Source organism: Nesoenas mayeri (genome assembly GCF_963082525.1).
Source record: "Nesoenas mayeri genome assembly, chromosome: 2".
NCBI lineage: Eukaryota > Metazoa > Chordata > Aves > Columbiformes > Columbidae > Nesoenas > Nesoenas mayeri.
This window is the reverse complement of record NC_137543.1, coordinates 9,466,165-9,610,343: the sequence shown is the minus strand read 5'-3', so window position 1 is coordinate 9,610,343 and position 144,179 is coordinate 9,466,165. Positions and strand designations below refer to the sequence as shown.

Here is a 144,179-nt window from a genome sequence, read left to right as displayed (position 1 = left end):
TCCACATTTGAATTCTGCACAAGGAGCAAGAGTTTCTGGCACACTCTTGATTGGCTTTTGATAACACAGCTTCAACAATCTGCCATTTGTCATAACCATGCAGTTAGCAACAAAAGGTCTCTGTTAAATGTTTAATGCCAGGCACAATCCCAGCAATCAGGGCTGGTAGACAGAGGAGACTATGCAGAATAAAACTACACTGCAGATCATATTCAGCTGCTATCCTTCTTCATACATGTTTGCCTTAAAAAAGTTTCATAAAGACCATATAATGAAACTTCATTTATAGACAAGTTTTTTGTTTGATTGGGATTTTTATTTGGGAGAGACGGGAGCATTTGGTATGTATTACTGTCTTAATCCAGAAAATAATCAACATATGATCTCCAAAGGGTATAATTAAAAAGTGGAAAAATACTCAGCATGTTTTGAATTGTACTGAATAAACTTTTTAAGGTTGCAACATGATTAATAAGTGTGGTACTGATAACTTGCAAATAACAGAAAATAAAATCCTTGAATCAAAGTGAAGGTGAAAAGAAAGGTCTTCACATTTAACTTCTTAAAAACAAAGTGCCAGTGAAGTGTGGAAGTACTTAGCATAAAACCTAATTTCAAGGGAATTAGCAGTGTAAATAGTGCCCAGTACATAACAACATTTTGTGTTTATACCACTAAATTGTGCAACCAACGAAGGATTCAGCAACTGGTGCCAATTATACTGTCCAAGAAAAGGCAAAATCCCCTTTAGGATGGTATTATTCCTTAATCAAGTCTTGTTTAAATTAATTCTCTTCCAATGGGAAAAGATTTGAGTGACCTTTTCATAGCATTGTTTTAAAGTGGGCTTTGTTTATTGAGCACTTTTGAAACAGCTGGGACCAAAATGCATTTTTGCTTAATAAAATGTATCTGGATCATTTCCATTACCCTCCCACTCACTGAAGCCCACAGGACTAAATGAGTGTAACAAAAAGAAGAATTTGGCCATTGACCTGCAAGTCCGGTGACTCATACTGGGTCACATAAAACTGTCTCCCTGTTAAGAAACTGTAATGTTGAGCTCTTCTGCTACCATGCAGGCTGCAGAAGGCTTCCTGGGAAGGGACCTTTCCAGTGGATTCACAGAATCACAGATAGTAGTGGAGGTTGGAAGGGATATTTGGAGGTCATCTGGTCCAACCCCCTGCTCAAGCAGGGCAACTTGTCCAGAATCATGTCTAGATGGGGGTTTTTTTTGATATCTCTAGGGAAGGAGACTCCCCCACCTCCCTGGGCAACCTGTGCCAGTGCTCAGTCACCCTCACAGTAAAAAAGTGCTTCCTGATGCTGAGATGGAGCCCTCTGTTTTTCGGTTTGTGCCCATTGCCACTGGTCCTGTGAAATTCACTGCAGAGCTGAGGAGAGGATGAGAAGTGTGCTGATTTGGAGATAAGAAAGGTCGCATTGTATTTCCAGATGACTTCTCTTCCAAGTGCAATATTCAGACACCATACTTCTGGATTTTTCACGATGGCAGAGTCCTTTCTTATGGGGCTGGAGGGCCTGTGGGAATTTTGGTTAGAGGGTCTTCAGTCCCATCAAGCTGGCTTGGTGTGGAACTGGCTGGTTGTTCAGGTCCCCATCTTTGCAAGTGCTCTCTGCAATGCAGAGACATAGAGAGAAAGCCCCACCTTGGCATGTGTGCCAGGTTCCCTGTGTCCCTTGCATCTCAGATCTTGCTCTTCCCCTGACAACCTGACCATACACTCCAGCAGATGAGATATTCTGCTGTGGGCAGCGAGGAAGGGGAGAGATGTCCAAGGTGAGATATATCTATATATTTGCCTGCCCGGCTTTTTGCACCGTTCTCATCTCTCTGTTTCCTTTTCAGATCCTCTCACCTATCATTCTGTGATGTACCTGGGATGTGTGAAAACACAGTTCCTTGCCGTTCACAGGAGCAGAGAATACCACACAGCCCCATGTATTTTATTTTATGATATCAGGGTTACATTACACAGAGGATTGCCTAATCCAGTGCATCAGCCAGCCAAATTGGCCAATCATATTACCAGAGGGTTTTCCTTTTTTACTCAACCAGGGAGCTAAATGCTTTCTCCGCCTGGAAAAATTATCAAGAAATATTGTTTCAGAGAAAATGTTTTGGAAGCATCATCCCAAATGGGGATTAGACTTGTTTTAACTGGAGTAATCTGGAATTGGGAAGCTGCACAGACATCCAAGAGTGCCTGGTGACATCTGGAAACGTAAAGGTGAGACTGACTCATAAAAGTGCAGTCAGGGCACTTCACAATATATCTAATCCAAAACAAAGCAGGATTTGCTTGCCTTCAGGGATCACTGTGTACATACAGAGGAAACAAAGGGCTTACATCTTTCAACACAAAATATTTCAGTATAAATAGCTCATAGGAACGCAGCTAATCTCTAGGGCCTTCTGTCAACCAGCTGCAGAAGAGGGAGGAAAGGAAAAGCTTTTGGTGAAGGGCATCTTCCACAAGCTGGGTGGGCTTTTTTTTAGTAGCCTATAGGCCCCATGCCTGGTGCCTGGTTTCTGCAGCTAAAAACTGTGAGAGGTGATTTCTTTAAGCAGGAAAGCCTCTTTCAAAAAGCAAAGTCTGTATCTTCTCTGTCCCTGAAACAGAGGACTGTAGAACAGGCTCCACACAATGGGTTCTCCTGCCTATGCTCTGGGGTTATGTCTACCCTGTTAAATAAAAACCATTCAGGGAGGAAACCGAGGCAATGAACCCATGACTGCCCACACTGCAAAATGACTTCTTCTCTCATGGGATTTGTTGTGGACCAGTCCAACCAGCTCTGCCCAACACCAACCCCAACGTGGTGTGAGTGACAACTCCCCCAGGTAGCCTTCTCCACTGGTAGTAAGGGTGAGACTGAACCAGATGCCTTGCATTGCATTTGTCATCATCCCTGCTGTCTTTGAGCCCCCAGGCTCTTGTGATTTCCCACAGAGATGTGCCTTCAGCTTCCTATTTTAAAATCACCATCCTAGTGGACCTTGTGATAGGAGCCAAGGATCACTTCCTAGAGTGGGTAAGTATTTAGTAATGTAAATACAGCTCCACAAGGTGACATGACTGATTGTCTGCTGCCCACTGTAGATTTTAAGGGCAGAAAGACAAATCTTATCAATTAACTTGTCCATCTAGTATCAGCCACAGAAGGTTGTATGAGAGGGATACAAGGAAAAAGGTTGTCTCAAAATGAAGCAAGGGCGGGCAGGTAGCATGGGCTTTGCATATGTAAACCTTTGAGGTGCATAGCCTTGTAAGAACAGCCTAAAATTTCTATTCAAATATAAATTCAAAATTATGGAAAGCATCTCAGCACATGATGGCCTTCTTTATGTGCTAGGTTAACAGACCTGGCCTTAGCATCTCAGGTTACTCAAACCATGAAACCTCAGAGGACTGACTTTCTGACTTCCAAATATTTGTGAGAAAATTAATGGAAATCAGGGAGAGAAGATGGAACAGGCTAGATTTTTTTTTTTTTGCTTATTTGCTAGATACACATGCCAAACACATGTTTTTCTCAGCTTTGATTCAAGACAGTTTAATTGACAACATGTTAACCTGGGAAGGAAAAGCAGTTGACAAGGGGTTTAAAAATACCTTTTCCCATGGATACTTTAGCTGGTGGTATAGGCACTGAGTAGGTAAGTAGTGCAATGGTGCTGTGGCCCAGAAGCCTCAACATCTATTGGTGTTAAAGACAAGGTGGGGACCACCACTGGCAATCAGGTGGATCGGTAATCTCAGTGCTTTCCTTCCATTGGGGTTGTCACTGCTCCATGCAATGCAGGGGAGCCAAGCCCATTCCTGAGGTGGGCAGCAAATGGAAGGACATGTTGTTCTCATCCACCTCCTGCAGTGATCCAGTGCTGTGACTGATGTGGTGATGGTTGTAAGCAAGCAGGATTGCTTGAGAGAGTTAAAAAATTGTGAAAGCTTCTGCCAACTTAGTTTATCTCCTTTTTCTCCTTTTTTTTTTTTTTTTTTTTTTTTTCCTTTTTTAATATATGGTCACACCCTGCTGCTATGAAGAAGATAAAGAGGAGGTTCCTTCATTCAGCCACACTGGGAAGAGGTTGGCCTCCCTGATGGTGGGCTCTCTATGAAGGAGCCAGTCCTCCCTGACCACGTTTAACTGCTGGGAGAGGTGGTGGGCAGGGGTGCCTCTATGTACAGGAGAGCCAGGAGCGGCTTGTTAGCCTGTTTAATATTTCAGCTGCACAGGGGCAAAGACTGCTCTATGCACAGCAGAAATATTGTGGCAAGTAATTGACTGCAGTCACCCACCGAGTCATACCCTACTTTCAGCTGAATCCTCTTATTTTCCCCATTAAAAAACATGATGTTCCATGGTGGAACCAGTGTCTAAAAACTCCATTGTTGAACACAAGGCAGCAAAAGCACATTTCGTCATGCAATGAGAGGTGACCTTGTAACAAAGCAAACCACTCTCAGAGGACCTGTGGCTAGACAGTGGCCTGTCTTCAGGAATGCCAAGCTCTAGGCTTTACATATACAGTCCTCAAAATGAAATCCAGAGATAAGATTCCCTAAACAGTGCATAAATGTGATCTAAAAGTGTAGAACAAGGACTGCCTATCCAAAAGGCACATGAGGTGTGTGAGTTTGCTGAACGGCTGTCCTACTCTGGATTCATCTGCCTGAAGCAGAAGAGAAATGGAGTTATCATTATGTGCTGGGGATGAAGAGCCAGATGGCTGTTTCATATGGGCCTCTGGACGCAAACTTCAAGAGGACTGGAGCAGCAGCCTGTGCAGAAGTGTCTGGTCACTTATTTTAGGGTACTTTCTGGACAGGTAAGGGTTGTGCTATACAAAAGGTGTTCACATATAACAGATGTCTGCCATTATTATTGATCTATCAGTGCTACTGTTATAAGTAATAAGTGTGCAGAAGAGTTATGAAGCTGTAGAAGACAGTTTCTGCCTGCATATCCCATCTTTCCTTCCACTGTATCCCAAGCTGAAAGTAGAGTATCCCTCTACCTATCTAGTTTCTAGATGTCAGGAATCTCTCTCCCCTTGCTGAAGCAATTATCTAGGTGCACAATTCACATCTTGGGGCACTAGGCTCTGGGGAGCTCTAGTGGTTGAATAAAGTGAGGAAATACAGGGTTTCTAGGCTTTGGCTGGTGGTTTTACATCTTTTTGAGCTCTTCTTGTTGGAGTCTGCTGTCCCCACCTTTCTTCCCTTGCTATCCTGGCCATCAGTGACTGCCAACCACCCTACAGGCAGGGCAATTTATGGGAGCACTCTTCAGTCAACTACTGGTGAAAATTAGCTCACAACAACAAGTTGAACAATGAAAATAAACCAGCTGGTTTTCCATGAGTAAAATAAACAACAGTCCCACAAGTGGCTCATCCAGTAGATTGGCGGTGACAAGCAGTTGGAAGGGGGAACTACTAACACAACTGCATCCCAGAAGGAGGGACATCTCTGTTTGGATCCCTATCAACCTTTCCTCTGCCTACAAGGGAGTGTTGTCAGGAGAACAAAAAACTAAAAGACATCCTTTCCTGCTTATTATTTCCTTATCCAAACACACTTCACAAAGAGATCTGTTTCAGTTGAGATCTAGTCTACAGATCATATGTTCAGGGCGAACATCTCTTCCAGAGAGCTTTGCTCCGTGTGTTGGTCTGAATTATCTCCTAACTGGTCTCATGCCATTACACCCACTTAGGAAACCGATCCCTAAACATCCCAGCTCCTGGTCAGTTGACAGAGTATTTTTTTTTCATTTCCTATCTAAATATACACATATGTTCTTCTCCTTGGGATGTACACAAAGCCCTGCATTGTGTGCTGCACCAGGTACTAAAACTAGCACAGTTGGCCTAAACTTGCCTTTTTCAAATATTTCCTTCTCCTCTTTTGAGCAAAACAAAGTGTTTTCTATCTTTATGGTCAAAATGTTTCAAGAAGTGGAACGACAATGCATAGAGCCCTCAGCTCCTCTCCCCTTGCAATTTGGAGTCCATTTCCCAGCATAGTGTGAACACAAGGGACAATCCCATGGGACTGTCCTATATAATTTGCTTTTCAGAGCATTCCTGAGGGAATATCTGAGGGCAGAGATGCATGTTAACCCATTTTTTTTTCTGCCAATTGCCAGATCTGGTAGCACTGTAGGTTTCCTTCCACTGATTGTGATAAAGGATTCCTACAACATCAGCATTGTGTTTTGGTTTCCTCTCTGAATGTCTCCATTAGTGTTTTGTGAGGGAGAGGGCAGAACAGGAGGAGAAAAAGACATTAAAAGTAAGATGCAGGGAAAAGCACGTCAGAGAGGCAGAGCTGACTCAAGGCTGTAGCAAACACAAACAGATGCGTGTAGTAGTAATGTTTTGCTTCCTGAATCAGCCTGACCACAGAACTTGTTCAGTGAATGGTGATTGCAAAATATCAGGCGAGTACAGAGGCTGTAAATAAGAAGTCACCTGTCAGCACTGCAGTGGTATCAACAGCAACACGCACCCTGCCTTGGGAAAACCCGAGAGCAGCAGTGGCAACCAATCAAGGTTGAACAAGAACATATAAGGGAAGGTCTTATCACAATATTGAGTAAGAAAGCACGTGAAGTTTCAGCTGCGCCCATTTAGTTGCCTGGCACCTTGTCTTGAAGCCCGCCCTTCCACTTGCCCTGGATCCCAACCAAACTCAAAGGCGGTTCCCTTTGCATTGGGGACTTTTGGTATAGAGAGCCTCTAGCAGAGAGCCCTGTGCTCTTCTGTGGCATGGGAGGATGTCTCCACCTATCACAGTGATCCATACAGGACATATGGAAAGGATAACTGCACAGTCACAGGTAGTTATCAACATGGAAGCAAGCAAAAATACAGCATGTGACAAGAACTCCTCAAGTGATGAGAAAGGGTGTCCTTATTTGGGTCCTGGCAAGAATCACTTCTACCAAATGTGAAGTAGATCCTGTCCCTATTCTCTGTCTGGGAATGCTTGAAACCGCGGTGTTGCACAATGAAGTATGGATGGGACTAACCAGCCAGCTCCCTGAAGGCAAGTTATATAGGGGTTAAAGTAAGGCAGGGACTAAGGATTTAATTTTACTCGACACATAAGGCTCGGCCATGCACCTGTGCTCCTAAACAATTAAAATAATGATGACTTTGCTACAGAAAGCCAGCAGCAAGTTTCCCAAACATGGAAGAGCTGAAGGGGCAGACGCAGGAGCTCCCTGGCACCGTTTTGCCACCCACCGTCTTGCAGAGCTGACTCCGTGCCACTGTAGCTACAGCTGCCCATGGCTCCTCTGCCCACCATGGGGGCTCTGCCCCTCTCACACTAGGCTATGGGGTGCTGCTGGGCAAGCAGCAGCTGGAGCAGATCCTGAAGGGATGTCCAGCTGCAATGATGGTCAGGAACCCCTGAGCTAAACTAAAGCTCTCCCCTTAGAAGGGGCAGCACCAAGTTTGGTGCTGAGCTCCTGGAAGTGTCCTGGGGGCAGAAGTTCTCCAGCCTTCAATGACTTAACAACTGGCTGATAATTTTGGGACAAGGTTAACTTTGTTTGCAGAAGGTGTTTCAGAGAACGAAGAGGATAATTGTTCAAGCATTATGGCAAAACCAGTTCATCCAGCCACAGGAGACGGGACATCCCTAGTAGCAGGAGATGGGACATAAGGTGATAAGGTGAATTGCGATTTGCATGTCACTGACAACCTAATGAGCCCCAGACAAAGGCAGGCTGGCTGACACAAGAGGTGGGGGACGTGTTGGAGAGCACGTAGCTCTGTCTTCTGATAGGCCCAGCATGGCACTAAGGGAAAAGCCAAGACCCTTCCAGATGGCCTGAGACCCTTCAGGACTTTTCTATCTTTTGCAGTCACTCCCCAGTAACACCTGCACGAAAGACCAAAGATTATGCAAGCAGGCAATCCAGAGGCTTATAAGAACCCTCCTGTACAGGCACTGATGGCACCCCGCCAGGGTCCTGAGGACCATTCTATCCACCATTCCGACCATCCTGAGGATCATTCCATCCACCATCATCACCACATGAACTGAACAAGACACCGGAGGATGCCGAACATCACTGGACCTGAGGCTACGAACCCCATCATACACAAAGCAGTACCATAAGGATAGTGAAATCTTTCTCTTTTCTTTCTTTCCTAATATTTCTATTATTTTGCTTCCCTTTTTATAAATAATATATTAACATAAGACTTATAGCCCCACATGTGCCTCAAACTTTTTATGTTTACCAATTGAATCTACAAAAACATAAATACTTCTGCCACCAAATCATTTGCGAATTGGGCCAAGCTGCAAAATAAAAGCCTTTTGTGTATGGACCTTAAGTATTCTGTATGTTCTTTTCCAACCAAGGGGACCCATGAACCTTAGTCACCTCTCCCCACAACTCATACCTCTGGGTGGGATGTGACAAGGTGACATTAGCTAGTCTGGGTTGTTAATGAGGGTGGAAAAAGTATAATTTACTGACAAAACTGAATAATCTATTATCTTCACTACAGAGTCTAATACTAGGTCACATAGTTGAATGCAAATTATAGTTGTTTGGTTTTTAATCCACTTTATATTTGGCTTATAAATAGACATACTGTGAATGAAAGCCTAACTTCCCCCATTTATATGTTGAAGTCATATTCTGTAACTTAAAGAAAACAAACTGACTGTAATACAATGACTAAAATACTCATTTCAAAACACTTTGCCCTGCCTGTACTTTTCTCTGTTGGGATAATTTATTCACCCATTGTACAGTTAGATAACCTTGGGCAGAGAATTATAAAGGAATTACTTCATTCTGAACAAGAATGATAGCGACTGAAAACACTATTGCCTTATAAAACAGACTTGTAAAACTATAGCCTTATAATTTACCCTAATTAGCCAGTGACAAACCCTCTGGCCCTTTGGTTAGATTGCTTTCAGCGTCTGAGCTTTCAATTCAGTTCATGCTGGGTGCAGTTATGGACATTCATCTTCGGTGAATCAGTGACAGAACTGTAAGTCATCCAACACTGACTCACAGTCCCATGATTTTTAGCAACAGACATAGTAGCTGGTTTTAAATACATAGTAACATCATTTCACTGAAATCAAGGTTTCAGAAAAAAGCAGATCAATTCCTCAGAGGTCCTCCACAAATCAATCAGTTTAACACAGCGTTGAGTCTAATTTACCAAGCAGCACAACAGCTAGTTATTTGAACTACTTTGACTGGCAGGTCAGCTATAAAGATCTTTAAATCAATTAAACAATTCAATTCTAGAGTATTTGCTTGAAATAGCTTTAAAACACTAGGTACAACTCCAGCTAGACAATCCTGGGAGAAAGTAAACACACTATGAATGATTAGCTAACTTGACCTCAGCTTTCAAGCGTAACAATGTCTTTTATATGGAAAGTTAGTAAACGCCAATGAAAATTGATGTGTGACTGCAATTAACATTGCTGATTACTGTCCCTGTTTTGCCACCCACATTCTTGAAGAGGCCACTAGAAAAATGTTCTTTTCCAAAGCTTGTTTAGCAATGCTGTCACGTGAGGTGCACAGGTCATGGCTTTCACAGTGGCACAGCACACTAAACCTTCATGCTCTGCAGTATTTTGTGCACAGGCCTGTATTTTTCCACTCAGACAGCAACACACAAGATTTAGTTATTCCTGATTTACACCAGTGAGAGGAAATTCATCCCCTTTGCCACCAAATGTTTTATAGCATGAAATATTGTCTACAGTTGCCAAGGATGAAACCTAGGTGAAGAAGCTCTGCTAAGTGAAAAAGCCCAGGTAAAGAAAAAGGACAGGTTTTGTGGCAACCTGAAAACAGTCCTGACATGACATAGTACTGGTCAATGTCCTACAAGATGGAGCTTCCCAGAAGGGCCCTAGAACAGTGGGACCCTGGTGTTGGGAGGCAGAGGATGGGACGGGGAGAAAAAAAGGTAAGCATGAACTGAGCAAAGGTGGAAATGCAAGAAAGACTTTGGCAAGGTCAGTGAACTTAACTGGAGCACGAGCTTTGAGCACAGGATAGGAGGATGGTGAAAAAGAAGGGAATTTTTGAATTTTGTCCATGAGTATTATTTGAAGGTGTGTGTCAGTTCTTTGTGTACCTGGGAGCGCACGGCTGGAGATATTTTACATGTGCAGGGATCTGGGCAGCTGGCATCAATGAACAACACAGGGACAAGTTTTCTGTGCTGGCAGAGGTGGGATTGATACTTGGACTTTGGAATGGCTGAGGGGAAGTCGACTCATGGACAGGAATTTCAGAATGGGTGGAGATGTGGCACACAAATAATACTTCAAGCAAATAAACATTCAAAATATTTAGTCTTGCTGCTTCAGCAAGACTGCTATGTAAGCAAAGGGACAAGTAATAAGGTCTTGTCGGCAGATGCAGTTTGTTCAGCGTTTGTGTTTAATATAGACACAAATAAACTAGACATGAAGGCACGGGCTTGTAAGACATGGACTATTTGTGCCCTTCCCAAAGAGCTGCTTCAGGGGTGACTGTGAGCTCAAGGCACCTCGATCCACATGGAGCCCTCACGAGCATCTGGCCATCACATTGTCCACAGGTTTGTCAGCAGACCCTGTGCCTCAGCAAGATTAGTAGCATCCAGGACGCCTAAAGCAAGGTCAAGCCTTCTTCTCCCTGCCTGGATGAGTAGTTTAAAGCCTCCAGTGAAAGTGGCTTCTAACTCCTGCTGGGGCAGTGCTTCTGCATTTACACACTGGATGGCTGCAGAGCATCCCTGCTGAAGGTAGCGGGCATTCCCAGAGAAACAGCCAGCATCAGATGGACACACATAGCTTAGGCCGTAACTCATAGGAGCTCGCCTAGAAAGGTCCAAACATACAATGCTAAAGTCATATATCAAAAGGCAGCAGGTAGAGTCTTTACTAGCAGAAAGGAAATGCTTAATGACACCGTTCTGCAGGATTTTTTTCAGCAATGTGAAGATCTATATAGATTGAAAGTGATCAAAGCCTTTTTTTCCTCCCTCTATTTTTAATGAACGAAAAGAGAGTCTGAAACTTGCCCCTGTATAAGACAAGGTTGAAAAGAGAGGTGGTGATTTAGCATAACAGAGATAAGGCAGAAGAAGAGGTCTTCAGAGATATAAGTATGTGAATAAAAATATTTATCATGCTGAAAGCACAACATTTACTGAGATAAAAACAACGAGGCAATTCACATCTTGCATGGTTGTCATTAAGATCTGTAGCAAAAATAATAAATCAACTGTTCACCTTTAATCACTCAGGAAGACCTGGACACAGCTGCTCTTTTCCATATACAAGCTTTCTCAGTGACAAAATGGAGGAATATTAAGTCACATCCTTCATGGTCAAAAATATGCCAACAATGCATCTTTGAGTGTAATGTACTTGTTGCTCAGCTGTTTCCAAACACTTAACAATGAATTATCAATTAAAGGGAGGTGCTGTTATTTGTTAGAGCTGATGATTTAAAGACAGCACATCCAAAGTCTTTCTCTAGACCTGTCATTGTCTTTTTCTGTCTTTTCTTGGCTAGTAATTCAGACTTTATGAGTTTCAGCTTGTCTATCTGTAAATAGAGATAACATCTGCACACTAAGATATTAAACAAACCTAGCTTTTCTTTCCATTCACAAGCTGTCTATGAGCAGCCTGACTCAGTATGTGAATCCTCACTGGTCAATACATTACGTGCTGGTTACAAGCACAGTATTTGTTATCTGAAACTGGAACACTGATAACCAGAACTATTTTGTCTCACTACACCATTTTTTTTTCTATACTTAAAGAATATAAAGCTGGAAACACCATAGGGAAAAAAAAAATAGACATCTATAATTTAAAAGGAAGACGTGCATAACATGCAGCAAACCAAATCATTTCATTGACATATTGTTCAGAAATTTATCACCAATATGTTGGTAATGGGTTAACATTGTTGAATGAGAAACAAGTTAGGATCTGAATCCAGGGCTGCAAGCAGAGCAGCTCACCACTAACTCACTCCATTCACAGTTCAGTCTGTGACAGGCAGAAAGAAAATCATAAATGCTCTGTACTCATTTTGAAGAATAATGATTAAAATCCCAACAGAAAGCCAAATCCTGCTGCTTTCTGCGCAGTAGTGGGGGAATGAATAGGGGCAAATAAACTCCATTCCTTCCACCACATCAGCTGGAGACTTTCCAAATCTGGTGCTTAACAGGGTGGTAAGCAGAACATCAATTAAATAGGACATGGGCACAGTTTGTACACCATGACCTGGAGAGGTCAAGCTTCCAGCTCTGTGCTGAAGCTGAATTGCTGTGGTGCATCTTACAGGCAGTTTCCCATTGCCACCTCACTAAGCAAAAAAAAGAGGCAAGCTCTGTCCATACTCTTCTGTTCACTTCTGTGTTTGCATTTTGTAGTGCTAGTCAAATTTAATGGCAATTCGTGCTGTGGCCTTGGGAGTTGTGGGAGTTGCAAATAATAGACAGCAGACTCTGTTTATCAATTGTATTCCTTCCATAGAGAGGAGAAATTTTCATCATAGCATATTGCAGTCTCTCACATTGTCACAGATCTGATCTTTAATGAAAATGTCTTTAAAGAAACTGGTATTTAGACTAGAGTTTTAGCATTCTCAGCACTGTACCTGTTCTGGTTTACTGCACTTAATACAAAATGCATCTACAGAATCCTAGAGCTGCTGCTCAGGCTGTAGGGATTCAATCAGAAGTATCTTTTAGTAAGCCACCAAAATAACAAGGGTTCTGGTTATTTATCACAAATATGTAGAGGATTAATTTCACCTTGTTTTACACCGAGTGCCTTAAACATAAGCAGCAGCACAATAAATTTGTAACCCTCATTATATACCTAAGGAAACTGAAGCAAGAACAATCTAGCAGCAATATTCCAAAATAGCGCTTGGATCCCCAAAAGAGAATTAACACAGAAAGTGGGTGTTAAACCCAAGGAGACATCCACAAAACAACCACTAAATAGCTATGGTATTAGGAAATTAGAATTTCTATTAAATTACCTTCACACCTTACATGCAGCGTCTGTCGCTGCAGAGCTGCTGCTGCAGACTGTGACACTGAGGGTGTCTGCAACAGGTAGAAGGCACCAAAGCCAGCAACAAAGCTACACCAACCCTGCAGAACCCTCCACTGTGACAGCCACAGCCACGAGCCCTCAGCACCAAGCTGGAGCCCACATTCTGCCCAGAATCCCAGTGCCAGGGCATGTACAGCGGGACTGGTGAGCATCACTACTTCTCCAACCTGAGACGACTCCAGCATCCCCAGCGGCGAGTACATACTCATGGGAAGGGACATTGAAGCTGGGAAAATGAGGAATTGGAGAAAAACAATCTCTCCACTCCCCTTGAGGATGTACTGCCTAAAATACAAGATTCAGAGAACAACGGGGAATATGAGATACTGAGATGCTCAAGGGAATAAGGAGATCTCCTATTCCTGAGCAGGGAAACGAATTTTCAGTTTCCTTTTTGACTGTTTAGGCATTTAAAAAAAAAAAAAAAAAGGCAATACTAGGCCCATAGAACCCATGGAAAGTGATTTCCAGGGAAAACATCATGTTAACCTGGAGTAAAAGCCACAGGGAGGTAGGAGGAGAAAGAGAAACCTCAGTGCAATTTTGTCATTAAAAGGAGTAAACCACTCAGTTTATGTTTAACCACAAAATTCAGTGTGGCCAGAAGATTATGTCCCAGGGAAAGTCATGTCTCTGAAATCCTTCTGTATGCCCACAGCAGGACTTTACCCCACCCTGTGTAGGAAGGCTTCAGGCTTTCTTTAGGTGGCTGGTGGCAGTGTCCCAAGTCAACTGGAGGCCTTCAAGTTCAAAACAAAATAGAACAATCCCTTCCTAGGGAGTTTCTTCCTGTCAAGCATTTTTGTGAGGAGTCCAGACTCCCCCGAGAGATCTGGCAGTCAAAATCCCAAAAGCAAATGTTTAAGAGCTTCCTTCACTCTTCTCAATCGCCTTGGCTGCTCTGGCGAGGAAGCCACTTTTTTTGTGTCCAGGGTGACTTCTCGCAGAGGGCAACAAATCCCCAGGGCAGAGGACTGTAATTCCCAGGCCTTTTTGGGCCAGCAAAAGAAAGCTTTGGCATATTCCAAGGCTGTCAGCTGAGGCCAGGGCTTGCTTTCTGACCATGCATGGCCAACCTGGGTCTGATTTCTCTTTGGTTTCTTGCTTGTTGCCTGCTGTTGAGACCCCTCAGCTGTAAGACAGAGCCATATGCACCTCAAGGGATTTCCCACAATGTCACATCAGACAAACTGTCCTTCTGGGAAGGTAAATGCAATGAAGCAGAGAGTGGGGTTTTAATGACGGTCACCTCAAGAACATCACCAATTCAGGAAATGAGAGCTGGCCAACATCTTTAGAAGATAGCTTGGGTGACCATGTGCATGGAGAGGGGAGGAACAGCTTTCTCTTCTGTTTCAAGCAGGAGGACAGACCTCCCTTCTCCCTTCCCCAAGGTCATTTTTCTTCCTCGGACACCGCAGGGGAAGGAAACCAGCCTTGCCAAGGGCAGCTAGTCTGCCCCAGTACCAGCTCAGGGCAGGGACATGGCAGGACTGGTTCTTGCATTGGCTTCTCTGTTGAGCTGGGAGTTGACCACTGTGCTGACCAAGTAGAAACCTTGCCCACTGCAGGTCTGAAACTGCTGGGATTCCCATGAAACCGAAACACCCAGTACTTCCAAAATTGCTGTACATCGTAAACACTGATTTTTGCAATTTCTGTTATTCCATGTTTTTGACTCTGTTTGACTGCTTTAAGTGCTTGCTGCCCATAGTGACAGCAACAGACATGAGTGAAATCCCAGTCCCAGCTCCCTCTGATCTCAGGAGAAAAAGATCCCTCATGTCACCTGTAGTTCTTAGAGGATTTCACAAGGACTTTAAGGATATTCAACCCTTACGTCTGTCTCACAGTGGGATGCAAAGAGCTGGACAGCATCAACCCAAACACTCCACAGACACACAAAAAGGTGCAGAGACCTGTCTTGACAGAACCATTCTCACCTGCCGGCCTGCCTGCTTCTGCTGGGAGAAGCTTGCTTTCACAACTCATCCACCATTCCACTGGCTTTCCAGTGTTTTGGAATACCACTTGCCTTTTCATCAGCATGGCCTTTATCACCTTGTGTAAAGTGGGCAACAAAAATCAACTGTTTTATCCTCATTGGTCTGACTTCTTATGAGGTCAAAAGCATCAAAAAGTTATAGTTAAGAGAAACTGAAAACTCATCAGGATGAGGAAGGCATCATTTTTCAAAGTATACATATTTGCTCCTTGCAGTTACATATATATCTATTCTATGTGTGCATGCATGCATATTACATATACATGTAAATAAAGACATATTTTGCACTGTATATTTGCAACAAAATTTATATCTTGAACATGAAGCATGGTTAGCATTCTCTGTTGGTGTGGATCTGGTTATTGCAGTGAACTTTAGTTGGACATATTTTCTGCCACTGCAGATTCTTTGAAGAGCTGAGGCTGAAGCAAAGTCTCCACTTGCACATTTTAGCTTCATGGCCCATTATCCAAGGATCTGCAGTGCCTCATTTAAAGCTTAACATTGAATTTTATGTTCACTTTTCCATCTACAGAGAGTTTGCAATCAAGTCTATAGACCAAAATGTGTAGATCCGAAGCTCCTACAAAAAACAGTAGACCTCAGACAAACTACAAGCATGTCTATAGTGTAATATCTCATCTATTTGCTATGCTCTGATATTGGTATTAGACAATCATCTCCCTATCATGATTAGAATGTGGAAGAAAATGAGAAATACAAAGAAACTTTAAAATCTCTTGGGAAAAAAAGTACTATGGGTTGACCCTGAAGAGATTTTTGTTAGGCTCACAGATTTATTTTGTTTTATTTAAAAGTTCTGTTCTTGCTGCCACAGACATATTTGTTTAACAAAGTTGATGCTTTCTTATTCTGAAGCTATAATTATATTAGCATTGCAGACTGCAGATTTAATCCAAACCACATTTTTTAAATTCAGGCAGTGCTATATCCAAAGTCTTGGATTCAGATATAGCTCTCTTTAATCTATGGGTCAGATTTTCAAAAGCTATTTTATATTGATTTACACCTGCTGACTAGCAGGGCCATCGCATCTAACAAACTGAGGCCTAAACTAATTGCCAATGTCTCATTAGACAACTGCATAGACAATCCAGTCCTGATGTATTAGCATGTTTGCACGTGTCTTGAAAGCAAGCACAAGGAAAATAATGTTGTGATTACTTCCAATTACAATAATATTATGATTCCTCACAGTTATTAAATACTGATCGAGATGCTACAACTTTTTCTCCTGTTACCTACAGCTGACTTCAGTGATGCAATATAATTACCAAAAGCAGAACCTCACTTGTCAGGCATGAGTAAGGTGACCAGTGCTACATATAACACAGACAGATCCTGCCCGAAATTCTTATGATCTCAACGAGACAGTCACAGCATAGACAGTGGGAAACATGACAAATGAGCTGGCTTAAGGGACAGATATCTATAAATTATTATAATAAGTATTATAATAATTTGCTCTAGTTACATGAGAGACTGTTACCTGTTTGACGATACAGCAAGCATTGGTTTGGTTTCTGGTCAAAAAATAAGTTAGTGACAAAAGAGAATCCTAGCTGTCTTGCCTGGCTGGTAATGCCAACAGGATGTATTTGACGGCTGACTCTAATAAAGTCATCTGGCTCTTTTTGAAGCTGGAGGGGAGGGCAGCAGCTTGATGGGTGACCTCAATTCGCTGAGCTGCAAGGCCAGTTTTTTAGACTTTTATAAACGCTGCAATTATCTGCTGTACATAATTCCAGTTACAATTCTGATTGGAAAATGGAGCTGCTTAGGGGAGCTTACAACAGAACATCTGTTCAACAACAGACATTTGTGCCAGAACAACAAACCAGAGCTGCCCAAGGCGGGGTGTTCGAGTGAGATGTGTGAACAGCCCCACATCTGTATGTCCTGCCAGGGACAAATATTGGTTCTTCTTCTAGCAAAAAGTGTTTGTAATCCAGACCAAGTTCACTTGCACTCTCTGCCTCATCTCAAAAGGCATCCCAACATCATTCATTAAGGAATGCTTTAAAAGACATCTTACACAAGAAACCATCTAGCAATTCCTTTAGTTCCTGCTTTGGCAGGGAGATTGGACTAGATGATCTTTCGAGCTTCCTTCCAATCCCTAACATTCTGTGATTCTGTGAAAATGACTTCCACAGCCTGCCATTCCCTACCCAGTGCAGAGAAACAGCAACACTCTTTTATAACAGATTTTCAAGTGGCTTTTCCTGAATCTTTGGACTTATTCTCTTTTGTTAGTAGATGACTAGTGAAATAGTTGATTTTGCCACTAACCCACCTCCATTCTACCCTGCCAGCCTGTACCTGCACTGTCTCTTACTGGGTACCAACTGCAATCCCACTAGTAACGTGTGGATTGATTTGCCCTCATTTAAGAGAAGCTGGAGCAAGTAGCCCTGCAACCTCCTGATGCTCCAGCTCAAGCCCTTGTGTTGTGTGTTGGGCTACTTGGTGTATTATAAACAACTCCCACTGAGTTTTATATTAATTTTGATTGTTCCTCAGGTTTATTCCAACAGGACTTTCCATTTCCTGTCTCTTCTTGCCTCTGCCAGGGTAAAGTGCTGGTTAACAGCTGTGGATGGAGTCTGCATCTAATGACTCATAAATGCCAGCAGACTGGCCAGTTCTGCCTGCAAATGAGTATTGAAAACCATCATAGTATGTGGCTTAAGTAAAATAAAAAATATTCTACTCTCCCAATTTTTCCTCCTCTATTCCCTCACCACTAACAGAGCAAAATTATGACATGACTCTCCTTATTTGGGCAAAAGTTACAAGAGCTGCTCCTAAGAAAGCAAGAACTTTTAAACAGGAAACTAAACAAATAGATAAGCAAGCAGAAAATCAAAGAGAAACACCTTTAATACTAAGCCATTTTTTAATAGAAGGACTATAAAATGGCCAAAATAGTAGTTTATATTAAAAGATACAGCTCTAAAGACTCTCATCACATGGGATCAATGAGTGTCTTTTTCAAGGCTAGTTGAGAGGTGCAGTCTAGAACGCACTATAATGTGCATCAAAGTAATACTTGACATAGTGGATAATATGAGGAAGCTTCATCGTGTGCACTGTTAAGAGATATTACTGAACTGCCTGAAGAGTCTGTCCTGTCCCACACCCTCTCCTTAGAAACACTCAGTGATGAGTGGTTATAAAAGTCACAAATCATGTCATAGCACATACTCTATCATAACTGATTCATCCACCCTGCTTCAGGTGTACTGCTGGCTGGCAGTAAATGGGAAATTTAAAATATTGGAGACACTTGAAATGGCAAAGCACACTTTACTGGCTCTCTGGAAAAAATATCTGTTTGCATCCACTTACTCATTACCATGAGCACTACAACTGGCCTCAGGCAGGAGCAGGTCCCATTGTACTGGGCTATGTGTGAACACCTACAAACAGCAATTCAGGACTGGAAGAATTTGAAATCTCTGCCAACCTGAATGCAAAGTTATCTCCTGCCAACAAATTGTGAATTTCGAATGATGGTGGTCTGATTTGCAAATACAAGACCTTCATCTCCAAAAGTGGGCAGATCCCCTTTCCTAGCACTTAACCAACTTTGTCAGTACTACTCCCTCCAAATTTTAGGGCAGGATCTCCTGCAAAGCCAAATGCAGGAGAGCCCGAGAAGACCAGGTCTGCCTGGGTCTTATTCTGCCAAGAGTCTCTAGAATATTATTTGTGAACTTCAGATGAGTTAGCTGTCAGCCAGCGGATTCACTGTACTTTTTTGGCTGGACCGTTGCCCACTTGCCTGCAAGAAACTGGTTATTATATTGTCCCTAAATAAGCCTCAAGAGTTTGGAGTGGAAGTGATTAGACATGTGAGCCGTGGTTTGGAAGAAATGCTTACTATCTGCCAAGGGACGTGCAGACAATCACGTAAAGCAGAAATGTACACACTCACGCAGAGCTTTACTGAAGAAACGAAACTCCTATTGCAGCGGCTGTGACTCAGAGCACCATTTGCATATCCTTGATGAAGAAGAAATAAAAAAGGGATCAGGAGCTGAAGAAGGGCGGGATGATTAGGGATCAACCAAGAAGAAGAAAGACGTATTCAGAAGTGGGTGAGGCTTTCCTCCCCTGGGACGTGCTGCTTTGCACCTGGAAATATCTGCCCGGGCACAGCCCACTCTGCAGTATTCCCATGAGGGCTGATACAAACAAGCAGGGGCTGTGGGATGTGGCTTTACCTTCCCTGATTGAGGTGAACCTTTTGGGATTTGTATTTCAGCAGGAGGGAATTATGCACATAATGGCTGTTATCTACACACATATTTTTACGCCATTAAACTCAAAGATGGATGTTTAATTTCCCCTTACTCTGGTTCCCAGGAGTCAGACATTATAAGGCTGTTGACTTTTGAGATTTTCTGTTAAAGGCATAATTGCTGAAACCTCCTGAGGTTTGAAATAAGATATTTTGTTATTTTCACACACCCATGCACACAAAATAATTTTAATAACTGAAATTAAGATTATTCTCCTTAATTGACATAGCCTATAAAAATGGTTACTTCTTAAAGTGTACTCTGAGACAGGGGTGGAAATAACCCCTTTTAGATGCACAAATAAATGTCACAATACTTTTAAAGGCAGCTCATCTGTTTAACAATGAGATCTGGATGAAAGGGAGCACCACATTTTCACATCAGTGGAAATTCTTTTCTCCCTTACCGTGGTGACAGACACAAATGTCCAGCTAGAGCAACATGTAACCAAAATGTTTATGTTGAAAGAATTCATCAGGTGCAATGAAGCATGTTTCATCTGTATTCCTAACAAAGAGAAACCCATTTTCAGCTGGAAATCTCATTACCAGTAATGCCTTTGGAAGGAAGGGTCAGGCCCTGCCCTGACAGGGGTGGGAAGGGATAAGCAGCCATCCCAGAAGGGCTTTAACTAAAGCAGTTTTCTGAGGAAGAAGAGGCAAACTCCCATGCAGAGGGCATCTAAGAAGTTCCTTTACATCACTAGTGTCCAAATGCCGGGTCTGGAGGCAGGTGTCTGCCCCAGAGTGTCCCCACATGCAGCCTGGCACACCTCAAGATGAAGCACCTTCCATGTCCCAAGAAGAAGCATCTGTGACTTGACAGTGTTTGGGCGGACAGGGTTTGCTGGGCAGCCAGGAAAGCTAACGGACACCTGTAGAAGACCAGAATATGTCAACCTGCCTCTGTGTATCCTTCTGGCCTGAACAGTAGAGCTGCTTGTTAAATCTCTTTATAGCCAAGGAAAAGGGCTCTTGTGAAGTGGCTCAAGCCCATGTTCACTGTCAGAAACCACACAGATCCCACAAAAGAGTCTCCAGCGTTGTTGCAGACATCATGCTGCATCAGGTTTCATTCCTGCAGAACAAGCAGTGGTTTGCACATGACAGTAAGATTTTCTGGGTCAGGACTGAGTGTTTTGTAACAAAGGTACCATGTGAGGATTTCAGTGAGTCCACCTCAGCTTTTCAGATCTTCTGCAGAGATACCAGGAGATCAGACTCTACAAAAGTGATCCTTGGCTATAAATTGTCATCCTACAGATGCTGTGATGTGAGCGCTATGGACTCAGGCAGCTTTCAAAGCACTCCTGGCAAAAATATGTATAGAACAAATGTGAGAAAATGATTAAGTTATCCTAGAGAGTTTAACATGGTAGTAGCTGAAAACTGTCAACCATAAGGCCTCACAGTCCTCCTGTGAGATACTTAAATTTTTTGCTTTGTTTTGTTTTGCAGATGGCTTTCTTGAGATCATCTTACACACTCATACTGGAGCAGACCACAGAGTTCTTATTATTCCCACATTCTCCTTCTCACTGTAGGCCCTGGACACACATGCTTTTGCCTCCCAAATTAATTAGGTTAGCTTTATTTCCTAATGTTAATGCAATCTTTGCCGTAAGGGAATGTTGCAACAGCATATTGATTTCTTTAAAGGAAATGACAGGTCATTTCTGTTCTTCATGAACCTCATCTTCCCTGTTGCTCCAGCAGAGCTGGAGGATGGAGGAGCTCCTCTTCCTCTCTTTGACCACATTCCAAATTTCTTCTCAGCCTCTTCTTGAGACAAGTCCTTTGTTCCACTGTGGTCACATTTCTTATTTTTGTTTTTTGATGGCCTCTTCCCTTTCTGTGCATGGCAGACCTATGCTTCTGTGTTCTGTTTCTGTTCCTTTCCTTCCCTTTTTCAGCCCTTTGAGAATAATTTTGGCTGAAGACTTCTACAAGAAACTCAAAGCTAACTTAAAACCACAAGGAAAACGAACAAAAAAGTCTTAAGATTCAAACCTCAAGGTTCAGACTCATTTAAGAGATGGAAACAACATAGAAAATTGCAGCCTAGTGCCCTGAAATTTAGCAGTGTTGCCAGTAATTGGAAAAAAGGTTTTAGAGCCAAAATGCCAAGTCAGTGTGAAAAAATAGAAGAGGTCCCAGGTCAGCCCATCGCTGTTTCCATGCAGTTTGATGGGAATGCCTGTGCTCCTGGCTCTCACCACCCAGAATACAAGCTGCCTAATTTTACCTGGGAAGCTGAGGCAGAAAGTGTAACAGTTCATTTTGGCACCTTACCATTCTCATCCTCTACTTATCTTTTGCTTCATTTTTTTTTTTCATATATAACAGTCCTTTCCTTCAGACTTTGCTGTTTGTCGTGTAGGTACTCATTAACCAGTCTAAGCTAATCATTTGGACATCAGTGGCTTGGTTTCTTATCTTGAACATATACTGTGATCACATTTCACATGCCTATACAAATGCACTCACACAGCAGAAAAGCAGATCTGCTAAGTCTAAAAAAAATACTTCCATTTACACACAACACACCCACAGGCCTCCTTGGTAATGCACATTTTCACCACAGTTCTTCCACAAGAAGTAAAAAAGGTCTGAGACTGCTTCATTTTCAAATGCACAGATTGTACCAAAGACTCTCCAGAGCCACAGATCAGTAACCATCAGTCTAAAAAGGCAGCTGTGGTTTGCTAGTAAATGTCCATGTCCGTGCAAAATGCACATTGTAAAAATAGGACTGCGCACATGGGGTTTTGTGAGCAGATGCTCTACACTGTAAAAACACTTGCCTGTTGGTGGTCCTCAGGTCTTTCCCATCCTCCATCAAAATGAAAAAATCTCATATCCTGGGCCAGGATTATGGGCTAGTCCCTTACAGTGTCCCATACTCCACAGTGCATTGCAGCAACACAACCTGTCCCCCTCCTTTTGTCCTGTGTGCCAAGCTAATGGATCCTGTAGTCAGGTCATCAGCCACCTCAGGGAGTCATACCTGTCTAATCAGGTAGATGGTGACATCAAGAGTGTCATCTCTTCAAGCTGGGGGGATACTGGGGAAGTGTGCTACAGGTGAGACCTACCCCTTCCAACCAAGCCCAGTGCACGAGCCAACCCTTCTGATATGTGCCTTGCCACATGGCTCTGTGTCCCACATGCTGCAGTGGGTCCTTCAGCATCTTTCATCAAACCCTTCAGCATGGTAATGGAGGCTGAGAAAAACTACAGATTATGGGGAAAACCCCAGAAAAAGAGGAAGGATGTGAAGGTTCGTGGCTTAGGACAAAGATGGAGAGGGCACCAGAGAAGGACACCAAGCAGAGCAGCCCAGAAAACAACAAGCAATGCTGGAAGGTGTCTGGAGATGTTCTGCTCAAAGGCATGAGTGGAAGTGGACCCATAGCCACTGCAAACACAGTTCCCCTCCTGATGGCCAGGAAGGCCAGGACTGGCAGGAGGCTGCTCTACCAAGCTCCTCTTGCCAAATTTTCATTAAGAGTGGCAACGCTTTGGCTGCCCCAGTGCTTGGGAGAAGGCAGCTGGTGCTCCAAGTGATGGCAAGACCTGTTGGGGCATTGCAGACCTGCTGTCACACAGAAACCTTCCACTGAGGGAGGGGAGCTCTGGTTGTGCTGCTCTTATTCCACTCTTCCCTGAGCACTAGTTCCTGAAAAGGGATCACATGTGCATGGATGTATTATTATTATTATTATTAAAATAACTGCATTTTTTCCAATGAAAAGGTTCCATAAAACCTCATTTTTTTCCTTTCCCTCTCCTCATGTCTTTCTTTGATTAAAAAATTTCAGTGTTTTTTTCTTCTTAAAGAGAAAAACTCTTCATTTTCAATTCTGGAATCCCAAAGAGTAATTTTCATGGTATTATTAGAACAAATATAATCAAAAACACAGATAAACTTGGGGGCCAGATCTGCTTGTCAGGATTATGTTGTATCTGTCCTACAATAGTGCATTTATGATCAGCCTGAGCATATCTCTGAAGATTGAAACTGGCGGTCCACTTAAGCCCTTTCACAGATGATTATGGCAGCACTGCTGACAGCAGGGTAGCAAGGTCTAAGCTAACAAAACTCATTTGAGTGAAGAAAAGCATAAAGAGCAATGTTACACAAAGACTGCTGTTTATTAACAGCTCTGCTCAGGCTACTCAAGGAAACTGGTTGGATTTATGTGATGGATGCGATGAAGATGGTGGATCCCATCAATCTGTGAACCACAGCTGTGTAGACAGGGCTGGCTGCTGCTGGCAGGTTGAATCTGTATAGTCCTTGGATGATTATGTGCCTTCCCACAACCTTCAGAGCATCAAAGAGAGGCATAAATTAGTACAAAACACATTGCCCATGCAGAACTAATACTAACACAAAGATTACAAATGATGAGCCCAGTTTTCAAACACCATGAGGAAAAATACTAGTGTCAATGAGGCATGTAGTGCCTGATCGATACCTTTTCAATCACTGTACCAAGGGAGCAAAAACAAATCTATAATATTTGTTTACAGAACATTAATCAGGTATCATATAATAACCACTTTCAACCTAAAAAGGCACATCATCTGTGACTGCAAGGATGCACAGTTGCAGCTTTAAGGCTCGTGCTTTGGACATACTTGGCAATTCCAAGAGAAAAGCAGGAAGACTAGCCAACACTCACAGACTTGGTTCATTTAGCCAATGATGACACAGCTCATGTTGACAAAAAACATTTGATCAAATCTCCTCCTAGATTGCACCAGCTATAAAAATATACATAAATGAGCTCCTATTGCATGTATATCTTGCTTCTCCATGGTGAGTTTTGTGGGCAATATTACTATTTTAGTTCACATTATGATTCTTTCCCATTCTTCATCAAAGCAGTGACGACAGCAAGTCTTCATATTTTAGATTTGTCCTAACCTGGAAGTATTTTAGGAGAGTGGGGATGTTTCCTGATGTGCTTGGATGCAGGCCACATGGTCTGGCCCCAGCCTAGATGTGCTGGCCCTTCACTTCAGCCCTTCACTTGCCAAAAGTCAGGGATTTGGAGGCTGGGCCTAGGTCTCAGCTAACATATTGAAATTTCATGTGAACTTATGCTGGCAGTTTCTGGTGTTTTGTTGTGCCATATGGATCCAGGATGCTTCTGGATGAGGCCTAGCTGGGTGATGCTCAGACACTCAGCCTCCTTCACAGATGCTTCTGGGCAAGCGGATCCCTAGACAAGAGACTGGACTGTCATTTGCTTGTGTTCAGAGGATCAATTGTTTGTGTCTTCATTAAAAAATAAATGAGAATAGCCCCAAGAAATATCTGACTCCTGGCAATTTCTCTCCATATCAGAAACAAAAATTGCAAGGGTCAAACAGCCACTAAATAATTGGTGCAACAGGACATGATGCATTATGAGCTCTTAAGTTTTTAAAAATCTATGAACTTACCTTAATCATCAAAATGTAGCCAGGAGAGGGGCCAGATAATGTGCAGCATTGACCAGAAGACCAACTCCTGTTCAGCAATCTCATGTATTTCTGTTTCTTCTGGATTTTGCTCTTCATATTGTTTGTAATGAAGATTAAGGAAAGAATATTTTTTTAGCCAGGCCACAAGGAATCTGAGATACTTATTTTTAACATTATCCTCCCTACAGGTTTGCAATTATTTTTGCTGGCAAAATTTGATTTAAATTTTCTTTTTAATGAAAGAACGAAAAAGCCTATTGCACTTCGTATTTTTTTTTTGGAAAGTGACAAAAGCCCATTATTCTGTTCTACCTTCCTAGTACATGCTGAGTGTCCATGGTGAAGAAGAGCACCATATCAAATTTCAGGGAGAAAGTGAACTTCAAGTGCTTTAGACACACTTTTTCCTCTTTCAAAGTGTCCTCTGACACATCATTTCTCAAAACAGGATAAGAAAGTTTTGGACATGCTGTTGAAAAATTTCAGCTTTTAACTTGTGCTTTTCCATGCATCAATTAGTTTGTTGGTGGAAGGAAATTCACTTTTTATACCAAAAAACGTGTCTTGCATAGGATATGGAGGCTTCTCAAACAGGCATGAAAAACCAGTCCATTGACTCGCGTCCTATCAAGTGACAGGTTCACTTTAAATACAGGAGCAGCACTTGCAGGCAGCAGCCAAAGAAGGGCCCTTACCTGACCTGAGATGTAATGATATTGTGTCACTGGCCCATATTCGAGTGTGTTTGTGGTGGTTTTCTACAGGCTGGCAGTGCAAAGCATTGCTTCTTGGGGATGATGGGTGCGTGCACAGGCTGTGATGTCCCTGATTTTCTCCTCTGTGCACTGATGACATTGTCTCACCTCTCCTCCAGCTGTTCAGTAGCTTAACCACATTGCATAATGTCACCTTCTACCCTAAAAGAACTCATTTGGCTTCAGCAACCACTGAAGACCTTCACAGCAGACTTGGAGTGCTGGTAAATAGTGATCTTGGGTTTTAAGCTAAATACTGGTAATACTGAAATGGGACTTGAGTCCTGACACCTTGAACCAGCTTTCAAAAAAGATTTGCTCCATAGAATACAGACAATAAAATACATGAATGGCAGACCAAAGACTACCAAACTAATGAGTCACAATGTCAAGCTCTCTCTGTTTTAATGTTAATTAATTGTTGCATGTGCAGTGTTACTGATTAAACATAATTGGAGCAGTTGTACAAGGGAACATCCTGTAGACCACTAATTACAATACTCTCTGGGCAGGGGTGAACTCTTCTGAAGAAAACAGGGACACAAGACTAGATCATGCTAGTGGGTTTCTGGTTAAAGAGCATTGGCAGTTCGGATGTGATTAATTTCAATTATGTTTGACCAGCTTTGTGGGCAAGCAGTAAGCCCAAGCAAGCCAAAGGAGAGAGAGAGAGACGCTTCAAGGTGATGATTCATACTCTTTTTAGGGAAAGCAAACAGAGTAAAGAAATGACAGGGAGGGAAGAGCAAAATAGAGTCGCAAGAAGTGGAATGAACATCAGGAAAGGGACAGAATAAAACCTTAGGAAGCTGTAATGTTCCAAAAATGTCACAGGGCAAAGCAACAAGATTAACCACGACTGTCTCCTGCATGGCCAAATCCCGCAGCTGAGAAAAACAAGGAGTTGTCCACATTGTGAGTCTCGATGGGGCTTAGGTTTGAAATTGCACTGAGCCCCTTCTACACAGAAGTTTAAATAGGACAACAGACACAACATGGAAAGCATAAAGCGCCAGAAGTTCTAGGGATCTTCAGATGCAGAAAAACTATTGTGAGTTTTTCTTGGTACTTGGACTGTGGTTTCCCCTTGTGTTTATAATCAATAAATTGAAACGACATCTAAGCTTTAAAAACATATCAGTAACCACCCTAAATTGTGATTGCACAATCCCGAAGGAAGGCTTTTATTGTAGATAAAACAAACAGCTTTGCTAACTATAAACCCTCCTTTTAAAAAAAAGTACCAAGATTTTTTCTTGTGGCATCTCTCCAGTCAGGTGAATCTATTTAATGAATAACAGATATAAATATACACTCAGCAAAATTTTACGTAAATGCAAAGGGCTTAGCCCTTCCCAGGGCAGGGGCAGTCGGGGAGTTGTAATGTTGACAAGTGTCACAGGGTCAGATGTTTTTCTCATACACTGCTGAGACAGCTGAGCTGCAGTGCAGAGTTGTGAGAAGTGAGAGTAGCGGGGCGTTGCCTCTCATTTGGAACTCATCTGTATGATTTAAAAGTGAGATTCATCTCTGCAAAAAGACATCTGTCATTTGCAGTCAATGCAGAGACACATATGCAAGATAATCCATCTCACCCTTAAAGGAGAGTCTAAAAGGAGCTGAATTGCCCTCCTTTGTGTTTACTTTCTCCACTGATTACAGAGGTAGAGTACAAGATTAGTTTGCACTAGATATCACACGTTTAGGTAGGGAAAAAGAGGCAATTTCATCCTTGATAGTCCTTCCACAAGCTACAGAGGGAGATAATCTGAACCCCTTTTATGAGAGCAGATACTATAGTGAGACCTAGCAGCTAGTTTATAAGAGGTGTGTGGAAAGCCTTTGCTTACTCTGGCTTAAAATGTCTGAGCATCTCATATGGTGAGAACAGAGTGGAGCTCACCAGGTCCTGCTCTGCCTGTCCATGGTGAAGAACACACTATGCCAGCCCAAGGCTACCATCCTTCAGCATTTTCACCACAACCAGAAGAGCCAGTGCAAATTAAAAATCAGGATTTGGTTAGTCACAGGCTTCGAGTATCTCATAAAGCAATCAAGCATTTCTTTCACAAAATTTGAGAAAATAAAGAAAAAGCCCCAGTGACGATACTAATGTTTGTTTATGCTGGTATTACTACTGCCAAGAAAAAACAGAATCTGCCTGAACGAGGCTGCCAGAAGTTGAACTGTTTTGTCTTCCTGCAGCAGGGAGGTGCATGGATTTTTTGTTTCTGCATGGAAATTTACTCTCAAATAACACATAGCTCTTTCTGTTGCTGTTTTAAGTGCAATACTGCTCACCACTCGGGAAAAGGCAGATCAGCTTCTGCATATTGACCAAGGGATGAAAGTCTCCATCTAGTTGCTGTGGAGGTGCTGGAGTTGCAGCACCAGCTCACACCTAGATGTGCTCCCGAATACCAGCCTCATGTGCCCACCTGAGTTTGGGGCTGCTGCAGATGTCACATAGGACTTAGGTGTGAAGGGCTGCTAAGAATTTGGTGCAGTGCCTCCTTAGAGGTGCCTGTTAATGAAATCTCCTGCCACAGTCATGTTGAGATAAATGGTTAGAATTAGTCGGCTAAGAATCTTTCAGAAGCATTTTTCCATCCCTCCTTTTTGCAGGGAGTGCAGAATTCCCTTCCCCTCCCACTCTCTTTCTATGGTATTTGCACGGATACTTGAGATGAGGGTTTTGTGAGATGCCACCCCTATTAAAAAACAAACAAACAAACAAAATACACCAAAGAAACCCCCCAAAAAACCCAACCAAACAAAAAACCACCCAACAATACTCATAAACTCAATGAAGTTTAAAAAAGAGAAAAAATCTTAAGCCTCTACCTGGGCAAAAATCAGAGTAAGGTATTCCTGTGTCTTATCACAGCTTGTAAACAAACGTGAACTTTCTTAACCTAATAGTTTTAAGAAGATGAACAAATTTGAACAAGAAAGAATGACAGTTTGGCAATTCATGATGTACAATGTTTTAGGAACAGTCTCCAAATGATTGTTATCAAAAAACAGTTGCATTGTTGTTGGGGTTTTTTTGTTTGGTTGGTTATGTTTTTTTACAATAGTTTTAGTCTTTTAAATACGTTTTGGTTTATTAGCTAATTTATTGCCTTTAAAGCATGTTAAACACAGGACTCTCTAGTTCACTAGCAAAAAAGAGTAAAATTGAAACACAGTAAGAATTCAAATAGCCAAATTAAAATTTAAGATGGATGTGAACTGAAACTATGGATCTATACATAAAGGAATTATTTTGACTCCTTATTTCAATAGAGAAATTTGTATTATACAACAGAGCAAATATCATAAAATTTGGTTTCCTTAATCTAAATGTACTTGAAAACCCCTAATACCCCAGACACTTAGACTGAAGAAAATTCAGATTTGAGCTAGATCTTGAAGGTGGAAAGTTCATTCCCAGAGCAGAAGTTCGTAAATGAGTACCATGCCTCCCTGCAGTTGTTGCTTAGGTGTCAGTCCAGTTTATATAAAAATGAACTGAGAGTTTGCAGTTGATCCTATTCAATCCCACCCTATCCAATAAAGGACCAGTGGGCTAGAAACAGACAACATTCCAAAATCAACCAAAAAGACTTTCTACTTTTGGGTACTTAAATTCATTAGACTTTTCAGGCATGATTCCTTGGTGATTGAAGGCACCCCTGTAAGCACCAGATGGAGTGGCCCATCTGCTTTGGATCAGGTGTTATGGCTGAGGCCATATCCTCCAACCTTCCCCTTCTGGGTATGTGCACTCCTAGGTCTTTTCCTCCTGTGGCCAATGTGTCTATCCAGATGTGTCTAGGCTGAGTCAGTCAGTGTTTACATCCTTCCCAAGCTCTTCAGGAATTCCCAGCAGCTCGGCAGAGGCTTGCCTGCATGACCCAGTCCCTTAGGCATCCTCAGAACACATATAATGCAGCAAGTGTCCTACCAAAAACAGTCAGGGGTTCTTGGAGTGGGTGGGCTCTACATGTTGACCAGAACACTGGATAATCCCACCTGTTTGGAGTGCTATGACTGCTCTGTAGTTAGAGGTGCTTCTGGCACTCTATCTTTTGACACTAGGACTCTGGCTTGATATTCTATCCCATGTCGTCTTGGCATTTGGTGGTTCCTACCATTCAATGTCCAACCTCAACGGGAATTTGTGAGCCCCCATTTCTTGGGCAAACACTTTAACCATTGAGTGTTATCTGAGAGGTGGACACTAAGAGCATCAGTACTCACTTTTTAACAGGAATGGCCATACTTTGCTTTTGAGAGGGGTTTGATTTTTCCAGGATGATGAAGATCTTGCCTGGCACAAAAAAACAGAGCAGGACCTTTCGAGACTTCAAGTGAACATGGGTGAATAGGTACCTGACTTCTTGGGCTGGGCAGCTGAGTGCATGTGCAGAAACTGGTCGATACACTGTTTAACTACGTGGTTCTCAAGGATTATTAAACATTTGCAGTTACTGAAATCCTGATGTATATGTCCTGCACCTAAAATTTTGCTAAAAAAATTAGGTGCAGTTTTAGTCCAAGCCTGAAAGGAGAGTATGGCAAAGCTTACAGCTAGAATTGACTGACCAGGACCTGTGAAAACATTTAATTTGGATGTCTGAGACCTGCACAAAAATACAAGGAGTAAACAATCTGCACTGGGAGATTAAGATGACCCAAAGCTCTAATAAATGCCTGACAAGATTAGATCTGAGGTTTTTTTTTCTGAGGTCAAGATGTTCTTTGTTCTGGTAAATTTATTTAACCATATTAACCTCCTCAGAGGTATATTTTATGTACACTTTCCATGCACTGCAGCTAAACCCAGTTCATCCTTTAATATTGTAACTTGAATGGATACCTCCTTGTTTGACCAGTGAATAACCTCCCACTTCACCCCAAATAAATGTGAATTTTTTTATCTCTGTGGAAAGAGCATTTACTATTGTTAGTGCCTTAGAAACATTGTTTTCTGTTGTATATTTACGTAGGGGTATAGGCAGAAGGGTGTGAGCACGTATGTGTGCATATACATGTGTGTGCATGAAAGAGAACTCTATTAAAATTAATATCCTTGGCTCACAAAACCCTTTGGAGCTGTTTACATTCCTGAGGCAAATTCCTTAATATATCTGTATTTAAAGTGTTCCAGAACCTCTAAACGCACGGTTTTGGTATGCTACCCACCTTCCCTGCACAGGGAATTGCAGAGAATACTTAGTGCCCGCAGAGAATAAATATGCCCCCGATACAAACACAACAACAACGTGTTAATATGTTCTGCTAATGCTACTTAATCCTGAGGATAATGCATCGGATTTTCTACATATGATCTTAATATAGCATGCGAAGGGGAAATTGGTTAGAAGAGTGGAGAGGTGAGGAAGAGGGAAGGGACGGGAAAGTGTTTAATTAGCTTCAGTAACCACCTCAGTGCTGATGGGGGACTCCCACTCATATGAGGAGTTGAGTGTTTGCGTTGAGCAAGATTTGGCCCAACGTGTCAGATAATTTGTAGTGTTATGGGCTGGGCAGGGCTCATTTGGGATAAAGGTAAGAAGCAGTTGTACTCCTACAGGAGAGTGGGTGAGGGGCTCCTTCCCAGACCTTGAGGCTCTCAGTGCCATTCCCAGTGTACTTTCAGGGACAAAAGTATCAGCTGAAATATAAAGGTCTGAAAAATAACAACCAGCCTTGCTCATACATCCCAAATTTTCTCACAGCAAGCTGGGAGCTGGCCCTTTTCCGTATGGGTTTGCACATCAGGACAGGGCAGTCCCATGAGGACCATGCTGTCCTATGGCCTTAGATAATTGAAATGGGGACCCCATCTGCATGGGTGGCATGTATGCAGCACAGGACAAAGATGCTTACGGGTTCTTCTGTCTCTGCTGTCTGAGAGAATAAGAAAGGTCTGGAAGAGATGAAAGAGAAGTAGATCTGCAACTCCAAACACAGTGGCTTGAAGAAAACACAAGAGACAACTTCTTTTGGGCAGAGTGCTGGGCTGGAAATGCAAACATGGGTCTGTACCCCTTGTTTTCTGACTCCTCTTACCTGGACATGTAGGATCAGCTCTGAGGAATATCTTGTCCCATTCATCAATGTGATGCAGCGCATCCATCATTTGGCCAAACCTCTCAGGTAAAGCCAGTAGCAACATGCTACAACCTCTCAGCAGAATATATCTATACATCTGTTTGCTTTTCTAAAGTAAAGATCCCATCAAAAGAGTCAGTTACGCAACACATATGTTAAGTGGAGTAGCAAGGTACTCCTGCAAATTATCTTATTCTCCTTAAGAGGCTTCCTGGTATTGGAGGCTGGTATTTGGGAATGTGATGTTTACTGGAATTTGTGCAACAAGTCCTCTGCATATCACCTTGCCTGATTTTCTAATGTGAAGAAGTCAAGAATCCACTTCAGCATCATGGGAGTATATATTTGCTTTGGTGAGAAAAGGTGACTTATATCTTAAATTTGTTTTATTTTGGGCACTTTTCAACTTGGTGTTGGTCATTTTTGTACTGGTAAAGCCTAGAAACTCCCACACTGCCAATGGCTTCCAGGGTGCAGACTGCAGGAAGGATTCTACAGTATCTCTCCACACCTTTCTGGTTGTTCTACTCATCATTGCAAATTCACAGTCCATCTTCACAAGCAGCTGCAGCCACTGTGGCTTCCACATGTGGTTCCAGGTCCAAGGTGCTTCCAGAAGCCTCCTGTGCCTCCTTGACCTCAGCCTGGTGCTCCTTCCACTGCATCATGATGAAAATGGAGACAAGATTGAACATCACCCCTTTACAGTGAGTGTAGCTTGGAATAGTACCATAGGGAGTGTGATGGGTCTTAGGAAAAAATGCCACACAAGAGAAACAAACAACTGGACCTGCATCAATGATGAAAATCAACAGAATTGACAGAGCCAAGTGTACCCCATATGTACCTACAGTAGGAAAGCTTGTCTTTTTCAGGATGCTGTTTTGTAGCCATACCTGAAAGGGCTTGTGCAAAGGAATAGGAGTTGACTTAGATCACAAATGAACCTTTGAAGGAGACAGTGCTTCCTCCTTTTGGGACAAATGTCTGCTGATTTCACCTTGTACATCTATAGAATTAGAGCTGCCATCTTGATACCAACCAGGACACAAACTATTGTTCCTGCTACTGTTCAGGAGACACTGTTTGCTGGCACACTTGGACTCACTTTCTTGCATGTGTTTATTTGGACCAGTCATGTGCTTGAGCAAAGATCAGTGGTGATTTGTGATGTCTGCTGAAAACCCCCTAGAAATCAGTTATTGATTAAACTCTCATTATGATTTGTAGTAGATTACTGTGCTAGGGAGCTCTCGGGCACACTCGATGCAATTTGCCTCGGGAAGGCTTGGTCAGTACCACTGTGAAGTTAAGTACTACTTTATTGTACTTTGCTTTCTGCTTAGCAGGCATTTATAAGAGTTCAAAATGTAAACATGAAATTTTGACTTCAGATAAGAAGATCTACCCAGAAATACACAGTAACTACTCAGCCGTTTGTGTGCATCTGCCATCCAGTTCCTTTGTCACTTTGAAACATATGTCTTTATCTCTCCTTTATGTTTTAATAGTGCTCATAATTGTAACCACCCAGTTTACTGCATAGAGCTGTGTGCAGGGAGCACATTATTCAGTGCTGAAGCACACATGGTTGTGCAACTGCAACACTGAGAGGGATGAACAAAATAGAAGAAAAATAAAACTCAAGGATGGATTTAAAATGCCAAAACTCAGCTGTCTGTGCTGCAATTTGGACCTGCCACCCCAGGACCTGAGCTGGGAAGGGATGAAGGAAGAATCAAGGTCAGATGGACTCCAGTCTGAGCAGAAGCCAGGTTTGCAGTGGCCAGTGTCCCCACAATGCAAACAAATATCAGCCTGCAGTCGAAAGCTGGCACTACTTACCCAAACAAACTGCTCAGCTGCACCATTTACTGCGACAGTGCGGCCTCCGGGGCTCCATCCTCCTCTCCAAATGGTCAGGGTCTGACCAAAGATAACCTTTCCTGAAAGACATGGGTATTTTGAAACCGTAGACAGCTGCTCAGTCTGCCCGCTGACCTTTGCTGAGAGGCTTGTTGGGAGCGGACACACATTTATTGAGACCTTGCACTGCATTTCTTAGAAGCTGAAATGTCCTGTAACACGATTCACCATTCTTTTAAAAAGTCTGCCTTAGGCTGACTCAGTTGAGGGGAAGTATTACTTCCCCCTTGTTATTTTTAACCAAAACAATAAACTTTATTATACCCTTTGTTGTCTCTGGTAAGTGTGAGTGGGAGAAAGCAAGTCACGGGTTTTACTTACTAGACAGATTATTTGATTGTCCCTTAAAAACACCCCTACAGATAGAACAGCAAAGCTGCAGCCACAGCTAACTTTCAGGTTTTGCATTCCTCCAGAAGAGGAATTATCACTTGCACTGATGGACAGATGGATGGTTTATCCCTGGGTCCCAGAGGATTAACCCTTTTGTCCTGCACAGGCACAGGACCGGCAGTATGCTTTATGTTCTGAAATGTGCCTCTGCTATTTGGTTTTTCAGGTGTATTTTAGAGTTTAGAAAGACTAAATAAAGAAATAAACAAATAACAGAATGTGGGAAGCAAACAAATCTGCTGAAGATTTCATGCAAGGCCATGCCGGAGTGTTCATTGTTAGGTAGGGTATGTGTTCTTAGGAGTTTCTGTGGCTACAAGTGTCAGAGTGTCATTTTTAGAAGTGATGGGACATCTATGCAGGTCTTTGAATATGAGTGAGACAAAGTCTGTATGAAGAGGTAGTATTTCCACCTGCTGCAGCTAAGTAAACCATACCAGCCTGGAGAAGCGTTTGCAGTCCAGAAGCACCCTCTGCCTTTTCCAGTTGTGTCAACTAACGTGATAAAGGCCATATTCCCCTATATTACTTATCTTAAAGTCTAAGTCTGTTGTTTCACCATCCTTCAAACACAGCTGCAAGGCTGGTTTTCTCTGTAAAGTGATCCCTGCCCTGCATGCCCTTTTCCATCATGTCTCATCCCATCCCCATGCTCTTGCCCAGAGATGTCCTGCTCCACAGGGCAGGGCGGGTTGCCATGACACCAGTAGCAATCATTATTCTGCTCCTTTTCCAGCTCCATGCCAATTACCTGTTCACTCATGCTTGTTCCACACTAACGGGCTTCAAAACTCTTCTCTTCCTCTCCCTTCTGACAAGGTTTCCACCCAGAGATCCCCCAGGTTAGGACGTCTCTGCTAAAGTCTCAGTGCCAAGACATTGGTCAAAATCCATCAGAGGAAAAGGTAGATCTCCTGAGATCTGGGTCTCTTGAGCTTTGAGGGCTGCTTCCTGCACAGGTGGTGCACAAAGCTCCACCAAACAACTCTGAATTATGAAAGAAAAGGCCATGTGGAACTGGAAATCCTGACTTTTTAATTTGAAAAGCAACCAAAACTTTTTGTTTGAGGTGATGTTTAAGGCTTTTTTTTGGTACTTCTGTCTGAAATGACAAATTCTTTAATCACCCTTTCCTTGAATTTATTTGCATCTGCATTTTTCTATGAAAGATGAAGATTTCTCAGAAGAATACCAGCAGGCTGTAATCACCACCACATAGCACCTGAAGTCTGTTGCAGGTGCAGAGTATGTACACACTTCCCACAGTGCATGTACAGACATGCACACACTCCCCCTTCTCCACCACCATCCCCTCCAAAACGATATTTCTCCTATAAACTGAAAAGAAAGATATTATTAATATTAATTTTATATTAATTAACAATAATTAATATTTAGTGACATGTCCTTGATAGGCTACTTGCACTAGGCTGGGTTAGGAGTGGAAAAATCCCACCCTAATGGGATTCATGCGGACCAGTCATTGGAGGGAGGCATTACCCTCGGTAATACAGCACCAACAGCAACTCCCTGGCTGCTCTCAAAGAGCAGAAAATCCCAGATAAGGTAAGAGAGGAGAGTCAGTATCTGTAGGGTCAGTACCCTGCAGATACCGTACCAGATAACACTGGAATCCTTTACATATTCAAGCAGGGTGGACCCCAGGATAAGTGTGATGCACCCAACAAGTATTTCAGGAATGCACTTGGGATCCTGCAGGGAATAGCCCAGCCTGCAGCAGGTGAGGATCAACCTGTTTTTAATGAGAAAATCTAAGACAGAGTCCCTGGATGGGAGGCCAAGGTGCTAGAGCCTGAAGAAAACATTTGCACTGAATTGCAAAAGCTTGTTCTCAGCTAATAAATCCTATAATGTCTGATGGAAAATTAAACACTTGAAAGTAGATTTTAAAACGTCTTCTAGGAATTTACCTTCTTGGGATATATTTCACAAAAAGCTGGATAAAGAACTATGTTCTTGCCTCACCGCAGAGAACCAGAATACTCTTGAATTCTATTGAAGTTTTGGCAGGGAAGGTAAAAAGCCAGGATTTCATATTATGGTAACACTTTTAGTGCACTATGCAGTGTCCACAAAAGTGACTTGTTCTGTCACAGCTGGGCCTGGTAGGATGCTCCATGCTAGAAGGGTTGGTAGAACCTGGCTGCCTGGTGCTGAGCAGGGTCTTCCAAGAGCCTTGATGGAAGGTAAATCTGCAGAGAACAGTGCGGAAGAACGATTTCTTCTCCTGAGACACCTTTTCAGTTTCTTTGGGTGGAGCTCTTAGGAGGGATGAAAACAGTATGGCTGCCAGAATACTTCTGAGAAAGCCTGCTGTAGGCTGGATTTATTTGTTAGATAGGACCTAGTGTAGGTAACCTGCAGCCTTCTTTACACTGAAGGTTAAACATTTGTCTGTCTGTCACAGCAATTCAATTTACAGGAATTCTAATTAATACTCCTTGGGGCTCTCAGTGGAAGCCAAGAGACTTTGAGCCATATTTTGTATTTTTTATCCACCCAAAGAGTATTTACATTGCAAAAAGGTCAGTCTTCTAACAACTAACACTGGGGAAGCTTTGCATTTCTGAAGGATTTGAATAGTGCTATTCTAGCCCATTTGCTGCAGGTTTTGTTTCCACAAAAATGACTTAATCATCATAAGTAGCCTTTTTTTGTATGGTATTGTGCATGCCTTAGATTCATATGGTAATTCCCTGAAGCATCTGTTCCTCCATATTCATAGGTCCCAGTCTACATGTACAGACCTTTGCATCCTAATATTTCCTGAATTCCGCAGAGTATATTTCTCATATGCGTGCCAGTGAAATATGGAATGTATTAGAGACACCTCAGCTGGAAATCCTCTGAAAGATCTTCCTAACTCTGTCCTCCTGAAAGGACTTTTTGGAGGATAGGGTAGAAGGAGTATATGAAGTACTTTGTAAGGAGCTAGGTGGTATTAAGTCTGCAGCTGTCTTGGGAAAATTTGGCATCCAGAAGTAGAGTTGGCAATGATGACACAGAGTGATGCTTCCTAAAACCTGGTTAAGTATTTTTCCTCTCAAAAAAACCCACCAAACAAACAACAAAAAACAACCATTTTTCAGTCATAATTTAGACTGAAACTACTTGCATATTTAAAAGAAATCAGGCTGCTGTGTAACAGTGCCTTTTCTGACACTGGTTTCCAGTGCAATGGCTGAATTACAGCTTTTGGTAGGGTTTGTCTGGCTGGGGAGGTGGTCTGAGCTGAGCCCTACAGTACTTTAGAGAAGAAACAAAAGGAAATAAAACACTTGGCAACTGATAAGCTTCTCAGACATCAGTTGTTAAAACAAAAAAAATTATGCCACTAGCATAAATTATACAATAGCATAAATTATACAATTTGTTGTTCTGGGCATTACTAAATGTAGCTCTTAGTGGGAGTTGATGCTATAGCTATGTGTTTGGGAACTTTTATAGCAAAGGGGAAACCTGGGCTTCCACCAAGTGCTATTCATTTTTACATTGCCATTTCTGAATTACAGTAACATCCAGTTACTCAACTAATCTGGTCACAAAGCCAAGGCTTCCCATTCCAACTCACACAAGATCTCTGCTTTTCAGTAAGAAAGATTCTTAGTGCAGGCCAGCAGCAAGAGTGGTAATAACATGAATTGCATCTGGATAACATCTGTTTTCCTTTCAGCGTACAAAGATGTAGAGCTGGAGATGTGAGAATGGACACATCTTCTCGCTCCATGTCCAGATCATCTATAATTTTGTTATGCTCTGTTTGAGGATGGAGCATACTCAAGACTTGGAGGAGCCAAAAAGATATTTGCTTGCTATGGGGAATCATAGCTAACCCACCCCAAACTCAGAGACCCCACTTGTTCTAAAATACAGTCTACAATGTGTTACTAATTTCTCAGGCTCATCAGAAATCCTTTACTCCTCTGCCATACTCAGTCTCCCTGCTGCTAAAGAAAGACCCTCCATCTAGTTATGACCCATCAAGAAGAACTGACCGGGTTTCATGTCTTCCCTCACCATTATCTCTTTTTTGCTGTTCTGTGAAGATGGTACCAAAGATAACATTTCAGGTTATTTAGTTTAGCTTGACTGTTTTTTTACCAAGTGATCAATTTTGATGGTGAACAAAGTAATTTTTTGTTGTGAATTCACAGCAGGGATTTCCCATTCAAATCCTGAGCAGGTCCAAGTTTAGCTTCTAAGAGCAAGGGTGTTCAGACCATTAAAGATAAGCTTTTCTATGTATTTTTTTTTTATGACACATAACAGCAAAAAAGGACATGGTACTGCTCTTTCTGTATGTGAAGGGTGATACTCTCTGTTCACTACTGGCACTCGTACAATGTCTATGTGGTTAAGAGGCCCAGATCCTGGCCCACACTCATTTCCTTAAGAAGATCATAACCTCTGTTCCCCTTGGTCATGTACTGAGATATTGTTCTCTCCTGACTCCAGATCTGTAGATTTTAAGGAAGGGATTTTCAGAAATTACTTAAAAGAGTTTATGTCTTGAATAATCCTAACTCTCCTTGTCTCTTAGCTCTGAATTGCAGTGTGCTGTGCTGTTTTGAATCACAGAACCATTTTGGTTGGAAGAGGCCCTCAAGATCATTGAGTCTAACCATTAACCTAACTCAGACACTAAACCATGTCCCTAGAACCTCATCTACATATCTTTTAAACATCTCCAGGGCTGGTGACTCAACCACTTCCCTGGGCAGCCTGTTCCAATGCCTGACAACCTTTTCCATTAAGAATTTTTTTTCCTAATATCCAATCTGAACCTTCCCTGGTGCAAATTGAGGCCATTTCCTCTCATCCTACTGCTTGTTACTTGGGAGAAGAGACCAACACCCTCCATGCTCCAACCTCCTTTCAGGTAGTTGTAGACAGTGATAAGGTCTCCCCTCAGCCTCCTTTTCTCCAGGCTGAACAGCCCCAGCTCCTTCAACTGCTCCTCATCAGACTTGTGCTCCAGACCCTTCACCAGCTTCATTGCCCTTCTCTGAACTCTCTCCAGCACCTCAATGTCTTTCCTATAGTGAAAGGCCCAAAACTGAACAAAGTATTCAAGGTGGGGCCTCACCAGTGCCCAGTACAGGGCGATGATCACTGCCGTGGCCCTGCTGGCCACACTATTCCTGATACAAGACAGGATGCTGTTGGTCTTTTTGGCCACCTGGGCACACTGGTGGCTCATGTTCAGTGGGTGTCAATCAACACCCCGAGATCCCTCTCTGCCAGGCACTTTCCAGCCACTCTTCTCCGAGTCTGTAGCGCTACCTGGGGTTGTTCTCCACCCAAGTGCAGGACTCAGCACTTGGCCTTGTTGAACCTCAGACAACTGGCCTCAGCCCAATGATCCAGCCTGTCCAGATCCCTTTGTATTGCCATCCTACCCTCCAGCAGATCTACACTCCCACAAAACTGAGTATCAGTACATATGCCCCACATAGATTATTAGGCATGGATCTGGTATGAGGAAGCTAATATGTAAGTCAAGATTTTTCTCCAAAGACAAAAGAGTGTCTCACCCTGGCTAGAGGAGCAAAGTGAGTCATCAGGTGTGATGACTGCATTCTACCCACACATGAGGCAATGTGTAGTGATCACATGTTTTTTCATTTCCTTGTTTTCTGGAAGGCAGTTTGGAGGATGAAAGATCTCCCACGTGAGTTCAGGGGAGTACAGGAAGTTTTAAAACAGAAGATAGAAGGAACCTACAGGAAGAGATGCATAGGAAACACTTAGCAGGAGGGGGAAGAAGTGGACATTGTTTTATCAAGACAAAGAACTAATATTGGAAAAGGTGAAAGGCACCTGGGAATTCAAATAACTGTCATGGGGGACATGACCTGAACCTTCTGATTTTTTTATTGCCTTTAGGTCTTAGTTTGTGGTTTTCATCATACTGATGTATGAGGAGAAATGATGACCTCAGAAACTAAGTCTGAAAGCCCTGTGTGCTGGAGCATGTGTGTGCACTGCATATTCCCCCTGTGCAACTCCCAGATTTGCAACGATGGTAAAAGCTATAGCGAATGCACAGGGCAATCTGAGGGGTCCTCACAACCCACCAAGTTTAGATTAGGCCTTTGCAGGTGTGCCTGGAGTCCAGGGCAAGGTTAATGCTGAATTTCTGCTGAGAATTCTCTATGGTTTAAATCAAACTGAGGCTTGGGGATGCCTTGGATCTGGTGAGTTTCTGATCTCAGGAAGATGAAAATGGGACCTAGAAATACCCTTCAGGTGGTTATCAGGAGCAGCCATCTCCAGACTCCTGCTGTTGGACTCCTAGTCCTTGGAAGTGTAAATGCACAGTTTGGAAACTCTACTCCTGCATCTGCCCTTGGCAGCAACTGAAAGCATTTTGCTTGACTGATTGGTTTTCGCCACGTCTGGTTTCAACTTTCCAGAAATAAAGCAATGAGTAGTAGTACAGGAAAATAAGCAAGGAGAAGAGTGCAGGCAAAGTTGAAGGTTAGCAGATTATAAACCTGGCTAGGTTTGGTGAGCTCCAGGTTGAGCTATGTAGTGTTAGGAAAGTAAAACTTTAACCCAGACAAAAATCCCAGTGGTGAATCAGCAACCAATACTCTAAAATCTCATCCCTGCAAGCACGTCCATCATGTCTCAGAGGAGTGGGTGATACCTGTTCCTGGGACACACATCTTTCATGTGACATTTCTGAGTTCAGTGGTGAAAGAACAACAATGCTGCCCAGCATGTTTTGACCTGTAGGAGCTCTGAGCACAGCATTGCCTCTGATGAACTGTTCTCTTTCATCCTCCCTCTTTACTTCTTGATTATTTTTGAGAATTAAGGGCTATGGCCATAAAAGGTTCTTCTGCGCAAATCCTTTCACTATGGGTCCAGATGTGATTTGTTTCCATGTGAACACATTGAGATGTTCCTGGAACAGAATGCATTTCTTGAAACACAGATAAAACGACAACCTGTCTTCAGGCAAGGCAGGCTATGAAGTAAAATTTCCCAAATACAGCAGATTAGCTTTCCTGATTTGCAGGTCATATGTGTCCATGACACCTGGTTCTGCCATGAACACTGTTTATCAGAGGATTTCAGAACAGATTACAGTGTAAGGACATCTATTTGGGAAAACTTAGTGGGAAATCAGTGGGAAACTACAACACAGGGAATTTACTGTCTTGACCCTTGGCTGTTTCAGCCATCCAACCATTCTACCTTCATTGACAGCATATGTTCTGTATGTGCTTATCTCACCTGCAATCACTTGACTGAAGGTACCCAGCAGAAATAAAGACACATCAGCAATTGAAGAGAAAAGATGAATTGGTGGCACAGGCACCAGCTGAATGTAGATAAAAATGTACAAAGTTGTTACTAGCTTGTTAACAATCACTGATTAGGGCAACATGGTGGTGGCTTCACCACTGGCTTTTCCCAGCCACCAGGAAGGCTGATGCTACATGCTCAGGGTCTGGGCACATGGAGGGTCCCCACAGTTACAACCTGGAATTTCTTTGTGCCTTCGAGTGAGGTTTTCTCCTCACTGCTGCTCCTCTCATTTCCTCCTGCAGTTTTTTTCTATCCAAAAGGAGAAGGACTAACAGGTTCTCCACTGTCCTTGCATAGATGTACAGCCTCCCTCTTCTCCCTCCAAGCCCCGAGGATCAAGTAAGCTGCAGCACTGCAAGGGTGGCTTGTGCACCATTACCTTATCTTCAGGTGCTCTGTAGATTTTCTCACAGTGAGCTAAGCTTGGACAAGGTCAATCAATCTGGGAGCCTCCCCAGTTAAACACACCAGCAGTAGCAGCCGCTTGGGACATGCAGGTTGCAAGCACTCTGTGCTGGAGTGTAGGAAGGCCCCAGTGATTTCCTGAGTCTCAGCTTCTGCTGCCAAACAATTTCTGTTGTCACAAGAATTAGGTGACTGACTCAGTGCCCTACCTCTCACCCTACTCCCAGGAGTGCTTGTTGGCCTTAGGTCCTGTGTTGCCTTTGCTATGCCTTATCTTTCCAGGAACCAGCTCAAAGTGGAAGGTAGTCACTTGTATCACCATCATAAGACAAGACATTTGCCTTTTGGCATGTTTTTGGCCACATGCAAACAATAAGGTAATTGCTGATTCAAGCTTGGATGCCTCAGTTCAGTGAGGTGCCACCTGGGCATATAATTAGAAAACAGACAATTGAGCTATATTAGAAATGTTGTGGTGCTGTCAATGGTATAAAAAATACTGCACTTCAGATAAATATGCATGCACTCACTGTTGTCTCTTACCACAGTAAAATCAAATCTGTTGGTAAATATGTGAAGACAAAGCAAAGTTTTTAAGATTTAACAGTTTGGAGAATCCATGCAGCATTTTACACCTGGATAATGCCTCAGCAGAGAATACAGTTTTTTCTAATTGAGCACTTTGTACCTGCAGAAGGCTGTTTCCCTTGATTACTTGAAGCCTTATGGAAAATGCTGAAGAAAACTTTGCCTCCAGGAATGATCTTGGCTTTCATATGAAGCTTATTTTTCCTAAGAGAAAAGCTCTCCAGCTTGACCAATGACTTTACATGGCATTTGGGTGCTCAACAGCAGACATGCTAAGGAAGAACAATCCATACAACACCATCAGCCCCTCAGTGCAGTTACAGGTTTTCTTGGCACGTTCTATGGAGATTGATTTCTGTTGGTGCTGCAGAGCATAGAGCTTCACTTATTCTTTATTCTTCTGTTATCTGGGACCAAATTACTACTCTACCCCAAGCAAATGGCAAATTACTGACCTCTTTTATCTAGTGAGATCTCGCTCTCTTGCTTACTCCTTTCTTTTGTCTCCTTCATCCTACTTCATATAACTGACAGAGTTAATAAAAAATTGATAGCATTAAAATATTGTTCCCTCTTGTCTCACTAGGGAGCTAGGGCTTTTCAGGCAGCTTAAAAAATAGTACTATGAACCTAGGGCTGTTTTTGCAATAGGTAGCTTTAATTGGTGTTTAATTTAGGCTGGAAAGAGAAAGAGGAATTTCAGAATCAATGCTAGGAAGATAATAACATCATTGCCAGGTCAAAAGAGTTTATTCTCTCAAAAGTAACCATGAAATTTGCCCTGTGGAGTTCCAGATTTGTTGTTTATGGCTTTCTGTGGTCAGACTTTTTCAGTCTGCAGGAAGAATATGTCTGTCAATCCATCCTTCCTTTCCCAGGACCACTCCTTTAAACTCTGCCTGGGCTGGTGGCATCCAGCTGTGTGCTTTCAGCATCACCAGGAGTAAAGATTGCAGAATCGTTCCTGCCCTCATTTAATACTTCTATGCCTCTGGCTTTTACTTTGTTTGTGCTCAGGTCATGTTCACAGCCTACGTCTCTGCTGGAGGTGATGTGGGTGAGCGGAGGCTCTGCGGCAAAGACAGCCCTAACTGGGAAGATGAAAGGTAAGTTAAAGATAGCAGCTGTAGCACTTCTGCTGGGCAAAGAAGAATTAGATCTTGTAAAAGATGTTGTTACTGGTAGCAAGAAGAGTGGCTTATGAATATGCACAAGGTTTTGACACCCTGAACCTTTTTAACAGCCATTTTAAGAGCTGTATTTTGAGCACACACAGAGAAAAGCAGCCAAACACAGTGAAGAAATGAAACACAAAGAAATCAGAGTGATAGCGTGGGAAGGGGTACAGAGAGGTCAGCACATCCCTTGTACAGGAAGAATTGTATAAAAAGATAGTAATGTTTTGTATTGCCTTAATAACACTGTTTTATACATGTCCAAAGACCTCGTACTCAACTGATTTACCATTATAGTAAAGAGACAGGCCACATTGCTTCAGGTTACATGTGAGCAGGCAGAGTTGTTTACTTGCCCACATTCACATAGGTAGGAATGACAAAACTAAGAACAGTGCTGAGTCCTCCCCTACCAAAAGCATCTAGTCCAAAATTCACTGAACAACCAAATTCATTCACCTCCTTGCTCCTTTTCCAGTGGGTGAAATGACTGGTATAGGGCAGAGAGAAGATATATGGACCAGATAACCTCCAGAGGTCCCTCTGCTCCAAGTTTTTCTTTGGTTCTATGTGAATAGGAGGGAAAGAAAAGACAGCAGGAAACATTAAGAGAGTATACAAGGCTTAAACTCATACCAGGGTGCACATGGAGACACACGGCTGCAGAACAGCACTGAAGCTGGGAATGTGCCAGACTAGTCTGTGGGAGGGACTGGTCTGGACTGAATGGGATGATTTTTTTTAATATAGAAACATTTGAACTTTCCTTTCTATGTCTCAATGAATGTGGGGTGAATCTGCTTACAGTCAAAATGGCTACCACTCAAAAGTCCCAAAACGTTGAGAGAACAGGTGTATTCAATCCCCTTCCCAGTAGTTACTCATTAAATAAAGGTTAAAAAAAACAGGCAGGTATTGCAAGGGAGGAATAAATAGTTAAATAGGCAGGTGATAAACATCTGAGTTACTGATTAACTCCTGGCTTTTTTAAACCCAGCAGTTCTTAAGTTGGTTTACTAGGAGACCAAAACATAGAGCTGTGCCAAAACGGCCTCAACCCTGAATAACAAACATTATACTTTATCGCTCCTTGCAACACGTGCCCCTGGGCTGTGACAGTGAGGACAGCACTGCCCTCTATTGATAGGAATGATTCGGATAGGTTTCAACGTTAGAGAGTCAAAAAGGCAAGAGAAATCCAGGTAGGGCAGGACAGATTGAAGTATTACCTCCTCTTTAGTATTTTGACTGCCAGAAGCTGAGATGGAAAAGAAGGAACAATTGACTTACTCTGCGTGCACATGTTCAAGCACCTTCTCTGGGATATTCATTATGATGGGATGGTGGGGTAGCTGACCTTTTGGTCCAACACTGTTGCCAGGCTTATGGTCTCAGGGTAAAATCTGGGCTGAAAAGGAAAGGAGAGACCTACAGGACATTTCAGGAACAGTTGCTGAAATCAATGTAGTATTCTTGGCAGAATGGAAAACAGGCTGATGCTCATCTGTGAGTAAGATAAGGGTGATTTCCAGTGTCTTTGTCGGCTTCTTCCATGTAGAGCAGCTTGCCTGCCCTCCTGCATCCATCCAGCTCCACCCAGTCTGGAGTGTTGCCTCAAGCAATATCTCTCCCCCTCTGTTACTCTTGATGTTGACACTTGTTATTGCAGCCTGTTACTTGGTTAAACTGAGAACATGCCGGTTGCCATCTACAGGAAAGTCTGAGGAGTAAGGTGCAACAAACACTGCGATTTCTAATTTCAGCTGAGGTTCAGCTGAGGCACCTCAGAAGCTGGTTTTCCTGTATAATGGCTGACTGGAGCATCCTGAGCTCTTACAGTGATGTGAGGAAACCCCTAAAGATGTGTATTCTTGAAGAGGGACAGCTCTGCCCTGTGGTGCAGAGGGAGTCCTTCCAAAGTTTAATAACTATGTTTTAAACTAATATAACTTGTGCTTAAGCAAAGTTGCTCTGACAAGGAACTGATCCTGTAACACTGCAGTCTTTGCTGCACTCAGAGGTGGCAAACATGAAGAAATGAGCAGAAGCACTCAGCACCATCAATACAGATGGACACATGCTCGCTGGAGGAGCAGGATGCCCAGTGATAGTGGGAGCCAGGGGCCCAGCAAACTGGGAGTGGATGATAGACCATGGTGAGCTGAGCCAAGAAGGGTCCAGCTCTGTTTCAGGGGATAAAGGCTGCCCTGTAAATGGAGCCTGAAAGGATGAAAGTCTGGTTTGGGTTTTGTCTTCTACTCAATCTTTAATAATACCCCTTATTACTCAGCCAAAACCAACAACAGCCATTAAAAAATACCCACTCTTGTTCATTGCCATCAGCTTTCACAGAAAGCAAAAATGCCCATTTTCTGGGACCAGCTTATTCTGCTGCCTGACCTGCCTTTGCTATGCTCAGCTTTAATTTTTTTTTCTTTAACAATTTCACAGTAGGGCTCTATTTTCCAGATCTCAAACAAACAGCAGGGTGCACGCTGAACAATAGTGAAGAGTTTGGCAGCACACAGGTTCCTTGTCTGTGCCAGAAAAGCTTCTCTGATGGCCCCGAGTTCCTCTTTCCCCCTCTCTGCCAGTGGCTGACATCAGGGAAAGAGAAAATACAATTGAAAGCCATCAAGAGTAATGTCCTGTTTATTTTCCTGCTAACAGAATTATTTTCAGGACATCTCAGAAATCAGAAATGGCAATGAAAGAAAAGGGATGCAGGAAAATCAGAACAAGCACACATTGGGATTTCATTAGCTGTTAGTAGAGAAGAGACTAGAATCAGGACCAAAATGCAGGTCAGGGACAGGATAAATGAAGCTGTACATATGTCATGTGTCCTTGTTTACCCTTCTGGGAGAAGACCATAAAGCGCTGGAGAGGTTTCTGTGCCAGAAGCAGGACGACATAATCTGTTCATTATGTTTGTGACCATATTCCAGTTTAGTTATTGCTGGCCCCTATAGCTGCATGGGACCCATTCTAGAGCAGAACTAGCACGGGCATGAATTTACCAGGGAAAAAAAAAAAAAAAGGAGATTTGAGCTCCTCATGGGCAGTGGGTGCTGCTGTTTGCCCTTGTGTCAAACGATGAGGTTGTGCAGCTGCACAGCTTCTTTCTCACTGTTAGGGTGAAGTTATACAAAGTGGGAGAGCCACTCTGGCATCTCCTGGCTGCTGAAAGGTGCAGGTCTCACTACCTCACTTTCCACCTCTTCTCCTTCCCTGCCCATAGTTGCAGCTGTATTGTCCCTCTCTCCTGCACCAGCTCTGGCTGTGTGTGAATGCAAAGGGGAAAAAACAAGTATATGTGCTCTAGGCTTTACCAGCTTCTGTAAAAAGAATTTATTTTTTTTGTTCAGTAAGACTTCTGGGTTAAAACATTCATCTTTAACTCTTAACAGTGAAGATTCTGGACTGTTCTTATTTGGTAAAACTGCTCTGAGTTAAAACCTGCTTCTTTATCTCTTAAAAGGCAGGTTGTTAGGATGCTGAGCTTTCTTAAGAAGCACAGAGCAGCAGGACACACAGACTACCCAGCACAGGGTTAGTGAGGTGTGCTGTGTAACATGGTCTTCTTGTGTCAGCAGGGTCTTCTTGTCCAAATGCTGCCAGAGATGCTCAGTCCTTCTTCCAGGCTTTCAGTCATTCCTGGGGAGTTCAAGGGTTCTCTCTGTTTTGTGCAGGCCAGGAGAAATGAGGAGGGATGTGGCGTGATGAGGTGTGGCGTGAGGAAGATGGACCAGTCTGTATCCAGGCATGGTTTGCAAAGTGGAAATCAGAGGCTGAGTACGCTGCTTCTGACCATTTTGTCTCTGGACAACCTCTGCCCACTCCTGCCTGGAAGATGTGCCTCTTCTGGTAACCACCACCTCAGGGTAACAGGTTACGCTGTTTCCACTGCTCTAATTGCAACTCCCATCTCTGCAATTACAACTGCTGTAAGTGACGTGGATCAATAACAAACTGATGAGCAAGAGCTTTTCCTGAGGCTACTGCATTGAGCAGAGGATGAAGAACAGAGCAGGGGGCTTTCCAGCTTTCACTACCTCCTATCTAGCCAAGGCCAGTGACAACCCAAAATCAGGCATAAGCCTTCTCGCTGGGGTTCCTGCCTGCTCCCCTCTGAGCCTGGCAGCAACCCTGAAGGTCAGCCTGGCTGAGCTGACCATGCTGGTGATGATGGGGAAGAGAAGATACAGGGACAGGATGTTGGACCTGTCACCTCGTCCTAATGCCAGACTGATATAGGCCATGGATTTAATTGGGGGTGGGTTCATGAGCAGGATGAGGGATTTGATCTCTCTCTATTTCCTTTCCCCAGGCCAGTTCAGGGATGTCTTACCACAGCTAACTGTGCTATGAAATGAACAGACAGTTTTCCAAGAGAAGTAGTTCTTTCCATAGGAAAGAGTGAATGAAGCTGTGAAATTATATTTCTATCCTTTAATACATCATCAAGACCCACACTTCAACTAACCTTTTAACCTGGACAAGCTACATTACTAATCAGTGTATTGTGAACTCCCTTCCCTTACCCATTCCCATTTCGATAGGCACTGCATTTGTGGTATCTTTTTCCTTCTACATCTATTTTCCATCATAAATCATTTTCTATTGTTCCAGTTCAACCACCCAGTGGAAAAGCAAACATGGACAGGCTTTGATTTTCATCTCTCTTGTTAGTAAAGGAGAAATGCAAAACCTGGTCTCTGAGCCAAAGATAACAGTAGATGGCCAACATCTGCTCTACTGTGGGGAGGAAGGGTGATGGTGATGGTAAAGAACACAGAGAAGGCTCTACCTGTCCCTGGCAGAAATGGTCTTTCCCGCTGCTCAGGAGCACATTAGTGGGATTTGGGTTTGAGCTGCCTCAGGTTGGGCCTAAACTGGTAAATAAAACAAAGCACAGGCTGAAACCCTGTCCCACAGTTGTCCCTTCTGCTTAGCTTGCACATTTGCTGGCCTGGTTTTGGGGGCAACACCTGGTACATGGGGTTAAATGCAGGTGGCTGGGTGGATGAGAGCTGTGCTGTCTCACCGCAACAACAGTAGGAAGAAGCCCATGACTTCTGTTTGCTGTCATGGTCATCACCTGCAGTCCTAATCTAAACCCACTAAAGAGAACAGAAAGATCTCCTGGTGGCTTCAGTAGTCTCTGTGTCATGTCCTAAACTGAATTCAGGCCAACACGGGATCAGACCAACTTCACATAAGCAGCTTTAGGCTGATGTCAGTGGAGCTGGTGATACGAATTTTCAATAGCGGGGTTAACGTTGCAGGGTGAGGGCCTCCTGAAAGCCAAGTCTGCACAACTTATATCAGGTCTACAAATTTATAACCATGAGCATGACACAGCCCAGTCAAGGTAAGTTTTAGAAGTGTGGCCTGGGTAATAGTTAATGACTGACCTACACAGCAAGAATAAATTATTGTAGCATGAAATCTGTTGACCCCATGCTTAAAGCAGCCTTACTGTACTCTCCCTCCACAGATAAAGAATCTTTCAAAAGGGAATGGAACTTCATAAATCATTAATTTTTTTCCAAGGAAAATTTTCACTGTGCTCCAGTGCTTTTTGCTACATTATAAAAGCAGGTGCTTTTTATTTTTCTCCGACTTTCAAAATTCTTCCACTACTCCCAAATGTTTGAAAGGGGGTAAAAAAAGACTGGGACTATGTGTAGAAAAAAAAATCAAGCCTGAAGGATAGGTGGATATTTGATGTGTAAATACATGTATATGTCTATATGACTCTATATATATTAGGTGTAAGATAATTTTGAAAATTATCTTGTCATAAATGCCATTTCTTGGTTATTCTTGGTAATACAGTGGACATATTAAATACTTACCTAGCCTGTATATCTTGGGGATAGGAATTGTTTTTTTGTTCTGAGTCTAGAATGTCCTGGTAGTGAGGACAGACACTACAGTACTGAAGCTCCTGGATACTTCTGCTATGGCAACAAGGACTCACCATATCACTATCATTTTAGTGACAAGTCACGACCCCACTGCATGCCATTATGTGATATGATTTTTATGAACCTGTTGAGGTACAGTAAAAAGCCTGACTGGCAGACAGGTTTTTCTGGTTATTTTCTTCATGGCTACTGATTAGATCAAAACTCTCTGATAAGGCCCAGACTCTCCTGTGCTAAGCACTATATAGAGGTGTAACAAAAAACAAGCTCAAAGAGTTGAGGGGAAAGGATGCCAGGGTATGGACTGGTGTAAACTGATGTAGCTTTGACCTCTGGGAGATGGAGCTGATCTACATCCACTGAGAACTTGGCCAAATAATAACATGCTACCTTGAGCTCTGCACTAAGTGGGTTTGCAGAGCTGATGAGTTTGTTTTGTTTAGGGGGTCGGTTTAGGTGTGCTGTATTGCAAAGGAGAGGAGGGTCTGAAGGAGATTGTTACCAAAGGAACTGAGTGCCCGAGACACAAAGAGCTAAAGCTGTTCTGTACCAGCCATGAGGCAAACCCTCGCTGCTGAAAGCACAGTAACATTTCTGTCCTTCCTGTGAAACACAGCCTCTTCCAAAACAGCTGGATGCCAGGGAAACTTTGCTGATAGCTTTAAAGAAATCTTTCTGTCTTCTTTTCAAAAGTCCGCAATTTCAGCTGCTTTACCAGATCCAGTCCACTCCTGGGGAGTCACACTGTCCAGACATAACCCCTTCCTAGAAGCTTTGGCTGAAAGTGCTCTCTGAAGGTTTCTAATCCAAGTGGGAAGCTCCTGTGCTGGATTAGATCAGCGTGGCTTTGTCTAGCCAAGTCTCAGTGCCTTTCAAGGACAGAGGTCCCATTTCTTCTCTTGACTGACCTATTAACTTCTCACCCTCCAAACAAGAAAGACATTTTTCCTAATCATGGAATCATTTCAGCTGGAAGAGACCCTCAGGAGCACCGAGTTCAATCATAACTTAACCTAACTCTAGCACTCAACCATGTCCCTAAGAACCTCATCTAAACACCTTTTAAACACAGTACTTGGGGCATACAAGAGATACAGATTCAGGTGCTAAGCAGCACGGGAATGGTCAGTCAGTTGGAGAGAACTCGTCCTCAGCAGTGGAGGTGAGGCCGCCTCCAGGAGATGAACTGTTAGCAGTGCTGATGTAGCCACAGGGATGAAGAGTGTGTTATTCATGGGAAGGTGTCTTGAACTGGTGAATTGAGTCTTACTATGCTTTCCGTTAACATGAAGGAAGCATTGGCCCAAGAGCTTGGCCTTACTCTTTCAAATGAAGGTGAGCATGATCGTCACAATGCACCCCATCTGCTCCTAAATGCAGGTGACCTGAGGTGGGGTTATTCTCAGTAGTTATACACTCAGAAGGGAAAAGTCCAATTACAAACCTCAGCACATCCTTTCCCTACCTGCTCTGGGATTTTGCTACTCATGGGCTACGAGTAAATACAAGTTACCTCACCACTTAGAAAAACTGAAAGCTCAGCAAAGCAATAGTGACTATAGCATCTGTGAGCCAGGCTGGTGAACTTTGTCCCAGCATGTAATCCTGAAACACCCATGGTCAGTCATCGGGATCTGGTCAATGAGATGGGAGATACTGGGCTCGGTGAAGGACCTCACACACATCTTAGAGATGTACAAAGAATGAGAATCACAAATAAAAACTCTTCAGCTCAAAATGATGAGGGGACTATGGAGGTATTCATCAGAACAAGGGAAGTGGAACAATTGTTCACTGTACTGATATTATAATATTGAAAACCCAGGGGCCTAATGAAGTGTTAGGCTAGGAAATTTAAAACCGGAGGCAGTAGCTGTTCGAATAACACAATTTTAAACTGGGGCTCTTACTGCCACAGGCCCCGGGAAGAGTCCGGCATCTCCACACGAGGTATGTCTTTCCCACACGTGCTGAATGTGCTGCAGCAGGTCACCCTGTTTTGTGAGTTTCTCTGGCTTAGCACAAGCATCTCCTCCCACAAGGTGGGTGGGAGGCAGCTCTGCATCCATGTGGGGGGACGATGGGCAATGCCAGTGCCAATGCCCCAGCCAGCATTGTCCCCTGGAGAACTTGGGATGGGCGTGCTTTCCTCTGCAGCAGACAGGCAATGGGACTTGGTGTTGTCACCCAGCAGAGTCATCCCAGAGTACAAACCAGGAACCAGGACCCTGTGGTCCCTGCCCAAAGCTCTGCCAAGTGGACCCCTCTGTTCCTCTCTGCCTTGGCTGTGGAGCACTGCTGAGGCACGAGCACATGCTCTGCTGGCAGGCAGCAGCCAAATAAGGCTTCTGCTTTCATTGAACCCAGCTAATTAGTTCGCAGCATTGATTGCTTTTTACAATATATTTGCCCCTCATTTACCATCTGGGTGCTACAACTGAGAACAAACAAATGCAAAACTACACAAGTTGATTACATTGGTAGCACAACATACAAGTCCTGTTAGAAACAACTGAGTTGCCTTTATGATCCACAAAGGGCATTTTCGTCTGCTATAACTAAAGCCTTTTACAACCCCAACTAAAAAGATTTGAGCATTACCACACAGCTAGGGGTCCCGAAGATTTGTCTCTGGTCAGGGAATTAAGTTTCAAAGGAAGAATAACTTTTTTTTTTAAAAAAATTTCAGTTATGAGCATTTCTAAAGGGTCAGTGCAGAAGACAACACACACATAGCTGAGAGTGTCACCCCGTTTCAAAGCAGGAAAGGAAAACTGCTTGGCTGACAACACTGGTGTAAACTCTCAGGATATGAAGCTTTGCAGCACTTCTCCTATCTCATGCTTCCCCATGCCTTTCATGGCCAGCGGGCTCCTGCATTTAGTTCTAATCCAGAGGCCAAAATACATAGATTTAGCAAATAAATCCCAAGCCTTATAGCTATGAAGATGTAGTAGTGTCAGGAGGTAACGAGGTCTAAGCTGTTGATGAGACACACAGTAGTGTAAGAGAGCTACGTGCTCCAGAAGCCACAATATAACTCATGGGAACAGGAAAACAGCACGCTCTAGTGGGGAAATTATTAAGATCTGTTAGAAAACAAATCACTGCACAGAGTGCTCTATGTGAAAGTAGCTGTTGCTTCATATCTCTATCCAGTGTTTCACCTCCCTTCCTTGTGCATCTCCAGTCATACCCATTAGCCCAGGGATGGGGATGATACCTTTGAGGCTGTTCCACCTACCGTCATCCCACTTGAGCTGATTTATTTTTCAGGAGCCAGAACTGGGTCCTCTCCTCCTGGCTTGCTGAGTGTGTTTAGCACATCACATGTATACTCGTGACAAGGCATCAGGACCACTTATAGCAGGGCAAGGAGGACAGTCAGGTCAGTGATGCTGATGGCAAGGTGCCCCATTAGCAACGTAATTAGACAGTTCCTTCTCTCTCTCCCTTTCACCATCAGCCAGTGAAAAACTCCATCTCCATTAAGAAGAAGAACTCATTACTAAACAGAGACACTAATCAGATATTAGTTGTAACCATTAATGAAAAAGCTAATGAGGTGCTGAGATCCCCAGTGCTGACTGAAATGAGTTAATCACATCTCACTGCTCAAAGACCCATTAATCAGCGTACGTGTTTCCCATTCCTTTGCTTATTACAGGAAATAAAAACATTGTTCCAGCTTCATTTACTTGTGTTTGCTGGATCTCTCTGCTAAACTGCAAAGTCATGTAGCTATGGGCCAGTGTCGTGGTTTAACCCCAGCTGGCAACTAAGCACCATGCAGCCACTCGTTCATTCCCCTGGTGGGACGGGGGAGAAAACCAGAGGATAAAAGTGAGAAAATTTGCAGGTTGGGTTAAAGACAGTTTAATAGGTAAAGCAAAAGCCATGCATGCAATCAAAGCAAAACAAGGAATTTGTTCACTACTTCCCATCAGCAAGCGGGTGTTCAGCCATCTCCAGGACAGCCAGGCTCCATCACATGTAATGTTTACTTGAGAAGACAAACAACATCACTCCAAATGTTCCCCCTTCCTTCTTCCCAAAGCTTTATTTGCTGAGCATGATGTTACATGGTATGGAATATCCCTTTGATCAGTTGGGGTCAAGTGTCCCAGCTGTGTCCCCTCCTAACTTCTTCTGCACCCCCAGCCTACTCGTGGGTGAGGTGGTGTGACAAGCAGAGGCCTGGATGGTGTGTAAGCTCTGCTGAGCAATAACAAAAACATTGCTGTGTTATCAACACCATTTGCAACACAAACCCCAAACATAGCCACATATTAGCTATACGCAGAAAATTAACTCTGTCCCAGCCAAAACCTGCGAAGTCAGACTTGGAACCAGTAACAAGCAACAAAGTTCTCTTAGCCCCTCAAGAAGACACCACAGAGGACTATTACTTGTGGCATGGCACACACCTTCAGGGAAGGAAGCGCTGTGGTGATCCAGGGAGGGAAGCAAACACTATGTGCACAGCCACATCAAACAGTGATTTCTCATTGCCTCTGGCTGTTGGTTTAAAATATTATTCCAGCTTCTACAGTGACAAGAACTGAACTGTCCCCACTGCCCTGGTTGCACTACTCCTGAAGAAACTCCTAGGTTTTTCTGTTTGGATCATGTCATTCCTGCTAGTGGTGGGTTGTAATCTCACCTGATTGCTAAAGCGTTGTTGATATTGCCTGCTCCCAGATGTCAGGAAAGGTCTTAGCACCTCTTGAATCCATGGATTTCTTTAAGTCTCTGGTTTATTTCAGTCTCACTGGAATGGAGTTAATTTCATAGCAGTCCATAGGATGCTGTGGTTTGGATTGATGGCTAAAACATTGCTGACAACACACCAGATTTCTGGCTGTTGCTGGACAGTGTCTGCACAGTGTCAAAGCCTTCTCTGTTTCTCACTTTGCCCCCATCCAGCAACTAGGCTGGGGTAGGCAAGAATTTGGGAGGGGACACAGATGGGACAACTGACCTGAATTAGCAGATGGATATTCCTTCCCATGTAATGTAACCTTGGCAATAAACTGGGATGGAAGAAGAAGGAGATGTAGGGCTGCATTCCAAGGTGGCTGTTACTCAGTCACTAGTTGGACCTTTGTCTGCTGGTGGGAGGTGGGGCATGATTGATTGCCTTTACATAGCTCCTTTTTTCTTCTTCCTTTACTGATTGAACTTATCTTGACCCACAAGTTTTCTTGCTTTTGCTCTTCCTAATCACTCCCACATCCCACTTGGCTGAGGGGGAGGGAGGGAATCACTTCATGGCTGTGTAGCTGCTGGCTCACAACCCACAACAACGTTAATTGCCCCAAAGCATCACCAGCCTGATTCACTCCTGGCCCACCTACTTTGGCAGACCAAATAAATAGTTAAAAAACTACTTCATTTCTAAACGTTTTCTAGAAGCTCAATCCACTTTATTTTTATTTGGCCATTTTTGATCTTTACTTCTATTATTTATTTTATTTTTATTTTATTTCCTTATCTACCTATTCAAATTGACCCCTCAAAGGACAGAGCCTGTCAGCTTGCAGAACTTCTCTCTTCTCTCCACCGCCAATAATTTGTTGTGCCCATTGATGAACTGTTGGTCACCAGTCACTCCCATGACTGCCTGTGATTCCACCAGAAACTGAGGCTTCTGATGAGGCAAAAGCTCTATGCCTCGTCAGCATCCTGGGGAGCTTGCCCAAATATACCTACCCTCTGAGTGTGAGGATGTGTTACATAAAATCCTCCTACATTCAAAGGAGAAATAGGAGTGAAAATCACTCTTTCCATTATTTTCTATCATATGATAACTACTTAATCATGTGCACAGGCTACACATGATGTGGGTGCAAAATGGAAATGTTTCGAATCACAGCTCAAGTATGGCCAGTCCATTCAAACACCCAGTCCCAGACTGCAGGTTTGGGGCAGGGCTGTGCGAGCAATGTGCAGCTCCTCTGGATGGTGACAGGTCTTTGGGTCTAGCCCCAGAGAAGCAAGGAGGGGAACACAAAAATCCATATGGGCAGACCCTGCCATAAAGGGGCTCCATGATGGAACACTTGATTTGGAGACTTGCTTGGGGTATCCTTGGAAGAACATCATGGTGCTGCAGGATGCAGTGTTAGTGGCATAGACCAGGATGCTTTTCTTACTGACTTTTTGTCTGGGTGGACAGGGAGGCAGCTGGTAATTGCTGTGTAACTCTGGCCTCTCTGATTATTTGGCAAAAGTAACTATTCTGGAAAACGTCCTGTCTTAGCAGGAGTGTGTCACAGATCAGACCAAATTCCCATATGGATCTATTTGTATTCTGCCAAAGAAACTAAGAAATAAAGCAACATGCTACATTCTGTGTAGGAGAAAATTAAAGTGAAAACACAGAGATTTACCCTTGCATAAAAGTACCTAACCTTGGAGAACTTTTCACGGTGTGAACAACATTTTATTTCATATTGCCTGAAGACAACAAAATGTTACAAGATCTGAAAGTCTGTAGGAAAGACAAGTGAAAACAGAAATTTTAAACATGGCAAGGGACTCCCCTTGCCTTTTCATTTGTTGGGTTTAGTTGCTATCCTGAACGTAAGCCACCAAAGGAATCCATGCCATGAACAGGAGCCATATTGTTCCCCTGTGGGTACTTTCTTTCTTCATTTGATGGTACAAACAAAGTCCTTTGTCCAATTCCTGTGGTCGGTCCATCTGTCTGGATGTTGCTGTTGTCACTGCTGCATGTCTTACTGGTCCCAGGGGGTCTTTAGACTGTGTTTTTTATTCAAACTAATTTCCCGACAAAATCATTTCAGACCTGGAAGCTGCGTTTAGTGCATTTCTCCTGAGTGGAAATGAAGCCAAATGAAAAATTATTTTCAAGAGCAACCTGTTCCCCAGTGTTACTTTGCTTTGCTGAGGATGACAGAGGAGCAAATGCTTTGCATCTCCTCTGCACAGTGACAAGCATGAAACTACAGAGCCACTGTGAAGGACAGTCCCATTCCATAGCCATCCCAGGTTAGCACCCCTGTTTTCCCTGTTTGGAACAATTCTGTGACCAGCTTGATTATAGAAACTTTGGGCAGAAAACAGGGTTGGGGACCTGAAGTGACTGGGATAGCTCCTCAGACATCTGCACCTCTACTTCCCACCCATTTACAACAAGTGCAATATTGACCACACTGTATCCATTAGGGGTAATTAATATCTCGCTGTTGCAGCTTGTTTAGAACCTGGATTGAAAAGCAAAGTATGAAGTAACTCCTGAGAGCTTGGTCCCCTGAAGGTCTCACTGCAGAGCAGCTCTTACTGTGACCATCAGACCATTGCCTATATCTGAACAGGAGCTTCCTGAGCTGCCCTGTGATGACTTCTTGAGCTCCCACCACTAAGCAATGAGGCTGATTAAATTTTAGTGGGAAATTTGCATCATTGCTAGTCTCTGTACCTCATTCCCTTAAACAACAGATAGAAATGGCACATAAGGAAACTGAGCAGCTTACGAGGTCCACAAGAAATAGCTAAGGTGGAGTCTCCCCAAGTAAAACCATGGTCACGCAGATGAGGTGGTGTGGCTTGCTGAAGGGACACCTGCTGACACCAGCTCCCACTGAGGGCTGTGCTTGTAACATCAGAGATGTCCATCTACTAGATTGGGTTGTCCTAATGGACAGCCTAGGCCATCCATGACTAAAGTGCTCGTGTGACCATAGCAGCTAAATTCGGCTCTTGAAATAGGGACCTAGGATGGATCCTTAGCATCTCTCCTGTGATAGGAGCCAGGTCTGTAAGACCCAGAGAACAGTTGTGTTGAATGTCTTCTCAAGTCACTGATTTCTGAGTCTGCCACATTTCCCTTATGTATCACCTAAATACAGCATAGATCCATCAGGAGATGGCAGGCATGTAAAGTTTGTTTCTTCTCCAGAGAGGCCTACAGCTGCCATAAGTGAAGCAGTGTGATGTCCATGACCACAAGCTTTCCAGCAGTCTGAAGCACACATTCCTCTGCTGGTATCACCCGAGGGATGGATGAGAGGGCAGTGGAATAAGGCTTGATTACAATGCTATATGACAGAGAAGGCTCTAGGAGCTAAAAGAAATATCGTGGGAAGAAGTGTGCACACGGAGAAACACCTTTAATTTGATTACAATAAAAAATTTATTTTGATTCATATCATACTGAAAAATTAAATAAATAAAAGGTCAAAGAATGATTGAGACTCCCCACCATCAGAGAAAAAAATTATTATCATAGTCAGTCATGTAGTCAAAGAAAAATAGGAACAAAATCTGGTCATGGGAGAGAAAAAAGTGCTCAAGAGATTTGGCTTTGGTAAAAAACATAACACACACTCAAGGAGTGCTTCAGAGACTTTGAAGTGGTGCCATATACAGTTCAAGAGTTCGAAGCCTTGACATGTTGCTATATGTTTTCCTTTGTTGTTCCTTCGAATAAAACAAACCCATTAAGTTTCTAGCAGGAACACAGTCTTCAACATTGACGGTGGGAATTAATTCTTCCCTCAACATCATGTGTTGGTATCTCCTTATCCTGAAGGCATTTGAGCGAGCAGCAAAATTGTGGAGAAACTGAGATAAAGATCTAATACAACAGTCATTTGCCTAAAGGACTCTAGAAAATGTTCCTCTGGAATAGAAATGTGATAGCACAGACTATCACTCATCCTACAGCTGAAGAGGACCACTCTGCTCTTCTCATGCTCTGAAAAATGGACACCAGTGGTACACAGTTACTGCTTGCTGTCAGCAAGAAAATGAGACGGGATTTGCAACTTGTTCCATGATGAAGACACTAAATCTATCCATGACAGTATAAGCCACAATGTTTCATATCTGCTGTCAGAAGCAGAATATTCAGTGGAAAATGGGAAATTTAATTTCGACAACCAAAGGAAACTTGCAGAACAACATGGGCTAGAAGATAGCTGATATTTTTTTGCCACTTTCTTTGAGCCCAACTGACACATGATAAAAAGAAATTCAATGGGATTTGGGTACCAAACCACCATGAGTTTTCTTCCAAGTGATGACAGAAGAATGACTGAAAGAGCAACTAAGTGTTTCTAAATTAACGAGAAAAAAAAAATAAAATATTTGAAGCTTATGATCAAAGAAGTATCTCCAAAACCCAGCCACAGCATGAAGAAAGCATTGGGATCTTCCATAGAGTCTTTTTTTGCCTCTTACAGTTGCTTTGCTTGTATTACTGTGATATCTCACCAGAACCACATTGATTAACAAAAGTTGAAACAATAAGAATGCTTCAAACAAACGAGCATGGTTCAGGTAGAAATGTTTCATTCTTTTACAAAGGACACGTAGAAGACAGTAAGGCCATTGAATTTGCTGTGCCTGTGATATCCAGGTGAGTTCTGCTGGCCACCTTGCTCAGAAAGGGCTTCTTGACATGAGAGAGGATCATGAACAGGTCTAAGTATGATGATTTAAAAGTTCTGCCCTTTCCATATTGCTAAACTGAAGGGTCACGTGTACAGCAAAGGGAGCTCAGTTCCCCACACAGATGTTTGGCATCCTCCTCTCTTTATACACTGTGAGTCCAGTAACACCCATGCAGGTAAAGCAGTTCATGTTGGTGAATAGTACTGTGGCCCAAAATATCACCTGACCGTGCCTCTTTTGCCATGAATTGCTGCCTTAGAGGGGAGTTCACAGTTAATAACTGGCACGGAAAGACAAGGGGATAAATTTTGGACTGAAGCACATCACTGAGCGAAGGGCGAGGCTTTTGCTCAGCTCAAATACTCATCAGCTTGGATTTGCTGCCACAACTGGTGCAAGAAAGACGAATCATTTAGGTGATGATTTCAAAATTGCCACAAACCTCAATCATCATGATCTGTTAAAAATGAAATAGGACATTTTTTCAAAACTTGATCTGAAGTCCCTTGAGGTCTGTGGCAAGAACTCCATTGGCTTCACCAGAGCTCAAAATGGGACAATAATCCATTAATCTTATTTTCATGATATCAGGAAGAAAAATAAAACTGTTCTCCATTCTTCAGCACCTGAACATTGTTCTTGGATTCATACTTATCTGTCCTTGCAGATTAAATGTGCTAATTCCAGCAAAAATCTGTGGATATAAAATCTTCACTGTAACTTCCCTCCTCTCACTGCCTAGAGGTACTGACATAATACTCCCATTCCTCCAGAGATGCACATAATTTTGAAGTCTGGCTTACACTGTAGGATCAGCTTGCTAGATTGTGTCCTTGTAGATGCTGCTACAGGGCAAAATATTCCTTTTGTATGACTAGCTAATATCTAACTCATAATAGTTTTTCAATTTCAAATAAAGACTTTGCAAAGAGTTACCATTTTCTAAATTTGTAAAAAAATAAGAGGAAACGTTTCCTTGGAACTTTTGGATATTTTCCCATAAAAAAGGTAAAAGTTACCTTTAAAAATTAGTATTGTTTGTGTTTGCTGAAATACAATATAGGAGCTGTTATTATTGGTTTTGACTACAAAAGTATACCACATGGAGGCTACACTTTGGTTAATTTTTCCCCCTTTTATAAAAAAGTTTAATTTAGGGTTTGTCATCTTTAAAAAAAAATCACGTCTGTTGCACAAATATAAAGGCACATATAAATGACTGAAAGAAAAAAGTCCACTTTGCAACCTTAAACTGATTAAATGAAAATAAACATTCCAGAGTATTTTCCACCAAAAAGAAAAAAATAATATAAAACCAAACAAGACAAACAAACAAGTGGCTAAAAAGGCCATTTTTTTGCTGGAGTTTTCAGTATTGTTTTCTCTCTCATTATGGCTGTATAGGAAGCAATATTAAGTAATATACGACCAGAGATGATTTGATACATATTTTCTAGACACTATCAATGCGGAATGAAGCAATGGCTGAAAAATGTACTACTCCAGGCAACTTCATCATGTTTTTGCTTAATACAGCATGAAACCAGAAATAATAAACGAAATAGAAGAGACAGTTCAAAAAGATCAACAGCAGAAGTGAATTCATTTCTTTGAGGTAATCCTTACTATGGTGTTCAGAGCTGCCCTAGCTGATCTTAAGTCCCAGAAGTTGTTTTGACTCCTCTTCAAGGATCTCCTGCCTTATTTGAGGAAAGAACAGACACACAAACAGCAGTTCCTGTGCCCAGCTTTCCCCTAATAGCAATAGGCAGATCGTTCATCAGTAATTCAGAAATTAAGCCATAGAGCCAAAGCAGAGATTCATTTATTCCCACAACTGATTGGTAGATCCCAGGTGTCTGGAGATTGGAAATCACGTGCAGTGTGGAAGCTGGTCCTTGGCCGAGCTCCCTGCGGTGACCATTGCAGCAGTGAGATGCTCCGAATCCACCGCAGATTCACACGTTCAAACCTGGCTGGTGCCCAGATCTTCTTCATTGGGCTTCGTTCTGCCGCATGTTGGAAACCGCAGCCCCCACTTCTCTCTGTGGTCAGGGTCATCTGCCCTTGAAAAAATTGATTTTTTCAATGGAGGCAAGAGTCAAAGTTACATTGAACTCAAAATCCCCATCATGGACACCTGTCTTCCGGAAAGCCCCAGCTGAACCATTGTTTTCCCAGTAATGATGCCAGTGCCCTCTGCTGTCTGCTCCAAAACCATATACATTCACCTAGGAAGTAAGAGAGAAATAGTGTTATAGCCTGGAAAGCAACTGGTCTTCATCTGAAATGTTGAAGAATCCCTCTTGATTCTCCTATAGGCAGCAGGACCTCGGTGGTGTCCCAAGCTATTCTGCTGCATGGCATGATGCAACCACAGAATAATGGCCCAAGGCCTCCTCAAGAGACACTACATCCCAAGCTATTCTGAGAACACCCCATACCTGAACCCAGACAGAAAAAGAAATTTCTATACATGAATTCTCATTTGGCAATTATGAAAAACACATTCCTGTCCCCTAAGCATGATGCTTGACCTCAGGAGGTCAGTGGTTTGCGATGGAAATCTCTTCTTTAGCTGATTAGGGCCACAAAGACTGGAAAAATTTTGGTTTTGCTTCTAGTCTTTCAAATGATGACCCATGCCAATCCTCACTTACAAGCTTAATTATAGGACATTTGCAGTCACTTCAGAGTCAGATCGACCTTATGTTCTTTGTGTGTATACTCCTATGGCCTTTCCCAATAGTTCATTTGCCAATGGCTATGTCTGTCTGCTCTGGTTGTAAAAGTCCAAACATAACAGTTGACTTATTTAAACTGAGAGTGGCCATATGGCTGGTTTTGAATGGGTTATAGCCCACGAAACAAGTGTCCTAACCCACCCACACCATGATCAACCAAAATATGAGGTTGTTTTAAACTGGTTTTGGTAATGTCAAAGCCTGGCTCATTGCCTGCTCACCAGAAAACAGGCTTCACCCAACCCACCCACTCTATCTGCCTTGGCTATGGTACAGTTTCTGTCAGCATCATTAAGAGCATTTCTATCACTGCTTCAGTCAAAACAGGCCTAGGTGACAGAAAGATCTCTTTCATCATCAGACCTGTATCCAGGACAGGGATTTTATCAGTACAGTGATTTTTATCCCCCATGCTGACAAGCTCAGGCTTGCAGGATTTTGTAGAACTGATCTGGCCTTACACTAACTAGCCAAGTTTCCTGTCACGTAGGAGCATCTCACATCACTCAAGCCAGGGAATTTTCTCAAGTAACTGCTGTTGCAGTGGCATTTATCACAACCTACTGTATAAATCCACAAGCTTGTGTTTGAAAAGAGACCATCTGCACTCCCCAAATTGGCTAATGTAAGAGATGATCATTGAAGTTCTTCAGATGGGATCATGTTTAAGATTAAGATATCCGAATGGAGGTGCCTGAACATCCATTGGTCAGTGGTGATTCACGCAGCACAGTCGCTGGAACCCAGGGAGCAATACTGCTCTCTTAATGTCTTATCATGCAGTTGATTTGCCCCACTGATTAGACAGATAAGACCTCACTGCAGTAGCCCAAACATAAGTGCCATTTGAGATGTCCTTGGGTACTCAATACATGTATTCAAGGCAGGCAGATGTCACACAAAGCCAAGAGATTCATACTTTACTGGCCTGGCAGATGGAGGCAGGATCACAGAATCACAGAATCGACTGGGTTGGAAAAGACCTCAGAGATCATCAAGTCCAACCCTTGGTCCAACTCCAGTCCATTGACTAGATCATGGCATTAAGTGCCATGTCCAATCTCAGTTTAAAAACCTCCAGGGACGGTGAGTCCACCACCTCCCTGGGCAGCCATTCCAATACCTGACCATTCTCTCCGTAAAGAACTTCTTTCTACTATCCAGCCTAAATTTCCCCTGGCAGAGTTGAAGCCCATGGTGCCTTGTCCTATTGCTGACTGCCTGGGAGAAGAGACCAATCCCCACCTGGCTAGAACTTCCCTTCAGGTAGTTCTAGAGAGTGATGAGCTCACCTCTAAGGCTCCTCTTCTCCAGACTAAACAAGCCCAGCTCCCTCAGCCTCTCTCCATAGTTATGCCCAGAAGGCATGCCCAGGGCAACACCAATGGCTCTAGGTGCCTAAACAGTGAGACAAAATGTAATTTGGAATTCCACTAACAAAATGGGCACTGACACCATCCATATTTATATGCCTTTGAAAGCCAAGTGGAATCTCACTATTTTTGTTTAATTACATTCTCTGCAAAAGCATCTTAAACCCTACAACTTGCTGACACGAAAAAAATCACTGTCAGTATTTGCATGTTACTGAGGACTCTGCATCTGTTTGAAGAAGCAAATGGTAGAGAAAATGGAGAGAGGGAAATAAAGGCTGAGTGGCCAGGGCATGTTCCTGGCACTTCAGTGTAAAATGTCCTGATTTTTTATCCATAAACCCAAACACAGACCTCATCGCATACGTGGAGTGCAAATATCAAAGACAGAAGGCCCGTGGAGGGGTATCTCCCATGATGCTGGAGCCAATTTTCATAGACGTATTTCATAAAAGCTGGATTGTAAATGAGGATCTAGGCAAAATTGGAGAGAAAGACTCATTAATAAAATATCCTGGGGAAAAAAAAACCAAACAAAACAACAAACAACAAACCAACAGTAGCCTGTCATCCCTAAAGGACACTTGGGTAAGGGAGGAAGGGAAAAAGGAATAATATTTATTCCCTGAGGGCAGGTGAAAGGGAAAAATAAAGCCCCAGAGCTAAGCGCATTCAAGAATATTTCCCATATGCAATTACACATGAATATTCCTTCTTTGGTCTTGATATCCCACCTGCTTACAGTAACGTAAATCCTGGATGATTCTTACTGAAACCAATGGGCATGAAAAGGCACATGCTGGAAGAAAATTGTGCATTCAGCTCCCCCTGTAGTGTCCTGCTGTAACGTAGGTGAGCCCTGGGGAGTTGGAGGCCTGAGCAAGGCAAGTATAAGATTCCATCTGAGATTTGATAGAATCATAGAATCATTTAGGTTGGAAAACACCCTTAAGATCATTAAGTCCAACTGTAATTTGTGCAGGAACGTAGGAGCAACTTCATATTCTGCACAATACGCTGAGCATGCCTTAGTATCGCTATAGGTACAGATCTGAGGAAATGAGAGGTCAGGTGTAAAGTATCAGGAAGCTTATCAGGTTGCATGAGCTGCATTTCTTCCATTTCCCAAACATGCTATTTTTCTATGCTGTTTTGTTCTGTTTGTTTGTTTTTTAAAGATGTAAATAGTACTTGGTTATCACCTGGGGAAATTGTGAGGCCACCTAATGGAGACAGAGTGCTTAAGATCAGACCTGAGTGCACAGTAAATCCTAGGACTGGTGGGAGCCATTGGTTTCAACCACCTTCTCTCAATCAGGCAAAGAGAGGCTTTTCCCTCCATGCTGCGTTTGTAATTAGAGTGACTGGTTAGCTGCAGGGCTTTTCCTTTTACGAAGTCAGAGGTTAATTGCTGATATTGTATCTGTGTGTAATCGCTTCTCACAGGGTGTTTTGCATTGCATGGTGTGGGAAGAAATACAAGCTTCTCATCTCTGTGCTCAGGAAGCTGCTGCAAATCACCAGCCATACCCTGGGCTGGTGCTACTCAAGTGTGACGTGAGTTTAACAACCTGCCATAGTGCATCTCACAAGGTTTTTGCAGAGGTTAATGTGTTTCTCACACCAGGTAGGGATGAGCTAAGTGATTATTTAATAGCCTCAAAGGTCCACAGTTTGGAGCTTGGAGATATAAACTAATACTGGTTAAAGACCTCATCTGAAGCCTTCAGCAAAACCTGGCCTCCTGAATGAAGGACATGTGCTTTAATCTTTAATTTTAATGCTCTGGGGCTAACACACATTACCAACCCTTGAGACATTAGAAGCCTGAGCTCCTCTGAAAATCAGCCTCTCCAAAGGCTGAGAGAATGAGACACTTTGCTGGAAGGCTTGTGGAAGAGGAAACATCTTTTACCTTTCTCTACATAGCCTGCCTTGGTTATGTCCCCAAACCATGCAGCTACAGAAGACAAAAGTCTTTGCACAGTGGCTAAAGTTGCAACACTGGAATGACTATTCTGCCCCATGGGAAACCCTGCCTCCAGTAGGACACATCTATTAGACCACAGTAAACTTCAGCAATGAGCCTAGTCTCAAGGCTTGTTTAATTGGGTGCAGACAGTTATTACAACTGTGGGTTAGGAACCTTCTCCAAGAGCCATCGATACCATCTTGAATTCTCCCCTGACTTGAAAACACACAGTGTTATTTGTTTAGAATCCATTCAGCTCTTTATTCCAAGGAACCGAGCTGGGAGTGAGAAACATCCCCAGTGTTCAAATAGTCAAATTATATTTAAAAAACCCCAAAGGCTTTCCACAGCTCAAAGTGCCATTACATCCAAATAACTGCAACGGATGGGAACAGCAGAACTGCTGTGGATGGTGAGCACAGTTGGCCAACAGTGAACCTTAAATCTCCCTGAGCAGTAAGAGAGGAAGCAACACAACCTTTGGAACAGTGGTAATGCTCTGGTATAGTCACAAGAATAGTTTCTTTCCAACCTCAGTTATTTAGCGTTCGATCTGTGTCCTGAAGGGCACACAGGGGCTAAACCTTTAGTTCACCTGAGCCTTGTGAAGTGTGTGTTCTGGTTGTAGTTTTTATGAATATCAAGGGGTTCCCTGGATTCTTGCAGTCTTCCAAAGTGGCAAAAGACCTACAAGTAGATTAGCAGAACAAGTTCACAAATCAGCATCACTCACCTTTTCTTTTTTGACTTTGATTTTCCGTGGAACTGGAACATATGTGCTGTTAGAAGAAAAAATTAACACCAAGATTAGAAGAAGTCGAATATGTTAATATTTTCCTGTACTTCCAAAGATAGAATATTCTTCATGTACAGAAATAATTTCAAATTATTTGAAAGCAATATATTCAAGCAATTGTTGGAAAATGAGGCTGCAATTAAGTAATACAGCATAAAAAAGAACTGAGGTGTCACTGAAGCAAGTTTATAGGAAGCCATTATGTTTTTAAATTTTCAAGTTAATCACACCAAAGATTTAGTTCACAATATATTGTAAAGTCAATATTATATGGAGCCCATGACTTCTTGGCCCGTGCCTGTTGCAGTCTTTGCGCTTTGACGAAGGAAAGGGCATTCCATTTAATTTCATGGCAGAAAAACCTTTTCCCACCAGGGGGAGACTTTTCCCCTCCTAATACTTGTGGCTACCACATGATTTCCAGAGAAGGTGGTAGTAGAGTTCGTAATTTCTGTTCTTATGTGTAATTCTGGCATTCCTAGTACACGGCCCCTCACCAGCAAGCTATTCCCTCCTCCTCAGGGGAATGCTGAAGGCTTCCTGCAGTTCCCAGCGTAAAACTTCCAAGTCAGACCTTATGACTGGATCAAAATCACGAGTCATGTCTTGAAAACAAAAAGATCTTTTCTTCCCTGTATCTCACGCACAGTGCAGGCGGGCATTGCACAGCTCATCACGAGTGCTGTAAAAATAATAAATCTCCCTGACTTTTTTTTAAGTAAGAAAATTCTGAACTGGCCTTGTAGCTGGACTATATTCCCAAATATACTTTGCATACTTTTTAGACGGGTTGTGATAAATCACCAAAACTTTCCATTAATACATTCTAAATGCTTTTACTTGTGAGGTTTTTTTTTGTTTGTTTTGATTTTTGTGGGGTTTTTTATTTGTTGTTTGTTTGGTTTTTTTGTTTGTTCGTGGTTGGTTGTTCAGGCTGGTTTTCTTTGTTTTCTTGTTAACAACAAGGTTCCTGTGATTAAAGTTTTACTTCTTTTTGAACCATGGATCATCAGCACTTCGAAACATTTGTCTAAGTCTTCCCAGACCAGTGGTGACCTAGCAATGTCCTCATCTCCTTAGGTATCTATCTCCTTTTGCAAAACCAAGTGGAGATACATGAGGATTTTTCACTGTAGAGATTCCTGGAAGACTCGGAGAAGTCAAGTTAAGGCAAGTAGGCTAAATATATGACTGATGAGGTCCTGAAGGTTTTCTGTCCCAGAAAGCTTTCCTAAGTCTTTTCTGGGACAATGCTCAGTCTTAGAAAGCCACTTTGAAATAGGACATCCGTCAGTCAAATGGGACATGTCCGAATCATTCAGTTATCAATTCGAGACAATATTAAGGCCATCTACAGTTTGGCTTTTCTTCAGAACCATAATACAGGATGCTTATCTTTTTTAACTGAGTATTTATTCTCTTCTAAAATACCAAATTTCAGATTTTTTTTTTAATTTGGTGCCTTCTCCCCTTTACAAATGTACAGTCAACAATTGCCCTATACACTGTATCTGATATTGTATGTTTAAGGCATGCTCATAGGTTTATTCTGTTAGCCTAAAAATTTTGTTAAATACATTATGATTTGTGAGTTTATGATTTTCTGGTTTTATTGCTCCAGCATGTGCCAGGTTATTAATTATGCAAATTCCCTGCTTTGAGTATGGCAAAAGCCTTAAAATACTGGCATTTCTTCCATGGGGTTAAATTCTCACATACTAATTTATACCAGATGCTTACCAAGCCCATGTATACAATCTAATTACAAACAATATAATATGTCCTGTAATTTATTAAGCAAAGATGTTTTTCCTTACATGTGCTGTGACTGCCTTGTAGTCAATCACTTATATCTTCCTGACAGGCTAAGGGGCTTACTCAACTTTACTGCTGCAACCCACTTGCTGCCACTTCTGAAGGTAAATACTCCACAAAAAATAGTGAATGGCTTTGCAATCTGGGCATAGAGCACTGACAGTGCTGGAAATATGGATGGGTGACAATGGCAACAACTGGTCCTCTGCGGGCACCTCTTCCTAGCACAAGGATGGATTTGATAAAGAGGTAGCAAGAGGTTTCAGTCAACTAAAGGCAGCTGGAAGCTTTCCATTGCTTCTGATAGGGTTTGCTTCTAGGCTTAACAGCAGACTTTCTCAACCTTTTTTATCAAAACAGTTTCTAAAAGGAAAAAAGAGCCTTTCAGCCAGTTTCTAAGTGTGTGCCGATATTTTCAAGATATGAGTGTGTCCTGAAGATGGATTCTTTTTTTCCAGACAATTTATGGCTGCATATACTAAGTGGTGTTGAAAAAACAGTAAAAGGGGACTAAACCAGATTTGTTACAAGCTAAGAGAATCTTAATAAGAAGTGAAAATAATCTAAAATGCATTTGCCAAGGGAGAAAAGAAAAATGAAAGAAATAAAATTCCATTTGTTGTCCCATCAAAAAGTTTTCCTTAAAAATGTCAAGCAGGACTTATCCTCAGTCAGCTTGGACATAGTTCTCCAAGTTTTAATCTTCTGAGACTCTGAAATTGTGGGGAAAAAAAGCTTAAATGTCTTGAAATACTTCTCTCTGGAATAATGCAATCTGATCTGCTGTTGCTGTCTATGTGTAGCAGGGCACCACTGAGCAACCCCACCAGGCTGTGGCTTTACATCCAGCAGATAACCTCTCACACAGTACAAATGTCATGTATTTCATTCTCTGGATTAGGAAAAGCCATTTTATAGGAAGGGAGAGAATCAGCTAGCAGGCATCCAGAAGAAACATGCATTTTGTTCACATTTCTAATTCTAGTTTTGCCATAAATGCATTAAGCAAGACAACATTTTCTTCTGAAAACATGAAGAAATGGAGAATAAATGCTAGCATCGTGAGGCAAAATATGTTAATTTAAATCTAAGGCACGCAGCTGACACATGGAACAATGGTGTCTCTTTGGCACAGCTCTCAATCACCTTCCATCAGGAAAGATGGACAGAACTCCTGACCAGGGGAGGATGCTGTGGATGGAGGACTAAGCACCCCAGTCTGCTTCTGCTCTCCTTGCCTTCTGTGAGCAGCCTGCACATCCCTCTTTGCCTCCTCGTCCTTTTCTGCAAGTGGAATAATGTATGTTGGAGGACCACTTGGCCGGCCAAGTACCTCAGGTGGGGTAATCCAGGTGTCTAGGAACACCAAACACCTGATTTTGCAACAGTTTTCTGATGGGTACCACTGGGTACAGCCCTGCTGGCTGTATCCACTGTATGGCCAAGCGATGGGAGAGAAGGATAGATGAGCAGAACCTCAAAATGAGGTATTGAACCCCAAAGCCCAGGAAGCTACTGCTCAAACTGGCCACCTCCAGCAGCAAAAATTCCCTCTTTCATTTCTCTGAGACCACTGTGCGGGGCTGGAAAGAACTGGATCTGGATCTTCTCCTTAAGGACTGCATAACATTAAGCTTTTCCTAGAATGCAAGCGCTCAGGACCTAACCTTGACCGGAGAGGGTCTGTAAAGCTCCCCTAGGCCTCATCAGAAGCAGGGATTCTCCCAGCATGGGCTTCTCTGTCCTACAGCAATGTATAGGGGCTCCCACCCCTTCAGCTTGTCCACTCTGGGCTGCCCTTACTCACAAGTTGATGGTGCCTGTGGTGAGAGCGGTGACAATCCAGCGCAGGTCCAGGGTTTTGAAGGGGATCAGGATCATGCTCACGTTTTCTGCCAGCTCTTTGTAGCTCTCGGGGTAAACGAAGTGGTGAGTGGTCTTGCTTCCAACATCTGATTCGTAGCCAGTAGTGGGGGCACGGTTCATTCTGCAGCCAAATAATAACAAATAATAAGAAGTCAGAGAGTGATGAACCTGGAGAGGTACTAGATACGTACAAACATGTGTGATTCTTCCCCAAATCATTTGCTTCAGGTGGTAGGGAAATGCTGTCATGGCTAAGGAGAGTGCTGTATGCAGGCTCCTCAGACAACCTTGCAAAAGGTGTTAGTGGTCCTCAAGAAGGCTGAAATGACCATCACCCATGGTGGATAAATTAAAAAAAAAGCTCAGCTTTGGTGTGGGATTCCTTGGACAGAATGGGACTTTCTGCCAAGCAAGTGTATCTCTGAGCACATCACTGACTACCCTTTTCAGTCAATGGAGCACTGGTCAAAAGAGCAGTGGGTCCATGAGGACACATTTCCTATCGTCCTAAAGCTGAACCCTCCAGTAGGTGGGAAAAACATCGGCCTGAAGTCCATTGGGTTGACTTTTTGCAGTTTCATTCCCCCAATCTGTACAGGTGTATTTGGATGTCTAGGGTCAAGGTGAAAAACATGATATATGTGATAAGAAGCAGCAGATATTTCTTATAGTCCTCCCATGAAAAGGCATCAAAGCCACAGTGACAAATCCAGGACCTTCTGCTGACACTTCATTTACTCAAACCTTACTTTGTAGTATGTCCCCCAAAACTGGTACCTCTACTTAGGGTTGCTCTGCACACACAGTTTGCTTTAGTAACTCTGGAGCCAGTGCATGGAGATCTGCTCATGGCCCACCAGGGCTCAGTCAAAATGTGTTGGTGAAACAGGGCTACCTCACGCTGGGTGTATCAGGGAACAGAGACGGGGGTTTCCCAACTCAGAACTGCAGAAATACCTCTATGCTTGTGTTCCCCTCTGAAAGCAAAACTGGCCACACATCAGCAATTACTTCCCTGATGCATTAGCTCACTTCTAGTAGAGATTTGCATGTTTCTGTGGTGCAGTGTGATGCAAATTAGGGACCCCCAAAGTGGCCCTGCATGAATCCATGTTGCTGTGCAGCACCATGGAGAAACCCCCAAGCTGGCTCAGAGCAGAATGGGGTTTCTGTGCAACCCAGTGCAGTCTTCTGCAGAGACATTAACTCAGCTCCTGGAAGAAGTGCAGGGAAGATAAGGAAGGATGTAGCTGATGAGGTGATGAGGAGCACCATACATTGCCAGACAACATGCTGCCCTGGTCACTGATAACGGGGGAGGTAAAATCTATTATCAAGTCTATGCCAGGCTGTGGTACTATAGCGCTTCCCAATGTGAAATAGTTAAGTTTCTTCTAACTTCCTCAAAGGGAGTTATTAGCATAGGTAGAACAGCCTGCCAACCTACATGGGCTTCTTATTCATGTAGCCTCTTCACTGTCAGTGACCCACATCATACTGTGTAGAAATACTCAGTAAAGCATGAGACTTACTATGTTTTTTCTTGAGATTAGTCAGTCTAAGGTATAAAATACAGGGTTTTCTTTCTGTCAAGACAAAGCCAAGGGTGGCTTCTTAGCTATTTTACTCACATCCTGCCCTTAGGTTTATGTACCTTGTCCACCATGCGTGGTGGGGCTGCCTGCATGATGTGGCAGAAGGCAGCATCCATATGCAGGCTTAGCAAGAAGGACCAAGCAGGAATTTCCTTCCAACATGAAAGTAGATAATTAAACAAATAAAAGTGGGCTGGAACATGGTGTTTGGAAGAAAAAGTGTCCTCTCAGACTCACTGACTCTTCCCCATGCTTGGCTGTATATACTAGGGCATGTGCAAGTGAATATCACGTCACCAGAGAGTCTGTTTGTTGGATTAACACACAGAAGGGTCACATTCTCTGCACAAATTTCCATGGTGAATCCTAAAACTCTTCAGATCTGACTTGATATTGCTAAAATACAAATGCAAGACTGGAAGTTTCAGTTCCAAGTTACAGAGAGTTTCTCCCTTGCCAGAGATGCAGGACTACAGGCAGGGCAAGGCCTCAGAGCAGAAACACTCTTCCAAGTGCATTAGTCTTTCGCTGCTACCCAAAAAAACATCTTTTGAGTCTAGCAAAGGCTTTTCTGCATAAATCTGGAAACATAGGCCAGGCATGACAAGAAAGTCCACATGGGAATGGGGCTGTCTCCATAGCTAGGAACATGGAGTTAAGAATAAATGCACCTCAGCTGCCTCACATTTGCAACATGAGGGACTAATGTCTATAGCTCTTCCCTTTGTGGATCTGAAGACCAGGTTGGCTGTCTCTGCCTTTGAGGAGGTACTTTTAGCAGAGGGCAAGGCATGCAAATGAAGGAAGCAACTCCCAAAATGATTTATGATTAATATTTAGATGTCATCTAAGGACTTTACAGCAAGTCCAGGCCACACTGGAAGCCCAGCAGCTTAAGGTGGCCTTAACAGTTCAAATAGTGGTGATCTTCTGCTCACGGACTCTTGACTTCAGTGCACAGTTTCCTGCTGAGGTCATATTGTTTCTTGGACTGTAACCCTACATACGAGGTATTTTCAATAGCAATTCCTCCCTTCCAGGAACTCTGACCTGCCCTGTGTTGATCCCCAAATTGTGCTGTACTGGCAGCTGTGGTGTTTTACATGGAGATATTGGAGATTAACCTAGCCAGATATCTTGGCTGCCCTCTGGGTGATTAGCTCTTGCTTACCTAGTTCCTGCTTGCATTTCAGTGGCACAAAATAGCCAGCCTTCATTACCTCAAAAGGAAGAGGCAATGCAGCACTTGACAAGCTAGCCACAGCCAACCAGTTCTCTCCTGTCCTTTGCAAATTGACTTTGGTTTTCCTACCCCACCATTGCTTAAGAATGAAGCAGTGATAGAAAGTCAAATCTCATAACAGTCAATTAAGTGTGTGAAAGATCACTTGTAAGTAACTTAGTTGCAGAACTAAGTTTTACTCAAAACTGCAGGTTTTTTCAGCTATATTTCATGGGCAATTATGGATAGTGCAGAACAAGCCACAGTATCAACACCTATACACGCAAAACATGATATCATATCTCCAACACACACAGTTTACATCCCAAGAACTTAGATTTGATCTACGTACCAGCACTAGATCGCCCCTGAAATGTTGTTTACTCACTTGTCTCCAAAAATACCTGTAAGTCTTAACAGAGACATCTGGTGACAAGGTGATGCCTACTCACCTGAGCACAAAGTCATGGGAGTCAATATCTTGACCATACTGAGACTGCAGAAGGTTTCCAGAGTTACCCACGACGGCACACCGTCTGCACGTGGAAGTGCCTCGCTCCTGCAGTGGATCCCCATCCCCAGGAATGAACTCGAACAATTCCTTCAGAGTAGCATTAATGTTCTTCGGAGTTTTTTCCCCTTGCAATTTCTGTTAGGAAGAAAAATCATTCCAGGTTACCAATATAGCTAGATTTTCTGTGACCAAGATGTAGCTTCAAATCTCTTCTCAAAGGCTATTCTTGCTTCTACTCACAAACACTGTTTTCTACAGTATGCAGGCTTTGGGCTGGGAGCAGAAGTGTGAAAAATAAAGTGAAAAATCCCTTCAAATTAACTTCTTAAACTTCATTCCCATTTTCCCTTGCTTTTTCTTGGATTCCCTTACCTCCTCAGTCTTCCTAGCCATGGTGTCACAGAACATGGTTTCTCCCCAAGGCTGACTTTAGCAGAATAAATGTTCCTCTGGTTACTATGAACCTAATCCCACCTTGGACCAGATATCTTCTGTTAGGGCACGTATAAGATTTCTTTTGACCTGCCAGGAAGGACAGAAGAGTCTCAGGGAACCTGACGGAGAACAGAAGTGGCTGATATGCCTTGTACCAATTTTGGCATATGCCAGAAGTGGGAGACGATATTCCAGACTGTGGAGCAACCAGCTGCTAGTTTAATAGAAAACCCCTGTAATTATTAGCTCCGAGGGTGGTAGATGCAAAATCGCATAAAAAATTCTCAAGGACGAAGAAAACCACCCAGACCCTGGTCATTGTATCTGTTGCCATGGAGGGAAACTCTTTTGTAGCAGTTCTGTGGTGCATGGTGGAAACAATGGCTGGATCAGGAAGGTACAGGCAAGGTGCAAGGCGCAAGATGGTCAGACACTCCCTTTCTGGAGCTCTGTTCTCTGAGGGCTACTAAAGAAGTTGAGCTGGCAGGCTCACAAAAAGAATTGCCCACTCTTGTGGTATCGCTTGTTTGCAAGTTCACAAAGGGAGAACAGCACCTAACACAAAATCTGCCCTTGCTCTGCCAGCCCAGGGAGGGAGAGAGGAGAAACACCTTTTCCCACGACTCCTGGCAATGGAATGGCCTGGGGTAATTTGGCTTTAGTTTCTGATGCGTTTCTCTTCCTTGTACCAAGAACTGCTAATTTGTCCTGATCTCTCCCTCTCACACACAAGCACACAGATGTATAATTTAATTTTTGTTTAAATTTTGTGCTGCCTTTTTGCAGATTTATGTAAAGTAACCTTCTTTACACTGAATTGAACAACAGACCCATGAAGCTCCAAGCTGCAAGACAACACTGGTGCCAAGGACTGAAGACAAAAAAGACAAAGAAATTATATATAGAATCATAGAATAACTTGGTTGGAAAAGACCTTTAAGATCATCAAGTCCAACAGTTAACCTAACCCCAGCACTAAACCATGTCCCTAAGAGCCTCATCTACACATCTTTTAAACACCTCCAGGGATGGCTTGACTCAACCGCTTCCCTGGGCAGCCTGTTTCAATGCCTGACAACACTTTCCATGAAGAAGTGTTTCCTAATATCCAATCTGAACCTCCCCTGGTGCAACTTTAAATCATTTCCTCTCATCCTATCACTTGTTACTTGGGAGAAGAGACCAACACTCTCCATGATACAACCTCCACTCATGTAGTTGTAGACAGCGATATGCAAGATCTTCTTGCTGATCCTTGCTAACCTACATGCTCATATATGGACTGCAAAAGGTGGTCTTCTATTAAAAGAGGTGAGCACAAAACTCTCACTGGGCGGAAGCAATTAAGCACGTTATTAATTTGGTTTGTCTTTCCCCTGCTATAGCTGATGCTGAGCACTGGTAGAGACAAGATCTAGGGCTCAGGTTACCTCAAATCTGAGTCCATTGGGAAGTGTTGAGAACTGATGGCAACCATAACATTATTGCCAAAATAGTCACTGCCTTCTCCAGGGCAGACACATTAATAGAAAGTACAAGTAATCCCTTTACTTAATTTCATTCCCTTAACCCACCCTGAGGGCAGCACAGTATAAAAGCCAGGTCAAGCAACCAAATGGCTGCACATGAAGCAAAAAGATAATTAAGATGCCCAGACAAGCACTGTCATTATTATCATGTATGTCAGTATTCAGTAGATGGCTCCATTATTTAAATGTAAAGTCTTACCATCTTCTAAATTTCTGTGTGATGCTACAAACACACGTTCATGTATCTCAGCTCTTGTGTATTCTTTATTAATCCAATCCAAACTGTTTTTACTCTGAATATATGAATAACAATGTTAGAAAGCCCACAGCCTTCAAAATAAATAGAGACTTTGTAGATGTCTTGTAGTATCAGGTGTGTACTATAAGAAATCCAGGCTTTTTTAAAAAAGGAACTTATTTTGAGTTATTTGAACATGCATGTACATACATATATGCATAATCTCTCTCTGTAAAGGTGAACTGATTGTCTTTAAGAAATGAAAGGGAAAACCACCGAACATGCACCAAAACATTTTTAAGAACATTATTCTGGGGAAAAAACAACCAACTAACCACCCAAGCAACCAAAACCACAAACTAGCAAACAAACTATTCTTTAAGTGATTTTGCCTGAGAAAATTCAGATGTGGAAGGTAATTCTCAGAAAAATCTAAGAACCTCAGCTCCCTTTTTAAGATAAATTGTCTTTTCAGCCAGAATTACAGCATCAGAAAGGATCTGGAGTATTGACTTCTGTTTGATGCATTAAAATGGTAAGAAACATTATCACGGATAGGCACCTCCATTTACAGAATCACAGAACCACAGAATGGTTGGGGTTGGAAGGGACCTCTGGAGATCATCCAGTCCAACCCACCTGCTAAAGCAGGTTCACCAGAGCAGATCACACAGGGATGTGCCCAGGTGGGTTTGAATGTCTCCAGAGAAGAAGACTCCACAACCTCTCTGGGCAGCCTGTTCCACGGCTCTGGCACGTCAAAGTAAAGAAGTTTCTCCTCATGTTTAAATGGAACCTCCTGTGCTCCAGTCTGTGCCAGTTACATGGAAAAGGGATCAACCTTTTCTTTCTGCTATGCTGCCATCAGTCTTGAGTAAATCCATTGCAATCAAATGAAAACATGGGCACCAACACCAGAGAGAAAGCAGGTCACCACTGTCCTGCAATCCCTTGGCTGTATACATACCCTTCACAGCAGAGATTATTACTTATGTGAGAGATTCCCACAATGACCTCAAATAGGATGAGGACCTTATTGTTCTGTGTGCTGAACATCCATACATTAAGACATTCATTCTCTAACTCATTAAAAGTGTTCTGTTTTAATTTCTGCAGTGATTATCTGATTGGACTACACTTTTGAGGCCTCATCTTCAGTCAGCATTGGTTAGTCTTTGACATTTCAGCAAAACAGAGCAGAGCAGGCAATGAAGTTGGTTATCTCTAAGGCAGATAGTTTTTAAATGTTCAGACTTAATGTGCAGACAGTTCTTTATTGCACAATGTTTACGTGACTTCTTGAAAAAGACTATTTTAATAGCATTACAATTACAAGCCAATTATCCTTTGCTTTTCCACACCATTTGTTTTCCTTTTGTTTTTTTCTTTTTTATTTTTAACAAGCTGCCACCAGTCTGGCCTTTCCCATAAATCAACAAAAGCACTGGGTGAAAGTGTCTCCATGCCATGCAAGACAGAGCCACATCAGTGCCATGTGGCTCTACTGGGACAACATCCTCCCTCCAAGTGCCTAGATGTGTGCCAGGGATATGTGTATGGATCTAGCTGCTAGAAGTGGGCTTAAACACACTGAAACAGCTGACCCCTGTGTCCTGAGTGAAGTGGCTGCTTTTCTCAGAAGTCTATGCAAACAACGGCTGTGTCTAACAAAGTTTAACCTCTTGCCCAATTCCAAAAAGCATCTTAACCCACCTTTTGTCCACATACAAAATATCACTAAGTCGCTTAACACTGCAGCTCCCCTACTGAAAATATTTGCATGTCACTTGAGAGTCAACTCTTCACCTTAGTTTTTTAAAAACTATAACTGGAGGTCCAGATTGAGAAGTTTCCTAATCATCTTCACAGGGAAAACAAACTACTCTGTTCTCCCTGCTGTAGAAATGCCAAACTTCATGTACTGAATTTTACTAGTTGGTTTTGCATCTTTTTATTTAAAAAAAAAAAAAGAAAAAAAAAAGAAAAAGAAAGCAACCAAACCAAAACCCCAAGAAAAAAGAACCCTTACAATTTATCCGCTTCCTTCCTTTATCCATGAATGACTTTCCGAGGAACATCCTGTTGCTCCTTCTTATTACCACACTGTGCACACCTCCATTAAGGATGACAATGGACTTGGTGACTTTCCAAACTTCTCAGAAGGCTTACCCTGGGCTCTCTGGTACCATCACATCCCCAGTGATCACCAGGGAGCAATACTCAAAACTCAGCTAAGGGGATGCAAGAGGAGGATGTGAATTCAGCCAAGACTGCCGAGAGGTAATAGGCTGGAGTGGTGAGGACACAGCTACAGTCAGGAGAGCCTCAGAAGAAAGTTCTCATGGTGCCTTCACATACCTCATAGATTCATAGAATGGTTTGGGTTGGAAGGGGCCTTCAAAGGTCATCTAGTCCAATCCCGCTGCCGTAAGCAGGGACATTTTCACCCAGATCAAGTTGCTCAGAGCCCCGTCCAGCCTGATCTTGAATGTCTCCAGGGATGAGGCATCTACCAGCTCTCTGGGAAACCTGGGCCAGTGTTTCAACACCCCCATTGTAAAAAATTTCTTCTTCATGTCTAGTCTGGACCTTCCCTTTTTTAGTTTAAAACCATCACTCCTTGTCCTACCGTAACACGCTCTGCTAAAAAGTCTGTCACCATCTTTCTTATAGGTGCCTTTAAAGTACAGAAAGGCCACAATAAGGTCTCCCTGAAGCCTTCTCTTCTCCAGGCTGAACAACCCCAACTCTCTCAGCCTGTCATTTTTTGACAGTGTATTAAACACTTCTTCAAAATCCCAATTTATTAGCAGGTAGAAAATATACTTCTTAATCTGTAACCACTGGTGTAATGTGGATGCAGGTGGAGCATGAACTGAGACACAGCCTTTGTGACAGACAGACAGGTGTAGGTTTGGGTCTGGCAGCAGTCAGACTGCCAGGGCAGCCCTCCTGTGAGAACACAGCCAGGCAGCCTGGATAGCAATACTGGTGTAGCAATACTGGTTTTTGTGGTTTTTCTAATTTTTTTAAACTGTTTTTTAAAAGATAAAGAGGCAATAAACCCCCACAAGAATCCCTTTTGCACAGCTACTAATTGCCTCACTGCAGCAGTTTGGAGGCATTAAGACTCGTACAGTGCTTCCCAGCTATATGTTATTGTACAAAGATTAATCCTGGCAACAGCCTGGTGGGGCAAATCCAGGTAGTCTCCATTTTGCAGACAGAAGGAGAGGTGAAAAGGAAACCATCAATTTTAAAAATGCCTCCTTGGTCTGGAAAATATGGCATTACTATTGTTACATTTAATGTCCTGAAACTACTATTTGTCAAAGACATTAAGGTGAAGAACATAGGGGCTTTCAAGAATTTGGGCTTTGTTTAATGATTTGTACCTGTCAAAAAATATGCATTCTCAAATAAGAATGTAATGTGCATATATTACATAAATAACACACAATAATATGTGCATGACAAACTCTATTTTTTATGACTTCCATGGCTGGAACAAGTCACTTTCATGATACTCTAAGGAGCAAAGACCCTGCCTCCTCCAGCTTTGTGTGTCCTTGTTTCTGGCTTTAGGACTCTTGCAGCTCAGCAGAATGCATCGCAGTGCTTAGAGGGACCCATGAGCTTGGACAACCTTCAGATCCACCTGTCTTTGCTATAGGAGACCCTGGAGCTGCAGCCCAGCTTTGTGTACCCAGGGGCTGACAGAGTGAAGAAGGGTTAGGTTCTCACTCAACGCTACAGGCTTGGGGAAGAGTGGCTAGAAAGCTGCCTGATGGAAAAGGATGTGGGGGTCTTGGTCAACAGCCAGCTGAACATGAGCCAGCAGTGTGCTCAGGTGGCCAAAAAGGCAAACAGCATCCTGGCTTGTATCAGGAATAGTGTGGCCAGCAGGACTAGAGAAGTGACTGTCCCCCTGTGCTCTGCACTGGTGAGGCCCCACCTCGAATGTTGTTTTCAGTTTTGGGCCCCTCACTACAAGAAAGACATTGAAGTGCTGGAGCGAGTTCAGAAGGGCAATGAAGCTGGTCAGGGGCCTGGAGCACAAGCCTGATGAGGAGCGGCTGAGGGAACTGGGGCTGTTCAGCCTGGAGAAAAGGAGGCTGAGGAGAGACCTTATCACTGTCTACAAATGCCTAAAAGGAGGTTGTAGCATGGAGGATGTTGGTCTCTTCTCCCAACTAACAAGCAGTAGGATGAGAGGAAATGGCCTCAAATTGCACCAGGGAAGGTTTAGATTGGATATTGAAAAAATTTATTCACTGAAGGGGTTATTAAGCATTGGATTAGGCTGCCCAGGGAAGGGTTTGAATCACCATCATTGGAGATGTTTAAAAGACACATAGATGAGGTTTTTAGGGACATAGTTTAGTGCCAATGTTAGGTTAATGGTTGGACTCGGTGATCTTGAGGGTCTCTTCCAACCAAAATGGTTCTATGACTCCATGATTCTCTTCCAGTATGTCCAAGGTTGGTTTCAATGTCACGCTTGCATCCAAGCTGTATGGCACCAGCTGGGAATGGACATGTAGCAGGCACTGGCACTAGAGCCTGGAACCTGGGCTGGATTTGCTGTCACCTTCTGCAGCGAACATGCCACTTTCAGAGAGGTGAGCTCTTTGTATTGCTTTCAAAGTATCACAGACAGTGTCCCAGTTTTAAAGAAGACTTCTGGTGATCAAAGTATTTGGGCAAACTTTCTACAAAGAGCATTCAAAATGCATGACTGAGGTGCCAAGCAGCTCTGCTGCTGTCTTAAAAATAAGTGCAGCTTCCGTGACTTCCCCAGAGCATATGTTGGGGATGCCCTTTTGTTCACCGTCTGCTTAACGAATCTTTAAGCCATATATTACATTTCTTCCTACAAACACAAGGACTAAAAGCTAACATTTCTTTTAGATAAGCTAATCACATGGTCCCAAAAGCCAAGCTTTCTTCCAAAAAAAAAAAAAAAGAAAGCAAATCCCTCAAATATCATAAGACTTGAGATAAAAATTTTTATAACGTGGTAGTTTGTGAACAATGTGCTACAGATAAGATTGCCAGGGAACTCTGAGCCTCATTTTACATTACAGTTTTAATCCATCAGCCTCAACAGGGTTATTTCGGATTTAGAACAGCAGGTTCTGATATCATATTTTCATACTTTCTGACCACCAAAAACAATGCCAAAAACCCCTGAGAATAAAACAAGGAAATGATAAATAAATGGTATGCTGTGTTACAGCATATAATTCTTGCTGCATTTCCTTATATACACGTTACTAAACTTAGTGAAAATGTTCACAACATTTGTGTCATGGAATGATTAAAAACTTGCAGGTGAGTCAGCTCAAGGAAGCGAGAAAGAAAATATAAACAGAAAGAAATTCATCACGTAACCTAAGGTGCCAAATTCCAAAACACTGAGACTCTCACAGTCCCTGAGTGTAAGATGATGAAAGAAAGATGGATGGACAGACAGAGAGACACACAGGTAAAGAAGAAGAGAGAGAACCATAAAGCAGCCTGGCAGCCATGTGAAGAGCTGCAAGCAAGTGAAACCACCCCATCCTTTGGCCACAGATGTCATTTCATCTCAAATACTGGTCATCAGGCTCTGAAATCAGTCCTTACTTTCCTAGGGACACTAATACTACAGGACTGTTTGGATGAAAAATCCTTATTCGCATACACAGCAATAGGGTTAATGGGAAGGGAAGGCAGACTGTGCTTGGTAGACAGAGAGGTCTCTGGCAAGGGCTCTGCCTTTGTTTAGTCCAAGCACATTACATGAGTCTTCTCATGACAGGAAAGTCACAGCTTTATAATAAATGGCTCCAGTGAAGTCACCATCATCTCAGTTATGCATGATGAAACCACCACGCTGTCTGATGTCAGTTCCTGAGAGTGAATGCACAGTCATTTCTCCCCTGAAATGTTTAAGAAATCTTAGGTCTCCTCGTGCTTTATCTTTCAAGTACAAATATAGTAAAAAGTCACAAATTACTGAGTTGGCAAAGTAAGCAACAGTAAAACATGGCCATGAGCAAAGTTTTCTTTAAGACGGACTGAAATCTCAGAATCACTTTGAAGATGAGCCTAAAAATGAACAGTGAAAAGGAAGTGCGGTCAGGATGCACCTGGGAATTACTCGCTGTAGAAATTACACTGTCTCAGAAATACCCAAAGCAATATGTACATAGGAAATAGATTGCAATGAGTTGAGACCACGTCATGTCTAAGTTTACCCAGAAGCATCTTCCAGAGGATTCAGGGCACCTACTCCATCTATCATAGATTAAAGCGAGTATTTTCAGTAAGGAACTGATTTCCAGTAAACATTGCAGTTTTGTAAGACACCAAAATGTTTCACACATTCTAGTTGAAGAAAAGTTCTGGATGAAAAAAAAAAAAAAGATGGAAGAAGTGTAAAAATCTAAGAAGATGTATTTTTACCAACTAAGAAAAAACTACTTTGATTTTGTGTTCTGAAATGCTGCATTGCCTTTGAACTTGACCTGAATTCAAAAAATGAATGAAAATACTAAAAATAGGGTTAGACAGCCCTGAAAGTTAACGGACAGCTTCTATTTGGGCTGGGGAGGGGCAAAGGAAGAAAAGCCTTTGGGCTGTCCTGAAAGTCACAATTTTTAAAAAAAGAAACAACGCTCACAAAAAACAAACAAACAAACACCCTGTTTCAGGTTGAGCTGAATTCAGAATTCTGTAAAGAAATCATAAAATCTTTTTTGTTTGTTTGTTTTCTTTTCTTCCTTTTTCTCATGTTTGAATGCAGAATGCAGTGTGGTTTTGCTCAGGGACAATGTGCAAGCCCTGGGGAGCAGAGCCCCCATAGCAGAGGCACCTTCCCCACCCAGCCACATCTCATGGGACATTTCCTCAGCTGGATGCTGCAGTGGTGCAGCCCCCACAGTAATGCCAGGATTTGGGATTGATTACCCCACCCTCTCCTCAGCACCATCTTGAGATGCTGAGTGCTCCCAGTTTGGACCTGCTGGAGAGGGGCCAGAGGAGGACACCAAAACGATCAGAGCACAGCAACAGCTCTGCTGTGAGGACAGGCTGAGAGAGTTGGAGTTGTTCAGCTTGGAGAAGAGAAGGCTCCAGGGAAACCTTATCGCAGCCTTTCAGTACTTAGAAGATGCTCACAAGAAAGATTGGGACAGACATTCTAGCAGGGCCCGTTGTGATAGGACAAGGGGTGATGGTTTTAAACTAAAGGAGGGGGAGATTCAGGCTAGACATGAGGAAGAAGTGGTGAAACACTGGCCCAGGTTGCCCAGAGAGGTGGTAGATGCCCCAACCTTGGAGACATTCAAGGCCCAGCTGGATGGGGCTCTGAGCAACCTGATCTGGGTAAAGATGTGTCTGCTCATGGCAGAGGTTGGACTAGATAGCCTTTGAAGGTCCCTTCCAAACCAAACTGTTATATGATTTTATTGTTCTATGATTCTATTCAGAGGCAATCCGGAGGCACTTTACAATCAGCCTTCCTGCTAATGCTGTCCACAAACAACCTCATCCTCTCATCTACTAAGCTTGATTTGGGTTATTCTCCCCTCTTCCAAAAACCGCCAGTTGTTCCATCAGCTCAGCTGCCTGGTGAAACCTCACCCCAGGCCAAGGGGAATTAGGATTTGAGCTTCCCATCTTCCCTTCTCATGGCTCCAGCAAAGCCCAGCTGGGAAATGTGGGGACGAGAAGGAAAAGGGTCTGCAGAATGCAAGAAAAAAACACAGGTGATGGAAATTCATTGCCAAGTCATAGCCAATGGAGAGGTGGAAGGATGCAACACCTGAAATCTGTGGGACTCATGGCAAAAAGGTTGGTTTCATCATAAAATGAGGAAGTGATTTATGCAATAGTTAAAAACATCAGAGTTCAGTGGCATCTCTTTCACCAGTACATGCAACAACCAGCAGAGTGAGAAGTGATAAATCAGACACAGCCTTATTCCCACAGCACCTGCCACCTGCTCCGAAAATGGAATGTCCCCACTGTGAAAGCGGCACCTGCCAGAGTGGCCTCCCCAGAGCACCAGGGAAGGGCTGAAAGCCCCAAATGCAACATCAAGCTTGCAGGTGATTTTATGTTCAAAGAAAGGCACAGGGACGCTACTCATAATGAAACTGTGATTTGATGGGGTGCTGCAGCCAGAACCTGCACTTTGGCAGCTTGGCAGCACAGGCCTCGAGCAATTCATAAAATTAGTCTTGTTTGAAAAGAACATAAAAGGGGCTTTAATTAGGCAAAACATCAGGATATGACTCCTTCCCTTCTTTGCTTTCCAAACAAGGTATCACCAGCTTTCATGATGTTTGGATCAGGCTCTTTGGACCATCCTACTCAGAGGATATGCAGAGGCTGCTCCTTCCCAGTGACCCATGGCCACCCATGAGCTTTACAGATCCATTTTACATCACCGGCCACAATGGAGACTGTTCTCATACACATGGAATTAATAATTTTCTGTTTAACCCTGCTAATTGTTTACATATCTTATGCTAGGGAGAGCACCAGGTGAATTACACACTTCACAATGAGGTTTTTTTGCAACCTTGATGGATGACAAAAACCCTTTTTATCATCTGAAGTGAAACGAGCTGGCTTACAAAGTCTAGTCTTTTGAAAATAGGGGAGAAAAAAGGCAGTATTGACATTCACAAATTCTGGATTCACTGCTTATCTCTGATAGGGATTTTCCAGCTTGGAGCAAGTGAACATGCACTCTGAGTGCCTATAAGCTAAACAGCAGCACGAACTCCCCACTTTCTTCCACCTCTGCCTGCCTTGTCAGCTGGGACAGCAAATGCTTTTGGCAGGAACCATCTCCCACTATCCGCTCAGCATTGCTCAAAGCCTGACACGGCAACCATCGCATGAACACCAGGCTGTACCCACACGTCCCACTTACCAGCCACCACCTGTAGCTGTCTTCTGGGATCAAGGCATTTTGTGAGGTCAAGAAAGGTTGCATAGTTGAATTAAATCTCTGATCGAACCAGAGGGAATGTCCCAGCTCAGAAATGCACGAGTGACAGCTGCAGGGTCTCCTGGGGTACTTGAAAAGTTTTTGGACTTGCTCGGAAAACTGCATGACGAGATGTCTCGGATCCCAGGTGGTCGTGGTCACCTGGTGCGTGTAGTTCAGTAGAAATGATGTCACCGTGATGAGCAAAAAGGCAAAGGTAAAAACTTTCACATTCCTCCTCCGTACGACGACCATCTTTCCTGCCCAGGTTCTGCCGTCGCCACTGACCAAGGATGACGTAGGGTTCAATGTAAGGCAAAAAGGAAAGGGTGCTGCAGGTGCCCGCCAGCTGCTACCTCGGGCTTAGGCTGAACATACCAACTCCACTACCTCCATCCATAAGGAAAGAAGCTTTGTTTCCCCCAAATGAGCTTAAAAAAGGCAAAGCCAGGTATTTCCCTTCGCCTTCTCACAGTGCTTCCAAGTCTCTTCCACCTCTCCGTAACCTGATTCTAACCTCTCTCACCGAGTTTAAGGAAGATGGGCCTTTGCCGTTTTGCTTACCAGAAGATTTGGAGGGGAGCAATATCAGCATTAAAACTTAGGTATTCTGTGTGGGAGCAAGCCATAAATTAAAGCAAGCAAATTGTAGAAAGAAAAGGGTGGTTATTTCTTTTTTCTTGGAAGTTAGTTCATGAAGGATCAAATCATCTGGGGATGTACATTCCAGCAGAGAGACGTGCTTTGATGTCCATTTAAGCCATGAAGAGTAGTTTTCAGCCTGGAGACACAGACACACACACACAAAAGAGAGAAAAAATATTGTTAGAAAGCTTTTTGCATTGCTCCAAACCTAATTTTTCTGCTTTTCTCTGCCCACTCTAAAAGTTCTGATTAACTCAGAGCCCTTGACACAGCAGCACCAGCTGCAATTTCTGCTGCGGTATTTACACAATAGGAAGTTTCAAGGTGAAATTTCCAAAAGGGCAGAGCATCGACCTGTGGACATTGAGTCCCTTTGTATCGAATCAGCCCCGGCGCCCTGGCCTTATTTGAATTACAGTTTGTAGCCATTTGAATGGCAATGACTCACCTCCTTCCCTTAGGCTGACCTTGATAGCCACAAGATATGCAGTAAAGTATTCATAACTCAAAGCAGCTGAAGAAAAAACACTCTGCAAAGGAGGGAGGAGCAGGACAGCGAGGAAGAGGAATTGTTTCCTTTCTCTTCCTCCACCCGCCCTGAGACAGGCTCAATTTCTTAAGGGTCGGGGTTGGACTCGTGATTCAGAGAAAGCCAAGTAAGAACAGCTCAGGCATCCTGGGATACACAAAGGAAATCAAAGTATAAATGGTCTTTGTTTTGCATGGATTATTCCTATTTTTCCTGCCAAGGGAGTGTAGGTGAGGGCAGCCTGTGATCTCAGAGAGTTCCTGCGAGATCCCGAGCCAGGCAGAGACACAGGGAGCTGCTTCACCTCCGTGAGTCAGGGGATACGGAGGGACCCGGAGCTGCTCTTCACTCCCCTTCTGGTGTCCCCTGCCTGGCAGCGGGGATTTAAATGAGTTTTTAAAAGTCGAAAAATGGATCCCTTCCTTGTATGATGCAATTGTTTTGTGGGAAGAAAAAAGTGTTGTAGTTTTTAAAACTTCGGATGTTTGTAAAAAGTCCCAAAGTGCCACTGCTTAAATAATACACATTTAAAACAAACAAACAAACAAACAAAAAACAGAGAAACATCTATGTCAGAGTATGTGCAATTTATGAACAAACAAAAACCAGCAAAAGAAGTCTCACTTGCTACTCAGCTGCGGGTTTCAGGTCAGCAAACAGCAGAACTGCAACTACTACCCGTGAAAAAACATGATTTTAACCCCTTCTGTGTACCACACTGATGCAGGATCCCTCTCATTCCATCACCCAAATCTGATGATTATCCAGACATGGGAGAAGTGCATCTGGTCCCACAGGGCTGGGCTGGGCACAGCATCCTCAGCTGTGCTGCTGGCTTTTCTCCTGGGGATCCGTGAGGATCTGCCCAAGGCCAAATTGTTTTTCCAAGGTGTTTGACATGGTGTCTTGGACACAGCACAGGCCTGTTTTTTAGAGGGGATGTGTAAATATTTAATGAGTCCCATAAAGCCAAATCCGATGGCAGGGGCCTCAAATTGTGGTCTTAAGCCTTTGCTCTGCTGCAGGTTTCTCATCTGCAGCACATGACGGGTTGCATGCGCTGTTCAATTAGCTGCTGTTTGCCAAATGCCTCAAGATTTATTTTAAGTCTGGCCCCTACAAATGCATTTACAGGAGCTCAAGAGCTGACAAGTGGGTCAGGCTGGATAACAAAAGGCTTTATTAACCCTGGCTGCTTGGGCTTGCCTGCACCAGTAAATCAAATACCACCAGGGAACAATCCTGTGCTTGCTTTAACTTTTTAGAGGGAGGTTTTGGAGCTAACCAGAAATCTTCCAAGCTGTTCCTGGGTACGGTTCGGGAATTACAACCCAAAGGCAGGGGGGATGCTGTTGCTGTGCCTTGCAGAGTTAGAAAAGAAGCTTAAAAACATGGCCCCGACCATGCCAGCTGGCCCCTGTGCTGCAGAGCAGCCCCAAACACATTTGCTTTACTAGCCTGGATGGAGTTGTTAGTCTAAACAAAAACATAGCCTCGAAACCCCCCAAAATATGCCAAATCGCAGAGGCAGATTGACTTTCCATTTACAGACCGGATAATTCAAGTGCTGCAATGCCAGCGGGTAGAATCCCTACTGTTGTTAGCGCTGGGCCGGTTCGGTGTTCGTAAACACAGCTCCTGCTCCTCTATTATTTTTTAAGTGGGGAAGGGAGGGGGATTATCCAGCCTTTCTTGGAAAAGCCCATAAAATGGAGTATTGTTCACAAAGGAAACAGTTCTGGCCTCCAAAGCAAACACCCATTTCACCAGATTTTTTTTTCTGTTTTAAACAGAGTTTAGGTTAAACTTATATTTAGAATTTGAAAAAAAAAAACCCATGCAGTGTTTACACAGTAGACTGCAGTGTCTCCAAACTCCTAATCATCCCGTCTTTTATAGCATGTGATGGGAAGGTGAGAAACCAGAAGAACTCCCGAGGGCATTTTCCAGTGTGGAAATATACACCGGATACTCTATTTTAATTTTCGCTATTTACAGTTTCCTATGAATGTCCAAGTTTTCTATGGATACTCATGACAGAAAAAAAAAAGCACATATACAACTTTACAGCAAGGCTCTGGGGACTATAAATGTGATTTAGGGCCTGAGGAAAAGAAAGGCTGAAATGAATGACAAATGCTTTCATCAAGTTCACTGTGACTTGAACCGGGACCATTTTTTTCCTTTCTTAAAACACAACATTAGACCAAAACCAGACATCAGTACTTTTACTTCTCCCAGCATCTTGCACAACATCTCAGACTGTCCCAGCATCTCTCTCTGTTCACATATATTCACAAATCTTCGCAAAAGGGTTTCCACAGGATTTGCCAAGATGCTGGGAAGCAGGAAGGGCAGGGATGATGCCAATGCAACAGCTGCTGTGGAAAACCACACAGGGCTGCCAACCCCAGCTGTTGGGAATGTGCTTCACCTCCTGATACTATTTGTAATAGTTAATTAAAGCCATTACAAGTAAGTAGTGTGATACCAGCCACGGTCCTTATCAACATACCTCGGTGTGACCTTGGCATTAGCACAACTGTGAACAGGATATTTTGGCCTCAGACCCAGAAATAACTTCAGGTACAGAGGTTTAAATTACATGCCCAGCCCCTGTCACAGTTACAGTCTCCCAAGAATTAAGCAGAGTTTACATACAGCATGCGTGCAGCTGTGCCTGTGGACGGATATCCCAGCTCAGCCCATACAAGCAGCAGGTTAAGCTACCTTAAGTGACTGGAGTGCTTAAGGTCTTAGCTGTGGTCTGGATTTCCCCTGCTACCTTCCCACCTCCTCTCCTGTCCTACATATACCCTTGTCCCCATGTAAGGCACCCCTGTACACCTTGGGATAATTTATTTATGCTGCCAACAGCCAGTGACATGCAATGCAGGGAAAATGTGAAATAACATTGACTGGGCAAGAGCAGAGAGGGGAAGGTTTAGAATAAGGGGCAGCTTCCTCCAGGCTCTGTCCTGAGCATAGAAGTGTGTCCAGTGTGATTAAACAGTCACAAAGGAGAGCAGAGCTTAATCTTTTGTCTGTTTACTATTACAGAATATACCAAGATTAATCCATTGTGATTATTTGTCTTCAATGTCTTCTCATTTGTTTGTTTTTTTTTTTCTTTCCCAGGATATATCATTTTTGTATTATAAACTCACAATCTGAAGAATGTCGCTGGTCCCTTGCCAGTTTAGTAATTAACAGACAAGGATAAAAACATGTCAGTTCAATGGACTAATATAAAGCAATTCTTAACACCTTCAGGAAGCATTTTTTGACAAATCCACCTACAAATGCAATGTATTCTCATTGCACTTGTTAGGTTATGCACTAAAAGCTCATCTACACACACACAAAGGGGCACAGAGAGACAAATAACCCCCAGTTCCAGCTGTTCCCAGACCCATCCCAGGAGCCACCAGCCCATCAAAGGCCCTTCTGCATCAGCCCAGAGGAGCACAGGGGCACAAAGGCAGATGGGAACCTGAAATAAAGACTCAGAAGAAGGTACACCCTGTCTAGGTCCCTGCCAGTCTCAACCCCAGGCATGAAACTCATCCAGATGAGTCAACACTAGAGCACCTTTGGGACCCATGGGTTGTTGCCTAGGGGCATGGGATGCATGGGATACAAGGGAAGAGCATTTGGGTATTGCACAAGATCTGTGTGGTCAGCCACACACTATTAGCAGAACTATTGAAAATAATAATGAAAAAATGTCAAGAAAAAAAAATCACAGCACTTCTTCTCATCCCTCCAAGTTAAAAATGTCCAATTATGGTATAATTTGACCCCTTTTTGATGCCTACTTTGCTACCAAGGAAGTATTTAATACCAGCACCACTTTGAGGAGATCTTTGTTAGCTTGCATTAGATGCCGGCGCTTTAGGATCCAGCTTTTACCTTCTGGACCATAACTCACATTAAAACCCTGGTATGAAATGCACTTCTCTAGTTTAATGCCTCCAGTGTTTTCCAGATGCAGTGCGTTGGGCAGAACAGCACAAAGGCAACAAGGAACAGCATCTCTGTACAGACATATTTCCAGCTTTCCATTCACTGCTTGAACAGTTCAAAGGTCCTGAATTCCTTTTAACTCAAAAAAACACGTACCAAACTGCCCTGGCAGAAGCTGAGGAAGGATAATGTGACCTGCTGAAGCTCTTTCATGACTGATGGTGGCCATCATACAAATCTTCTACAACACACAGTATTATACAGCTGGAAAATGAGTACTTCAAGGAGTAGAGATTTGCCACAATTCAACTTCAAGAGACTGTGCTGTGCTAGAAAGGTCTCGGTGGCAGAACTGCAAATGTCCATTTTCAGAAGCCCAGATCAGATCTCCCCCCCTTCAAAACATCCACAGATGAATTAGTTTCCCAGCTAAGCCACTGACAGCTATATTGTCCTAAAGCCTTTTGGCAACACAAACAATATGTCCTCAAGCATCCTTCATGCTGTTTTGGGACTTTCTTCCCATCAACACTCCTTGTGAGTAACTACTTGAGCAACCTCTGGTCTCAAAGCCTGGGCCTGAGAGAGGATGGAAGGTTAAATCTTGCTTTAATGCACCCACAAAGGCCCAGAACAGTCTTGGAAGATGTCATCCCAGGGCAGCAAAAAGCCTGTCCCTGGAAAAATATACATTCATTTCCTTCCCAGTTCTGTGCTTAAGCCTGGAGAGGAACAACGGAGGGGACTGTTTCACTGCAAACCACAGGCTTGTCTGCCCTGGCTCATCACTGGCTGCCTCCCACTGCCCAGAGCTGGCTGACATTTAGAAAGAAACACTTCATTGCTCTGACACTTTGCCAGAGACCTCTGAGCATGAGACTTTCGCTACGTGAGATAGATTGTGCAATTAGGAGACAGCCTGGCAGCCTGTCAGACTTAACACAGGGCACAAATGTGAATCTCCCTCAAGCAGATGATGTTGGGAGCTCAAGCAAGACCTCTGGTCCATCTCTGGCTCGAGGAGATCAGTCTCACCAAGCATTGAAAGCAACATGAGTGATGGAGACATGAGGAGATGCTGTACAGCTTGTTTATTGTGTGATTTCCCAAATGCCACTGGCCCCATGGCATTGGCTGGTAAAGGTGAGTCCCATCCTTCTCAGGCACCAAACGCCACCACAGGATGCCATTTTGGAAAAAGCACCAGCTGCCACATGCCTTTCCCCTTTTCCATCCATAACTTAATTAAAATCAGACTGAGCTTTGTTTCTCAGAGCTAACTTTCTCCTTACATCCTCACAGGGGTGACATGGGTGCTGCTGTTCTGTGTGCCCACAGCCATGGAAAAGCAGTCCTAAGTTTCATCTGCCATTTAATCAGGGAGAAAATGATCTGTAACTCTTCTGCCCCATCCCTGACTATGCTGCGAGGCATAAATCTGACTGCCACTGTTAAACAGGGTTGTAGCATCGAAGTCAGGCAAGCTGGTTGGCATATTGCTCTTGGATTTATTAAAATGCACACCTCCAGCAAATCCAACTAATCACACCAGCACTGCCTAGAAAACAAAACTATTCCAGAACATTTAAGCCATGAGAAAAAGTAGCTTTACGCAAATTTGAAGACAGCATCTACTCCACGCTTCTTGAATTTGGAGCCAGCTGTTGGGCAGCATTTCACCCATCAGAGTGAACAGAATAAAAACTGGAGGTGGTTTATGGAGTGTAACTGCACGGCATTTTAGGTGCCAGTGATCTGAAAAAAAATTACCTACTTGTGTCTTATCAGCGAGTAAGTTTTCTGGCAGGCTTGGGCTGGCTGGGTAGATAGGAGATCTCCCTGGTACTCTAACACAGCCTGCCCTGCCCACGTGCGTAACAGGCCTGTGCAGTCAGGTTAAGCAAACAGCTTTTTGTGCAAGATGAGTATAAGATTAACAGAAATTTGGGTGGGGAAGTTGCATTCTGTTGCCTCAAAATAAATCTTTATCTCAGCAGGCTTTATCAGGCACGTCGCTGAGTGGCCTGGAAATGAAAACACCCTCGCAATGCTTGAGGAAAGAGCCGGAGCTCTGGCTCAGAAGGGGTCATGAGTCTGCCCGTACCCTTGAGCACTGGGAGCTGCCATCCTGGCCTCCTCCCACCAGGGTGAAGATGTTTTATCCTCCACTGCTGCAGAGGCGTTTGCAGCAGCAAAAGCTTCCTCCTCCTTCGCATACCAAGAGTCAACTCCTGAAAGAAGTGTTTGTTCTAGAGAAATCGCAGTGTTAATATCCAGAATTAATTGTGTTGCCCTCCATGGGCTACAGTTCCTACTCATGTCTTCAGGTTAAGTGGGAAATTTTGCTTTGAATGGGGCTGGAAGTGCCATGAAAGATGATCTGGCTCCAAAATCTCTGCCCTCACCTGTCCATCCTGTCTGTGGCAGAAGTCATCTTAGGAGCTGAGCATGGAGAAGCGTGGATACTTCAACCGTCTCTCCTGTGGGGCTACAGGGCGATTTCACTCCACTCCTGGGCAGCACGTGCAGACAGAAACAGGTCTGGAACAGTTTGCTCTGACCAATGAAGCTTAAATCACCCTCTAAATGAAGAACCACACAGAAAAAAAGTGACAACCTGGGCTTAAGTCTTTGGTTTCCTGGTTGATCCCAAAGCTCTCCTTGATGAACCATCCAGACGGAGATCAGTGAGAAGCAGTGTCCCTCAGGGGTCCATACTGGGACCAGTACTGTTTAATATCTTCACCAACGACACAGTGGGTTTGAGTGAATGCTCAGCAAGTTTGAAGATGACACCAAGCTGAGTGGTGTGGTTGACATGCCTGATGAACAGGATGCCATCCAGAGGGACCTGGACAAGCTTGAGAAGTAGGCCCATGTGAACTTCATGAGGTTCAACAAGGCCAAGCACAGGGTCCTGCATCTGGTCTGGGGCAACTCCCAGATGTTGGGGATGAAGGGATTGAGAGCAGCCCTGCTGAGAAGGACTCGGGGTACTGGTGGATGAAAGACTGGACATGAGCTGACAATGTGCACTTGCAGCCCAGAAAGCCAATCATAGCCCGAGCTACATCAAAAGGAGTGTGGCTAGCAGGTCGAGGGAGGTGATTCTGCCCCTCTGCTCTGCTCTGGTGACACACCACCTAGAGTCCTACATCCAGCTCTGGAGCCCTCAGTACAGGAAAGACATGGACCTGTTGGAGAGGGGACAGAGGAAGCCACCAAGATGTTCAGAGGGCTGGGACAGCTCTGCTGTGAGGACAGGCTGAGAGAGTTGGGGTTGTTCAGCCTGGAGAAGGCTCTAGAGAGACCTTACTGGAGTTTTTCAGTACTTAAAAGGGGCCTACAAGGGGTAATGGTTTTGAAGTAAAAAAGGACAGATGTAGACTAGACGTAAGGAAGAAATTTTTTACAATAAGGATGGTGGCACAGGTTGCCCAGAGAGCAGGTAGATGCCACATCTCTGAAGACATTCAAGGCCAGACTGGATGGGGCTCTGAGCAACCTGATCTAGTTGAAGATGTCGCTACTCATTGCAAGGGGCTGGACTAGATAACCTTTGCAGGTCCCTTCTAACCCAAACTACTCTACGATTCTATGAATAAAAAGTGCTGATGCTGCAAATTCATTCCAGGTTCCACATCAAATTGACATATCCCTGATAAACACTGTGTGTCCTACTGCTGTCCCTTCATACAGCACCTGATCTTAAGCCTTGAGAGAAGAGTGAAACTGGGTTTGGTGTGAAGGGCAAGGTTATGGGGAACCCAACTCCTTCCTCCGGCAACACACCAGCTATGCAAGAACAACATTCACCTGGATATCACTTGGAAACACATGGATGACCGTGACTATGGAGATCAACTCACAATCAGTTTATTTCCAGTAGGAGCTATAACGTGAATAAGTCACTGTTTACACAACAGCTCTTCGTTTCTATAGCCAGGATTGGTACCATGCCAGGCTCAATGAAAAAGCCCACAGATAACATACCAAAACTTGCTGAGGTAAGCCTAGTCTTATCAAGGTTATTACCATGCCGAGAGTGCACTCAGCCACATCTGCAGACCATGAAGCAGCCACCCCTCACAAAGTGGTCCCTCAGTGTTTTCTTCATGGGATAAACTGTGAGAGGCCAGCGAAAAGGGTGATCAATTCAAACTTTATGGGCAGCTCCACTGCTGACTTGTTTATGGTTAATTTAAAAAAAAAATCTAGAAAATATGTAGTTTATGGTAATTAAAGGAGAGCAAATTATTTAGGAGTTCAAAATGGAAAAGCAATCAAATAAACAAACAAACAAACAAAAAGCAATCAATTAATCAATCAATCAATCAAACAACAGTCTCTATTTTCACCTCTGCTAGGAGAAGGGTGAAAAAAATTATCACTTCTTCTTTTTGGTTTTACTTCATATTAGGATGACCATGTGGGTTTTTTTTAAGTCTTGCAAATTCCCCCAAGACAGTAAGAATGCTGCCTTCCAGTAATCCAAATACAGAAAGACAAATTAATGGTGGCAAGAGCAGTATTAAAAATAGAGGCAAGCTGAAAGTATTGTAGAAGTGATTCCTGTACATGTATTAGTTTCAGTTTTTAGGATTACAGGTAAGGATATAGGATTATTTCAGATTATAGGACACTCTAAACTAAAGGTGGAACTCAAACACATTGACAGCAGGTGTTTTGCTAAACTGTCTGTGAGTACCCAGCTCAAAAATATTCACCAGTCTCTTTCTTGGTTAAAATTGCAGGGAAACGTATGTGACTATACATACAGTTGTTCACATGGAACAGACTTCAAAGAATACATTGTGAGTAACCCTGATTTCTGACATTAACAGAGTGATTAACACACTGCAGGGAACCTCATGGCATTATAATTCTAAATTCAGAGGAAGATTAGATGATAATGATAATATTGATGGTATTGACAATAATCCTCATAATCTCGGAAGCATATTTATGTGCTCATGTGAGCATCTCTGACTCTCTTCCCTGGGATTCCTGCCTTGAAGCGATACTGAGCAGTTGTTGGCACTGTGAGGTTGTTAACTCATGTTCACACTGATGGGCTTCTCGTTAAACCAACAGCGTTCGTCTTACAATCAATGACACCAACTGATACGGCTCTGCATTAAACATTTATTCATCAGGCAGACTGAAATCACTCTGGAGAAGGTTTAATGACACCACAGGGATTTTCTCCATCATTAACCTGGGATTTCCGTTTGGTCTTTCTTGTGCTATGAAGGTGTCAAAACTGCCCACAATTAAATTCAGAGGTGTTTAGCATCTATGCCTAATCTGGCCCTGACAGTCAGTGCAAGCTATGGAAAGTACAAAATAATACTTCGAGATTTCCATTTAAAATGTGCGCTTCTGGGGGGTTGGCAGCCACAGAAAGTTTATAAGGAGTCAATAAATAATACATTAAAAATTTATCACAGATATAAATAACACATTTGATAATTAATATACTGTGTTACACGCCAGAATTACAAAGCCATTAGGCAGCTAGTTTAATTGATTGACCATTTATACATCCCTAATAGGAGCACTTGACCTATTTGGATTCAAATGTACTATGTCCTCTCGCTCCCAGCCCAGGCATCATCCAGCTGCTGTGCATGTGGTGACAGTCCCATTCCCCCTTTTATTCTACATCTATGACAGTGTTGACAGACAGAAAAGACATGAATGATTGAGGCTGCCTTTTATCCAGGGGATTGCCAGACCTTAGGCTGTCTCTAGTATCTGATGCATAGAAGTAGCTGCCCAGAGCAGGCAATATGATTATGACACTTTGGTGCTCCATCGGTGGAAGCTTTGCTTGTGGTAGCCTGGGTACAGAAAAACCCCAGGATTTCAGTGAAGAAGAAATATTGTCTTTTTTTGTCCAGACTTTTAAAGTGTTTTTAGAAAAACAAAGATTAGCATACATCAGAGTGGCACAGAAAAGCCTTCCCATAATCCCAAATATGAAAATATGTCAAGAGCTGCGTGCAAAATGGATTTGCATACATCAGAGCTGCACATACAGCCGCTCGACTGGGCATCCTGAAGTGCATTAAAGATGTTAATACTGACTTATGTGGATGCTGATAATTGAATGCTGGAGAAACACACACAGACATGCACAAAACTATGGCATCTTTTCCACTTGTCTTACTTAGATGGTTAAAACATAAGAAGGGAGACTGCTAAGGTAGCCAGCAGTCCTTGAATATTGAAAGGCTTTCTTGTTCAAAGAGAAATTCAAAGTATCTCTTATCCATACGGAAATAATTAGCAGAGGAAGATTTAATTTATTTAGTATTAAAATTTTCAATTCTAAAATGGCATCAGACTATCATCGGTAGATTTTGTAAAAGCAGAAATTTTAATACAAGAAAGCAGTAATTAGTTCAATTTTGCCTTTTTTCTTTTTTTCCCTCTGCTGTGCTGCCAACCATGTCCTATCCAAAAATCATGCCATAGCAGGCCAGATGCTGGAAACATAAGCCTGGATTTACTCTTTTACCTATGTCAAAGAGTGGAAGAGGGAAGATCTCTGTCCTTGGGCTCTGCTTATTGAAGTAGGATAGGGAAGCCCCTGCTGATTAATTTCCAACATCTGCCCAGTTGGTTGTGCACTAGAAAACCAAGAACTTTTTCTCCTGCATCAACAAAAGATAATCACCAGTCCTTCATGGGCTGGTTTGGTGCTGCTCAGAAACCCCAGGTTCAGCCTTGAGGTCACTGTCCTTAAGTGACCATAACCATATTAACACCATGTCAGCACAAACTCCACAATGGAGCACCATCTAAAGCTAAATCCTGTCTTTGGGTACAAGATCACATCTCCCATTCAAACACCAAGAACAGGATCTGATGTTCATTGCAATATCCTTTCCCCATCTAAAACATCCCTCCATTTTTGATGGGACAGGGAAGCTTTTTCTTTCTGTTGCATTTTTGTGCATATTATTAATGCAATGAATGTGGGAACCTGTTCTCATTCTGATGAAAAGTTTCACGGTAACTTTTAAAACATCACTTACAAAAATGTCACCTCTTGCTCTAACATTAAAGCTCCTAGCAAGTTTTAATGGGCATCATATGAAAAACCAACAGTCTCCAGTGACTGCAGGCAGAAGAGCCCTGGGGCTTAGCGTTTTCTTTTAAATAAGTCACTAGTTTGTGTCAAAAAGTTTACTTTTCAAGTGGGAGCTACAGGATTTTTATTTGTGTGGCCTTGATTAAGCAAAGGAAAAAGAAAAGTCATTTCACCTTTAATTAAAACCTCTCAGGGATTTGCTGGGAAATGTGTACCAAGAAACTCTTGAAAATACGCAGTTCTGCTTGGCTTGGTTTTAAACAGGGCAAGATGAGTTTTTAATCTCTTTTATTATGTGTCTCTTGCTCAGAAAAAAAAAATAAAACAGAAGAAAAAAAGATGAATGCTGAAAAATAATGACTGCATCCGAAGGGAAGTCATTACAAATAGAACTTAAATGTTCCCAGAAGAGAACTGACCTGTGACTTCTTATGGAGGAGATGTAGCATCAGCTGAAGGGCATCACTGTTTTTAAGTTAGTCTAAAGAGGGACAAGAGTCCCCAGCCCCAGAATTGTCACACTCAGCTACAAGGGGTTGATCTAGCACATGGTAGATGTTTTCTCTGCAGTGTTCCCATCCTTAGGAAAACATAGCAGATACCAGGGGATCCTGTGCCCCAACAGATTTCCAGAGTGCTCCTAGATTTTTTGTGTAAAAGATGGATTTCCTAGTGACAGGCAGCACTGCTGCAGAGACATTTCCAAACTTGTAGCTGATGGAAATTATTCTCATTTTATAGCCTCCTGTATTTCTTACTTTTGAATTTCATTGACCCTTCTCTGATTTACATGCATGGCAGATTTGGTGCATCATTGATTTGTAGGAGAAACAGTGAGGGAAGCGTGGGAGACAGACGGTGATGGGGCTCACAGTGACAGCACATGGCACACGAAGGCAAAATGATCTTGCTTGAGTTTTACAAATATATGCAGTCATTGCTGTTCAGTGAGCTATGAGCCAGAAAGGCAGCTGAGGAGAGAACTGCTTACCCCTCACAGCCATTCAGTGAGGTGCAGCTCCTGGCTGACACCCGAAACTGAGACGATTTGGCTTTAATTCTGGACATTCTTTCACAGACTTGTAAGAGGCTCAGCTGGGTGAGGTGCTGAGAGGTTTCTTCCCATGCAAAGGCAGCAGCAATCAGCTACACAAAACTATTTTAATAGAAATTTGTCTAACAACTCCTTCTGAAAACAGCCAAGAGGAAATTCTCCTGTCTTTCCAAGCAATTTGTTATCATTAGAAGACCATCCCTGGCTTAGAAAACAGTCAACAAAGCCCTTCCCCAAACCTGCATTTGATTAACAGTCTTAAAGAAAGAAGTTGGAACAAGCACAGCCTTCAGATGAAACATTAAGCTGTGAACTTTTCAGCCCTAAACCAAAACCAAACTCTTTGGGAGCACTTCAGAGCATCACTGTGTAGTGACTGCAAGCAGCCACCTGCTGCTGAAGTTGCACCCTGGCTTGCACAGTGATGTAGAAGGATAAGAATCATAGAATTATTTATGCTGGAAAAGACCTTTAAGATTATTGAGTCCAATCACAAACCTAACACTGCCAAGTCCAGCACTGGAACATGTCCGTAAGAACCTCATCTACATATCTTTTAAACACCTCCAGGGCCGGTGACTCAACCACTTCCCTGGACAGCCTGTTCCAATCCTTGAAAACCTTTTCTGTGAAGAATTTTTTCCTAATATCCAATCTAAACCTCCCCTGGTGCACCTTGAGGCCATTTCCTCTCGTCCTATCACTTGTTACCCAGGAGAAGAGACCAACTCCCTCCATGCTACAACCTCCTTTCAGGTAGCTGTGGAGAGCGATAAGGTCTCCCCTCAGTCTCCATTTCTCCAGGCTGAACAGCCCCAGTTGAAATGTCCCCTTGCTTCCAGATACAGGCATCCTGGAGAACAGTTTCAGCCTGTGTTCCCAGCCCTTATGGGACATGACACTGTGCTAGGATATGATGGGAAAAATCCTGGGAAGCTGTGGGCCAGGGGTCCCTGTGAGGAAGACCATGTGGGCTGAGCAGACTGCACACAACCATATGCATGTGGCCCATAGAGACAGTGAGGGCTACACTGTACCTGGGAAGACTGATTTTGCTTTCATGTACATACAAAATGGTTAAAAAGTATTTTTACAATGTCTCTTCATCCTCAACTTTTGTATCCCAAGGTAGTGGAAGAAAGAGAAGGTACAAGGAAAGAGGATTTGCCTGGATTAGCTGGGAGCAGGAAGGGTCTGGGAGCAGGTTTATTGCCCTGTGACAGGGCTTACAGCTGGAATTAACCCTTATAGGGATCACCCTGCTGCACGTAAGAAGTGTGAGGGCCACACAATGACTTAGCCACTGTCTAAATTTCTGGTGGTCTGAACCAAAGCACCCTCCCACCATGATAAAAAGCCTCTTCTACAGCAAGGGCTGAAACAAATGACAGGGACATCACCTTTCTTCCTCTTCACAGCTTGTATTAGAATCATAGAACCATAGAATAGTTTGGGTTGGAAAGGACCTTCAAAGCTCATCCAGTGCAACCCCCTGCCATGAGCAGGGACATCCAGATCAGGTTGCTCAGAGCCCCATCCAGCCTGGTCTTGAATGTCTCCAGGGATGGGGCATCTACCACCTCTCTGGGCAACCTGGGCGAGTGTTTCACCACCCTCATCATAAAAAGTTTCTTCCTTATATATAGTCTGAATCTCCCCTCTTCTAGTTTAAAACCATTATCTCTTGTCCTAACACTGCAGCCTCTAGGGTGCTACTGGCACCCTGTCCAACTCATCCTCTGCAAAGCAGGGCTGAGGCTGCAAAGCATCCATGGGGTTAAACATGATATACAGCTCAACCTGCTCAACACGTGCAGGATAAAAAAGGGCATTGCTTTCAAAAACATCTTTACAAAACCATGAAGGTGAGCTGCATGTTTGGTCACCAGGCTCTGTGGCAACATCACAGCAGATGAAAGGTATGAAGAAGTTTTTGCAGCCTCACCAGTGGTACCAGGGAGGAACAAAGCCTCTTTACTGCCCAAATGCCCATCAGCAACATTCTTCTGCATGCAGGTGAGGTTTCTGTGGGCAACACCTACCCGAAACCCAGACAATACAGCTTTGTGACAGCACACATCACATTGTGTGTACGTGTTCTCCCATTTCCAGGCCATCTAACCCTGATATGTAAATCCTATGATTCGACAGGTGTTGCACATTACTTCAAGTTAGCCAGACGTCTTTAAAAGACTGTAGAAATACCAAGCTATTTAAGAAAAGAAAATAGAGATGTCTTCCTGATGACCAAGTGAAAAAAAAAAAAGAAAAAAAAAAGAAAAAATCATAATAGTCCTAGACAAAAAGAAATTTTAAAATATCCCTGGAAATGCTAGACTTGAAGTGACAAAATCCGGGTGGCATTTGTGGCTGAATAAAGACAAACAAGTAATGGCCAAAGCACTCACTGCTTTCATTTGGGAGTTTCCTGAGATGCTGTGCATCCACCACTTACTGGTTTCCACAATTTTAGCCACTCAACACCCCTAAGAACCTGAAGCAGAATCCCTCGGGGATTCTGAGAAACCCTCAATTTACCTGTTTTCAGTCACATCCAGTTTTGGTCTGACAGCATCTCTTCCCACGCTCATACAAAGACATTGCACACACCCCAGGTGAAACAGGCCTTCATTACCCATTTTTTAGGCACAAAAAATGACTTATCATCTCTGTTTTCATTTCCTGGCATTTCCTGGTTTGCTGTGGGAGGATTAACCTGGGGCAAAACCCTTAGAGGGGTAGGTGGCACACAATGAGCCGGTTATTCAACTCCCATGACAGCTCTTCACCTCAAGCCTTTTTTTTCCGTGATCTCTCAAACACCACCATGCACAACACGTGCAGCTGCCACTCTGTTTTATAGACAGGGAAGGTGTGAACGAGCCTGTGGTCATTCATCTTATTCTCATCATTACAGAGTTCAAGGCAAAAATGTAACATTCATCCCCAGCTCCCAACTGTGCTCCTGACTCTGCTACTTCTTTTTCCCACTGCTGCTCAGCATTTTGAAGGTAAATCATTAGAACTGGGAAGCTGGAGCAGTAAGAGAAATGTTACTTTGCCTTCTGCAGCCCCCTTCATGCCTCCGACCCACAGCTCTTTCAGGGCTGTGTTTCAGCCTGGGTCCTCCAAGCACTTGTTAGACAGCGGTCCCTGGGAGGGGTAAAAAATTAGTTTAAGATGGAGCTGGCTGCTGTTCCCATCAGTCTTTCCCAAGCCTGATGCCATCCTCAGCAAACTTTCTGGCATAACGGGCCACAGCCAGACTGAAGAAGAAGCCCAAGCCATGCAAGGGTTACTGATAAGGGCAAATTAGTTTGCAAATGCATAACTAGCTATCTTAACAGCAAGAAAGTAATAGAATGCTTGAAGTATAAAGATGTATTTTAAGGCTTCTTTGGTCCAGTTCACAACCCTATGCATGTTTGTGAGGACTCAAGTTGCTTCTTATTTACATTACATTTATCATACAGGAACCACTGCATCCCATGGGCACCACTGGCAGTGCATGACCCATGCACACAGTGGGTACCCCTCTGTCATTATCAATGAGATTTTGAGGATCCACTGGAGAACCTGTGCCCCTCACTGCCCCCCACTGCATTGGGACTTTAAACCCTATTGCCTCTTCCAAAAGCATTTTGGAATGCTTCCAAAAAGCATTTTGCAATGGCTAAAACAGCTCCTGCTACAGAGCTTTCCTATTCCCACCTGCCTTCACCGAGCCCAACAGAGCTGCTAATTTGATTTACTGCCCCCTGTCCCCCATATGACAATCCCCATCTATACAGACCCTGGAGTTAAGGGGTCATGTGTTGCTTTTTATAACTTCACCACCAACTCAGTTTTTAAGAGCCTTTTCTTCCGCTGTTCTGGACAAGATTAGCCAGTGCAACGTGATGGGTTGCTATGGTAGTACTGGGCAAAAAAAGTCATTTCTTTTTCTTAAAAAAAATATAAAAATCAATAATTGGTATTACTGTGTAAGGTCCCTGACATTAATTATAAATAAATGTTAGATCTACTAAAATAAGAGACTGAATTTACGGCAGCAGGCCGCAAGCTGCTGCTGAATTCTGTGCGGCTGCCACAATACAGATACAAAATATAAAAAGTATTGAGGACTGCAGTTTGCATTTTATCGCCCAGGAAAATGAATGTGTAAATAGCAATAAAATGCACAATTATTTAGCACAAAGCCAAAAGACTCTGCAGCATTTATAGGCTGATGGATGGCTTGCCTGCCTGCTCTAATTTACCATAAAACAAGGAAGACAAGGACGCGGGAAAATAAACAATGACTCCTGTCAATATGATTAGCTGTGAGACGCCAGGTGAGAGCAGCTGGTCTCTGAAGAGGGTAACACTGCACCACTTCAGCTGGCTTTTGCTTTGGTAATTCAACCCGGATTGCCATGCTGCTTGGCAAAGGCAGCATCCTGGGAGCGGAGTGGGGAGGCAGGGATTGCTGCTCCCAGGGTCTGTGTGCGCCCCATCCCTGGTGCCTCCAGCAGAAGGATGGAGCAGCCAAGGAGGTTGAGAGCTTTGGGGAGGTGAGGGCTTAATGAGTGGGTTATTAGGCAGCCTTGCAACAGATTGGTTTCTGGAAAAGAAAAAAGCTTGCTGGCACAGTGATCAAGCGTCAGGGGCATCACCCGTGACACGATGAGAGGTGGGGAGAGCCTATAAAAGATTGAGGAAAAATATGTAAAAGTCCTTCGATGTCATCAGTTAAAAAGCAAGGACGGGAAGCAGGGAAGCATTTGAAAGACTTTATGGGATAAAGTAAACTGCAGATAGAGAGAGCATTACCAGCTGGCTCACTGGCTGTGATCCAGCGACATGCGGGCGATGCCTGCAAAGGAGCCAGTGTCCCAGGCTGGGTCCTGGCAGCAGAAGCTGAGCCCCCAAGCAGCCACTGCAGTTATCTACTGCCTCCACCTCCATCTAGGACACACCATGCTATTGCCACCCACCTTACGTAAGAGTTTTTTGAATGTGACACGGGTACATATTATCAGCTCAAGGTTTTTGTTTGTTTGTTTTCTGTATCTCCATGTAGGCGTACGAGCCCAAATTTTATACACTGCCTTTACTTGGGGAAGGGAAGCCATATGCACCATCTACTTGCACTTGTACAACCCCTTTTATGTCACTGAGGTTGCTGTGCCAGAATCTGGCACTTGGTGTGATATTACGCTCAGGTTCCTTATGCAGACAGCAGTGCTCCTGCAAAGGGTAATTAATGTAAGTCACCTGAAGGTGATGGAGCCAGTGAACAGAAGTAGATTAGCTCTTGGGTCACAACCCATGAACATCTGGGACATGAGCCAGGACGTGCAGCTCCAGCCCGGTGCTGGGATGCATGTCTCGATCTCACACTTTCAACTCACAGTTGTAATTTAGAAGTTAAACTCCTCCATTGAGCAACCATGAAACAGGGAAACCCTTGCCTAGGCTCATAATTTAGACACCAAAAATAAGTGCCTAAAGAGAGGCAGTGTGAATAACCCAGAGTGCAGGAAGAAGGATACATCAGCTGAAAACAAACAGGTTTTTTCACTGTTGGCCTTGTCAGTGTATTTTGAGCTTGCTCCAAGTTCACAAAAAGCTGGCTGAGTCTTCCAAATGATTTCCAACAGCTGTTTTATAGACAGTCTTTTTTAAAAAAAAAAAAAAATTCAGGATGAATCTTAAGAATGTTCCTGTTTATAATAGTGGATATTACATGCAGGACACCTCCTGTATTCAATGAAAACAGGACAAAAAAAATACACCACCTATCCAAATCTACTTCATTCCCTTCAATGAGAACTCCAGATGCAGATTCTTCAAGAAGGATCTTAATCTAGCTAGAGCAAGGGTCCTGTGAAGAATTCCTGAGGTGGCTTGTCAGATCAGGTTCAAAGCCAACATAAAAGCTTCTAGTAACATGTTCCAGCATATGTCATCAGTTACCAAGCTGCAATGTAGAATGAGAATGCTAAATATGTTCTGCCTTTCCCCACATATTTCTCTTTATAAGGGGAAAAAAAATCACTAATCATCAGTATGACTGTCTACTTGGATTAGAAAGCAGATAATAAATAGTACATCCGTCTTTTAGTTATTAACGTAACTAAGCTTATTGCGTAATATCTGCTTATTTTTGGAAAGCAGCACTTTCTACCTGTCTCAACAGCACATTACTGAGTTAGAATCATAGTCATAGAATCAGACTTGGCAAGACGTGCAGGAGCTTTTAAGTGAATAAAATCATTTATTCAGATTGAACTCAATTGTCAAATATTTTGTTTCAAAAGTTGGGATCACCAATTATAAACTTATTGAAAGAAAAAGTCCCCTTGACTTAACAGGTGCCTCATCATGGTTCTGTTGACCAGCTTTCCTGTAGCTCCCATTTCATCTGGCTGTGTCTGATGCTTCCTGTTTATTTATTTCACAAATTATCACAAATACAATTTTGCTCAAGGGGACTCCTCTGCCAGATCACACATTCTGCAGTGCAGAGATTATATATCGCACCTTCCTTTGCTCCTATTGCTCCAAACCTGGGCTTAGACTGTCAGAAAATGGTCATCCTGCACCCTGGTTCTGCTCCCTAGAGCTGGAGATTGATCCTGGACCATGCAGCAGATGAACCCCCCCAGAATACCCTGATTGGGTTTGGGCCCCAGAACATCTAATCTCTGCAGCATCACCAGATCTGCAACAGCTGAGGACTTCCTGCAATGTTTTGCTGGCTTCTCGCTGCTGGTTCTCAATAACTGGATAGACTGGTGATATAGTCTGAATAGCCGGTCCCACTGTGCCTGTCATCCAGTGTTTATCTTCCTTAATTTAGTTCTCATAAAAAGCCCAAATGCTGGTCTTGGGATAATAAATCAGCATTTCTGAATTTATTCTTGCTTCCATGCAGCGCTATCAGTCACATCCAATATATATTTTATAGTGCTTCCCTTTGACTTAACCTTATCATTGTATAAAGTATAGTGTTGGGGGGAGAACAACAGCAGCATGTCTCTGAATATGAACAATCACAAGATTTTAGAGTTTAGGCTGCTATGCTGGATCTGTATCTCTGAATGGAGTTTTCAAGTTTTTATGAAGACGACAAAGCCTTGGGATGCCTTAGCCCTCTTGCACTCATAACCCTGGTAGAAGGAAAAAGACCAAACCCATTAACCTTTCTGACTCTGCTTGGTTTAGTTTTGTCCTAGCAAGGGAAAGTCAACACTGCAGGAATACATTAGCACAACAAATAAGGCACTAGTTGGCAATTTGAGTGGCTCCTAATGTCCCTCCACAAAAGTGCAATGTCCTGTCACTGTGACAAGCCAGGCACCAGATGCCTTTATTTTTAACTGTGCTGAAGAGATATGGGTCTCATCGCAGGCTCTGCCCAAAGGCAAGACTGGTCACAGTCCTTCCTCAAGCAACTACTGCTCTGAGATGTCCTTTTCCTGCATGCTGAAAAATGTTTCTAGTTCATAAATTCATGGACTGGATTCAAATGTCTCCCAGAAGCTCTTTCAGCCACAGCCACAAATATGGTTTCACTCTTCAAATGTTGCACTGGCAGCAAAATCAAAGCTTCACCACTGCTTGGCTGTTCCAGTTTGGAAAGAAATCTTTTGGCTACAATTTCTCCAGTCAACCTAATTCCCACTAGCCATCAACTGGTCTGCTTAGATGAAGGCAATAGTCTGAATACTTATTCTACAGAGAAGTAACCCCTTGATTTTGGTGCTCTTGTGAGCTTTTCCTCAAAGGTGAATTTCTCTATGTGAATCATTTAGACAGAACCATTCTCTCTCCTGGCTTGCTATTGAACTGTCTAGGAGACAGCATTTAAATTCAAGAAGGCAAAACAATAGTATTGACTGTCCTTTGTCCGGGTTTATTTAATTCTGTAAAGCAAACAGTTTGTGTGAAATGCACTCCCGGTAATAAAATCGTATTGCACATTTGCTTATAGAGGGTCACCAGGGAGAGCCAATGCGCCTGTACTCAGCAATAAATGTTTGATTCCGTGTTGCACAACAATTATTCAAAATAAGAAGGACTATTGGATCCAAGACTGCTGCCCTTTAGGTCTCAGCCTGTCAAGTTGCATTGCTCTGTACTTTTTATCCAAGCGGATTTCATCTCCACACTCCTATTGCTGGGTGATATTCAAGTCTTTAAGTCCAAGTTGCACTGAGAGTGGAAAACAACATTTGACCACCAGCCTGCCCTTTCTTTGTTAAAATGCAACTTTGATTTTTTTTTTTTTAATTAATATTACTATTTATCAATAAGCTATAGTGTATTCAAGCAGTAAATTTTAAAATGTATGGATGGTTTATTCTGAGAGGACAGAGAAATACAGAGATTTCGATATAATGACTCCTAAAACTGTTTCATCCCTAGCTTTAAAAATGTCATAGCTTTAGTCATCAAGGGGAAGTTATGTTGCTATCATATTTATTTTCTCTGGTTTTTGGTTTGTGTTTTTTTTTTTTTGTATATACCTTGGAAATTTATCAGGAATCTGGTATTATCCTGTCTTCAAAAATTTAATAGAGAGTCATTAACATATTTTACACATACATCCCTCTATAGATACTTTCTTGACATTTATTACCCATCTAGCCTTGCGCTTCATAGACTTTTACATATTGCTCAGTGAAGAGAAATATCAAGCAATTCCACAGAGCTTACACGCACGCACAGATGTGTGCCATTTCCCCTTAAAGTAAGATTTAATCAAGGCAGTGCCACCTCAACCCTGACCAGATGATCAGCCAGCGCAGATCTGAGTAATATCTTGGAAAGTCTGAGCCTACAGACAATTACAGACCACTTAATCACAAAATTTAATCAAGATAATAATTAGGCACCACATCCTGTTTAATGCATGAGGATGTGAGCCTTCCAGCTCCCGCTGCCAGATTGGAACTGAACACAGAACTGGAAGAAAGAATCAGCAAAGTCAACAGACTATATCTTTGATGACAGGGGAAAAAGCAAACTCAAATGCTTACCAAATCCTTAAGAATTCCTCCAGCATTTTGTGACAGTCAAAAACCCAAATCGACAAGATTCTTCCAAAGATTTGTTACTTCACAAGACCAACTTATTACTTTTTACTTGACCAGGCTTGAGAGATAAAGCTCAGGGCCCTGGCGCAGTAGATGCTCTACTGATGCTTTGTAAGCACTTTTTTCTTAGATAAACCTTGCCCTGCAGAATGGACAAGGGTGGAAAGGAAAAGCACTATTAAGAGACTTTTTCAAGGTCAAAATGAAGAATATAAATCTGTCAGTCCTCTTATCCAGGATAATACACTCTGTCTGTTGGGTGGGGGTTGTAGGTCTAAGCAAGGAGTTAACAGACTCTACAGTTAATACATTTTTTTTTTCAAGTACTTCATATTTACTATAAGCTAAGAAAAGTCACTTTCTGGGATAGATGCTATTAAGAGAATTTTTCCATATTTTCTTCTGACTTCAAAGTACCATGTGGGTCTCCTTGTTAGGGCTGAGTGACATCCACACATCACTGAGCAGGAGAAATAGTGGCAGCAGCAATGCATTTGTAAACATTAAAAAGCCCAGAAACATGATGCCTTGGAAGAAAGAGCAGAGGGGAAAATGGACTCAATGACCCAGTAGGTCACTTCCATTTCTAAATTCTACAAACCATCTGGGCTAAAATTAGGATGAGTAGACTATTTTTTTCTTTAAACCAGAGCTATGTTATAGGTTGATAGGGTCACAAGTAATTAGAGGGTCACAAGTGACTATACAAACTCCATCTGTACAGAGGGAATGGGTCTGGGACAGAGTGCTAAACACTGCCTTGTCCTCAGGGCAAGGATGGGCATATTTTAAATATCCATTGGACATCTTCATCCATGTTAAAGATTATGTTAGTCACAGTGGTTGGAAATCATGTGCCAAGTCATTTTAAACAACAATATTAGCTACGTGCTCCCTATTCTTCTGTCTACACATGGTTTGCTGTGAAAGGAAAAGGCGCAGAAATACCTACAAAAGGTGCATACCTTCATCGCACCCAGACTCCACCTCTCCCCCTGTGGCCAGTTTGCACCAGCTGGGGATACTGGCTAGTATTTTAAATTCAAACTCTACCGACTGTCGGGGAAGTCAAATCCTTTCTTTAGACATATGACGGAGAGGAGAGGGGGGGGAAAGGGAAAGGGAAAGGGAAAGGGAAAGCGAAAGGGAAAGGGAGAGGGAGTGGGGAAGGGAAGGGAAGGGAAGGGAAGGGAAGGGAAGGGAAGGGAAGAGAAGAGAAGAGAAGAGAAGAGAAGAGAAGAGAAGAGAAGAGAAGAGAAGAGAAGAGGAGAGAAGAGAAGAGAAGAGAAGAGAAGAGAAGAGAAGAGAAGAGAAGAAGAAAAAAAGAAAAGAAAGAAAGAAAAAAGAAAAAAAAGAAAAAAGAAAAGAAAGAAAAGAAAAAAAAGAAAAGAAAAGAAAAGAAAAGAAAAGAAAAGAAAAGAAAAGAAAAGAAAAGAAAAGAAAAGAAAAGAAAAGAAAAGAAAAGAAAAGAAAAGAAAAGAAAAGAAAAGAAAAGAGAAAAGGAGCTGAATGATGGTAACATTTCAATTTTCAGAGTTGCTGTTAGCTGCAATGAATCCCTTTTGTAAATTTAGTGTCTTGAACTGCAAATACTTATCAAGAGTTTTATTATCAGCCATTGTGGGCTTGTGAACAAGAATTCTCACTGTATTTTAATGGCTGCTGGCCATATCCATCAAAAAGGGGACTCTAGCAGACATACAGTTATCATTGTTCAAATTTTAATGAATATATGGCATTCCCATTCATTATTTAAGTGACATTCAGATGCAGTTTCCATCAAAGCTGCCTCTTCATAAATGTTATTAGCTACAAATGTGCCTTTAATAAAATATTACACTGTGAAAAAATAAAGTGTTGTACTGATAATCAAAGGAAAATAAATGGAAGGCACTGAAATCCACAGTGATACAGTCTGAACTCCTTATTCACTCAAAAACCTCTTTGATTTTAATGGGCAATTTCTCAGAGCTCAGCATAGGAACGCAGGGTCAGGCCCATCAGATACACACAAAAACACAAGAAACACCTTCTCCAAACTCTTGTGGCTCACACACTGTCTGCTACCCAATTACTTGAGTCAGAGCGGGTCTATCTGTGGTCAGTTTGACCACAACTCAATAATACTGTCTGCAAATTCAATATACATGGCTCTCTGGACAGCTTTACATTCATTATCCAACAGTTTGGATCGCGCACTTTGGAAAACGATCTGTAAATTAGTGTTGGGGCTGTTGAGTGAAGTTCAATGCGGTTAAGGCTCTGCTTTTCTCATGGGTGCTTGTATTTTTTGATAAACTTGTGTGCTGAGGTATCTCAAGTTAGGCACTCAGAACCGAAACATCTTAAATCTAATCAGGTTGTAAATGCTGGCCCCAGACTGCTTGCCATCTAAGCCAGAAAGCAGCTATTTATTTTCTCTAAATTAATCCCAGCTCAGCAAGACACTTAAACACACATCTAACTTTATAAAGACAGAGTGGGTTTCCCACTCACTTAAATAATGCAGATGCAAATGCTCTGCTGAATCAGGTCTATAAAAACCCAATAGCAGTCAGTAATAAATACCGTGACATACAGGAGCAACCTCTGCTCCACAGCCAGGAGGTTGGAGCACATTGGTGTGATCCATAATACCGTGTCCCCACTGGTCCCCTGGGATCCTCCCCATTCCCTGCATCCTGCTCTGTTCCCCAGGGCAAGAGCCACATGCACTCCTCTGTCTGAGAATAAGATGTGTCTCTATATAGAAGGCATCTATTATGCAAGACTTATCTTGGGCTTTCCTGCCCCGCTCTTCTAACCGTGCATTTGAGATGACAACACTGTCACTGCCTAGGCTGGGTGTCTGAAGCAGGAGGGGCAGAAGCAGAAGTGGTTTATCTGCCACAGCAGAAGGCTTTTCTTCTGCAACAACTTCGTATTAAATTGGCTTTACTTCTACCAGGATAAATGAGCAGATGATGGTGAAACCTGTCCCTGCTAAAACTGTTCAGCTCTGATAGACTCTGAACCAGGAAAGGGTAAGAGAGACAAGAAGAGACTAAAAAGGATGCCTGAGTGCAAACTTATACATCTAAACCCTTCTGATTAGCAGCCCTTTTGCCACACTGGTACCTGAACTCTGCAGAGACTTTGTCTTAAACGAAAAAACATAATAATACCAGTAATAATAACAACAAAGACAACAGTAGCAACAGTAGTAGTAGTAGTAGTAGTAGTAGCAGCAGTAGCAGTAATAATGTTCCCAGAGGTATCTGGGAGGCATCCTCTTCACTGCTGCTCCTTCGGTAGAGTTAAAATGCTCTCCAAATCACACATTCATAGGCAAGGTAGTACCTCAGTGCCTTGCTAGATTTAAAAATGAAAATTAAAGCATTATTACGAGCTAAAAGTCAGGCACATACACAGCCAACTGGCTGGCAATGACTCCACCTGGAACAAAGAGATCCCAAAATAAACTTTTTTAATGAGCAGGATGGCAAAAAGCCAAGCAGAAGATGCAGAGGATACCTCATTAAAGAAATTGATAAGCCTAAGTCAGGTCAATCTGTTTAAGTAACTCGATGGCTTCAGTCAGATAGGAATAGATCTGTTTAATTTGCCTTCAGAAAAGCAGCAGCACAGTGGGAGCGGAGGAGGAGACCTCGTAGGGAGCCATAAGCTTTCCATAAGAGTTGGTAATCACACGGGAAGTTGCATCTGTGGTTACTCCCTTGGAAGAGAGACAGCTCACACAAGACGATCTGAAAGAGTTGTAGTGGTGAGAGCAGCAGCACACGAGGAGCAGATCTGTATTGGGTGGCAAGTTAATATCATAGGATATTCCCTACAGAGCCACGGCCCATAGTGGGAACACAGAGCCGACCAAAAGAACTGATCTGGCAAATGCAAAAAATGAAATTTAAGGTCCGAGCCAAAATCTGATTTCTTTTTACACCTTTGCAGCTGTAGCAGAACTTCAGAAGGAACAAGCCAGCTGATTTTCTGCTGGAACAAAAATCTCAGAATACAGTTCTCATTTTAAAAGTCAAGCCTGGGGGTCCCAAATGGGAAAATAAACTCTTGCAATTCGAAAAGACTGTTCTGTGAACTAAACAGCACTGCTTGGCCTCTGTAAGGATGTCCACTCTGCTTTCGCTTGCCCGTACTGACGGCGGGGTTATCACTTCAGGATTTCCGTAAGGCAGAGAACAGCACAGACACCAGTGTGCTGGAAACCGCCAGCAGCCAAACAGCATCTTGCTAATGATTGCTGCTTACAGGGCATCATATCAGCAGTAATTAGCAAACCACTGCTAGGCTCAGAGACCTCATTTGCAGGTATCCTGGTGACCCCACTGATATGACTTTGGGGCTTATTTCATCACTGAGCAGAAAAATAATGTCTTTAAGTAATTGCATGGCTTGGTAATAGGTAAATAAGGACTTAACTTCAAAAAAATAAAATAAACCTAACATTGGTTTTATTGGCCAGATCTCAGCAGCAACCCAACAGGAGGTTTTGTCATGCTCAGACTTAATCTACCTTTTAGAGATGATGTGTAATAAATTATCATAATGATTAAGAGCCAAACAGAGCACAAATGGAGTCCCTGTCACCCAAGCTTCAAGCAAACATTAAGCTTTATAATGTATGAGTGTACACAGTAATGAATAAGTATGTCTCTCATAGGCTTTTGTTCCTTGCGGGCATACTCTGAGGGGTTTGCTGCATGTCAGCAGCCCCAGCCATTAAATACCCTTCTGTCAGGCCTCAGGAATCATGAAATTTTAAATTCTTTGAAGAGACCTTCTGGTCTCAGCAGTGGAAATCACACCTCAAAGCTTCTCCTGATAATAGGAAAGTTAGAAGGCAAAATATGAAGAGATTGACACATTCCTACCCAACCTGCAAAGGGGGTGTTTTGGTGAAACACCATTAAGATAACCACGACAACACCGTTAATCTTATCAACAAAGAAACCAACCACAGGACTAAAACCTGTGGCTTCAATGTTAAAGTTAAACCCATTTCTCTGGGATGAAGTAGATTATTTTTACCCTGGGAAAAGGCACTACATCCTGATTGAAGGCTCGCTTGATTTTCCTAAGGCACGTGCTTTACCAGGGATGTGAGGATCCCAGGGGTTCAAGCTTCTTGCTGCACTGACACTACCTGCCCTACTCATGAAATAGAATCATGGAATTACAGAATGGTTTGGGTTGGAAGGGACCTTAAATATCACTAATCCAACCTCCCTGCCACCGGCAGGGATACCTTCTACTAGATTAGGTCTCTCAAAGCCAAATCCAACCTGGTCTTGAGCACATAACAAGGATGCCTCAATACCCCACTGCACCCACAAAAGCTGTTCCCTTTAGGATGAAAGGAGGCAAGCCCAGGAGATATACAGGTTGGAGCGATGAGGATATTTTAGCCAAGATTTTGGCTGGATGATTACTATAGACCATTAAGCTGTTCTCTTCTGGCTGGATTTATTGTTGACTCAACAAAGGAAAGCACAGAGGGCTGAGTACCTGCCAAGTGAGTGCAGAGGAGTTGTGCCAAATGGGAAAAAAAAATAAGCCAGTGTAGAATCAGAAGGAAGTCACAAACACTTGTTTTATCGTGTACCTGCAAAATTGAAGCTAACTTTGCTTTTCTCTCAATGGAAAACCTGCAAATGCAGAGCCTTGGGAAAAAACCACCACCCTGCTCTCTGAATACTTAAAGTAGATTTTTAAAAATCCCATCTCCAACTTCACTTCCTGAAGTTGGGCATATTTTGATTCACCTTCTCCTGGCAACCTGCAGTTCCCCTTCTAGGGGATATAAGTTATAAAGCAATGAGGAAGGGAAAAAGCAAACCTGGCCAACGCTCACGTCTCCAAGTCAGTCAGCCCAGATCAGGTGGATGCAGCAAGAATCACTTGGGTCTCAAGAACAGCGAGAGATGGGTGATCTGGATCTGCAGGGAGCCTGGGTTAGTCAAATGACTTTTTCAGGGCTTTGTGCCAGAACGAAGCAGAATGAAACAGAGATAATCCGCTGAAAGAATGCCCCATACAGCAAGGGAACAGCCAGATGCTTCCTGTGCATGAGATTTCAGGGCAGCATAAGATACTTATCAGGACACAGGTTCAGCATGGTCAGCAGCAGCAGCTCAGAGGTCAGAGGGGAAAAAAAAGGTTAAAAGAAAAAGAATCTGACAATGAAAAAGCAGAACTATGGGGTAAGTGGTTTGTGCTAGGAAGTTGTCACTCGCTGACATCTGGCACTGAGAAACAACAGTGGTTAAAGTACCAGAGACTCATCCCTGTGCAAAGCTGCAGGTGGGCAGATTGTCATTTGAGGGACTGTGCAAAACTAGATATTCATGAATGGTTCAGCACAAACCTTAAAAATAAGGAAAGCATCACTGTGAAGCAGACTTAGCATTCCTAGCAACCTGATATGCAACTTTTTATTTAGAAGCTCATAATATTAAAAAAAACCAAAACAAAACAACAGCCTGCTAAAATGACATACAGGAGAGGTTGGGAGGTTGGTTGGTTTGTTTTTCTGGGAGTATCCGTATTTTGAAAGTCTAAGAATCACGCATCACTGTCATTTTAGACCTCAAAAGAATTGCCCACAACTTACTGGTGTTTTGCTGTTTGGTTGGGTTATTTTGTTTGTTCGTTTCATTTGGTTTTTTGTTTTGTTTTGTTTTGTTTTTACATAGTTCCTTAACTGTCCCAAAATAGGTAATTAAGAAAATAGTGCCTCTAGCAGGCATTTGGGCTTTCTGTGGTCAGACTTTCCAGTTACATCATGTGCTCTTTAACAACATCTTTTCCTGCCTCCAAGTATTTCAGTGTCTCCAAGGATTTTAGACCACATCATATCTAAGGCTATAGCTGTCTGGCTAGTCACAAATACTGAAAATATTATGAGTTGAACATAGAGAGAGACACAGAGCAGAGTGCCGGCTGGCTGAGGTGTGATGCAGAATTGCAATCTGAAATCTTCTCAACAAGAATCATGTTTTCACATCCCACAGCTGCATTTGCAAAGCAGTGGTCCTTTTAGAGAATGAGCAATATTTTTAGCTTTATTCTTTTACATATTTAGTTATTGGCAGAGAACAGAAATTATGTTTCTCTACTTAAGAAATTTCACTTCTGCATCCCCTCATCCCTTCCTGAGAAAAGCCAACAAAAGCACATTTTTGCAATGACAGTTAACACATGTAAGGGCAATAGGCTATCAAATTAAAGGCAAAAGTGTTATAATATCAGTGATGCCTTGCATATACAGCAGAGCTATCTTACTGAAAAAAAAGGTCATGAATCCTCTGCTACACAACATCAGACAAAAGCTTCTGAGTGGTGTGAACAAAGGGAAATTACCATGGAAATTACAAGCGATCAGACATTCATGCAGGAGAAATTCCTTCCCCAGGTTTCAGAAGAATACCAACAGAAAGTTGTGAGAGGCTCTTTAAGATAAGAAAAGCCATCTTCTCCTCAACCCTTAGAGACAGCAATACAGCCCAAAGAATATCAGAAACCCAGTTTTTCTGGTTTACTCAAATCTGTAGCGCAGCGGCAAGTCTCAGGGTCAACTAGACTTTGACAAAGCAGCAACGACTCACTGAAACTTAAATGTTGTTATTCTTTCATTTCAGAAAAAAACCTGCAAACTTTTGCCCTGTGGCAGAGTGCTGACAGCATCTTTTCAAACAGAGGACAAGATCAAGTATTAAATACTCAAAGAAGTTGCTTACTCACGTGGAAAACAAACACTTTGCAAAAGGCTTCACCCATTGCATGTGTGGGCACCTGGGATCAGGTCAGTCTGGACCTCTTGTCTATGGGAGGGTACAAAGCGGGCATCATGTAGTGGGAAAGCACCATCTGGGTTAGTTTTCAGCTAAGCCATGCATCTTACCATGAGTGACTATTGGAGGTTTGACTTTTTATATGTAGTAAGCTTTTATGGAAAAGATCCTGGGTCCTGGGGTCTGCAGGGCAACACTGGGTCAATCAGGCCAGTGATATTTTTTTCTTCCCTATCAAAAGAGAAGCAGAGGCTGTTAATTAAGACCATAAAGAAGCTTCTCTGTCTTTTTCACACTCATCTACAAGGGACACCACCTATGTGCTATTAGTTTTTTTCCAATAGATAACAGAAAAATACATATATATTATTTTTTTAATGCCATAAAAGAAGCAGGTAGGCATAGCTTTTACTGACTTTCAGTAAGGTACAGACAGCTCAATGCTGTTTAGGCTCTGAAAGCCTCCAATAAGTTCACCTGACGGACACAATTTAGATCTTCAATCTTCTACAGTTGTTTTGGGTCACAACAACCTCATGCAATGCTCCAGTCTCAAGGAAAAGTGTCTGGAAAGCTGCTGGGCAGTGCTGGTCAACAGCCAGCTGAACATGAGCCAGCAATGTGCCCAGGTGGCCAAGAAGGCCAACAGCATCCTGGCTTGTATTTGGAATAGTGTGGCCAGCAGGACCAGGAAAGTGACTGTCCCCCTATACTTGGTGTGGGTGAGGACCCACCTCAAATCCCATGTTCAGCTTTGGGCCCCTCAGTACAGTAAAGACACTGAGGTGCTGGAGAGAGTTCAGAACGGCAATGAAGCTGGTGAGGGGTCTGGAGCACAAGTCTGATGAGGAGCAGCTGAGGAAACTGTGGCTGTTTACCTTTGAGAAAAGGAGACTGAAGGGAGACCTTATCACTGTCTATAACTACCTGAAAGGAGGTTGTAGTATGGAGGGTGTTGGTCTCTTCTCCCAACTAGCAAGTGATAGGATGAGAGGAAATGGCCTTAAGTTGTGCCAGGGGAGGTTTAGATTGGGTATTAAGAAAATCTTCTTCATGGAAAGGGTTGTAAAGCATTGGAAGAGGCTGCCCAGGGAAGTGGTTGAGTCAAACCATCACTGGAGGTATTAAAGACATGTAGATATGGTGCATAGGGACATGGTTTAGTGGTGGACTAGGCAGAGCTAGGTTAACAGTCGGACTTGATGATCTTAAAGGTCTTTTCCAGCTTCAATGATTCATGATTCCATGAAAATCACAAAACCAACTTCAGTTACTTCAGTTTCCTCAGTTTAGATACCCCAGCCTATACCCTATGGCACTTTCACCCCTAGCAAAGAGGTTAATGGGATCTCACTCCTAGCCATTCTGGGGCAGGATCCATCTAATCTAATGTTATACCTCAATGCCTGAGCAAGTCATCAAGGCTTCTTTGAGTGTCACCGGGGATGAAGTCCCACCTTCAGAGCTTATTTTTGTGTTTCCTCTAGAATGAGATGAATCACATGCTAAAGTACCTGTTTCTCTTTGCAACCTATAAAAGGAGGACAGATAACCAGCTTTGACAGCAGCACATGCGCTGCAGATGCTTGCACTTGATGGGATGCATCCCACACTCATCTGCACTCTAAGCAAAGTCCCAGCACAGAAAAACACTCTCTGCTCCAGAAGGAGAACAAACTGCCTCCCGCCCTCCTCCTCATGTCTGTCCTCCATGCCCTCCCTTTCATTTTGTAAGGAGAGCTGTTTTCTCACAATTAAAAATAAAATAAAATAAAATAAAATAAAATAAAATAAAATAAAATAAATTACACAGAGTACTCTTGAAAGAAAATGAAGCTCCAGTTCCCTTGGCGATGCTAGAGAACATACTTCCTTCTGCAAGGTCGTTTTTAAATTATGGGTTCACAGTAGCATATTATTCCCGGTATCGATTCTGCCAATAGCCCTGTCAGCCGGCAGTGCTGAGAGGGACAGATGCAGCAGAAGTCTTACCCATGAGAGCTGCGTGTGTGCGAAACCTGGAGAGAGACATAGAAACCAAGTTCTACCCTCAGCGCTGAAGGGCAGGGCTTGTTGCCAAACACAAGCATGGTTTTTCCTTCATCTCTTAGTCATCCCACGTGTTTGTCCTCCTCACTGTACTTCCTAAGGAAATAAGTCCCAGGAGCCAGGGCTTTTTCCTAGGTTTTTATTTTCTCCTCTGAGCACTGACTCTGTTTGATGGCTTTCTCTCACCCTTTTTGTCCTCACCACCAGCCCAGAACACCCAGGAGGACAGTGTTCTCAGCAGTTCTTTCCCTGAAAAGCCACAGAAATGAAGAATAAAGACATGCCTGGGAACAAAAAAAAATAAAATGTAATGAAGGTGAGATAGATGGGAAGCCCTGAAAACTTGAAACCACCTTCCCCTGCACAAGTACAACCGCCTCATCTCTATTCTCCTTCCCAGCGCTGTGACCAAGAGGAGAGAGATATAACACCATTCCAGGTTTCATCCTGCCAGAAAAGAAAATATGAGTGTTATGGTAGCAACTCCCTCCACTCCCCATCACTGCATATCAGGTGAAGTATGAGAGTAACATCCCTGAGCAGGTACCAGAGTAATTGCAGATCATACAGCACCTCAAATTATGGAGTTACCTGGGCAGCAGTAATTCCTCTGCCCTCTAAGGTTTTCTATTTGAAATGTTGACACCTTTGCAGCTACTTTGAGCCTGGCAGCCCTCAAAACTATGATCCTACAGGGCACCTGTAGTGATGCATTCCCATGCCCATGCACCCTTCACCGCTCAAGGGTCATCGTGGCTTGATGTCACCTCTGCTTTCAAGGACAGGCAGCCAGCAGCATCCTACTGTGACATTTTCTCCAAGAATGTTCCAGCTCTTTGCCAAGCAGGGTCACTGGATCTTGAGGGACATCTACTCTCAACACACAGTCAACCACACATTGCCATTTGCAATCATGGTTACTACCTTTTAAGAGCTATTAATGAACAACATTAATTCTTCTCATCTTCTATATTGAGGGTTACAAGGTTGTAGCTTACAAAACCGAAACCATTGAGTTAATACTCTCATATATTGAGAGTTCAGGTATCATAAACTACCTGACCAGCAAAAGGAAGCATACATTTATTTTATAAATAGATGCATTTATGATCGAGTAAGCACTAAACTCTCCTTTCTCCACCCACAAGAGTGGAGTCTCTAGGAATGTTATTCTGATATATTTTAACATCTCATCAGTCATGTCTGCACATGGGATATGGCGACCCTTAAAGAGAGGAAAAAAAGAAAGAGCCCATAGTGTTATTTATGCTATCAAAGTCTCCTTGTACTGTAAATTCAGAGGTTCCTCATACGTCTTCATTACTTTAAACTTCTGGCATCTGTGACTAGCCCACAGAATAAGCCATCTGTGTTTCAGCTCTTCCACAGTAGATGCCTAAAGACTGTCAATACTTCAGTATACTCTGCAGACCCATACAGCTCTGTTCCAGAATTTTTTAGTGGGATAGCACATTTTAAAAAGGAATAGAAACTAAATATTAATTAAAATAAGACATGGTCTGTAAAAGGTGCAAATTAGCAGTCACAGTCTATAGTTGGTAAAACCACATCAGCCAAAGTGGACTTCCCAGCTCTTGTATGGCAGAGATAGAAATTAAACCCTGTCTCTGATCCAGTGTCCTATTCAAAGTCTATCCCCTTTCTCTAACTTTTAAAACGATCAGTCTCTACCTAATCTCTATGAACAGGACCACTTCAAAAGCTGGAATCAGAGATGATGTTACAGACTTTTGTTTAAACAAAGATAAAGTAAATGTTATCTTGTTTTCCTGGAACTGTAGGTCACCAGTGCTCAGCCTGTGGTTATACAGTAGTTAAGAATAAGCTCAGATCAATATTGTCACTAAAATCCATTTTTTCAAAGTAGTGGCTATAGCAGCAGCGCAGGCAGAGGGGCCAAGTGTTCCTAGTTGTTGCTGGAAAGTGCAGCTGGCAGGCTGGTGATTCAGGCTTGTATCAGCAGAACGTGTTACATATTCTGGATATTTCATAAATAATAGTCATCAGTCAGCCAGAGGTGGTTTCCATATAAACCTGCCTCTATTTTTCTTTCCCATACATTAGAAGGCAAGAAAGGTGCTCCCATTTTTCTTGTTGTAATCTAGGACCTCACAACAAAAATCTTAGTAGTTGTTTTTGGTTTTTTTTTATTATCACATGTGGCATTGTTCCCTCCTCTCATTGTTTTCCACTGACACATTGTCACTGCAGGGGAAAAAGGAAGGAGAAGGAAATAACAAGGAACACAAGGTTTTAACCTGAAGTTTATTCCTCTTTGGCTGCCTGGGGCTGCCTGAAGCATGAATCCAGTTCTGCTGTTTAAAAAAGGAATTACCCAAGTGACTCACCTCTTGCCGAGAGAGAGACCACTGGCTTGTTCATCACGTGCCAGCATTCAGCGCACGCCACTTGTCCGTGCTCACAGCAAGAACCTGATTCCTGCAATTTATTCCTGAGTCTGCCACGGATTGTATGGCTTTGGGGAAATCACAATAAAAACCTCGAAAACTTGACAATTTTAAATGGATGCTTCTCTTCCCAACAGACTCTTCCTGTATAGACTCGTTGAAGTTCAAATACTGAAGCTGAGATTTTAAACTCGTGCTTACATTTTAAGTCTCGTTTACACAATCATTAGCGGCATTAAATTGCAGGAGAATCTGCTATGAAATTTAGTCATCTGGTACTATGAAAAAGTGCTGGCATGGTTGTTTGATGTTCTGAGGGGGGCTGGTACTCCAAATCAGGAGATACTAGAGCTTTTCAAGTCCTGCTCATTATTTGTTTTACAATGACAAAGGAATCGGTAAAGACTTTAATCTGTGAATAATCATTCCTTCAGGGATCTGGGAACAATCTACAGGACATAGCAGTTGCATTTCTTCCATGAAGTGCTTCATTAAAATATTGCTCACTTAATAACAAGTTTGGGGAGAAAAAAAATAAATGGTGATGCATTTTTATGCAAGGCCAAAACTCTTGCACCTCTTTACTCTTGATACGAACAGCTTGCCTGAGTTGCAGGAGATTTGGCTTTGCATAAGAATGTTCCACAGAACAAGAGGGAAAAACAATTCTTAAACACAAGGGGAAAATTAAGAGGAAAAATGCAAGATAAGACAGCCAGATGAGCAGTTAAAGGCTCCAACACCTTGATCTCAGCACATCAAATAGAATACATCTACTTGCAGGCAGACTGTGCCCTTCTATAAGTACACTCCCTCCTCAGTGCAGATATCCAACTTCAGATCAAAGCCTTCTCAAGGATGTTTGAGTTTTTTTAGTCATTTCCAGTCACTCCCTCCAGTCACCCTCACTCCTCCCCACATCCCTCAATACATCGGATACAGGACAACACTTTGGATTTGAGTTTTTATGCTGGACATCACCATGACTGATCAGGCTTCAGCAAAAAGAGAGTGTAATGATAGTTTCAGAAAGAGGGGGGATTCATTTTGGTAGAATACTGCAAATCAATCTTCATTTTAGAGTAATTAATTTTAGCACCTATTAGACTGGCAACACAGACACTACTGCTGCAGGTACGAAGTTTCAGTACCACTGAGGTACCCTGCAGCAATGCAAGCTACGGGCTTTGTGACTAAAACAGATTTTTTATGGGACTCTTCTGCCCAGTAATCCCCCACTAGTGAGATAGCATTACTGCAACAGGTTGTCCAGGTTGGTGGTAGATGTCCCATCCCTGGAGACATCCCAGGTCAGGCTGGACGGGGCTCTGAGCAACCTGATCTGGGTGAAGATGTCCCTGCTCATGGCAGGACTTGGACTGGATGACCTTTGAAGGTCCCTTCCGACCCAAACTGTTCTATGACTTTGTGATTCTTCTACCCTGCCAGCCTCTCCCCAAGATCAGAGGCAGAGAGGACTACGCTTGCAGGCTGTAGGAGCAGCAAATACAAAAAACACCTAAGGAAGCCACGGTGCTCATCCAGGCAAAACGGGGTGAAATCCTGGCAACAGCAAATTTGGTCAAAGCTGCAAACAGCGGAAGGAACTTAATAGTCTGATTTGCAGCGGCTGGTTATATTAAGGATACTGGAAGATGCACTGATGATCCTGGCTTAATACTTAGCAGCATAAAGCTAAAACTTTGGGCCAAATTATGTTCCCATTTTAGCTCATTTATGTCTGTGAAAACGAATTCAATTACTCCAGATCTTCATCTACGTAACAAAGCTGGTCATTTTGGCATCACGGTCTGTGGGTAATCATTACAGAAGCTAAACCACAGGGCTCGCTCCAGATGGCTTGTCTCTACAATGCAGCGTACGTCCAAGGCACTTCACAAACTAATCACCTACTGATCATATCCCTTCAATTAAAATTACTCAATATTTCCAAGTGTGGGCATCCATTTCAGAAATATCAGAAAATTATGAAGTGCTTGGCCAATAACATGCAGCTTTTGCTACATTGCAGAATTGTTAGCTGAACAATATTAACCAGTTCAGTAAGGCAGTATAGTTTATATCTAGCACATGGTGTATTTGGAAGTTTCTCCACCTCTACATCTGCTGTGGCAACAGCCTTAGTGGGACCAGCTGAGAGCAGAGACAAATAGGGAAAAAAATGTCTCACTCTACAGTGGAGATAAGATAGAATTTTTAGAGCAATTTGATTCAATCAAATGGCAAAAGCTCCAAAGAAAGCTCCAGAATTGCTCCTTTTCAATGAAAGAGACTCAGGTTGATGGACTTGTTGCCACAGAGGAGAGGACACAGGAAGGGAGAGCTTTGCTGAGCAGTGCGGGGTTAACCAGGAGGTTTTATTCTCCCACTCAATTGCACATTTCCTTATGTGTCTGTGCCACTTATTCTGGTTTATATCAGGTGAATATAGAAAAGTAGAAATGTGGGGACCTGAAAAAATGATAATGATGTTGGGGTTTTTTTTTTGGGAAAGCAGAAAAGTACAGAGAGCTCACTACAGAGTTTTCTGGGTGTCTCCTACAAACTATAGACACAAAGCCAACTATATATATTTATATGGGGTTTTTTTGGTTTTTTTTTAATTCATGTAGATTCCTCAAAGCATCAGCATCAGCTATTTCAGTTTGAATCAATGAAGTCTCTTCTCCAGGAATACAGTCATTACCTTCTCCGTTTCTGTTGATAGAATCATAGAATCATACAATGGGTTGGGTTGGAAGAGACCTTAAAGGTTATCTAGTTCCAACACCACTACCATGGGCAGGGACACCTTCCACTAGACCAGGTTGCTCAAAGCCACATCCAACCTGGCCTTGAACACTTTGAGGGATAGGGCATCCACAGCTTCTCCAGGCAGCCTGTTCTAGTACCTCACCACCCTGATAGACAGACAGGGCTTACATTAGTTATGGTTAACAACTTGGAGCAACTAGTAAGAAAATTAAATTATGCCTTTGATGAAGCAGCAGACTTCCTTACTCATTATAAAGAAAAGTAAGGGTATTATCCAGCCAAATGGTTGTGCATGTCAAATTTGATTAAATATATTTAATGTAGTAGCCATGTTTTCAGCTACAAAAAAAGTAGCTCAGCTTCACAGCAGGAGCAGATGTTTGTATAGGATAACTAAACCAGTGTGAGCAAAATCTTCCTGTATTGCGCCTTTTGACAGTGTCCCAGAATTCACTGGTTTTTTTCACTATGCTGGATGAATTATGGGCTGCAGGTATCCTATGGTGAATAAACACAGGACCCTCTGTGGCCATCTAAACAACTTTATTTGTGCCTTGTCATTTCCCTTTGAGAATATACCCTGCTAGTCTGCTGAGACAGACAGTAATTAAGACATTTGATTCCGTCACTCCTGTCCCCCATGCTTTTAGTGCTTATAAATATTAACGACCCTGATTGCTATATAGCACTCCTGTAGCTTAAAGCTTGGAGCATCTCAAATAGTCATGGCAAAGAGACAGTTATGGGGAAATCAAAGCTGACAACAGAATTCAAGAATAAAATTGTCAAAGGGAATAAGGCCAGCCATCTTGTTCCCTGGCATTATATGGCTGCATTTAGGTAGTTCAAACATGGTTCAAGAGTGTTGCTACAGCAAAACTGTGCTTTGCAGCAATGACAAATGTGATGTTTGCTTGAGAATGTATACGAGTGTATGATAACATACTGGTTTCCTTTAGATAAGCGCTATGAAGAGGTACATTCCACTTTCCTTTTATGATGATACAGACAAGTATGATACCAACACATTCTTAAAAACAAGCATGTAGTAAATAAACATGTAAACAAAAAATACATCAATTTGACGCTGTAAAGGAGTTGGCCATGATGATCTAATGACAACCTGTGCTTTCCCATCCCAAAACTATCCATTTGCCTTTGGTACTTGTCTCAATGAACAGTAACTGAACTTGTGCTAATAAAGATCAATTTTCTTCACAGCAGATAGGTCTTTATTCCAGAAACCCCAGTATTTTCAGCTAACAGCTTCACCTTGTTTTAGGTTACAGACCTTTTCTTAAAGATGCCACTCAGGATCAGAGACCTAGTGTACTAGCTTATTTTCACTTCACTGCTAGCAACTAGAATCACTGCAGGTCTTTAAAGAGACTTGTCTGGCTGAACAGCTTCCAGAATTGCCATGAAGTAGTTATTTAATATCCTCAGACAAAAGGTACTATGCAAATAAGAGCACTGTGTTGTACCAAGGAAGGTCCTCTGATTACCATCTGTTATTAGTCCAATAGAGGTAAATGGATTTTAGACCGAGTTTCTGCAATACAGTTTCCTGGATAAAGTCCTGGATAAAGAGTCTTTAGTTTAAAGTAAACCCTGCTAAACAAGCTATAGTCCACTTAGCTTGACAAATTTAAACAATTAACCTGCAGGAAGCCAAGCTTCTTTTTCATATTTGCAGGTCAGTTGCCTTGAGACAATGTCTGAAGTACAAATAGGCTTTCAGGGCCAGATTCTGATTTCATTCAGCCTGGTGTAAAACAGGAATAATCCCTTTAGAGATTAGTAGGAGTGAGATCAGAATCAGGCTCTTGGAATTAAGCACAAACCATGTGCTTGCTGGGCTTATTCTAATTCTGCTAAGTACAAAGCAATGCTCCTTCTGCACGTCCCTCTCCCATTCTGTCTAAAGGACTCTGAGCTGCGGAGCAAAGGAAGTGCTGCTGATAACACCCAACAGAAGACTTTTGTCATTGCAAAATACCTTCTCCTACAAAGTTATTTAATAAGCCTTGAAATTTTTAGGAAAAGCAAACAAACAAACAAAAACTTCAAATTACATAGGCAGAGCTAAGTTGTTTTTAAAAATCCCTCCTGACTCCTGAATCAGGAAATGAACTACAGTAACCATCTTTTACCAGAAACCAACACATTTAATTACTTTGATTTACAGCATCTGTCTCTGGTTCTGGGTATGTATAAAAGAAAACATAAGCAGAGCTTTTGCCAGATACATGTAACATCCTTAGGAAGTCCTAAGCAAGTTCTGTTTCTTAGCAGGAAGCATCTCAACAGAAATTCCAGCATTGTTGTGAATGAATGCAATGTTATCTTAAAGTCACTTGTGTCCTTCCCTGCCGCTGTCTCCTTTGAAGGGTCAGGCAATAAAAAGTCAAACATGCCAGTGAGTACCTTGCTTATTTTTAGGCAAGATCAAAAAACAAGTCACCACCTTGATCAAACTGTGCATCACTCTGCAAATATACCATAAGGTTATAACTTTTGCCATTTATTGTGTTTGTGATACATCCCTGCTAACATTAGTTTGAGTGTGCACCTGGAGGACACTGGTGGAAGAGGGTAAGATATAAGCATCCATCCTATTTACATCAAGATACTAATCTCACAAGTGATGGAGAACTATGAAGTTACCCACTGAGAAGGATAGCATGACCCTGCATAAATACTATTCTTGTGAGATACGGAGTAGTTTAGTCTCGCTGCCACGACGCTTATATCATTTACCCCTCCCAAAATAGCCTACTGAGCAGACTGAAGGATATCTTTAATTCTAGATGCTAAACATGTTGCTTTGTTCTGCACTTCCTGAAGAAAAAAAAAAACAAGGAATTTTAACTCTCCCAACATTCAAGTTACTCTGCAGGTTCCCGCTGCATGCCTTGAAGATCACTCATCGGGTTTGATATCTTTTACCATTTTCTGTTGACAAAGATCCCTTACCCCATGGCCTTTAAGGAAGAAAAATTCTTGTAACAATCTCATGTCCCAGCAACATGGGACAGGAAGTTTAAATTCAATAGGAACTATAAATGGACTGTCAAGGGCTGTCACACCTATGAAAGAATTTCCTTTGGGAAGGGGAGAGTAACTTTGTAAGAAGGAAAATTTTATCATTATTTATCTTTAACTGGACTCTTGGTCAGTGACGACTGATAGCTCTAAGACATGAACTCTGCTATATAGACTGAAGAGTCCTGTTGGCTTTGGGTAAGGAAACCACCATCAACAAGCCTGTTCATACAAGTGCCATGTGTTTTAAAGATTATGAAAAGTCACAAGCTTTGTAAGCCTCATTAAGCCGATGACAGCTTCAGCAATCGATTTGAACATACGTGCTGAGCACCGTCCCTGTGCTGACTCAGAAGGAAGCATGCTGCCCACTCAGTCTCTATGGGATATTTAAGTCTTGCCTTCAACAGTCTCCAGGTAATGAGCAGATCAAGCCCTGATGAGCTCATCAGATATGACAAGTCTATACTCAAGGTTACTGTGCACAACCTTATTCTTTCTTGGAGAAAGGTGAAACCACCACACAGCATTTGTTACTGATGGAAGAGAGGATTAAAACCAAAACACGGCACTTAGTCCGAGATGCGGAAACACCTTAATTTCCTTGGAAGTCAATGTTGCTGGTGTCAGTCAAAGCGATGCTGCCATGTACCTGCTCAGGAGTAGCAATCAGCTCAGAAGAGAGCATGGCAGCTGGAAAGGGAGATCTAAAAGATTGATTCTGACAGCTATAAAAGCAAGAGGGTTTTTAATATTCAGAAAAGTGTCAGCACCCTAATAACAGAATTTCCGTCTCCAGGAGCTACAATTGTCAAATCAAACCTGATTAGATCCAAAAGTTAAAAAAAGGCATCCAGGCTTTGACAAATTCAGGATGGTTCCCTTGGTAGAGGTGAGGGACTGTGAAGGAGATGCCTTTCAAACTGAGCAAGCCTCACCTGGTTTTACCCCCAACTTGACCCTCGGGCACCGATGGCAGAATGCTACATCTCACAATTTAAGAGAGGAGCATGGAGCAGGCAGCACCAGTTTCAATGGCACCAAGTTCCACCCTGCTGAAGAGCTGCCTTGCAAAGCCAGCTGGTTTCTTCTGAGAGTGGGAAGAGTTGCCCTCCACCCTGATAATCCCACCTTTGGTGTGTGCACCTCTGCAAAACAAGCCTGAAACTCCCATAAGAGGTGCAGCAGGTTGCCTCAGGGTCTCTTATTCCGCCTTCACTCTGTCTCATGAGAAGCTCCCACTGGGGACACACACTGATATCTTCTGTATGTGCATATCGCAGCCAGTAAATTTCCAAGCAGGACAGTAAGGAAGTAATTTTTTACTGGCAGACAACAGCCAGACTCATAATATTATTTTCCACTTTTAGAGACATGCCAAAATTGTGGCCAGTGGCTCTGAGCGCAACCTCAGGGGAAAGTTACACCTTGATGAAATGCCCTTTTCTAAAATGAAACCATGCTGGTTTGGTTTTTTTTTCATAAAATACAGAGAACCTCTAAGTTTGTGTGTGGTAAGATAAATCACAGAAATGACATTTTGAGCAAAGCTTATTTAAGAATTCACACAGCCACAGAAGAGGAAAAGTTGGGTGTATGGGTCCCTGACAGCTTGTCTGAAGAGGATCTAAGCATTTCTTTCTGTGGCACTAACAGCTAACTCTTGGTCAGGCTTGCTCTCACATGACAACTGTCCTTTTCCAAAATAATAACTTTAAATGGGGCAAACTTCTTAGGATTGTTTGTCAATTAGTGTGACGACAGTCCCCAGGGACAGGACTCGGGTATTTTAAACCACAGGGACAAAGACTATCTAAACTGGTGGGTGGGGGGAGAAGCTCTTCTCCAAGAAACACTAGAGGCAGTGACCACACTGAGCACTTCTGGCTTAATCTGGGAAAATTTTGTTTCTATATAGCATTCTTCATTTAGAGCTTTTGCAGGCAAAGGAAAACTCTGTGTGTGTGTTCCTTTTAGGCCAGCAGAAACAAATCACAACAAATGAGCCCCTTCCCCACACTGGCAGCAGGTCAGATAGCAGCAGAGGAAGAAACCAGCAGCCTCTTCTCCTGGAGCTCTGTGAAACAGAGACATCCCCCTCAAAACAAGCTGGGGTGGTAATTCTAACCTATAGATTCTTTTCCCTCTTAACCTCCAGTTTTTCATATATTAAAATAAAAAAAAAGAAAAAAATCCCAACATGAATTGTAATTAAATAGCAACATCCTCTGCCAATACTCACCCTCAACTCAGTATCAACAGGAGACTCTTGCCTTGCAGAAAGGCAACTTATTCTGAACTCTTTTGTTTCATTCCTACTAGCAAATGTTTTAGCTACTTCTGCACTTACTGCATCACCTTGTATTTTTCAACAACCTTGTATTTGTTTTTAACAGCCAGCATCCATCTCCTGTTTCTTCACTCTTTGGCCTCACAAACACTTATATAGCTGCTCAAGGCTTATTTCTGTTTGAAGCATTGGTCATTTTAAACACCAGAGTTATGGTGATTTAGGAGAAGCCCAGGTAGGGCAAAAATCGGTGTCTTAACTGGGCATTTACACCCAAATCTTGGTGCAATTTAACTGTTTGCATTGTGAGCTTTATGTCAAATCACAGCAACCCTTGGAGGACCAATATATACATTGGTCGATACAAATATACTTTTCTTTTCCTGAAAACTTCCATGATTTTACAGTACAATTAAAAAATATAGAAGTAGTTGTCTCAATTTCTATCACATTTATTTCCTATAACTTGAGTGAAATTCCCCCTTGTAAGAGATGTAAATCACCTCAGTCTGGAAGATGCATCACAGTTCTCCAGTGTCCTCAAATATTTTACAGTGTACATATCCTACAGGTTAATGAAATGCAGTTTCTCAAAGGGGCCAAAAACCACCTGAATACTGCATAAAACTACATATATAAACAAGTAATGTAGAACCTTATGTGGTGGCCCGGGGCAAATTTTGTCTGTAATCAGTACATTTTTTTAATGTGTTTGTTTTGTTAGGTTGTCTCCCAGACCACAGATACATCTTGCTGCCCTAGCAAGCTGACGACGTGACCGTTTGAGATGGCCGGACAGCAATGCGCCACCATCCCCGCGGTTTTACCGTGGAGTTGTGTAGCTGCTGCTATTTCACACATCCTGCTACCACGATACAGGCTTTTCCTCTGTCATTTCTGGTCTGAAGAAATTTTTAATTTTGCATATCTATTTTTGCATACTGTTGCAATATTCACAGAAAATTTGCTGCGACAGCCAGAGTGAGTCAACGACACTTTTCTCTGGAAGGTCTCAGGAACCAGGCGAGCAAAGGCAGCACACCAAGAGCCACATGGAAAACATACCAAACTGCACAACCCTTGCAGCCTTACAGTGATAACCTCATTGCAGTAGCCAAAGCAGAAATATAGGTGATTTCTGCTGTATCAGCAGTGCTTTTGCACATCTCCAGTGACTGCAGTACATGAGTGGCAGACTCTGAATCACTAAAACCAATGTCCCATCTCTAAAGATCTTCTGTCCGCGTGTTTGAACACTTCCTCTTACTTTCTGAATTCAAAATCAAGCTGTTGGTCAAAAGGGTAATGATTATATGTTTTTTGGAGTCTCCACACGTTTTACAGACTGAACTCAACCTCCAGGAAACCAAAATGCTGTCATTTACACCTGGCAAGACTAGAGCAGAGACCTCAGATGGGATGGGACTCAGGTCTCCAAGTCAACTCCAGCTTCTCAGCCACAAGTGTATCCTCCCACCACCACATGCTGATCTTCAGATGCAAAGTTCATGTGGCCCCAGCTCTCCCAATGTCTTGGTTCACTCTGACCTTGACATACAGAAAGGAAGGGGAGCGGTGGGAGATGCAGAAGTGGGCTCTTTTCTTTTAGCAAGGAGCAGTTGTGGAAACGAGACTAATGAAAGGAAGAACACGTGCAAAAGAGGGACAAAATCCACAGAAGGGTACCAGAACAGCAGGACTGAAGGACATTTTAGTGACTACTCAGGAAGGAGAGAAATGGAGATGAAACTAGGAAAACTTCCCCTGAAGCTCTGAAGAACCTCTTGGTATCCCATACCCACTTTGTATTTCTACAGGCACTTCATGTCACCACGTTGCAACCATTAGAATAATGTCAGTAGAGTTAAGTTTTTCACCTGAAGATGAGGTCTGGAAGTAAAGCCATATCCTCTGGCCCCATAGCTGTGGCTCCTGCCCAGGTGCTCCCTATGAATCCATTACAGAGTCCCCAGTTACCTAGGTAAGCCACCCCAGAGGCATTTCTGGCAGCTCAGAAGAAAGGAACTGCCTTCTGCCAAGTTTATAAAGCATCCCCCTGCTCTTCTTCAAAACTGTTTTCTTAGCACCACAGAAGATAACTTTGTTTTCCGTATGATACAAGAACCAGTTCACATTTGAATATTAGCTTCCTAAGCAAGAGGAGTTTCTTCATTGACCTGTTTAACTACTAACTTTTTAGAAAGGCTAATGCAATTCTTCTTTGCATTTTTATGTTGCCACTAGTGCATAATGTCCAGAGTGAGACATATAACTCCATCATAACTTGCATAATTTCATTGCAGAGGTTATGGCATTCTCAGATGCTGAACTATATGTGCCTCTACATCCCGTCTGCAAACTTAGTATCTACTTGCTTTGTGTTTCCACTGATGCTACTGCTTGATCATCTAGAGATACTAGGTAGCACTCAGCATTAACATTTGTAGTTTGATGCTGAACTTTTGTTAACAGGATACAGGGCAAGCAAAAATTTTTTACTTTTCAAGGTGATTTCTTTTTTTAATCTAGAATTGAGCCAACTCTTCGGGAAGAGCAGAATGTCTGTTTGTAAGATGCAGAGTGAAGCCACAGGAGACCCGATCATACAGTCATCACTTCTCAACAAGAGCAAATTTTATCTGAAAGGGAAAAGCAGATGTGGGAGGAGGAAAAAGAAAAGAGATCAAGAAGGTTGATTTCTAATTCTTCTAATAAGCATCAGACCAAGAAGTAGGAGAAATCCTTTCTGTACTTGAAATACACAGTATTGCCCCTGAAGAGAAAAGCTGGGTGAACCTTCTGAAGAATAATAACTTCAGTACAAAAATAGTTTCAAAGACACAAGAAACAAAAACCCAAATTCAGGTATAATATCAGTATTGCCATGGGCCAACATACACTTGTGTCAACGCAGGTCACATCAAATTCAGAGGGATCCTTCTGACATTTCTGAAGGCAAACTTTCTTCTTGGCTCTTTCAAATGAGGAATTTTTGGCTACATGAGAGTTTAAAATAGACTTGCAATTAAGATTAAGTAAAACAAAGAGCAAGAATTCTTCACTTGGCTAAAACCATAATTACCTTGGCCTTCCTTTTTTTTTTTTTTTTTAATTAAGGTTTACTTTGATTCAGTGTAAATCAATATGTCTCAGTTTTGTCACAAAGAAAAAAAATCTAAGTCAGATCATCTGCACAAACGGATTTAAATCAAGATCCAATAAGAGAAAGCACTAGGTGCATGGAGCAATGGTGTTAGCAGCTAAAGTCTCACATAAATGCAGGCTGCAGCCTGTATATCTGCCCAAGGGCAGGTCATGTAAAAGGCATCACCATATCACATCAGACTAAAGGAATTTAAGATATAGGCATGGATGCCCTTATCACATCCTGACAGCTTCAGATGCACTGAAGGATGTTATCAAAGAGACATATACTGTAAGGTCAGCTCCGATTCAAGTTGCAGATAGCCCTATACCATGTTCTCTACATAAGAGCTTTGTAGAAGTCTCAGGATGAAGTAACACAGGTCTCTTTTTCAAGACTAATCCCAAAGGACTGTCTGTAGGACTTAAATGAGTATGTTTCAGCCCAAATATTCAAATGATATCTTCCAATTTGATGTGTGGTTTTACATGCCAGGATGTAACCAGGTACCTTAAAAAAAAAAAAATCACATCTGGCCACATGTATGTGTATTGAATTTGAGCTGGGAATAGGGAACCTGATTCCTACAAAAAAAACCCTGGAGGTGATGGCTTATGCTCCCTTGGCAGGGTCATATTAACTGAGCTGGCAGATTTGATAGAATTAGATTTCTTTGTCGAGCTGGTACAGCACTGTGATGTGTCAGCACACACAGCATTTCAGATATGTAAGATTAAGTCATTGATTGAAGATCCAGCCTCCAGAAATAATGTAGTGTCCTTTAAAAGGAACAACCTTTGTTTTGTGTTGGTATACAATAGCTAAAAAATTTTTTTAAAAAAATAAAAATCCACAGATCCTGGGAAAATGTCAGTAGCAATTATCTAGTCCAGAGACATTTTAAGATTGCATCCCATTTAATACTTCAGCTTCACCATGCCAGGTTTTGCTGTGCAGAACAATCCTCCAAAGGGATGTATAAGGACTGATCTGGCTCAGGGGAGTTTTGGGGATACCCAGAGGAAGCCTGGTCACCTCTGTGCCAGCAGCAGTTGTGTGTCAGGCACCAGCGAAGTGGGAAAGGTCAAGTTTGGACTCCGTGGGTTCCGACCACAGCCACTCACTCCACCGTCATTCAAACTCTTTGGGATGGAAAGCTACAGAGGGCTGAGCCTTCATCAAAAACTACAGCTGGGAGAAAGGACTTCCAAAGTGGAAAGCTACTACAAAAAAAAACCCACAACAGCTCTATTGAGATGATGTCCTCAGAGCAGGAAAGCTACACTCCAAACATTTGTCACCAGATGCAGGGAACAACTATTTACGTTGTGCCTCTTTTGCACCCTGTGATACCTGCAGATTGGCCAACAGAAACAGCTGCCGTTTCATGAGGTTTACAGATTTCCTGAAATAATACACCCTTTCTCTGCCAAAGGCTTTGTCGCCTTGTGCACGACGCACAAGTCGTCTTCTTCCAAAGGAATGACATGCACGTCAGTCCAGATAAAGCTACTTCAAAGCACAGCAGAGCCAGGAACGAATTGCTTTCCACCCTCCTTTCTCCCCAGAATTGCATTCTAACCATTACTAGAGTCTTTACAAATGATAAGACCCCTAATCTTAACTCATACTTCAGAGGAAGTTCCTACTGATGTTATTTGGAGTTTCTTTTAAAAAGAGTTCCCTGTCTACCCAGGGTCCCCATTTTCCCCACTCCACGGCTATTTCACAGCTGTGGGTGTTGTGCAGCCTTGACTTACAGGAGCTTCTCAATAAGACATATTCCACAAAATTACTTGAGTTTGCTAGTTACAAACCAGAGTATGGGACGCTCAGCACCAGTGAGAAGAGGATGTTGGGGTAAGAATGGGAAATGTGACCAGAACGGTGGCAGCAGTTCCTCTGTGGCTGCTGTTAATGAGTGCCAGGGTGGCCCAGAGTCCTTATCAGAACAAGAGAAGTCAAATGAGTTAGGAGACAAACCCTCTTCAACAAACTTATTTCCTAAACAAAGGCTATTTACATTGAAAATGTTATCTATTCCATAAGTTAAAGACTAATGCCCTGAAAGCACATCTAGCACAAGGTCAGTTCAGGTTTCAGATGGCCTAGACATCAAAGTCACCTTCCCAGAGTCCCAAGTATGAGACAAGGAGTCAAAGACTCACATCTTTCTGGACCACAGAGGGATGCAGACCTGTTCTGGATGGGCTCCAAAGGCATTTATCCATCTCCCCGGTGGGATCAGGCATACTGTGCCTGCCAGGACTTGAGAGGCAGATGGGGGCGGCTACCTTCTTAGGCTAGCTGAAGTCTTTGTCAGTCCATCTGCTGACGCAGGTGCTATAGCAATAAGAGCAATAAAAACATCTACAGCAGTACTTTATCTACAAGTCTGTGTCTCTTGCATTAGTCATAATGCTCAGGAAACACCTGTATGGGACAAAGAAGTTTCTCACTGTTGTAAGTAATTCCACTCTGAGGTGTGAGCTGACAGAGAGTCCTGAAGTTATTTTTAACTTGCATACATCTGATTTACTCAGATTTTCATTTGGCAGTTATTAGGCATAAGAGAATCATGACAGACAGGCTTTGATGCAGTCAGGCAGGGCTACAGACTTCAGAGGGGGGCAAAGGTGCCTCTGCCTCACTTTGCCTTATTTGGGGAAATTTATTCCCATGTTTTAACCTATATCAGTAACCTCAGATCAGTCAAAAATGCAGCTGCTTCTCTTCTCCTTGCAAGTTTGATTGTACACAGGCTGTTTAGCAAATACTTTATAGCAACATTTATATCAAAATTGTTAGTACAAAGCTAACTGAGCTAACACTGAAAGGTTTAATCGGAGTATCTTGGAAGAGGAGTTGGTTATTAAAAATAATTCTTCCACTTATGACATGCTCCTAGGTGAAAACAAATAGTTTCTGGATGCCCACGTTATGATCTATGCCAGCATCATATTGCCTTTGGGGAAAATAGAAAAAAAAGTACTGCAAGTAAAAGACAAGGACAGGAAGGAAGGAATTTATCTCCTTCTTCACCAATTCATCTGTCTGCAGAGAAGTGCTGTTTCAGATGAGACATCAATAGTCCTTTGCTGCCTTCTGCAAAGTATAGAATATATAGATGATATAGAAAATAAAGTCTGCTATGAGAAAGAAAAAAGTTAAAGAAACTCTACATTTAGCATCTGACAGTGTTGAAACAAGACAAAAAGTGCATCCTTATTCAGAGTTCCCTCAGCCAGTGCCACAAAAAGCTCCACCAGGTGGTGGGATTAACAGTACTTGAAATATGCTACAGAGCTGGATCCACTCTCACTCCTCTGCTTTTAAAAGCACATTTCTGCTTCACCACGTATTTGAAAACACTTCTAAAATACACTCCTAATAAAAACATATTACTACTATCATTTAACAATGTTTGCAGTGCACTTAGCGTAAAAGATGCTGTTATAATCTAGAAGATGGAACTGCCATCTGCATAACCCTAATTTCCCCTCAAATTACTCCTAGTTTTGTATAAACAGAAAAGCAAAACGATTAGCAGAAAAAAAGCCTTATATTAAATGATGTTTAATTTTACCAACTACCTTCCTCAACTGAGATGCCATCACCATTATTAGTATCAAGTTTGGAAGAAAAACTGCAAATGAGGCTGCAAGCTCCTTTCTGGCTGGGATGTGTGAAAAATTCATACAAACAGGGTAAGTCACTCTCTCCACTGCACAATCAGCCTATACACCAAGTGAACAAGCCAAAAGAATGAGGAATTAGTTTTTTCTCTTCTTATGCTCTTGCAGAGACCATGCTCTCGCATGTTACTAGCAGAAAGGTAAAACGAAGGTATATTAGACAGAAGTGTACTTTAAAAATCTAGTGGTAGCTTTAAAGCTGGTTTGGCAGGACCATAGATTGAGACTTTGTTGAGGTATGGGATTTAAACCCACTGCCGCTGAAATGTTACCCTACAGCAGCACCAAAATAGAGTAAATGAAGTGAGAAATTGGCAGAGGTACAGAGCACCAAGTTCACTGTAGACTTATGCAGGGGTTCTGTTGTTTCCAAGATAATAAAGAAAACAAGTATATTTAACTAAAAAAAAAAAAAAAAAAATCCACCTTTTTTATTCTCATCCAACCATTCCCACCTCCACCCCCAACCACCGTCCCAACATGTGTTCAAACAGATTAAAGCCTGCCAGGATCCCAGATGAGCCCAGAAAGGACCCCGGGCACAGCCGTGCCCTGCAGATAACACCATTGCCAAAGGGGAAAGAGGACCCAAAGCCAACCCCAACTTCTTCTCACATGAGAACAGCTCTTTCAAGGCATTATGAACACCAGGCAGAGTACCACCAGCATTGGATCGAGCAGTAAAAATTGAGGAGGGGTGAACATATCGGCTGCAGGAAGCACTGGCTGTCGTGGTTCACACGGGACGCGATGTCACGATCCAAATATTTCAAAGCAAATACTTCACGCAGAGCTACCTCTCCAGCTAAAACCGTGTAAATAATACACAGGAGGAGTGTGCTGTTAATTGAGTATCTTCTGAACAGCCAAGAGACAGGAAGACTCCAGTCAAAGGTGACTCTTCATTTTAACTTATATCACTGAAGAGCACCAACATAAATGAAGTCCCGAGGACAGGATCAAAGTAGAATAGGGACTTTCTTTTTTATATCCTTGAATTTCCTGTCTCTTTTCCACACTGAAATTTAATTTCCTTTTCAAAGAGAGCTTTTGGAGCTTATGAAAATTGACCCAAAAGATTACAAGGGCTTTGTCACCCTTCCAATCTCTCTGAAAGATCCATAATTAGGGAGGTTTTTCCTTTAACATGTGTGCCCACTAGGCAAATATATAATTCAGACTTACAATGAAATGAACGAGTTATTTCAATGTATTGGATACATACAAGCCCAACCGTTACAAAGAGTTGAAGAATCTCGTGTGTGTCAAACAAATAAATCTGCACCGAGGCATTTTTTTACTGGTTTGTTTTCATTAATGCCAAGACTAAAATCAATCACATAAAAGATCTCGGCTCTATGTTTGCTATAGACATAAATATATCAAAGTGCAACCAAAACACACCTAACAATCAAACTGTTGGCCTCGAAGATTAGTTATTTACACTCCTCTGGAAATAAACTCTGCAAACTGATATGTAAGAGCGGGTACCTATTACAGTTAGTCTGCTTTTTTTCTCTGTAACGGAGTAATGCTGGCATTCCTCTCTCACCGCACAGCCTACCCAAGGGGAAAAGAAATCAAAGAATAAAAATAAAACACAATAAAAAAGAAATCAGGGTACAGGACTCCACCAGGCTGGTCCCTCCCGCTGCTCCCCGCCTGCCAGCGACCACCCCGCAGCCGAGCGGCTCCGCCGGGCAGGGCACGGGGCAGGACCGCTCCCCCGTGGACCGGGGGATGCCGTGGGGAGGACACTCCTCGCCACCACCCCCCGGAGCTGTACGGGCATCGCCCGAAGGTGCGCCTTGCTCAGGAGCCCACCCCGGCACCCGCAACCTTTCCTTCTGCCCCCCTCCACCGGGGAAATCCCGGCTGGATGGAGCGAAGCCTCCCCGCTTCGGAGTGCCGGGGCACCCGCCGGGGGATGCTGCAATCTCCGTCAGTGCCGGAGGCAACCCCTGCTTCTAAATAATAATAATAGAAAAAAAAAAAAAAAGGGAAAAAAAGAAAGACACAACTTAAGAGTCGAATGAGGAGCTGGAAGGGAGGGGGAGGCTCCCGCCGCGCCTTTTGCAGCAGGGGGGAGCGGGAGGATTTGCAGGTAAGCGGGGAGGAAGGCGGAGGAGGGCGGCGGGGGGGGTCCCGCGGTACTCACGGTGGGGAGCTGGGGGTGCCGCCAAGCCCCATGGCCAGGAAAGGGCGGGCGGTCGCTGCTGCTGTCGCTGCTGCCGCCGCTTCTGTCTCTGCCTGCGCCGCCCGCGGAGCCTCTCCGGGCGCCCCGTCCCTCCCCTTCCCTCCCCGCAGGGCTTCCTGCCCGCTCATATAACGCGCCCCCAGACACGTGGACGGCGCCGGGGGCCCCGGCGGCTCCTCCTCGGAGCAGGGCAGGGCGGTGCCGGGGCGGCCTCCCCTCCTCCCCCCGGCCCCGAATCGCTGCGCGGGGCTGCGCGGCCGCGGGAGTTGCGCGGCGCAGGGTGCGCGCTGCGCCCGTCGGGTCTGCGCCCGCCTGCGGGGGCGAGGAGCGGGCGGGGGGTCGCAGCCGCCGACCCTCTGGCTCGCCCCTCCTGCACTCGGAGGAAATCCCAGCTCCCGACACGACATCTCTGAAGAGTGATCACTCAGAAATAGCCCTGTTCTCACCCCCACCCTGAACCTTCTGTACCTGAAATGGGCTGTGTGGATCACAGCGGGGATCACAGCAGGGACACTGTAAAGAAATTCGGTTCTTCTCAGAAAAGAAAGCATACTTTGCATCGTTAATAATATATCAGTGCAGCATCAGACATTTTTAAGGTGACTATAAAATGCTGTAGAATTAAAAAGAATACAACATCATTAAAGAATCCCCCAGACAGACACATTCAACTGATAAAGTGTCTGCTAAAACTATTTAACAACATAATGCTGACTTTTTTAGTGTCGATGTGTAAGGGCTGGAGCCGAGACAAGAAGCGGGAAGGTTACAACACCTCCAGAGGAGCAAATAATCTCTCTGATCTTCTCTCCAGTTCACCCATAGGCAGTTTCACATGCACAGTGAATATCTACAGCACATGTCAAGATAGAGAACGTATTCCTGAGCTCTGAAAAACATGTTTCTTAAAGGTGGACAGCCAGTACATAACTCTCTTTGTGAAGCAGATAAGTTTATAGGTTATTAATCTAGTTAATGAAACTACCCACGTTGTTGTTTTATTCCATCCAGCACAGCATACTTCCACTGGAAACTGTAACACGCTACACAGGAGCTGTAAATCATCAGCCGTCACTGAGCTTGTTTCCATAGAGTTATATTAGTAAAAGCTTAAGTGTGAATTTAGACTGGTGTCACATCGTGTACCGTGCAGGTATTTGTATTGGGGTGTGAGTACCAGTGACAGGCTGAGCTTCCTGCTTAGGAGCATAAACCCCAACAAAACCTTCCAGGGATTCACCCCCTCACTAAATCCTGCCCCTGGATACTGCAGAGCAACATAGTATTACATCCCTCATAAACAGGGCTTGGAAGGGATTTAATCTAAAGTAATGAGACTTAAAAAAAAAAAAAAGCTAGTTGTTTTGTTTTTTTAAAAAAAACAAGGAATGTATCAACACATGGAATTACTGTGTGTGGGAAAGAGTGTAATAAGTAGCTCTTCACTGCTTTTTCCCAGGAGCTGCTTGCCACTTTGCTGAAGGTGGGATAGGGCCCTTGAGGAGCCCCGATTCGATCACCTGTGACAGTTTCTGTAACCCTCTCAACTTGATATTCCTACCTTCAGGGAAATTAGTTGAATTTGCTGCTTCATTTCCTTCCTGATGATTGTGAGTGGGTCTGTTTATGAAAAAGCCACTGGGGACCAGCTCACCAGCAAAAAAAAGAAAAGGCAGTGCATCAGGTTTGAAGATCTCTCTCAGGCATTTCTGAGGGGATGGATGGAATGAGAGGGTGATGAGGGCTCTGAAGAATACTCTATAGAAGCAAGGAGAAGGAAAGGAAAGGAGAAGGAGAAGTCTGGGCACTCTGCATTTCACTACCTCTTGTACCACACCTGGTTTGTCCATAAGTTTAACAGAGAAAAAAAATTATTCTAGTAAAACAAGTGATTTTTTATCCTACAGTAGATAAAGTTTTACTAGTGTGTCTGCAGGTTGTATCAAGGGAAGCACCCTGCAGTCAAGAATGTCTTAATTAATGCTAGTTAATCAAGATGACACCGGAACAGGTTGCCCAGAGAAGCTATGGATGCCCCCTCCATGGAAGTGTTCAAGGCCAGGCTGGATGAGGCTTTGAGCAACCTGGTCTAGTGGAAGCTGTCCCTGCCCATAGCAGATCAAGGAGAACTAGGTGATCCTTAAGGTCCTTTCCAACCCAAATCATTTTATGATTCCATAACTGAAGACAGGGAGCAGGTTCTGAACAAGGGATATGGATGGAGCATGGAAAAGTGCCTCAGGTCTCCACTGGTGCTATCTTGAGAAGTAGGAGGCTGAGCGTGGTGCAGAGAACAAGCCCAAATTGTCCTGAAACAGCAAGTGTGGAACATATTTATCTTCGTTATACCAGTGTTACACTCAATTAACTCCTTTGGATGCTCTCAACTTCACCAATGCATCCCAAGGAGTGTGCAGGTACCAAGCACCATCTGATCGTGCCATAGTAACTACAGCAGGTTCCAACGCAGAGGGCTGGATCTGCTCCCCTTTATATTGTAGCGTTTTCTTAGCAAGTGTCATTTAGATGTTTTTGGGAAAGAATCCAGTATTTGTTTCACAGACAGTATTTCCTCAACAGCTCAGTGAATATGAAATAGTTTGAACTAACCATGCAAATCTCACTTATCTTCTTATGTAGAGAAATGATATCTATTCTAAACTCTGGGCCAGGGCTTTCAGCTGCTGATGGGGGACAGCTATGCAGACATCAAAGGAGCTGTATCAGCTTTCACCAAGTGGGGATCCAGCCCTTTATTCATATTTAAAAATGCAGATACTGTGTCTAGGTAAAGCATTTTTCTCTATATTTTTAAGTAGCCAATACTTTATTTTAGAGCTGTTCCCTCAGTAGCAGGATTGTTTCTCAGTAGTCAATGTTTAAAGGCCCTTCAAGGCTGAAGGGATTAAAAATGAATAATTTAAAGCTGGTCTATGATGCAGAATTTTTAACATATGTTTTACAGGCCATGTAGAACAATCTTTTTTTTTTGTCTTGTCAGTAGATATTTTACAAACCTGCTGTGCTGGAACCAAAACTCTTTTTATTTAAGACTCAGATTTGAGCCCTACTATGCATTGACACAGCACCGTGCTGGCGTCTACAAGCCATAACAAGGAAATCATTATCACCAACACTGGTCAGAAGAAAAAGAGATATGAAGCAATTTCACTGCTTTTTCCTCTTACATACACTGGTAAACCAGATGTGGGCAGAACTAAGGCTGTCCCATCTCAGAAAGCTTCATCCCAAGGTTAAGTCAGAGGAGCTGTAATTTGCTTAACCTAAAGCTGCAAAAGAACTGGACCCAGGTGGTGTTGGAGAAGGCATGAAACATTGACTTTTGGCTATTTTTTTGAGGTTGACTGGAATATTTTTTGCCAGACTCCTGTTAACTTCCTAAACAATGTAGCTCTAGGAACACTAGCTTAGTCACACTTGGCAGTTTTAATAGGCAATGCTAATTTCTGGTAAATCATTCACCTTTTATGTATTTCATTTCTTGCCCCTTCTAACTGCTTGCAACAGCAAAGGGAGAAGGCACTTACTTCTCTGGTTGCTAAAATTCAGCTCGAGTTTCAGCCTTACACACTGGTTTCCACACTTTTCCTTGCTGTCCTGGATTATCCAGCTTTTCATTTCTATTTTATAGTTACTACAGATTTGCAATTAAAAAGAAATTGTTTTGATTATTTTAAAAGCTCTTTGGGCCCCAAAACAATTTCAAGTATTTCAGCAAGACGTAAGGTTAGGCACTGTGCTGGGACAGTGCAGATTCAGGCTTGTGCTTACTCTCCCCTCATTTGCTCTCCCTTCAGTAGATAATCTCTCATCTTTCAAACAAGCCAATTGTCATTGTGTCTAGGCCAAGAAGAAGTTAAAATAGAAAATCAGCATTTGGTATGTACATAGTTGCCAAGAAGCTATTTCTCCTCGCCTGTGTAAATAAATTGTCATCAGAAAAGGCTGGCTTGCTCTGAAAGATGTGCTAAGTGCTACTGCTGCACTGTGCTCCTGATGGGAGGGAAGAGGAGAAGATCCAGGAGTGTGGCCAACTAATGCCCCATCCAGAGCTTCCCCCACTAGTTCTGTTGAAGACAAACATTCTCTGCACAGGCTGAAATTTCATTGGATAATTGCTGTCATAATTAACATAGTAGGAGTGATGACTGACCTTGCCAGTTATGTCCCCAGTCCAGAACCAAGCTCCATGCAGGTCAATCACTTAACAAGGCAAAGTGATTCATTGGTGAATTTGGTTTGCATGGCAAGGTTTTGGTAGTCAGTGAGCTACAGGGGTGTCTTCTGTGGGAAGATGCTAGAAGCTTTCCCCATGTCTGATAAAGCCGATTACAGCTGGCTCCAAGACGGACCTACCACTGGCCAAAGGTCAGCCTATCAGCAATGGTGGAAGTACCTCTCTAATAACATATTTAAGAAGGGGATAAAAACCTGCACAATAGCAGCCAGAGAGACGAGTGAGAATATGTGAGAGAAACAACCCCAAGGTCAATGAAGGATGGGAGGTGGTTCTCCAGGCATCAGAGCAGAGACTCCCCTGCAGCCTGTGGTGCAGACCATGGTGAGGCCAGCTTTCCCCCTGCAGCCCATGGAGGTTCATGGTGGAGCACAGATCCACCTGCAGCCCATGGAGGACCCCACTCCAGAGCAGGTGGATGTGCCTGAAGGAAGCTGTGACCCCATGGGAAGCCTACACTGGAGCAGGCTCCTGGCAGGACATGTGGCCCCATGGAGAGGGGAGGACAGGCTGGAGCAGGTTTACTGGCTGGACCTGCGACCCTGTGAGGAACCCACGTTGGAGCAGTCTGTTCCTGAAGGACTGTGGCCCATGGGAATGACTCATGTTGCAGAAGCTCGTGGAGAGCTGTCTCCCATTGAAGGGACCTCACACTGGAGCAGGGGAAAAGTGTGGAGGAGTCTATCCCTGAGGAGAAAGAGCAGCAGAGAGAATGCGATGAACTGACTGCAACCCTCATTCCCTCTTCTTCTGCATCTCTCGGGGAAGGAGGCAGTGAAATCAGAAGTGAAGTTGAGTCTGAGGAGAAGGGAGGGGTGGGGGGAAGGTGTTAAGATTTGGTTTTATTTCTCCTTATGCTACTCTGATTTGACCAGTAATAGATTGAATGAATTTCCCCAAGTTTAGTCTGTTTTGCCTGTGACAGTATTTGGTGCGTGATGTCTCCTTGTCCTTATCTTGACCCACAAGCCTTTCATTAGATTTTTTCTCCCCTGTGCAGCTGAGGAGGGGAGTGATAGAGTGGCTTCAGTGGGCACTGGGCATCCAGCAGGAGTCAGCCCCCTGCAACTGCTATGTCTGTATCATAGAATCATAGAATGAGTTGGAAGGGACCTTGAAGATCATCTAGTTCCAACCCTTCTGCCATGGGTAGGGACAACTTCCACCAGAGCCGGTTGCTCAAAGTCCCATCCAACCCATCCTTGATTTGCCTTTAGGTAGCTAATCATTCATGTTTATTATGTATTATACAGAGACACATCTATTAATTGATATGACTATCAGTAAAAGAGATTAAATACTTTCAACAAAACTTTATAAATGTGAAATTGAGAATATTGACCACAAATGAACTCTAAAAAATTTAGTTATTCTGATTGGTTAGAGAGACAGATGGTCTTTGTATATGTCATTTCCACTGAAGAGATAAAAGATGGTTTGTATTTGAATAAGAGGCACTGCCCTTGTTATACATAACTTGTTACAATAGCACATAATACACAGTGAGAACAAACTTTATAGCACTATCTGATGAAAACTGACTTTACCATAAATGAGAAATGTTTAATCTCATCCGGTTTGGTCTTCTTGGCTTTTTATTTTTTACAAACATCACTCTACACTTCTGACAGATGTTGTAGGACTGTGATAGTCTCCTCTGATTCAAAGCTTTCTAAAGGCAACTGATAAAAGCTCAGAGGTTTAAAATGGGCTTTTAGATCACACCCTTAGCCTCTGTACTTCACAGAAGTACAGATTCTGGCATTGAGGTGCAACAAAAAGCAAATATAAATGACCCACCTTGGCAGTTCAGGCATCACCTCTGGAAAGTCACAATAGTAAAATTCACCTGATTTACCTTTGTGCATCTTGATCCCATAGTGACTTAAGTACCATCTATGCCCAGCCACTTCAGCTGAAAATCCTCAGCTTTTCCCAAGCAAAGACTTGAATATATGTCAATTGATTGTGAAGTTATTAACATAATTTGATTTTATTTCATTTTGGCTATCCCCTAGGATAGTCAGGACTAAACTGGAAGGTGAAATTAGACTTAGACTCAGAAAATAAATGTTGTTGATTAGGTTAAAGTGCCTATTAGGCTTGTGTTTGAGTTTCCAGCCCACAAGAAGAATGGCAAGCAAAGCCTGTTAAAGAAACATTTTGACAAGAATGCATTTTTCTGTGGCTCAAACAAAATAAAGACAGTAACACAGAAGAACCTTTTCAAAGTCAGGCTTATGTGTTTGTCTGATCAGCACCACCTAACTGTTTCATCTCTCTTTAATGTCACAGAAGCACACAAGATGTGCCACCGTGCAGTTTTCAAGATAAATGTTTTTCCTCAAAGGACATTGCACGCATACCAAGGGCTGTACATGCTGCAGTAACATAAACACACTAACAAAACAAGATACTAATTACATATAAAAGCCATCCCCTGGGAAAATCATGAGAAAAACAATGAACCACACCTGGCAGATGTTAGTCACATAATTTAGTATGGAAAAGCATTTATGTTGAATGGTAGAAAAGCAACATAATCAGAGAGATAAGGTAGAAAAGTTTTTTTCTTGCCAGATATAAAGGTTGAAATAACATTGTGCAATCCCTTGCAGCTGTTGGGACAGGCTGGGCAGGGACAAATGGTATGGGTAGTATTCCTCCGGGGAGAGATGGTGAGTGGTTGTGCCAGGGTAGAGCTGAAGATCTGCTGCAAACTCACAGCTTGGAGCTCATTGTAAGACAGAGTACCTGAGATGTTACTAGAGGACAAAAAAAATAGGTTTAGAAATAAATTTCCCAGATGTAGACTGGAAAATACTTAGGTTGCATTATTTTTGTGTGCAAAAGCTAGCAGAATTCTTCACTAAAGCAGCACTATGTCAGCTGTAATGGTGTTTTAGACCTGATATTAGAAAATCAGTGATTAGAGAAGTGCTTGTCATCAAAGATGTCTTCAGAGTAGCTGATCATGACTTTTTTCCACTTAAGTCGGCAAGATAAACAAAAGCAAGACTACAAGTCCAGTTCCCTGATTACAGAAGAGTGAAGTTGGGTAAACTAAGGGATTGTTTTAACTATTAGAGAGAAGAACTGGACAAAAGATTTCAAAGATTTGAAAATGGTCTTTTTGTAAACCTGACAGATGCTACTTTTGGAATATAAACTACATCTAAGAAACTGAAAAAAAGTGATTCAGAAAACCAGAAAACAATTAATCTAAGCTTAACACAGTGTGATTTCTTAGAGTAAATTTTGGAGGACAAAATGATTTAAGATCTGGAGATAAGTAAAACATGGGATAAAATGCAAACTTATATTTACCAGAGAGACATTAAACAAGATTAATTTTGAAGTTTATTTAAGGCAAGAAGCGATGCTCATGAAAAGATTAATGTAGTAGATTGTGTTTACCTGGTCTTCGATGTAGTTGGTTAAATGAAAGCTGTTTTCTTGGAAGCTGGGGATGCTTCTTGGAAAGTGGGACAAGACTGGTAGTCCAAAGTCCATAGCACATCTTCATGCTATCACAGAGGTAGAAGTGTATCTTGTTATCCAAGTCAAGCTAAAATATAAACCTGCCACTCAGGAAGAGGAGGTAGCCAGCTAAAACACAGTTTTGGGGTGTGTAGGAAGAGTTACCTGGCTTGGGAGGTCACTTGCTTTAGAGCTGGAAAGCAGCCAGCAAGTTTGAGCGAGGTGTCAAGGTCCACTTTAGACCAAGGTAAGCGAGGTGAACCTCACTCACTCTTTGGAATCTGCCATCTGCCTTGAGATAAGAGCTCTTCACTTGCTCCCAACTAAGGAGGGGGAAGATTGTGGTGTACATAAGCTGCCAGCAGGATGAAGCCATGAAATGGGCAGATGGGATTTGCTCAGCCTTACAAAAGGAAAGCCGAGGGAGAATCCGATTGCTGTCAATTGATTGGGAAGTAAATGTCAGGGAAGGGGGCAACGTATAGCAGCTAAAGGAGGAATGAGCATCAGCCGCAGGTCGAAGTATTCAAATTGTA

At 42.8% G+C, this 144,179-nt stretch overlaps 1 protein-coding gene across 3 annotated transcripts; it reads right to left on the bottom strand.

Annotated features, from left to right (window-relative positions):
* Positions 1-57,739: 57,739 nt before the first annotated feature.
* On the bottom strand, positions 57,740-136,248 carry ST3GAL1 (ST3 beta-galactoside alpha-2,3-sialyltransferase 1). Of its 3 annotated transcripts, none has more exons than XM_080340363.1 (9): positions 135,867-136,248; positions 84,664-84,880; positions 84,043-84,382; positions 72,850-73,046; positions 69,522-69,701; positions 65,837-65,882; positions 63,486-63,605; positions 63,051-63,156; positions 57,740-61,245 (listed from the first exon to the last, which is right to left on the bottom strand). In XM_080340363.1, exons 2-9 carry the CDS (start codon positions 84,726-84,728, stop codon positions 61,145-61,147), a joined length of 1,155 nt encoding a protein of 384 aa, XP_080196489.1. In that variant the 5' UTR covers positions 84,729-84,880; positions 135,867-136,248; the 3' UTR covers positions 57,740-61,144. The 3 variants fall into 3 exon arrangements, with proteins under 3 accessions (XP_080196489.1, XP_080196490.1, XP_080196491.1); XM_080340364.1 differs by lacking the exon at positions 135,867-136,248 and adding an exon at positions 91,645-91,740; XM_080340365.1 differs by lacking the exon at positions 63,051-63,156.
* Between the last annotated feature and the right edge of the window lie 7,931 nt (positions 136,249-144,179).

What these genes read in the sequence shown, in the direction of transcription:
- ST3GAL1 (XM_080340363.1), bottom strand. Translation starts at nt 84,728, where the DNA reads ATGGCTTGCTCCCACACAGAATACCTAAGTTTTAATGCTGATATTGCT. An exon ending in ACAGCTACAGGTGGTGGCTG is followed by an intron (nt 73,047 to 84,042) that starts GTAAGTGGGACG and finishes TCTTCCTAACAG; the next exon opens with AAATTGCAAGGGGAAAAAAC. An exon ending in TCCCATGACTTTGTGCTCAG is followed by an intron (nt 69,702 to 72,849) that starts GTGAGTAGGCAT and finishes ATTTGGCTGCAG; the next exon opens with AATGAACCGTGCCCCCACTA.